General features: G+C 44.2%; 2 protein-coding genes across 5 annotated transcripts in view; both read right to left on the bottom strand.

Annotated features, from left to right (window-relative positions):
* LOC121569657 (lysophosphatidylserine lipase ABHD12-like) overlaps nt 1–45,749 on the bottom strand; it is a 61,228-nt gene extending 15,479 nt beyond the window's left edge. The window contains exons 1-3 of the mRNA XM_041880798.1: nt 45,335–45,749; nt 10,791–10,912; nt 7,477–7,582 (exon numbers count right to left, since the gene is read on the bottom strand). Coding sequence (XP_041736732.1) covers nt 7,477–7,582; nt 10,791–10,912; nt 45,335–45,510 — 404 coding nt within the window. The 5' untranslated portion in view covers nt 45,511–45,749. The remainder of the gene's footprint in view (nt 1–7,476; nt 7,583–10,790; nt 10,913–45,334) is intronic.
* A 15,776-nt stretch (nt 45,750–61,525) lies between these two features.
* LOC121569666 (ninein-like protein) lies at nt 61,526–122,258 on the bottom strand. 4 transcript variants are annotated; one of them, XM_041880810.1, is made up of 28 exons: nt 121,831–122,258; nt 102,226–102,434; nt 96,849–96,945; nt 89,599–89,798; nt 85,988–86,054; nt 85,580–85,770; nt 85,089–85,244; nt 83,674–83,841; nt 82,908–83,044; nt 81,783–81,923; nt 81,436–81,640; nt 80,867–80,977; nt 80,648–80,737; nt 79,905–80,049; nt 78,897–78,965; nt 78,673–78,797; nt 78,112–78,479; nt 76,377–77,828; nt 75,709–75,813; nt 75,509–75,578; nt 75,055–75,339; nt 67,442–67,555; nt 67,182–67,328; nt 66,899–67,048; nt 63,571–63,684; nt 63,044–63,253; nt 62,853–62,966; nt 61,526–62,761 (listed from the first exon to the last, which is right to left on the bottom strand). In XM_041880810.1, exons 2-28 carry the CDS (start codon nt 102,406–102,408, stop codon nt 62,570–62,572), a joined length of 5,406 nt encoding a protein of 1,801 aa, XP_041736744.1. In that variant the 5' UTR covers nt 102,409–102,434; nt 121,831–122,258; the 3' UTR covers nt 61,526–62,569. The 4 variants fall into 4 exon arrangements, with proteins under 4 accessions (XP_041736744.1, XP_041736751.1, XP_041736760.1 ...); XM_041880817.1 differs by having other exon boundaries at nt 81,466–81,640; XM_041880826.1 differs by lacking the exon at nt 76,377–77,828 and having other exon boundaries at nt 121,831–122,256.
* Nucleotides 122,259–144,179: the final 21,921 nt, after the last annotated feature.

Here is a 144,179-nt window from a genome sequence, read left to right as displayed (position 1 = left end):
TTTGAAAGGCTGGTCATGGCTCACCATCAACACCATTATCGCAGAAACCCTAGACCCACTACAATTTGCATACCGCCCCAACAGATCGACAGATGATGCAATCTCTATTGCACTTCACACTGCCCTTTCACACCAGGACAAGAGGAACACCTACGTGAGAATGCTGTTCATTGACTACAACTCAGCGTTCAACACCATAGTGCCCTCAAAGCTCATCACTAAGCTAAGGATCCTGGGACTAAACACCTCCCTCTGCAACTGGATCCTGGACTTCCTGACGGGCCGCCCCCAGGTGGTAAGGGTAGATAACAACACATCTGCCACGCTGATCCTCAACACGGGGGCCCCTCAGGGGTGCGTGCTCCGTCCCCTCCTGTACTCCCTGTTCACCCATGACTGCATGGCCAGGCACGACTCCAACACCATCATTAAGTTAGCTGATGACACAACAGTGGTAGGCCTGATCACCGACAACGATGAGACAGCCTATAGGGAGGAGGTCCGAGACCTGGCTGTGTGGTGCCAGGATAACAACCTCTCCCTCAACGTGATCAAGACAAAGGAGATGATTGTGGACTACAGGAAAAAAAAGAGGACTGAGCACGCCCCCATTCTCATCGACGGGGCTGTAGTGGAACAGGTTAAGAGCTTCAAGTTCCTTGGTGTCCACATCACCAACAAACTAGCATGGTCCAAACACACCAAGACAGTCATGAAGAGGGCACGACAAAGCCTATTCCCCCTCAGGAGACTGAAATGATTTGGCATGGGTCCTCAGATCCTCAAAAAGTTCTACAGCTGCACCATCGAGAGCATCCTGACTGGTTGCATCACTGCCTGGTATGGCAACTGCTCGGCCTCCAACCGCAAGGCACTACAGAGGGTAGTGCGTATGGCCCAGTACATCACTGGGGCCAAGCTTCCTGCCATCCAGGACCTCTATACCAGGCAGTGTCAGAGGAAGGCCCTCAAAATTGTCTAAGAATCCAGCCACCCTAGTCATAGACTGTTCTCTCTGCTACCGCAAGGCATGCGATACCGGAGCGCCAAGTCTAGGTCCAAAAGGCTTCTCAACAGCTTCTACCCCCAAGCCATAAGACTCCTGAACAGCTAATCATTGCTACCCAGACTATTTGCATTGCCCCCCCCCCCCCCCACCCCTCTTTTACGCTGCTGCTACTCTGTTTATTATTCATGCATAGTCACTTTAACTCTACCCACATGTACATATTACCTAAATTACCTCGACTAGCCGGTGCCCCCGCACATTAACGCTGCACCGGTACCCCCCTGTATATAGCCTCCCTACTGCTATTTTATTTTACTGCTGCTCTTTAGTTATTTGCTTTTATCTTTTTTACTTAACACTTAAAAAAAAAAAAATCTTTAAAAAAATGCATTGTTGGTTAAGGGCTTGTAAGTAAGCATTTCACTGTAATGTCTACACCTGTTGTATTCGGCGCATGTGGCAAATACAATTTGATTTGATTTGATAATAACTTTTTTTCTAAAGTTTGTGTACTTGGTTACCATGGATATGAATAGTGACAGTGGAGCACATGATGTCATGGAGGGAAATTCACATTTTGATGCCAGGAAATGATAGAAAAATTAAGGTAAATATGACTTAAGAAGATCATATTATTTTTGTACGACATTACCAAATAGGCTACAATTTCATCAAATTATGTTAGATTTGAGAAGCTATGTTTTAATTATGTGTATTTAGGATACATTGTATGCTAGCTGTTCAATTGGAGTTGCTAGAATCCCTGCTATTTATGACCAAATAGTGTAAAAATGTCATTCCCACCACACGTCATTACCACCACATAATGAACTGTGATGGTAAGGACAGAATGTGGTAGTAATGACAAAATGTATTAGGTCATACATTTTTACTTACCTTTAAGACACACAAATTACATATATGATCATGGTTAAGTTGTAACACTTAACACAATGTAACACTTATTTGCTAAATAACTCTGCCTAGTTGTGAGGTATAAAGATGTGCTTGTGTGACTTGTATGTTGTCTTTGCAGCTGTATGACCCAGTGGGTTGAATAAACTTGGTTTGAGCTTTTTCTAGTCGTCTGTGAGTTTTTACTCAGTTTGTTCAGAAGCTAACAAATGGTTATTACTGACTTAAATTTGTATTTATTTATTTTTCTATAAGATGCCCCCTAAATCAACAAAGGAGAGGACAAGCACATACACTATATATACAAAAGTATGTGGACACCCCTTCAAATTAGTGGATTCGGCTATTTCAGCCACACCGTTGCTGAAAGGTGTATAAAACCGAGCACACAGCCATGCAATCTCCATAGACAAACAATGGCAGTAGAATGGCCCGTATTGAAGAGCTCAGTGACTTTCAAGGGTTACAGTCAGTGACACAGACTCTAAACGCCCCAAAACATGTGGATATTGTGGATACAAAGTGCATGGCGAACAGGGAAATTGCCCAGCTAAAGGCTGTACTAAATGTGGAAAATGGAATCACTTTGCAAAAGTGTGCAGAGCTTACCTTGGAAAAACAGTACATACAGTGAGTGATTGTGAAGTCTTATTTTTGTAGTTGAAGGATCATTCTCTGTAGCCTTGGCGGGGCTGCGGCTAGCGGTTTCCTCATGATTGACTCGAGGGGCTTGTGGTTGGATTCCACAATTACTTGTCGTCCATAGACATACTGATGGAAACGCTTACATCCGAACAGAATGGCGTACAGCTCCTTTTCGATTTGAGCGTAGTTGATTTCACAGTCTGTGAGAGATTTGGAAGCGTAGCCGTTGGGTTTTCCTTCTTGCAGTAGCACTGCACCTAGTCCATACTTCGACGCATCCACTTGGAGTCTGAGCTCTTTGTTGCGGTCGTAGTAGGCAAGGATTGGTCCTGGTTCTCTCGTCATCAAGTCTTTCACTTTCTGTAAAGCGATGTTGTGTTGCTTTTCCCAGAGGAACTCACTGGATTACTTTAGCAGCTGACGCAGGCGTGCATTAGCATTGGAGAGGCTGGGTGCGACCTTGGCTAAGTAGTTGACCATGCCAAGCACTGTTTCCAGCTCTGCACGGTTCTTTGGTGGCTCCATTTCCTTTATGGCTGAGATCTTCTGCGGATTTGGCTTGATACCATTCGCTGTGAGAAGATGTCCAAAGTAGCTGACCTCTGTAGCGCCGACTGTGCTCTTCTTGGGGTTGAGCCGGACTCCTCGCTCGCGGGACCTTTGCAGCATCGCGCTGAGGTTTCTGTCGTGTTCCTCTTTGGTTCGACCATAGACAAGGATGTCGTCCACAATTACCACAACTCCGTTAAGGCCTTTGTACACCTCGTCGATCTGAAACTGGTCTTGGGCTGAGATAATCCCAAAAGGCAGGCGATGAAACCTTTAGCGTCCAAATGGTGTGTTGAACGTTGTGAGCTTAGATGACTCTTCTGTGAGCTTGATATCCCAGTAGCCTGATCTGGCGTCCATGACACTGAAGTAGCGTGCGCCCGCTAGCTTGTGTGTGATGCCATATAGCGTCGGTAAGGGGTAATGGGGGCGTTTGATAGCCTTGTTCAAGTCTCTTGGGTCGAGACATACTCTGAGCTTGCCGGTGCGTGGTTTCTCCACCACCACTAACGCGTTGACCCAATCCGTCAGTTCTGTAACCTTGGTGACGATGTCAGACTGCTCCATGCTCCAAGCAAGGGGAATCTTTCTCGGTGGGTAGACCACAGCGGTTGCGTCTGGGTCAAGGTGAATGGTACATTCTCCTGGGAATAGTCCTATTCCTGTAAAAATATCAGCAAACTCCTCCATGACATTCTCTGTCTCTACTGGTGCTGTCATTGATAAAACTAGCTTGATGAGGTCCATGTCTAAACATGCCTTAAGGCCTAGCACTGCAGGTGCTCGAGTGTCAACAATGTAAAAATGTCACTTTCCTTGTATTTGCATTTGAAAGTGCATGTGCCTTTTACTGGGAGCTGTTCACCACCATAACCAGTCAGTCTGCGCGTGGTGGGCTGTAGCTCGCACTCAGATGTCAAGTTGCGGTACTTATTCAGAGGAATAATGTTTACTTGTGCACATAGTTTGAACTTTAGCTCTGTGCCTTGTGTTCCTATCTAAATGTCAGCAAAGGCTTGCTTTGTCTCTGATATCTGACTTTTCTGTGTCACTGAATCAATAAACAGTTAATCAGCAATTTACTCTTTGATTGACATTTAATCTTCCCTCACCGTCCAGGCAAAGACATCCCTGTCGCAGACACACTCTCCAGGAAGTTTCTTACCTACAAGGCCAGCAGCCTCAATGAAGGCATGGACATGCAGGTGCACACTATGTACAGCAACTTACCAGTTAGTGACACAAAACAGAAGGAGATCCGAGCAGAAACAGAAAAAGACACACAACTCACACAGCTGAGGAAAGTCATAGAGTCAGGATGGCCTGAGGAGAGGAGAAAATCCCCTCCGAACGTCTCGGAGTTCTGGAACCATCATGATGAAGTATCACAGATCAACAGAATCATTTTCAAAGGAGAGAAAATCATCATCATTCCTACCAGTCTCAGAGAAGAGATTTTGACAAAGATCCATGCTGGACACATGGGCATGGAAAAGTGCAAACAGAGAGCACGTGACATTTTGTTTTGGCACGGAATGTACAAACAAATAGAGGACATGGTAAATGCCCCACCTGTCTTGAACGACGCCCCTCAAACACCAAAGAGCCAATGTTACCTCACTGTATCCCAGACCGACCCTGGCAGGTCGTGGCAACCGATCTGTTCACCTGGAACAACGAGGACTACATCATAACAGTGGACTACTACAGCAGATACATTGAACTCGACAAGCTTCACAGCAGCACATCTGCAGCTGAGATACACAAGCTGAAAGCAGCCTTTGCCAGGCATTGTAGAGAATGTAATATCTGACAATGGCCCCTGTTACAAATCAAATGAGTTTGAATCCTTCACAAAAGCATGGGAGTTCACACACATCACCACAAGCCCACATTACCCTCAAAGTAATGGCCTGTGCAGATTGCTAAATCACTCATGGAAAACGCAAAAGCAGACAAGAGAGACCCCTACCTCAGCCTCCTTGAATACCAAAAACACTCCAGTTGACAACTTCAAATCACCAGCCCAGCTGTTGATGAGCCACAGACTTCGCTCAATCCTTCCCAGCTCCAACCAGCAGCTGCAACCTGAGGTTGTCAGCTACAAGGAAATGCATGCAAAACGTGCACAGATACAACAACACCAAAAGCGATACCATGACAGGTCAGCTAGACCACTGCCACCACTGAACGATGGAGAGTCAGTTAGAATCCAGGAGCATGGCTACTGGAAGCCAGCAGTCGTCATCCAACCAGCTGACACTGAACGTTCATATCATGTTCGCACCACAGAAGGAGCGCTGTACCGCCGCAATCGTTGTCACCTACTGAACACAAAAGAACAACACACTGATGAGATGAACTGTTCTCCTGAAAGAGAACGTGATGGACTAAACACACACACACAACACAACATACACCATACTTACCTGCAACACTACAAGAACTGTTGACTGACACAGAAGCATGCTCTGCTTCATATCACACAAGGTCAGGAAGAGAGGTCAAACCTAGAGCTGTCCTAGACCTGTGAAATGTCAAAGGGTGTAGGCGGATCGCTGCCCTAAAAGAGTTCCAGACTGTAAACTTGTTATTGAAAAGTTAACTTGAAATGCTTTGGTATTGTATTTGTTTGAAATGTTGAGATGTCATTGCCCAGGTGGAGAGGTCATATTCAGATGATCATGGCCGGAGACACATGAACATGCCCGTTATAGCTAGCAAATAAAGAGCTACGTTTAGAAAGATCCTGTCGTACTACATTTTATTATTTGACATTCTAGACGATTCTGTGCTTCCAACTTTGTGGCAACAGTTTGGGGAAGGCCCTTTCCTGTTTCAGCATGATAATGACCACGTGCACAAAGCGAGGTCCATACAGAAATGGTTTGTCAAGATCGGTGTGGAAGAACTTGACTGGCCTGCACAGAACCCTGACCTCAACCCCATGAACACCTTTGGGATGAATTGGAATGCCAACTGCGAGCCATGCCTAATCGCCCAACATCAGTGCCCGACCTCACTAATGCTCGTGGCTGAATGGAAGCAAGTCCCCGCAGCAATGTTCCAACATCTAGTGGAAAGCCTTACCAGAAGAGTAGAGGCTGTTATTATAGCAGCAAAGGAGAGACCAACTCCATATTAATGCCCATGATTTTGGAATGAGATGTTCGACAAGCAGGTGTCCACATACTTCTGGTCATGTAGTGTATTTGCACATTGTTACAACACTGACAGAAATGTTATATTTGAAATGTCTCTATTCTTTTGAAACTTTTATGAGTGTAAACGTTTACTGTTAATTTCTGATTGTTTATTTCACTTTTGTTTATTATCTATTACACTTGCTTTGGCAATCTAAAACATGTTTTCCATGCCAATAAAGCCCTTTGAATTGAATTGAATTGGAGAGAGAGAGAGAGAGAGAGAGAGAGAGAGAGAGAGAGAGAGAGAGAGAGAGAGAGAGAGAGAGAGAGAGAGAGAGAGAGAGAGAGAGAGAGGGGGGGGGGGGGAGAGAGAGAGAGAGAGAGAGAGAGAGAGAGAGAGAGAGAGAGAGAGAGAGAGAGAGAGAGAGAGAGAGAGAGCGAGAGGGAGATCCATCCCACACAGTCTTAGCAAAACAGCTGAAGTGTATGTGGGTTTTTTTTTTTTTTTTCACCTTTATTTAACCAGGTAAACCAGTTGAGAACAAGTTCTCATTTACAACTGCGACCTGGCCAAGATAAAGCAAAGCAGTGCGATAAAAACAACAACACAGAGTTACATATGGGGTAAAACAAAACAAAGTCAAAAATACAACAGAAATACATATATATACAGTGTGTGCAAATGTAGCAAGTTATGGAGGTAAGGCAATAAATAGGCTATAGTGCAAAATAATTACAATTTGTATTAACACTGGAATGATAGATGTGCAAGAGATGATGTGCGAATAGAGATACTGGGGTACAAATTAGCAAAATAAATAACAATATAGGGATGAGGTAGTTGGGCGGGCTAATTTCAGATGGGCTGTGTACAGGTGCAGTGATCGGTAAGGTGCTCTGACAACTGATGCTTAAAGTTAGTGAGGGAGATAAGTGTCTCCAGCTTCAGAGATTTTTGCAATTTGTTCCAGTCATTGGCAGCAGAGAACTGGAAGGAATTGCGGCCAAAGGAGGTTTTGGCTTTGGGGATGACCAGTGAGATATACCTGCTGGAGCGCAGACTACGGGTGGGTGTTGCTATGGTGACCAATGAGCTAAGATAAGGTGGGGATTTGCCTAGCAGTGATTTATAGATGGCCTGGAGCCAGTGGGTTTGGCGACGAATATGTAGTGAGGACCAGCCAACAAGTGTGTGTGTGTGTGTCTTCTCACCATACACCAATGTTGATGCCCATCTCTGGCTGAAGGTAGAAGTTGATTGTGTGGTTCAGGCCATGGTCCTGCGGCCTTTTCAGGTCAATGAAATAGGGCAGCCTCACTGCAGGGGGTAGGGTTGGGTAGACAGAGAAGCTGTGTTAGATCTGTTAAAACAATAAGATATCACTGACAAAGCAGCAGCTCAGCAAAAATCGTTGAGACAGATGCTCCAGAAATAGCAGCACTCTGCCTCTTTCCACTCTATAATGTTATACAAGACAGTCACAAATCACCATTCTAGGGCCGCCGGAAAACGTGTGACGGGCGGCATTTGCCACAGCACTTTTCAAATCATGTGTGGCAGCGCCACACCACTTGATTTAGTTTAATAAAATATATTGACATAAAGTGTTAAAAAGAGGGGCAAAGTCCTGTTTTTTAGAAAATTTTGCTTCATGATTTGTCAACTCTCGCACAATTTCTTTGTCCTTCACATCGGAGTGCTGCTGCAGGCTCTTTGCGTGTCTTGACCAATCAGATTCATGGAAATCGCAGGTCGCGGGTGGACAAAGCTCAAGGCGCGCTCTCCACTTTCCTCCGGTATTTATTTGGCAAGCGTGATAACTCATCACTCCCAACAGACAAGCAAAAACTGTTACATACTGTAAATGTAGCAGCCTATCCAAACCTAAACATTAGCGATCTGACATGCTGTGTTGCATGGAAACAATACTTTTTTTCAGTCTGTGTATAGGAAACCCCCCCTAGTCCTTCTTTAAAATATAATTAATATGAACAAGTACAAGGTTGCTGCAGTTGGACAGGGGTTTCATCCTCCTCATGTGACCTGATTAGAAATACTCTGCTCTCATCATAGCCCATATTAAAACATTTTGCAACAGATTAATCATGTCATACCATATAAAGTCCGGAGTTTTACCTGGTTAGGTAAGAAGATCAGGAAAAACTACGGGCCCCAGAATTGTTTTTGCGCCACACCACTCTCAGACTGCCACCTCTGACCATCCACTTCCTTCACAGACCTACACTACCAGTCAAAGGTTTGGACACACCTACTCATTCAAGGGTTTTTCTTTATTTAAAAAAAAAATTATATTGCAGAATAATAATGAAGACATCAAAAACTATGAAATAACACATGGAATCATGTAGTAACCAAAAAGGTGTTAAACAAATCAAAATGTATTTTATATTTGAGATTCTTCAAATAGCCACCCTTTGCCTTGATGACAGCTTTGCACACTCTTGGCATTCTCTCAACCAGCTTCAGCTGGAATGCTTTTCCAACAGTCTTGAAGTAGTTCCCACATATATGCTGAGCACTTGTTGACTGCTTTTCCTTCACTCTGCCGTCCGACTCATCCCCAACCATCTCAATTGGGTTGAGGTCGGGGGATTGTGGAGGCCAGGTCATCTGATGCAGCACTCCATCACTCTCTTTCTTGGTAAAATAGCACTTACACAGCCTGGAGGTGTGTTGGGTCATTGTCCTGTTGAAAAACAAATGATAGTCCCATTAAGCCCAAACCAGATGCGATGGCATATTGCTGCAGAATGCTGTGGTAGCCATGCTGGTTAAGTGTGCCTTGAATTCTAAATAAATCACAGACAGTGTCACCAGCAAAGCACACCATAACACCTCCTCCATGCTTTACGGTGGGAACTACACATGCGGAGATCGTCCGTTCACCCACACCTCGTCTCACAAAGACACGCTGGTTGGAACCAAAAATCTCAAATTTGGACTCCAGACCAAAGGACAAATTTCCACTGGTCTAATGTCCATTGCTCGTGTTTCTTGGCCCAAGCAGGTCTCTTCTTCTTATTAGTGTCCTTTAGTAGTGGTTTCTTTGCAGCAATTCAACCATGAAGGCCTGACTCACACAGTCTCCTCTGAACAGTTGATGTTGAGATGTGTCTGTTACTTGAACTCTGTGAAGCATTTATTTGGGATGATCGAAGACTGCCCGGAAGAGGCAAGCAAACTCTCCGTAGTTGTCCAACGCGTCTCCTCCTTCACTCCGTTGGCCCACTCCAGGGCTTTCCCCGAGAGGCAGAAGACGAGGGCGGACACCTTCTCCCGATCCGATGGAGCAGGGCTGATGGTGTGGAAATAGAGGTCCAGCTGCAGGAGGAAACCCTGGCAGTGGGGTGCTGTCCCGTCGTATTCCCTCGGTCGAGACAGGTGAATACCTCTGGGTGCTTGTGTCTGGGTGGCTGGATCCGGTCGCTCAGCTGGTTCCGCAGGGTCGTGTCCTCTCCTCTCCAGGCGCTGGAGGGCCTGGAGAACCCGATCCATCGCTTCGCCCAATCTGGCTAAAATGGTGGAATGCTCCCGGAGCCGCTCAAAGACTATAGGCATATTCCCCGCTCCTGCTGACTCCATGATATTGGGTATGTGATTCTGTAGCGGGTGATTTGGACGAAGTCAGGCGCAGGAGGTGTAAATCACAGAATAATGGTTTATTCGGCCAATACAGCGGTTCGATAAAGTACATAATGCTCCACCAAGCTAACGACACCTCCACATGGAAACAATCACACACAAAGACATGGGGGCCAGAGGGAATACTTATACAGGGACTGATGAGGGGATATGAACCAGGTGTGAGTAAAAACAAGACAAAACAAATGGAATGATGAGAAGAGGAGTGGCTAGAAGGCCGGTGGAGTATATACACAATTAACATTATTTCATTGGTCAAAATATACGTTTTTGATTGGACACCCTATTAAATGTTACAATGTTATACAACGGGTAGTTCTCGTCCTGGATACCGATTGGTTGAAACCACGTAGCTACAAGTTAGAATCAGCTGTGGTCACAGCCCACAACTGGCACTCCAAATCAATGCTACTGACCGACCCATCAATGTTTTAGGTGTAATCCTGCCTGTTCCTACCTAAAATGCATGAAACTGCTACAGTTACACACCTATAATGCATATCAGACGGAGGGAGAGAGCGGTGGGAGCTTTGTATTGTACCCTTGCAGATGGAATATCCACCCTCTCTTAACTGCCTCCGTCTGGAGTTGGCGTGCTGCTGTGTTTCAGGTGATGAGCAGGTTCACATGTGCACTCTCACACACTAACACATGCACCGTTGCTTATGTAAGCAGTATTGCACACTTACTAAATGAGTAGAGCTACAAGTATCCACACCTACCAGGTGAAATACCCATTGGACAGAGCTAACTGATGGAGCAAGCTTATTTAGTCTCCCATAAAAAAACATTTATTAAAAAAAGCAATGCAAACAACTACATAGATACAACAGAACATGCCTTATTGGTTTCATCTACTCACCAAAATTCAAAAATACAATTTTTGCCTGAATGGAGGGGCATAGTTTGACGATGAAGGGGATGGTTATGTAGACTCCCAGCACCAACAGGAGGATCCTCTTCAATCTGCCCATTAGGACATATCTGGAACACGCAGGGGAGAGAGATTGTCAGTATTCTACATTGATCTTCAAAAACTAAAGTAGAAAACTAACACTTTAGATGGCTAAAAACTGTTATAAGACCATAAATATCTGATATCCTATCCAATTCCACATACAGTATTAGAGCAGTTATTATATCAAATATTAGATCATGATGTGTTAGTTATCAGGATGAGGGTTCAGAGTTCAGACTATTTAGGTGATAACACTGGCTGTTCATACAGAGTAAAACCACATGTTGAGGCCTTGATATTGACTAATCAGGATGCTTGGTTCTATCCTAAGAGTTCAAAGAGGGTGATGTCATGTTCATGACAAAGGCCTTGCTACAACAGCCTGTAACCTGCACCATTCATCCCCTCCCTCCAAACTGATTCATCCAATTAGCCGTCAGTCCTAGGTTAAACTGCAAACACAGAGTTCCGACCTGGGAGCAGTGGTGCTCATCATGGCTTCTGGCCATTTCAGAGAGACATTAAAAATAACAGCCAGAAAATGCTGTGTAAAACACACTGCACCTCAGCCTTGCTCAATGCAACCCTTTACCCTCTATAATGAGGAAGTTCTACATGGCTGCAAGTCAGAGTCATGCTTCTACATTTGTGTAAGCACTTCTCTGAGCACCCCTTCCATCCTAGTCTTCCTTGGGACAGAATGTGTTTACCTCTATGCAACAATTTAATAGGACTATCCTTTTACATCAAAACAAATGACTAATAACCTCTAAGAAAAATGTCCATCCTGGATGGACAATAAAGTTGTCTTTTATTATATTCTAAATTACACACTGTATGTGGGAAAGATGCTGTCATAAAGTCTGACTGCTGAAAAGTCAGGAAGTTACCCATCTCCCTTCTAGGGCTTTGGACAAATCATTTTGTTTATTCTCCGAAATTAATGATATGCCTTATGACATGGCTTACCCCACATGGAGGGTGAAGTCCCTGACAGATATTAGGCCCAGACAGCACAGATTCAGCCAATCAGAGGCCCCCCTGCAGAAGGGTAACAAAACAAACGTCCTCCAATCCGTGAAACAGACAGCAGCGACTCCAATGAAATTAATGGCGATCACCCCAGTGTGCAGCAGAGTGTGTGAAAATGCACGCAAGGATGTGCTCATGTGTCTTAATGTCAAAAGTAGTGATGGGGGGAAAAATCATTTTTTACAATATCGTATCGTTTTGATAATATCGGAATATAGTTTTTGCGCTAGTTGACTGTACCTGCACCAAAACTCCAGTACCTTCTTTCATAGCTTGTTCTCTATCATTTTATACTGAAAAAATATATAACCGCAACATTGTAAGTGTTGGTTCCATATTTAATGAGCTGAAATAAAAGATCCCAGAAATGTTCCATACGCACAAATTCTCTCCAATTTTGTGCAGAAATTTGTTTACATCACTGTTAGTGAGCATGTCTCCTTTGCCAAGATAATCCATCCACCTGACAGGTGTGGCATATCAAGAAGCTGATTAAACAGCATGATCATTACGCAGGTGCACCTTGCTCAGAATGGCGCCGGAGAAGATGGCTGCCGTTTTACAGCCCTCTAACCAATTGTACTATTATGTGTGTTTTTCCGTGTTATTTGTAATTTATTTTGTACATAATGTTTCTGCCATCGTCTCTTCTGGATATCAGGACAGCGATCACTCACCTCGTATTGGACGAATAATTTTTCTTCAACGAGGCGGCCGCGAAGGATATCCTACAGACACCCGACAAGGCCCAAATCCCTGTCACTCGCATGAGGAAGAGACGGAGATATCGTGGACGTAGGTCGGGGTGCCTTGTAAAGATCCGACGGCGAGCGAGTAAACTGCCGCTCCCATCAATCCTATTAGCCAATCTTCAATCATTGGAAAATAAATTGGATGACCTAAGATTACGGTTATCCTACCAACGGGACATTAAAAACTGTAATATCTTATGTTTCACCGAGTCGTGGCTGAACAACGACATGGATAGCATACAGCTAGCGGGCTATACGCTACATCGGCGAGATAGAACGGCTGACCGGTAAGACAAGGGGTGGCGGTCTGTGTTTATTTGTAAACAACAGCTGGTGCACAAAATCAAATACTAAGGAAGTCTCGAGGTTTTGCTCGCCTGAGGTAGAGTATCTTATGATAAGCTGTAGACCACACTATTTACCAAGAGAGTTTTCATCTATATTTTTCATAGCTGTCTATTTACCACCACAAACCAATGCTGGCATTAAGATTGCACTGAATGAGCTGTATAAGGCCATAAGTCAACAGGAAAACGCTCATCCAGAGGCAGCGCTCCTAGTGGCCGGGGACTTTAATGCAGGGAAACTTAAATCCGTTCTACCTAATTTCTACCAGCATGTTAAATGTGCAACCAGAGGAAAAAAAACTCTAGACCACCTTTACTCCACACACAGAGACGCATACAAAGCTCTCCCTCGCCCTCCATTTGGCAAATCTGACCATAACTCTATCCTCCTGATTCCTGCTTATAAGCAAAAATTAAAGCAGGAAGCACCAGTGACTCGGTTAATAAAAAGGTGGTCAGATGACGCAGATGCTAAGCTACAGGACTGTTTTGCTAGCACAGACTGGAACATGTTCCGGGATTCTTCAGATAGCATTGAGGAGTACACCAAATCAGTCACTGGCTTCATCAATAAGTGCATCGATGATGTCGTCCCCACAGTGACCGTACGTACATACCCCAACCAGAAGCCATGGATTACAGGAAACATCCGCACTGAGCTAAAGGGTAGAGCTGCCACTTTCAAGGAGCGGGACTCTAACCCGGACGCTTATAAGAAATCCCGCTATGCCCTCCGACGAACCATCAAACAGGCAAAGAGTCAATACAGGACCAAGATTGAATCGTACTACACCGGCTCTGACGCTCGTCGGATGTGGCAGGGCTTGAAAACTATTACAGACTACAAAGGGAAGCACAGCCGCGAGCTTCCCAGTGACACAAGCCTACCAGACGAGCTAAACCACTTCTATGCTCGCTTCGAGGCAAGCAACACTGAAGCATGCATGAGAGCACCAGCTGTTCCAGATGACTATGTGATCACGCTCTCCGTAGCCGATGTGAGTAAGACTTTTAAGCAGGTCAACATTCACAAGGCCGCAGGGCCAGATGGATTACCAGGACGTGTACTCCGAGCATGTGCTGACCAACTGGCAAGTGTCTTCACTGACATTTTCAACATGTCCCTGACTGAGTCTGTAATACCAACATGTTTCAAGCAGACCACCATAGTCCCCGTGCCCAAGGACACTAAGATAACCTGCCTAAATGACTACCGACCCGTAGCACTGACGTCTGTAGCCATGAAGTGCTTTGAAAGGCTGGTCATGGCTCACATCAACACGATTATCCCAGAAACCCTAGACCCACTGCAATTTGCATACCGCCCCAACAGATCCACAGATGATGCAATCTCTATTGCACTCCACACTGCCCTTTCCCACCTGGACAAGAGGAACACCTACGTGAGAATGCTATTCATTGACTACAGCTCAGCGTTCAACACCATAGTGCCCTCAAAGCTCATCACTAAGCTAAGGATCCTGGGACTAAACACCTCCCTCTGCAACTGGATCCTGGACTTCCTGACGGGCCGCCCCCAGGTGGTAAGGGTAGGTAACAACACATCTGCCACACTGATCCTCAACACGGGGGCCCCTCAGGGATGCGTGCTCAGTCCCCTCCTGTACTCCCTGTTCACCCATGACTGCATGGCCAGGCACGACTCCAACACCATCATTAAGTTTGCCGATGACACAACAGTGGTAGGCCTGATCACCGACAACGATGAGACAGCCTATAGGGAGGAGGTCAGAGACCTGGCCGTGTGGTGCCAGGATAACAACCTCTCCCTCAATGTGACCAAGACAAAGGAGATGATTGTGGACTACAGGAAAAAAAAGAGGACTGAGCACGCCCCCATTCTCATCGACAGGGCTGTAGTGGAACAGGTTGAGAGCTTCAAGTTCCTTGGTGTCCGCATCACCAACAAACTATCATGGTCCAAACACACCAAGACAGTCGTGAAGAGGGCACGACAAAGCCTATTCCCCCTCAGGAGACTGAAAAGATTTGGCATGGGTCCTCAGATCCTCAAAAAATTCTACAGCTGCACCATCGAGAGCATCCTGACTGGTTGCATCACCGCCTGGTATGGCAACTGCTTGGCCTCCGACCGCAAGGCACTACAGAGGGTAGTGTGTATGGCCCAGTACATCACTGGAGCCAAGCTTCCTGCCATCCAGGACCTCTATACCAGGCGGTGTCAGAGGAAGGCCCTCAAAATTGTCAAAGACTCCAGCCACCCTAGTCATAGACTGTTCTCTCTGCTACCGCACGGCAAGCGGTACCGGAGTGCCAAGTCTAGGTCCAAAAGACTTCTCAACAGCTTCTACCCCCAAGCCATAAGACTCCTGAACAGCTAATCATGGCTACCCGGACTATTTGCACTGCCCCCCCACCCAATCTTTTTACGCTGCTGCTACTCTGTTAATTATTTATGCATAGTCACTTTAACTCTACCCACATGTACATATTACTTCAACTACCTCAACTAGCCGGTGCCCCCGCACATTGACTCTGCACCGGTACCCCCCTGTATATATAGCCTCCCTACTGTTATTTTATTTTACTTCTGCTCTTTTTTTCTCAACACTTTTTTGTTGTTGTTTTATTTTACTTTTTTATTAAAAATAAATGCACTGTTGGTTAAGGGCTGTAAGTAAGCATTTCACTGTAATGTCTGCACCTGTTGTATTCGGCGCATGTGGCCAATACAATTTGATTTGATTTGATTTGATTTGTGCTGGGGACAATAAAAGGCCACTCTAAAATGTGCAGTTTTGTCACACAACACAATGCCACAGATGTCTCATGTTTTGAGGGAGCATGCAATTGGCATGCTGACTGCAGGAATGTCCACCAGAGCTGTTGCCAGAGAATTGAAAGTTCATTTCTCTACCATAAGCTGCCTCCAACGTCGTTTTAAAGAATTTGGCAGTACGTCCAACTGGCCTCACAACCGCAAACCATGTGCAACCACGCCAGAGAAGGACCTCCACATCTGGCTTCTTCACCTGCGGGATCATCTGAGACCAGCCACCCGGACAGCTGATGAAACTGAGGAGTATTTCTGTCTGTAATAAAGCCCTTTTGTGGGGAGAAAACGAAATCCGATTGGTTGGGCCTGGCTCTCCAGTGGGTGGGCCTGGCTTCCAAGTGGGTGGGCCTATGCCCTTCCAGGCCCACCCATGGCTGTGCCCCGGCCCAGTCACGTGAAATCCATAGATTAGGGCATAATGAACACATTTCAATTGACTGTTTACTTATATGGACTGTAACTCCGTAAAATCGTGGAAATTGTTGCATGTTGCATTTATATTTTTGTTCAGTATAAATAGGGAGCCAATTAGTTTTCAGCACTTTTATTTCCGTGACTGATCAAAAATGGAGGGCTTTCGCTTGTCCCTCTGCAGCAGACATATGGTGAGCAATATGTTTGGAACATCGAATTGCAATAAAATCACAGTATTGAATCGCAATACATATAGAATCATCAGAATCACAATACATATCATATCGGCACCTTAGTATCGTGATAATATCGTATTGTGACGTCCCTGGCAATTCCCAGCCCTAGTCAAAAGGTCAAGGGAGGGGCTGGAGTGGATCCTCTGCTGCTCTCCCTCAGTCTCGCTGATGTGTTGTGGTGCGTACATTGCTGACCTCGGCAGCCCGTTGCACCCGGGGTTCAGATATGTCATGATGATGTGGCTGAAGCGTCTGTCAGGGAGGGGGCCGGGGGCACTGAGTCATTATGGAGCCCCCGAGGAGCAGTCACACCACGGTCCGATATATATTCACTACTGGGGGTGTGTCATAATAACCTCTAATGTACTGGAATGTAAAGCAAGCACTGCATGTTTACTGTATGAGTGCAGTAGCACAGGAAGGACTGCTTTATGGAGCAACAGACATGTCCGTGGGAATAGAGTACAATAGATTATTCACACAAAAAATACATGTTAAATTTTTTTTACGAATATCGGACAGTTTAACTGACCTAGATGAAGACTTCTCCAGAAATAAATAGCACTTTAATGATTATGTATGATAGTTGTATTGTGGAGATCATGTACTAAAGTGAGACCTAAATCTTCCCCTGAACGGATCCAGTCAAACACTCTGTAGTACAGACATGTTTAATCGAAGGTTAATTCATGCTTTAATGCTCATGAATCCTTTTATCTTTTTTTAGCATGTTATTTTTTTTTTTTTTCATTTTTTGTTGGGGAGTTTACAGGTACAATATCAATTTCAATTGATATATTCAGTTTATATTACATGTACCTGTGGGCTGCCACTCAAAATAAAAACTAAGTAAGAAGAACATACAGAGAACAAACAGGATTTTGTAAGAGTAAAATTGGTATGTAAAGAAAAATAAACTATAAACTCCCCATCCCATTCCCCCCAGCCCAACATGTCTCCATCCAATCCCCCGCATTTTACGTATCAGCTAACCACGTTACAGCAATCTGGTGCTGGACTCCACAGTCGATGACGTGGCACGCAACCATTGGTTGATGCATGCAACTAACCCTTGCCGGTCGCCACCTTCTCAATAAAATGACAATTGCTTTGTGACTGTCATGTGCATGGTTTAATGCCTCTTGTGCATACGAGTCAGCACAAAGATACACCATAGACAGTCAGCATCTTACAATAGTATGTCACACTTGTGTGAGTGTGCATACCAGTACATACACTACCGGTCAAAAGTTTTAGAAAACCTACTCATTCAAGGGTTTTTCTTTATTTTTACAATTTTCTTGGTTGTAGAATAATACTGAAGACATCAAAACTATGAAATCACACATATGGAATCATGTAGTAACCAAAAAAGTGTTAAACAAATCAAAATGTATTTTATATTTGAGATTCTTCAAATAGCCACCCTTTGCCTTGATGACAGCTTTGCACACTCTTGGCATTCTCTCAACCAGCTTCACCTGGAATGCTTTTCCAACAGTCTTGAAGGAATTCCCACATATGCTGAGCACATGTTGGCTGCTTTTCCTTCACTCTGCAGTCCGACTCATCCCAAACCATCTCAATTTGGTTGAGGTCGGGGGATTGTGGAGGCCAGGTCATCTGATGCAGCACACCAATCACTCTCCTTCTTGGTAAAATAGCCCTTACACAGCCTGGAGTTGTGTTGGGTCATTGTCCTATTGAAAAACAAATGATAGTCCCACTAAGCCCAAACCAGATGGGATGGCATATCACTGCAGAATGCTGTGGTAACCATACTGGTTAAGTGTGCCTTGAATTCTAAATAAATCACAGACAGTGTCACCAGCAAAGCACCCCTACAGCATAAGACCTCCTCCTCCATGCTTTACGGTGGGAACTACACATGCACATCTGTTCACCCACACCGCATCTCACAAAGACACGGCGGTTGGAACCACAAATCTCCAATTTGGACTCCAGACCAAAGAATACATTACCACCGGTCTAATGTCCATTGCTCATGTTTCTTGGCCCAAGCAAGTCTCTTCTTCTTATTGGTGTCCTTTAGTAGTGGTTTCTTTGCAGCAATTTGACCATGAAGGCCTGATTCACACAGTCTCCTCTGAACAGTTAATGTTGAGATGTGTCTGTTACTTCAACTCTGTGAAGCATTTATTTGGGCTGCAATTTCTGAGGCTGGTAACTCTAATTTATCCTCTGCAGCAGAGGTAACAATGGGTCTTCCATTCCTGTGGCGGTCCTCATGAGAGCCAGTTTTATCATAGTGCTTGATGGTTTTTGTGACTGCACTTCAAGAAACTTTCTTGACATTTTCCGGATTGACTGACCTTCATGTCTTAAAGTAATGATGGACTGTCGTTCCTTTTACATTTTTAAAAAAACATTTTGAGTCATTTAGCAGACGCTCTTATCCAGAGCGACTTACATTATATTTTTATTATATTTTTCATACTGGCCCCCCGTGGGAATCGAACCCACAACCCTGGCGTTGCAAACGCCATGGTCTACCAACTGAGCTACATCCCTGCCGGCCATTCCCTCCCCTACCCTGGACGACGCTGGGCCAATTGTGCGCAACCCCATGGTCTCCCGGTCGCGGCCGGCTACGACAGAGCCTGGTTTCTCTTTGCTTATTTGAGCTGTTCTTGCCATAATATGAACTTGGTCTTTTACTAAATAAGGCTATCTTCTGTATACCACCCCTACCTTGTCACAACACAACTGATTGGCTCAAACGCATTAACTTTTAAGAAGGCACACCTGTTAATTGAAATGCATTCCAGGTGACTACCTCATGAATCTGGTTGAGAGAATGCCAAGTGTGTGCAAAGCTGTCATCAAGGCAAAGGGTTGCTATTTGAAGAAACTCAAATATAAAATATATTTTGATTTGTTTAACACTATTTTGGTTACTACATGATTCCATATGTGTTATTTCATAGTTTTGATGTCTTCACTATTATTCTAGAAAATGTAGAAAATAATAAAAATAAAGAAAAACCCTTGAATGAATAGGTGTTCTAAAACTTTTGACTGGTAGTGTATACCAGAGGGAGATAAGAGAAAATGCCCAACATCCTTCTAAACAGATAATGAAACAAATAAGCTGAGTTTTGAACACTGTGGCAGCTGCATGTTCAGCCAACTAGAGCGCGAGGCTGACCAGTTTTGACAAGGCGGACAGCACTCTGGCTTTGTTCAGAACAAGCAGTGCACTGGTCATGCCAACCAAACAGATGGTGGTCTATTTTCACGGGCACGTGAGGCCCCGAGTTTTCTGATGGAGTAGGTTCTGCAGACAGAGCTCCAGTTGAACCAAGGACATCAGTGGGGTGAAGACTAATTGCTTTGGCAGTCTTAAAAACGTGCTTCATAATATCAGCTATTTACATGTTGAGATGGCCCTTGACTGAATTGTTACGCAAACAGGTATCATACCTGCACAGGGTGGAAACAGGCAGAACAGCAGTGGAGGCACTGTTGAATAACAGAGGAGCAACAAGCCAGCAGGACAGAACACCTGCCCAGCTAACGCCTGGCGGCCAGCTAATGTGTTTAGCTTAGCGGAGGGGCTTGCTGCCATATGGACCTGATTACAGCCTGGTGGACATGATGAGGTGAAGCGACATTGCATTAGATCACAATTGTCATATGCTTGGCAGAGATTCATGAGGACTTCAATCAACCTTTGTCATCCATGTTAAACAGGTGGACAATACCATGGCTGTGTGGTTGAAAAATCACTAAATTGATATGATTAATTTCAACTATCATTCAACTATTCATCCAGAAGAGAGTAGTCCATTCGGTGGTCTGGGCTGCTTAGCCAAGGCTCCCTGCAGAGGGCTTCCCTTCCTCCTGCCCCTGTCTAAGGTGACAGTGTAACAGCCAGGACCTTGACAGAGCCATGGCTGCCAGAGTAGGGCCAATCAGGCAGGAGATAACTAATGTAGTCTGACATGGGTGTTTGAGAAGAGGCTTTGAGCAGTGTCAATGCCACCCTGTCTGGTTGGACTGAAACAGAACAGGCTAGGGCCCTAGGACCAGAGCATGAGACATTCAGGGGTTAGGTATAACCAAAGTGCTCTCCGAGGACCAAAATAATATAAACATTATTTTTTTTTCTCCCACTGGATTTCAGGTTCAAATGCAGCCAGGTGCAGTTCAAAAGGGTGCTCACATCAGAATATGGACTACAAACTACAACACTTGACTTTGACTTCTCCTGTACATAAACTGCAGCTGCAGGAGAAGCAAGGTTAAATGGTGACAGTTACATATCGGGATATTATTTTTGACGATATATCGTATCATTTTGACAATATCACAATATTATTTTGCGCTAGTTTGCTGTACCTGAACCAAAACGCCAGGATGTTTCCTTCATAGCTTGTTCTCCATCATTGATACCATGCAGGCTGAACTTTTGTCTCAACCTCTTGAGAATATGCATTAGCGGAGATAATACCCGCTACTTCAGCCCACGAGAGAGCTGGCCATGATGTTCCCAATAAGGCTTCTAAAAATGAGCCTCAGTGATGAGCGTCACACACCCACACACACAAAGAGAGAGAGAGAGGGAGAGAGAGAGATCCCTTGCTAGCAATGGGAGAGCTTTCAGGAGGGCAGGAGGAATCCTGAAATAACAGCCATGACACAGCTGTTTCCAGCAGCGGCCGCTTGAGCCTGAGCAGCCTCTTACACGGCCAATCAGACCAAAATAATTGATCTCCTTAGCCAGAGCACAAACAGCCCTGTTTCAAAACAAATAATAGGGCATAATTTTATTGGCTAGGACATCTTGCTGGCAGTCAGACATAATCTGAGGCAACTACAGGGTCAGAGTACATGTGCACTGTGCTCCCCTATAAGCTAATCATATATTTGGGTTTTAAGCAGAATTGTGCAATTAATGCCACCGTGCTATGGGCAAGACGATACTGAATGCGTTGACGCAAGTTTTTGACTTCATGACCGCTCACCAAACTTGAAACTGGGTGCTTAGCACGGTTTCCCTTCGGAGAGTTATGGACACAGAACATTCACACTTGTCATCCTTGCATGTGAGGTTCCTTCCAGACAGATCATGACCCAACTACAAGCCTGGAGGACCCATTAAAGGTGCTGGCAAAGAGTGACTGAAATTACTTGGGGTTGATGTCATGCGTGTGCACTCTGCAACATGAAGGTTTGGAATACATGTCAGCTAGCGGTGGTGGTGGGAGGAGTTATTCATGTGCATTAGTAAAGGTCAGGCGTGTGTGATTTATTTTAGAATGCATTGTTTTGAATTATATGACCCAACTAAAGCCGGGAGGGTGGGTTGTTCGCTTTGACGCCTCGCTCAATTAGAACGTGTCTCTATTTGTGTGTTTCATCGCTGGCGCTGTAGTCACACAAAACATTTTTTGTCTTTATTCACTTTTTTCGAGCTCATTTGAATCTGAAGAAGTAGCTACGGGTTGAGGATTTACCATGCATGCTAAATTAGACCAATTCAACCACTTATGGAAACACAACATCGTAAACAGCAAAGATGATTGGAGATATGAACTATCCAGCTGCCTGTCCCGTCCTTTCCACCCAACTCGATCTGCTTGCTTTGCCCGTCCGCTTCTGGTGAGTTTCACTTAAGGGTGACTGCACATAGTTCTGCACCATCCAACAGCCCTGTACTGCTGTGCTGCTAGTCCCTGCTTAGTCTGCAAAAACAGTGCGAAGATGACAAGAACATTATGGTGCAGTCCATCCTGCAGTATGATGCCCAGGTCACTTAACTTGCTGGCTGAGACTTCAAGGCAAAGAGAGACCACCATAGCTAAATAGGCAAAGGAACTGGCAAATGAGTTGCCTGTGGTGCTCATTTATGCAGAGTAAATCCCTAAATTTAGCCTAATAGTTTGATTAAGAACTGGAGCATTAGCTGCCAAATTGGACCAAAGGTTGTGGAACTGAAATGCTAAAAATGACAAAAGGTAAATTGTTGTAATGAGCAAACAAAATAAAGGAATTGGATCTGCAAGAACTTTGTTTCATGTGGTTATTGGACAGGTAAATGCACTATATCAGGGCAGCAGCAGTAGCTAGCATAGTAGACAATTTAAAATCTGTCAAATTGAGACAAAAACACAAAGGGACAAAAACTGTGAAGTAATCTTGATAAATTGCAGCTGTGGGAATAGACTATGACAGGTACAACAAATGATACCTCAATAAGCCAAATAGGTAGACAGACACAAAGGAAACAGAGTGTTCCTGGGAAGCCTGTACCTGGGGTGCAGGTAAAAGAGTGAAGTGTCGAGAGGAGCACCAAGTGGAAACTGGAAGTCACTGTGTAATGTATTAGGCTCACCCAATGTGGAACGGATTCTATTATTTCTTTATTTTTATCAAGAACCTATGACTGAAACTAGCCAGCTAGCCAGCTAACTAGCTACTTGGTATTAGCCACCGTTAGCGGTCTTCACCACTGTCCGTGGCCTGCACTACCTACCAGCCAGCTCTAGCCTGGACAATTATCGGCTAGTCTGCACAGCGTGCTATTGACCCAGAGCATATCGGATTTTCTGCCGGAATCACTGAATCACTGGACCTTAACACCGGACCATCGCAACTAGCTAGATGCAACCGAATGGCTGTTGTTGGCTAATCACCACTTCCCGAGGTACCAGTTAGCCTTGAGCTAGCCTCGAGCCAGGCCCATCTCCCGGCTATCTACAGTGAGGGAAAAAAGTATTTGATCCCCTGCTGATTTCGTATGTTTGCCCACTGACAAAGAAATGATCAGTCTATAATTTTAATGGTAGGTTTATTTGAACAGTGAGAGACAGAATAACAACAAAAAAATCCAGAAAAACGCATGTAAAAAATGTTATAAATTGATTTGCATTTTAATGAGGGAAATAAGCATTTGACCCCTCTGTAAAACATGACTTAGTACTTGGTGGCAAAACCCTTGTTGGCAATCACAGAGGTCAGACGTTTCTTGTAGTTGGCCACCAGGTTTGCACACATCTCAGGAGGGATTTGGCCCACTCCTCTTTGCAGATCTTCTCCAAGTCATTAAGGTTTCGAGGCTGATGTTTGGCAACTCGAACCTTCAGCTCCCTCCACAGATTTTCTATGGGATTAAGGTCTGGAGACTGGCTAGTTCAATTCAGGACCTTAATGTGCTTCTTCTTGAGCCACTCCTTTGTTGCCTTGCCGTGTGTTTTGGGTCATTGTCATGCTGGAATACCCATCCACAACCCATTTTCAATGCCCTGGCTGAGGGAAGGAGGTTCTCACCCAAGATTTGACGGTACATGGCCCTGTCCATCGTCCCTTGGATGCGGTGAAGTTGTCATGTCCCCTTAGCAGAAAAACAACCCCAAGGCATAATGTTTCCACCTCCATGTTTGACGGTGGGGATGGTGTTCTTGGGGTCATAGGCAGCATTCCTCCTCCTCCAAACACGGCGAGTTGAGTTGATGCACTTTCACCCAGTTCTCCTCTGAATCATTCAGATGTTCATTGGCAAACTTCAGACGGGCATGTATATGTGCTTTCTTGAGCAGGGGGACCTTGCGAGCGCTGCAGGATTTCAGTCCTTCACGGCGTAGTGTGTTACCAATTGTTTTCTTGGTGACTATGGTCCCAGCTGCCTTGAGATCATTGACAAGATCCTCCTGTGTAGTTCTGGGCTGATTACTCACCGTTCTCATGATCATTGCAACTCCACGAGGTGAGATCTTGCATGGAGCCCCAGGCCAAGGGAGATTGACAGTTCTTTTATGTTTCTTCCATTTGCGAATAATCGCACCAACTGTTGTCACCTTCTCACTAAGCTGCTTGGCGATGGTCTTGTAGCCCATTCCAGCCTTGTGTAGGTCTACAATCTTGTCCCTGACATCCTTGGAGAGCTCTTTGGTCTTGGCAATGGTGGAGAGTTTGGAATCTGATTGATTGATTGCTTCTGTGGACAGGTGTCTTTTATACAGGTAACAAACTGAGATTAGGAGCACACTCTTAAAGGGAGTGCTCCTAATCTCAGTTTGTTACCTGTATAAAAGACACCTGGGAGCCAGAAATCTTTCTGATTGAGAGGGGGTCAAATACTTATTTCCCTCATTAAAATGCAAATCAAGTTATAACATTTTTGACATGCGTTTTTCTGGATTTTTTTGTTATTCTGTCTCTCACTGTTCAAATAAACCTACCATTAATATTATAGACTGATCATTTCTTTGTCAGTGGGCAAACGTACAAAATCAGCAGGGGATCAAATACCTTTTTCCCTCACTGTACCTCTCTGTCAACCGGACGGGACCTCCTAGTGTCGACACGGAGCCCCGCCGATCCATCACGACTGGTCTGCGGACGTAATCGTCTGATGTGGTTTCAACAGGCTTCCCGTTGCGCGACCACGAAGATCCATCTGCTAGCCCCGGCCCGCTAGCACGCGCAATCAACAGCCATGCCTCCTGCTCGTCTGTGCTTTAGCAGCCTACGATCTGCTCCCGGACTTACTTAGTGCTGTTCACTGGACCTTATGATCACTCAGCTACACAGCTAATGCCTGCTGGACTGTTCCTTTACACGGTACCCCATCCTGTTTATCTGTTTAGCCTCAGCCCAAACTTTTGTCGCCATTACCAGTTGTTGTCTTAGCCCTCTCGAATAACACCTGTGATTGCGTTATGCCTCTCTCCCATGTCAATATGCCTAGCCATTTGCTGTTTGGGTTAGTTCTTATTATACAATTTCACTGTAGAGCACCAAGTTCAGCTCAACCAGCCTCAGAGAGCTCCTTTGTCTGGAGACCGGCTCAATTGGTACCTCCAGTGATGCTATCTCTTTCATAGTTACCCAATGCTAAGGAGTACCTCCACTGTACTCATATCCTTCCATATCCTTGTCTGTACATAATGCCCTGAATCAATTCTACAACTCCTGGAAATCTGCCCCTCTTCTCTGTACCCAACGCACTAGAAGACCAGTTCTTAAAGCCTTTAGCCGTATCCTTATTCTATTCCTCCTCTGTTCCTCTGGTGTTGTAGAGGTTAACCCAGGCCCTGTAGCCCCCAGTATCACTCCTACCCCCCAAGAGCTATCATTTGTTGACTTCTGTAACCGTAAAAGCCTTGGTTTCTTGCATGTTAACATCAGAAGTCTCCTCCCCAAGTTTGAGTTATTCACTGCGTTAGCACACTCTGTCAACCCTGATGTTCTAGCAGTGTCTGAATCTTGGCTTAGGAAGGCCTCCAGAAATTCAGAGATTTCCATTCTTAACTACAACATTTTCCGTCTAGATAGAACTGCCAAAGGGGGCGAAGTTGCAATCTACTGTAGAGATAGCCTGCAGAGCTCTATCATACTATCCAGGCCTGTGCCAAAACAGTTTGGAGCTTCTACTTCTAAAAATCCACCTTTCCAGAAATAAGTCTCTCACTGTTGCCGCTTGCTACAGACCCCCCTCAGCCCCCAGGTGTGCCCTGGACATCATATGTGAATTGCTTGCCCCCCATCTATACTCCGAGTTCGTACTGCTTGGTGACCTAAACTGGGATATGCTTAACACCCCGGCCGTCCTACAATCTAAACTAGATGCCCTCAATCTCACACAAATCATCAAGGAACCTACCAGGTACAACCCTAAATCCGTAAACATGGGCACCCTCATAGATATCAGGGCCTGTGTAGCTCAGTTGGTAGAGCATGGCGCTTGCAACGCCAGGGTTGTGGGTTCGTTTCCCACAGGGGGCCAGTATGAGAAAAAAAATTGTTATTATATATATGCACTAACTGCAAGTTGTTCTGGATAAGAGCATCTGCTAAATGACTAAAATGTAAAATGTAATATCATCCTGACTAATTTACCCTCTAAATACACCTCCGCTATCTTCAACCAGGATCTCAGCCCTCATTGCCTGCGTCCGTAATGGGTCCGCGGTCAAACGACCACCCCTCATCACTGTCAAACGCTCCCTAAAACACTTCAGCGAGCAGGCCTTTCTAATTGACCTGGCCCGGGTATCCTGGATGGATATTGACCTCATTCCGTCAGTAGAGGATGCCTGGATGTTCTTCAAAAGTGCTTTCCTCTCCATCTTAAATAAGCATTCCCCACTCAAAAAATGCAGAACTAAGAACAGATATAGCCCCTGGTTCACCCCAGACTTGACTGCACTTGACCAGCACAAAAACATCCTGTGGCGTACTGCACTAGAATCGAACAGCCCCCGCGATAGGGAAGTCAGGAACCAATATACACAAGCAGTTAGGAAAGCAAGGCTAGCTTTTTCAAACTTTGCATCCTGTGGCACTAACTCCAAAAAGTTTTGGGACACTGTAAAGTCCATGGAGAAAAAGAGCACCCATTCCCAGCTACCCACTGCACTGAGGCTAGGAAACACTGTCACCACCGATAAATCTATGATAATCGAGAATTTAAATAAGCATTTTTCTACGGCTGGCCATGCTTTCCACCTGGCTACCCCTATCCCGGCCACCAGCTCTGCACCCTCCGCTGCAACTTGCCCATGCCCCCCCCCCGCTTCTCCTTCACCCAAATTCAGATAGCTGATGTCCTGAAAGAGCTGCTAAATCTGGACCCCTACAAATCAGCTGGCCTAGACAATCTGGACCCTTTCTTTCTAAAATTAGCTGCCAAAATTGTCACAACCCCTATTACTAAACTGTTCAACCTCTCTTTCGTATCGTCTGAGATCCCCAGAGATTGGAATGCTGCCGCGGTCATCCCCCTCTTCAAAGGGGGTGACACTCTAGATCCAAACTGTTACAGACCTATATCCATCCTGCACTGCCTTTCGAAAGTATTTGAAAGCCAAGTTAACAAACAGATCACCGACCATTTCGAATCCCACCATACCTTCTCCGCTACGCGATCTGGTTTCGAGCTGGTCATGGGTGCACCTCAGCCACGCTCAAGGTCCTAAATGATATAATAACCGCGATAGATAAAAGACAGTACTGTGCAGCCGTCTTCATCGACCTGGCCAATGCTTTCGACTCTGTCAATCACCGCATTCTTATTGGCAGACTAAATAGCCTTGGTTTCTCAAATGACTGCCTCGCCTGGTTCACCAACTACTTCTCAGATAGAGTTCAATGTGTCAAATCGGAGGGCCTGTTGTCTGGACCTCTGGCAGTCTCTATGGGGGTGCCACAGGGTTCAATTCTCGGGAAGACTCTATTCTCTGTGTATATCAATGATGTCGCTCTTGCTGCTGGTGACTCTCAGATCCACCTCTACGCAGACAACACCATTTTGTATACATCTGGCCCTTCATTGGACACTGTGTTAACAAACCTCCAAACGAGCTTCAATGCCATACAACACTCCTTCCGTGGCCTCCAACTGCTCTTAAACGCTAGTAAAACTAAATGCATGCTCTTCAATCGAATGCTGCTTGTACCCGCCCGCCCGACTAGAATCACTACTCTCTGCGGGTCAGACATAAAATATAAAAAAAACTACAAATACCTAGGTGTCTGGTTAGACCATAAACTATCCTTCCCCACTCACATTAAGCATCTCCAATCCAAAGTTAAATCTAGAATCGGCTTCCTATTTCGCAACAAAGCCTCCTTCACTCATGCTGCTAAACATGCCCTCGTAAAACTGACTATCCTACCGATCCTTGACTTCGGCGATGTCATTTACAAAATAGCTTCCAACACTCTACTCAGCAAATTGGATGTAGTCTATCACAGTGACATCTGTTTTGTCACCAAAGCCCCATATACTACCCACCATTGTGACCTGTACGCTCTCGTTGGCTGGCCCTCACTACATATTCGTCGCCAAACCCACTGGCTCCAGGTCATCTATAAATCACTTCTAGGCAAATCCCCACCTTATCTTAGATCATTGGTCACCATAGCAACACCCACCCATAGTATGCATTCCAGCAGGTACAGTTGAAGTTGGTAGTTTACATACAGTATTTGATCCCCTGCTGATTGTGTAAGTTTGCCCACTGACAAAGACATAATCAGTCTATAATTTTAATGGTAGGTTTATTTGAACAGTGAGAGACAGAATAACAACAAAAAAATCCAGAAAAATGCATGTCAAAAATGTTATTAATTGATTTGCATTTTAATGAGGGAAATAAGTATTTGACCCCTCTGCAAAACATGACTTAGTACTTGGTGGCAAAACCCTTGTTGGCAATCACAGAGGTCAGACGTTTCTTGTAGTTGGGCAGGTTCACCAGGTTTGCACACATCTCAGGAGGGATTTTGTCCCACTCCTCTTTGCAGATCTTCTCCAAGTCATTAAGGTTTCGAGGCTGACGTTTGGCAACTCAAACCTTCAGCTCCCTCCACAGATTTTCTATGGGATTAAGGTCTAGAGACTGGCTAGGCCACTCCAGAACCTTAATGTGCTTCTTCTTGAGCCACTCCTTTGTTGCCTTGGCCGTGTGTTATGGGTCATTGTCATGTTGGAATACCCATCCATGACCCATTTTCAATGCCCTGGCTGAGGGAAGGAGGTTCTCACCCAAGATTTGATGGTACATGGCCCCGTCCATCGTCCCTTTGATGCGGTGAAGTTGTCCTGTCTCCTTAGCAGAAAAACACCCCCAAAGCATAATATTTCCACCTCCATGTTTGACGGTGGGGATGGTGTTCTTGGGGTCATAGGCAGCATTCCTCCTCCTCCAAACACGGCGAGTTGAGTTGATGCCAAAGAGCTCGATTTTGGTCTCATCTGACCACAACACTTTCACCCAGTTCTCCTCGGAATCATTCAGATGTTCATTGGCAAACTTCAGACGGGCCTGTATATGTGCTTTCTTGAGCAGGGGGACCTTGAGGGCGCTGCAGGATTTCAGTCCTTCACGGCGTAGTGTGTTACCAATTGTTTTCTTGGTGACTATGGTCCCAGCTGCCTTGAGATCATTGACAAGATCCTCCTGTGTAGTTCTGGGCTGATTACTCACCGTTCTCATGATCATTGCAACTCCACGAGGTGAGATCTTGCATGGAGCCCCAGGCCGAGGGAGATTGACAGTTCTTTTGTGTTTCTTCCATTTGCGAATAATCGCACCAACTGTTGTCACCTTCTCACCAAGCTGCTTGGCGATGGTCTTGTAGCCCATTCCTGCCTTGTGTAGGTCTACAATCTTGTCCCTGACATCCTTGGAGAGCTCTTTGGTCTTGGCCATGGTGAAGAGTTTGGAATCTGATTGATTGATTGCTTCTGTGGACAGGTATCTTTTATACAGGTAACAAACTGAGATTAGGAGCACTCCCTTTAAGAGTGTGCTCCTAATCTCAGCTCGTTACCTGTATAAAAGACACCTGGGAGCCAGAAATCTTTCTGATTGAGAGGGGGTCAAATACTTATTTCCCTCATTAAAATGCAAATCAATTTATAACATTTTTTACATGCGTTTTTCTGGATTTTTTTGTTGTTATTCTGTCTCTCACTGTTCAAATAAACCTACCATTAAAATTATAGACTGATAATTTCTTTGTCAGTGGGCAAACGTACAAAATCAGCAGGGGATCAAATACTTTTTTCCCTCACTGTAGGTTGGAGTCCATAAAACTTGTTTTTCAACCACTCCACAAATTTAGTGGAGTGGTTGAAACTATAGTTTTGGCAAGTCGGTTAGGATATCTACTTTGTGCATGACACAAGTAATATTTCTAACAATTGTTTACTGACATATTATTTCACTTATAATTCACTGTATCACAATTCCAGTGGGTCAGAAGTTTACATACACTAAGTTGACTGTGCCTTTAAACAGCTTGGAAAATTCCAGAAAATGATGTCATGGCTTTAGAAGCTTCTGATAGGCTAATTGACATAATTTGAGTCAATTGGAGGTGTACCTGTGGATGTATTTCAAGGCCTACCTTCAAACTCAGTGCCTCTTTGCTTGACATCATGGGAAAATCTAAAGAAATCAGCCAAGAACTCAGAAAGAAAAATGGTAGACCTCCACAAGTCTGGTTCATCCTTGGGAGCAATTTCCAAACGCCTGAAGGTACCACGTTCATCTGTACAAACAATAGTACGCAAGTATAAACACCATGGGACCACGCAGCTGTCATACCGCTCAGGAAGGAGTTGCATTCTGTCTCCTAGAGATGAATGTACTTTGGTTCGAAAAGTGCAAATCAATCCCAGAACAACAGCAAATGACATTGTGAAGATGCTGGAGGAAACAGGTACAAAAGTATCTATATCCACAGTAAAACGAGTCCTATATCGACATAACCTGAAAGGCCGCTCAGCAAGGAAGAAGCCACTGCTCCAAAACCGCCATAAAAAAGCCAGACTACGGTTTGTAACTGCACATGGGGACAAAGATCGTACTTTTTGGAGAAATATCCTCTGGTCTGATGAAACAAACATAGAACTGTTTGGCCATAATGACCATTGTTATGTTTGGAGGAAAAAGGGAGTTGCTTGCAAGCCGAAGAACACCATCCCAACCGTGAAGCACGGGGGTGGCAGCATCATGCTGTGGGGGTGCTTTGCTGGGACTGGTGCACTTCACAAAATAGATGGCATCATGAGGAAGGAAAATTATGTGGATATGTTGAAGCAACATCTCAAGACATCAGTCAGGAAGTTAAAGCTTGGTCGCAAATGGGTCTTCCAAATGGACAATGACCCCAAGCATACTTCCAAAGTTGTGGCAAAATGGCTTAAGGACAACAAAGTCAAGGTATTGGAGTGGCCATCACAAAGCTCTGACCTCAATCCTATAGAAAATTTGCGGGCAGAACTGAAAAAGCGTGTGCAAGCAAGGAGGCCTACAAACCTGACTCAGTTACACCAGCTCTGTCAGGAGGAATGGGCCAAAATTCACCCAACATATTGTGGGAAGCTTGTGGAAGGCTACCGTTTGACCCAAGTTAAACAATTTAAAGGCAATGCTACCAAATACTAATTGAGTGTATGTAAACTTCTGACCCACTGGGAATGTGATGAAAGAAAGAAAAACTATTATATATTATTCTGACATTTCATATTCTTAAAATAAATTGGTGATCCTAACTGACCTAAGACAGGAAATCTTTACTAGGAAAATTTCAGGAATTGTGAAAAACGTCAACTGTATACTGTAGCTAAGAAAGTAATACTAAGTGTATGTTGTGTAGTAACCTGTTAGTGATGCACATGTAGCCTAAAGCCTGTTTTAGAGAAATGTCATTATCGGATATTGTAAGAGCTTTCATTGTCTGCTTACTGTATATGCCTCCTTTATTTATCCTACAGTTCTGACTTGGTGTACAGGGAGAATACTTTAAGAATGACCCATGTTCTGAATTATGTCACTGTACATTTCAAAAGTGCTGAACAAATAGTTATATTGACTACGTCCGTCCTAGTTCGATCATTAATGTCTTAATCGAAATTACGGATTCCCTCTTATCCACTCGTCGTCCCCTTATACCATAGTTTGTAAATCTCAATTGTCAGTAGAAACCATATTTGTTTAAGCAAGTCAGCCATATCAGCTATGTTTTTTTTAAAGGCAGTAAATTAGGCTGAATTAACTGTTTTGCTGCCAGACAAGGCTCTGCTGATAGCCTGGTGTAGCAGTGGTAAGGTGTTGGGACTGCTGTTGGGACTCTGCTGTTGGGACAGCTTTATATAGGCCCTAACAGTTTGTGGGTCCCATTTTCACCATTATAGTGCAATTAATGTATTGTTTAGTGTTGTGTTGTGTTGTGTAATGGCTTTGCAGGCATGCATCTAAAACATTTTTGGGGAGTTTGCCCCACCAAGATGTACATGCTAAAATCGCCACTGCCTTGTGCTTTAGGTTATTGTCAATGCATCTCCCAGTGTCTGGTGGAAAGCAGACAACCAGGTTTTCCTCTAGGATTTTGCCTGTGCTTAGCTCCATTCAGTTTCTTTTTTATCCAGAAAAACTCCACCAGTCCTTAACGATTACAAGCATACCCATAACATGATGCAGCCATCACTTTGCTTGGAAATATGGAGAGTGTTACTCAGTAATGTGTTAGATTTAATAGATTTGCCACAAACATAACACTTTGTATTCAGGACAAAAAGTGAATTGCTTTGCCACATTTTTTGCAATATTACTTTAGTGCCGTTTTGCAAACAGGATGCATGTTTTGGAATATTTGTATTCTGTACAGGTTTCCTTATTTTCCCTCTGTCAATTAAGTTAGTATTGTGGAGTAACTACAATGTTGTTGATCCATCCTCAGTTTTCACCCATCACAGCCATTAAACTCTGTAACAGTTTTAAAGTCACCATTGGCCTCATGGTGAAATCCCTGAGCAGTTTCCTTCCTCTCCGGCAACTGAGTTAGGAAGGACGCCTGTATCTTTGAAGTGACTAGGTTTATTGATACACCATCCAAAGTGTAATTAAGAACTTCACCATGCTCAAATGGACATTCAATGTCTGTTTTTTACCCATTGAGAGGCATTGGAAAACCTCCCTGGCCTTTGTGGTTGAATCGGTGTTTGAAATTGTATGTGTGGGGTACAGAGATGAGGTAGTCATTCCAAAATCATGTTAAACACTATTATTGCACACAGAGTGAGTCCATGCAACTTATGTTACTCCGCTGATAGCCAGGTTTAGCAGTGGTAAGGATTCACTCCATGGTGCTGAAAAGAAAGCTCTGCTGTTGGGACAGCTTTATGTAGGTCCTAACCATAGGCACAGGGCTGTTTTTATACTGATAATTGTGCTTTGTCTTACTTAAGTTATTGCCTATACAGTGGGGGAAAAAAGTATTTAGTCAGCCACCAATTGTGCAAGTTCTCCCACTTAAAAAGATGAGAGAGGCCTGTAATTTTCATCATAGGTACACGTCAACTATGACAGACTAATTGAGAAAATCACATTGTAGGATTTTTAATGAATTTATTTGCAAATTATGGTGGAAAATAAGTATTTGGTCACCTACAAACAAGCAAGATTTCTGGCTCTCACAGACCTGTAACTTCTTCTTTAAGAGGCTCCTCTGTCCTCCACTCGTTACCTGTATTAATGGCACCTGTTTGAACTTGTTATCAGTATAAAAGACACCTGTCCACAACCTCAAACAGTCACACTCCAAACTCCACTATGGCCAAGACCAAAGAGCTGTCAAAGGACACCAGAAACAAAATTGTAGACCTGCACCAGGCTGGGAAGACTGAATCTGCAATAGGTAAGCAGCTTGGTTTGAAGAAATCAACTGTGGGAGCAATTATTAGGAAATGGAAGACATACAAGACCACTGATAATCTCCCTCGATCTGGGGCTCCACGCAAGATCTCACCCCGTGGGGTCAAAATGATCACAAGAACGGTGAGCAAAAATCCCAGAACCAGACGGGGGGACCTAGTGAATGACCTGCAGAGAGCTGGGACCAAAGTAACAAAGCCTACCATCAGTAACACACTACGCCGCCAGGGACTCAAATCCTGCAGTGCCAGACGTGTCCCCCTGCTTAAGCCAGTACATGTCCAGGCCCGTCTGAAGTTTGCTAGAGTGCATTTGGATGATCCAGAAGAGGATTGGGAGAATGTCATATGGTCAGATGAAACCAAAATAGAACTTTTTGGTAAAAACTCAACTCGTCGTGTTTGGAGGACAAAGAATGCTGAGTTGCACCCAAAGAACACCATACCTACTGTGAAGCATGGGGGTGGAAACATCATGCTTTGGAGCTGTTTTTCTGCAAAGGGACCAGGACGACTGATCCGTGTAAAGGAAAGAATGAATGGGGCCATGTATCGTGAGATTTTGAGTGAAAACCTCCTTCCATCAGCAAGGGCATTGAAGATGAAACGTGGCTGGGTCTTTCAGCATGACCATGATCCCAAACACACCGCCCGGGCAACGAAGGAGTGGCTTCGTAAGAAGCATTTCAAGGTCCTGGAGTGGCCTAGCCAGTCTCCAGATCTCAACCCCATAGAAAATCTTTGGAGGGAGTTGAAAGTCTGTGTTGCCCAGCGACAGCCCCAAAACATCATTGCTCTAGAGGAGATCTGCATGGAGGAATGGGCCAAAATACCAGCAACAGTGTGTGAAAACCTTGTGAAGACCTACAGAAAACGTTTGACCTGTGTCATTGCCAACAAAGGGTATATAACAAAGTATTGAGAAACTTTTGTTATTGACCAAATACTTATTTTCCACCATAATTTGCAAATTCATAAAAAATCCTACAATGTGATTTTCTGGAGAGAACAAAAACTCATTTTGTCTGTCATAGTTGACGTGTACCTATGATGAAAATTACAGGCCTCTCTCATCTTTTTAAGTGGGAGAACTTGCACAATTGGTGGCTGACTAAATACTTTTTTCCCCCACTGTATGTCTTCCAAGTGAATACTTTATAATCCCCTTATTTTATACTAGCTCTTCATGCAAGTGGACTAACAAAAGGTCAACCCATGTACTTTGAGCTTAGTTACTTAAATGCCAGTAACTCTACAGATCACATTGTTGGACTATATCTATCCTACTGTATCTAATTATTCTCATCAGAAACTCCCAGCAAGGTAATGTGCTTTTACTTAATCAAGGTAATTTTCCTCTCAAGTCTTCGTGTTAGTACACGTGTTAGTACAAAAATATAAAAAGCAACATGCAACAACTTCAACGATTTTACTGAGTTACAGTTCATATAAGGAAATCAGTCAATTGAATTAAATTAATTAGGCCCTAATCTATGGATTTCACATGACTAGGCAGGAGCGCAGCCATGGGTGGGCCTGGGAGGGCATAGGCCCACCCACTTGGGAGTCAGGCCCACCCACTGAGGAGCCAGGCCCAGACAATCAGAATGAGTTTTTCTCCACAAAAGGGCTTTATTACAGACAGAAATACTCCTCAGTTTCATCAGCTGTCCGGGTGGCTGGTCTCAGATGATCCCGCAGGTGAAGAAGCCAGATGTGGAGGTCCTGGGCTGGCGTGGTTCACATGGTCTGCGGTTGTGAGGCCAGTTGGACATGCTGACAAATTCTCTAAAATGACATTATGGCTTATTGTAGAGAAATTAAGATTCAATTATCTGGCAACAGCTCTGGTGGACATTCCTGCAGTCAGCATGCCAATTACACACTCCCTCAAAACTTGAGACATCTGTGGCAACTGCATATTTTAGAATGGCCTTTTATTGTCCCCAGCACATGGTGCACCTGTGTAATGATCATGCTGTTTAACCAGTTTCTTGATATGCCACACCTGTCAGGTGGATGGATTATCTTGGCAAAGGAGAAATTCTCACTAACAGGGATGTAAACACATTTCTGCACAAAATTGGAGAGAAATCCTATTTTTGTGCATATGGACAATTTCTGGGATCTTTTATTTCAGCTCATGAAACATGGGACCAACACTTTACATGTTGCGTTTATATTTTTGTTCAGTATACATCATTCTACACCCCACCCAAAGCAGTTCTGTTACTAACAAAAGAGAACTTCAGTCATCAAGTAAAACTTGTGTAACCAGAGATAACAGTTTCATTGGACTCAAAACGTATTCACAGTCAAATGGCACTCATATAGCCTAATCAAATCTTTGGGTGTCAAGTGATAAAAATCTTGAAATATTAATATGTCCTCATGTTAAACTGCCCGGAGTGGAATTTTGAATTAAATCTTGTTTTCTAAATACAAATTATTTAGAATTCTTGAACCCCCACAGTCTTAAACCAAACAGTTTCCACCACAGTAATGAGATTAGTTCACTGACTGGATAAGTGTAGGTTGCTGATCAGACTTCCATGGTGCAAACATGCCAGAAGATACCGACCCTACCGTTAACGCTTGTTTAAACTGCACTGGGGTCGAAACGCAATCATGGTTACATTAAGATACCGTGGAGCCGGTGCAGAATATGGGTTGGAAAACGTACCTCAATGCAGGGATGGGATTAGCCCTTGATCAAGACTCTCATTACGGTTTTGGAAGCATAAGGACCTTATCTTTCATATCAGTGAGAAACAATTTTCAAAAAGCAAAACATTAAATTGATACACACCTTTATAGGGTTAGAGTTAGTGTTCCCACACGACCATATCTACATATTACAGCAGGTGTTTACGGAAGACAGAGGGACCACCTGTGCTAATTAGCCATTAAAACAGTGTGTATTTTGCATTTGTTTAATTATTTTGATGTGATATGAAAATAAAGGGCTTTATGTTTCTAGAACCGTATCGCAACCATACAGGCGGCAGGTAGCCTAGCAGTTAAGAGCGTTGGGACAGTAACAGAAAGGTTGCTGGTTCGAATGCCCGAGCTGACTAGGTGAAAAATCTGTCGATGTGCCCTTGAGCAAGGCACTTAACCCTAATTGCTTCTGTAAGTCGCTCTGGATAAGAGCATCTGCTAAATGACTAAAATGTTTTTAAAAATGTAAAATGCAATTGAGAATCGATTCATGTGTTTTGGCTGCCAGAGCCAGTCTACCTCTGAAAATAACACAAGGTCCTTGGACCTTAAGGAGTAACGGTAATGTTAGGCTACTTAAGAGTACATCTTGGACTAGTATGGGATATAACACTGTCCTCCCAAAGTTTTGTTTATCCACACTGCTCCATCCAGAAGATTGAAATACTGCTAGTTTTCCCGGAAAACTACCCTTTTCGTCTTCATGCTAGCTAGCAGTAGCCACCGCAGCCATTATGGAATGGCACGTTGCGTTGAACAACAAATCGACCACAGTAAATTTGTTTACAGTTTGGATATTGGCTTGATATTCTGAGTTTGCTCGTCAATACCTCTTCGACGGAAGGTCCTAGGATGATTAGGGTAATATATCTAGAATCAGATGATGATAGAGAGCAAGGTACAGCATTCTTTTCTCCATTCCGTTTCAAAAAGTGACTTTACGTTGGTCTCAATGGGGGAATATTATGCACTCGCAGCTAAGGGACAGTCTTAAAAGTGCAATCAGCTGAACATGGTGTTAACAGAAAAACTAAATTTTTGTCTCAATTAAATGATCTAGAGATCTTAAACCAACTTTGTTTTTCCCACAACAATTACATAAAAATATTTATGGATTTTATATAAAAATACAATCTAACAAAATAGAAATAGGCCTACTGTTGCCTACTTGCATGACCTAGAGAGCTAAAATCACTTATAGCAGTCACTGAATTCCCTTTCCCTAATCACAGATGTTCCCTCCTGTATTCGCTGTTCACCCAATACTGCGTGGCCACGCACAACTCCAACACCATCATTAAGTTTGCAGACGACACAACGGTGGTAGGCCTGATCACCGACGACAACGGGACAGCTTACAGGGAGGAGGTCTGAGACCTGGCAGTGTGGTGCCAGGAAAACAACCTCTTCCCTCAACATCAGCAAGACAAAAGGAGCTGATTGTGGACTACAGGAAACAGAAGGCCAAGCACTCCCCCATTCACATCGACGGAGCTGTAGTGGAGCGGGTTGAGAGCTTCAAGTTACTCGGTGTCCACATCACTAAGGACCTATCATGGTCCAAACACACCAACACAGTCGTGAAGAGGGAACGACGACACCTCTTCCCACTCATTTATTTATTTATTTTATTTCACCTTTATTTAACCAGGTAAGCCAGTTGAGAACAAGTTCTCATTTACAACTGCAACCTAGCCAAGATAAAGCAAAGCAGTGCGATAAAAACAACAACACAGAGTTACATATGGGGTAAAACAAAACATAAAGTCAAAAATACAACAGAAAATATATATACAGTGTGTGCAAATGTAGCAAGTTATGGAGGTAAGGCAATAAATAGGCCATAGTGCAAAATAATTACAATTAGTATTAACACTGGAATGATAGATGTGCAAGAGATTATGTGAAAATAGAGATACTGGGGTGCAAATGAGCAAAATAAATAACAATATGGGGATGAGGTAGTTGGGTGGGCTAATTTCAGATGGGCTGTGTACAGGTGCAGTGATCGGTAAGGTGCTCTGACAACTGATGCTTAAAGTTAGTGAGGGAGATAAGAGTCTCCAGCTTCAGAGATTTTTGCAGTTCGTTCCAGTCATTGGCAGCAGAGAACTGGAAGGAATGGCGGCCAAAGGAGGTGTTGGCTTTGGGATGACCAGTGAGATATACCTGCTGGAGCGCATACTACGGGTGGGTGTTGCTATGGTGACCAATGAACTAAGATAAGGCGGGGATTTGGGGCTGAAAAGATTTGGCATGGGCCCTCAGATCCTCAAAAAGTTTTACAGCTGCACCACTGAGAGCATCTTTACTGGCTGCATCACCGCTTGGTATGGCAAGTGCTTGGCATTCGACTGCAAGGAGCTACAAAGGGTAGTGCGTACGGCCCAATAATTGTCAAAGACTCCATTCACCCAAGTCATAGATGGTTCTCTCTGCTACCGCATGGCAAGTAATACCGAAGCGCCAAGTCTGGGACCAGAAGGCTCCTGAACAGCTTCTACCACCAAGCCATAAGACTGCTGAACAGTTAATCAAATGGCTACCCGGACTATTTGCATTGAACCCCTTTTTTTGCACCGACTCTCTTGCACTTGCTCTATGCACACTCACTGGACTCTACCCAAACACTCACAAACTACACTGAGACTCCACCACACACATACACACACATGCATATTGACCCCCCACACACACACACCTTCACACATGCTGCTGCTACTCTATTTATTATCTATCCTGACTGCCTAGTCACTTTTACCCCTACCTACATGTACATATTACCTCAATCAACTCATCTACCTCGTACCCAAGCACATTCACTCGGTACCGGTACTCCTTGTATATATATTTTATTTTTATTTTATTTCACCTTTATTTAACCAGGTAAGCCAGTTGAGAACAGGTTCTCATTTACAACTGCGACCTGGCCAAGATAAAGCAAAGTAGTGCAATAAAAAACAACACAGAGTTACATATGGGGTAAAAAACATAAAGTCAGAAATACAACAGAAAATATATATACAGTGTGTGCAAATGTAGCAAGTTATGGAGGTAAGGCAATAAATAGGCTATAGTGCAGAATAATTACAATAGTATTAACACTGGAATGCTAGATGTGCAAGAGATTATGTGCAAATAGAGATACTGGGGTGCAAAAGAGCAAAATAAATAACAATATAGGGATGAGGTAGTTGGGTGGGCTAATTTCAGATGGGCTGTGTACAGGTGCAGTGATCGGTAAGGTGCTCTGACAACTGATGCTTAAAGTTATTGAGGGAGATAAGAGTCTCCAGCTTCAGAGATTTTTGCAATTCGTTCCAGTCATTGGCAGCAGAGAACTGGAAGGAATGGCGGCCAAAGGAGGTGTTGGCTTTGGGAATGACCAGTGAGATATACCTGCTGGAGCGCAGACTACGGGTGGGTGCTGCTATGGTGACCAATGAGCTAAGATAAGGCGGGGATTTGCCTAGCAGTGATTTATAGATGGCCTGGAGCCAGTGGGTTTGACGACGAACATGTAGTGAGGACCAGCCAACAAGAGCGTACAGGTCACAGTGGTGGGTAGTGTATGGGGCTTTGGAGACAAAACGGATGGCACTGTGATAGACTACATCCAATTTGCTGAGTAGAGTGTTGGAGGCTATTTTGTAAATGACATCGCCGAAGTCAAGGATCGGTAGGATAGTCAGTTTTACGAGGGCATGTTTGGCAGCATGAGTGAAGGAGGCTTTGTTGCGAAATAGGAAGCCGATTCTAGATTTAACTTTGGATTGGAGATTCTTTATGTGAGTCTGGAAGTTGAGTTTACAGTCTAACCAGACACCTAGGTATTTGTAGTTGTCCACATACTCTAGGTCAGACCCGTCAGAGTGGTGATTCTAGTCGGGTGGGCGGGTGCCAGCAGCGTTCGATTGAAAAGCATGCATTTAGTTTTACTAGTGTTTAAGAGCAGTTGGAGGCTACTGAAGGATTGTTGTATGGCATTGAAGCTCGTTTGGAGGTTTGTTAACACAGTGTCCAATGAAGGGCCAGATGTATACAAAATGGTGTCGTCTGCGTAGAGGTGGATCTGAGAGTCACCAGCAGCAAGAGCGACATCATTGATATACACGGAGAAAAGTGTCGGCCCAAGAATTGAACCCTGTGGCACCCCCATAGAGACTGCCATAGGTCCAGACAACAGGCCCTCCGATTTGACACACTGAACTATATCTGAGAAGTAGTTGGTGAACCAGGCGAGGCAGTCATTTGAGAAACCAAGGCTATTTAGTCTGCCAATAAGAATGCGGTGGTTGACAGAGTCGAAAGCCTTGGCCAGGTCGATGAAGACGGCTGCACAGTACTGTCTATTATCAATCGCGGTTATAATATCGTTTAGGACCTTGAGCGTGGCTGAAGTGCACCCGTGACCAGCTCGGAAACCGGATTGCATAGCGGAGAAGGTACGGTGGTATTCGAAATGGTCGATGATCTGTTTGTTAACTTGGCTTTCGAATACTTTCAAAGGCAGGGCAGGATGGATATAGGTCTGTAGCAATTTGGATCTAGAGTGTCACCCCCTTTGAAGAGGGGGATGACCGCGGCAGCTTTCCAATCTCTGGGGATCTCAGACGTTATGAAAGAGAGGTTGAACAGACTAGTAATAGGGGTAGCGACAATTTCGGCGGCTAGTTTTAGAAAGAAAGGGTCCAGATTGTCTAGCCCAGCTGATTTGTAGGGGTCCAGATTTTGCAGCACTTTCAAAACATCAGCTGTCTGAATTTGTGTGAAGGAGAAGCGGGGGGGCATGGGCAAGTTGCAGCAGAGGGTGCAGAGTTGGTGGCCGGGTTAGTGGTAGCCAGATGGAAAGCATGGCCAGCTGTAGCAAAATGCTTGTTGAAATTCTCGATTATTGTAGATTTATCGGTGGTGATAGTGTTTCCTAGCCTCAGTGCAGTGGGCAGCTGGGAGGAAGTGCTCTTATTCTCCATGGACTTTACAGTGTCCCAAAACTTTTTGGAGTTAGTGCTACAGGATGCAAATTTCTGTTTGAAAAAGTTAGCCTTTGCTTTCCTGACTGCTTGTGTATATTGGTTCCTAACTTCCCTGAAAAGTTGCATATCGCGGGGGCTATTTGATGCTAATGCTGTACGCCACAGGATGTTTTTGTGCTGGTCAAGGGCAGTCAAGTCTGAGGAGAACCAGGGGCTATATCGGTTCATAGTTCTGTATTTTTGAATGGGGCATGTTTATTTAAGATTGAGAGGAAATTACTTTTAAGGAACAACCAGGCATCCTCTACTGACGGAATGAGATCTATATCCATCCAGGATACCTGGGCCAGGTCAATTAGGAAGGCCTCCTCGCTAAAGTGTTTTAGGGAGCGTTTGACAGTGATGAGGGGTGGTCGTTTGACCGCGGACCCGTTACGGGACGCAGGCAATAAGGCAGTGATCGCTGAGATCCTGGTTGAAGACAGCTGAGGTGTATTTAGAGGGTATGTTAGTCAGGATGATATCTATGAGGGTACCCATGTTTACGGATTTAGGGTTGTACCTGGTAGGTTCGTTGATAATTTGCGTGAGGATGAGGGCATCTAGCTTGGATTGTAGGATGGCTGGGGTATTAAGCATATCCCAATTTAGGTCACCAAGCAGTACAAACTCTGAGGATAAATGGGGGCAATCAATTCACATATGGTGTCCAGGGCACAGCTGGGGGCTGAGGGGGTCTGTAGCAAGCGGCAACAGTGAGAGACTTATTTCTGGAAAGGTGGATTTTTAGAAGTAGAAGCTCAAACTGTTTGGGCACAGACCTGGATAGTATGATAGAGCTCTGCAGGCTATCTCTACAGTAGATTGCAACTCCACCCCCTTTGGCAGTTCTATCTAGACGGAAAATGTTATAGTTGGGGATGGAAATTTCAGAATTTTTGGTGGCCTTCCTGAGCCAGGATTCAGACACTGCTAGAACATCAGGGTTGGCAGAGTGTGCTAACGCAGTGAATAACTCAAACTTAGGAAGTAGACTTCTGATATTTATGTGCAAGAAACCAAGACTTTTGCGATTACAGAAGTCATCAAATGATAGCGCCTGGGGAGTAGGAGTGATACTGAGGGCTGCAGGGCCTGGGTTAGCCTCTACATCACCAGAGGAACAGAGGAGGACTAGAATAAGGATACGGCTAAAGGCTTTAAGAACTGGTCTTCTAGTGCGTTGGGTACATAGAATAAAGGGGGCAGATTTCCTGGTGTTATAGAAAAGATTCAGGGCATTATGTACAGACAAGGATATGGAAGGATATGAGTAAAGTGGAGGTAAACCTAAGCGTTGGGTAACAATGAAAGAGATAGCATCGCTGGAGGCATCAATTGAGTCGGTCTCCGCGTGTATAGGGGGAGGGGCAAAGGAGCTATCTAAGGCAGGTTTAGCTAGGCTGGGGGGTCTACAGTGATATAGTACAATTAGAAATAACCGAAACAACAATAAACTAACCATGTTTGGGCTGAGGCTAAACATAAACAGGATGTAGTACCGTAAAAAGGAACAGCCAGCAGATATCAGCTGTATAGCTGAGTTATCATAAGGTCCGGTGGTGAAGCACTAGTAAGAGGCCACGGCTAGCGTGTGCTAGCGGGCCAGGGCTAGCAGATGGATGGAATCTTCGTGGTTAACGTCGTAACCACATCAGACGATTTCGTCGGCAGACCAGTCGTGTAGGATCGGTGGGGCTCCGTGTCAACACTAGGTGGTCCCGTCCGGTTGACAGAGAGGTAGATAGCCGGGAGATGGGCGATGGGCCTAGCTCAGGATGATTAGCCAGACCACAGCGTCCGTTTTGTTGTAGCTGGCTGGTGGTAGCTAGCTGGTAGCAATGAATCCGGAGTTAAAGGTCCAGTGATTCAGTGATTCCGGCGGAAAAACTGATATGTTCTGGGTCGATAACGCGCTGTGCAGACTGGCCGAATATCCGGTGATCAATGTCCAGTGATTAAAATTAATCCCGCAGAAAAAATCCAATGTTCTGGGTGAAACACCGCTAGCTGTGGCTAATAGCAAATAGCAAGTAGCTAGTTAGCTGGCTAGCTAGTTTCAACTGTAGATTCTAGATAAAGGTAAGTCAATAATAGAATCCGTTCCACATTGAGTGAGGCGGGTTGCAGGAAAGTATATCTTGTAGAAGGATGAAAAGTCTGATAGGGAAATATGTACGAAAAATAGGGTATTTACAGGCTATTTACAGACAGACGATAAAAACACAACTGCACTACTACGCCATCTTGGATTCAATATATATATAGCCTCATTATTGTTATTTTATTGTGTTACAATTTTGTTTTATTTTTTATTTGTTAATTTTCTTGCTTTTTAATTCTGCATTGTTGGGAAAGGCCTCGTAAGTAAGCATTTCACAGTAAAGTCTACACCTGTTGTATTCAGCGCATGTGAAAAATTAAATTAGAATTCCCATTTTTAAAGCTCCCTGATTATAAATGCATATTTCCAGTCATAATAATAATTTTTAATGGCTTCATATACTATAAATCTACAGCCAAGTGTGGTGTGTTCCCTGACCTCTATTATCAAAGCAAATTACTTTTTCAAAATTCCTCCCATAAATATTCATAAAAACAGTTAAATAAAAAAGTGTGCAGTTCTAATGGGTGTACTATGGACAAGGGAGGTCAAAGACCTAACCTCAAGTGGTTTTGGATGTATGTGTAATTTGGACTGGAAGCTATTGAAAATGTTATCTGTACGTGAATTAATATCTAAAACGGTACTAGGTAAAATATTTTTTGAAAATCAAAAGGTGAGGAATTTTAAAAAGTAAATGGTGAAGCTTTGATAAGAGTGATCAGGGAACCCACCACACTTTGTATGTTGACCTATAGCTCATATGGACTGTGAGCTATTCAAATTTTTACCCATCACAGGAAATATTTATTAAAAATCTGTGAAATGAAAAAAATGCTATTCTAATGGGTATAGCCTACTATGGACGAGGGAGGTCGGGGAGACATAACCTCAAGTGTTTTTAGATTTATATGTCATGAATTAATATCGAAAGCTGTAATAGGAAAAATATTTGTAGAGAATCAAAGTGTAGCTTTGATAAGAGAGCTGAAGGAACCCACCGCCCTGGTATGTAGAGCTTTAGCTCATATGGATAGGAAGGTATTAAAAGTTAGACCTATCACAAGAAATATGCCTATAAAATCAGGGAAGTGGTGAACTGGAATTCTAATGAATGTAGCATGGATGAGGGGGGGTCACTGACTTCACATTATGTGGTTTTCCATTTCCATTTCCATTTCACCTGTATAGGAAGCTTTGAAAAGTATCCTTGTAAATGGGTCAAATATAGCACCCTTAGTAGCTAGAGGTAACTAATAAAAATGTTGGGCCCTTCAGTGACTGGAGGGCATCAATGTTGTTGAGAAAAGTAGCAAAACTTTTGTAGTTCTCGATGGCTAACGTTATATATTTCAAAAACTGCGCAGTAGAAATGACTATCAACACATACTGAGCAGCTCACAGAAGCATGCTACATGGCAGACCAATCCAAACTCATCTCCCAGCATGTCCAGCCCATCCATTATCTCAGCCAATCATGGCTAGCCGGAAGGTTCCTGACTTTTTCCGTGGCTAAACCAACTAGGCTCGTAATTTAACAATTGTATTTGTATTTACACATGGAATACAAGTTTGTTATTAAGGCACATGAAAGTTCATATGTTCCAGAAGGCATTTCTGCCAAAAAATGCATTTTGAAAAATGTATGTTTAAGTTCAAATGCCTCTTCTGTGAAGTAGTGACGTGCGACATACGCCTAGTTTCCTGAAACGAGTCACATTTTTGGATCAAGCATAAATTGTTTAATGTAACCATAATTGCGTTCCGACCCTAGTGCAGCTCAGTGTAAACAAGCGTAATGGTGCAAACACGCCTTACCGTCTAAATCGTCTGCCTGTTGTTTTGTCAGATTCCGAGCGAAATTGGACACCAGGCTCGTCAACCACTTTCCCTCTCTTGTAACAGTAGTTTAAATCCGGTCTTGTGTCCAGCAATGTTTTGGTAGTAGAGTTTTCATGTTCCACGGTGAGAGAGTTATTTCGCTTTCTCATCATTGAAATGTAAACGCACAATGTCGATGTGAAAGAAAGCGACAAAATTAGGTAAAACACCGTTTATTACTATAGCATTTGACAGCAACACTAGACAACGCCGGTGATGTTGCGTGGCAACGAATTCTCGCTACGATGCCGGGTATAGATGTGGTCAGAGTGGCGTTGTTTTCTCCATCAGTATCGCTGACATTCAGCACTTTTGCTACATTGTTTGCAAAGTCCGATATCTGCAGAGACCAGCTGATCAGATCAACCTTCTTCTTTGGTATTATGGCGGTCCGCAAACAAATGTTATAAATGCATGCCGCCACCTACTGTATTGGCTGTGTATCAGCCTACTATTCTGTAGTATGAATTAATATAATATAAAAACAAAAGAATGACAAACTTAATTAGACATAATTATTTTTAATGACATTTCAACACCACGCATACAATCATTGTCTCTTATTCAACGTTCTGACTCCAAAGCGTTCTATGCGCACTGAGGCGCGCGCTCTCCTAGTACGCACAATATGCACAACAAAAATGACAGAGACATAGGACACATACATACCGAACTCAGACTTAATCCGGGAAATATTAACAAAGGAAACCATACATTGAATTAAATAAACATAACTTCTACCTCATGAGTCTTGTGAACGTCCATGTGCACTATAAACATCACGCCCACTATGCATTTAAACGTGTGTAAGCAACACTAAACATTTCAACAAGAGAAAAAAAAGCACTCTCCACCGGCGGGAGTTCGGCGCAAGTGAAGAGTCTTCGCCACAGTAATAATGACTTTAACAACAAATTCCAAATGCAAGCTTCATAAGTAAATTATTAATTTCAAGCAATTGTTAGGCCAGTAGGTCTATGCTAGTAATTGTTGCCCCATTTGTGGTGAGCTTGTAAAGTAAACAGTTAATATTATTGATCACCCCAAAAATGTGGGAGCTGCATATTTTTTATTATGGCAATCCTCTCTCCTTACAATTTGACTTTAGCGCTGTAACCGATCCTATAGCTGTACAGCAAATCAGCAATCTGTTCGCCAGGTCACCCGACCTGGTGTTGATTGACAGTTTGCTGGTGCTATCAGAGTGTCGAGTGTGCGTTTCACTAGCCAATCTGTTGCAACTTGCATGTTTATTTATTTGACAAGGGCGATGCTGCGGCTACTGTCTCTGGCTGCGTGAGTAATCCACGGAGACTCTGTGCCACAAAATTAGTGACCATTTTTTGTTGACTAAATGCGACACTGTCATTGAAATCCATACAAACACTTCTTGCATGGTGGGAGAAACAACGAAAAAACGCCACCTGCTGGAGGGAGACAGATTTTCTGCCTAGTTGGCCCTAGGCCCTACCAACAATGACGAGACCGCCTACAGGGAGGAGGTGAGGGCCCTGGGAGTGTGGTGCCAGGAAAATAACCTCTCACTCAACATCAACAAAACAAAGGAGATGATCGTGGACTTCAGGATACAGCAGAGGGTGCACCCCCCTATCCACATCGACGGGACTGCAGTGGAGAAGGTAAAAAGCTTCAAGTTCCTTGGCGTACACATCACTGACAAACTGAAATCTTCCACCCACGCAGACAGTGTGGTGAAGAAGGCGCAACAGAGCCTCTTCAACCTCAGGAGGCTGAAGAAATGTGTCTTATCACCTAAAACCCTCAAACTTTTACAGATGCACAATTGAGAGCATCATGTCAGGCTGTATCACCGCCTGGTACGGCAACTGCACCACCCACAACCGCAGGGCTCTCCAGAGGGTGGTGCGGTCTGCCGAACGCATTACCGGGGGCAAACTACCCGCCCTCCAAGACACATACAACACCCTATGTCACAGGAAGGCCAAAAAGATCATCAAAGACATCAACCACCCGAGCCACTGCCTGTTCACCCCGCTATCATCCAGAAGGCGAGGTCAGTACAGGTGCATCAAAGCTGGGACCGAGAGAATGAAAAACAGCTTCTATCTCAAGGCCATCAGACTGTTAAATAGCCATCACTAGCACATTAGAGGCTGCTGCTGGCTATTGAAATCACTGGCCACTTTAAGAAATGGAACACTAGTCACTTTAATAATGTTTACATATCTTGCACTAGTCATCTCATATGTATATACTGCATTCTATTCTATAATATTATTCTGTATCTTAGTCCATGCCGCTCTCTGTCATTGCTTGTCCATATATGTATATATTCTTATATCCCATTCCTTACTAGTTTTGTGTGTATTGGGTATATGTTGTGAAATTGTTAGATATTACTGCACTGTCGGAGCTAGAAGCACAAGTATTTCACTACACCCGCTATAACATCTGCTAAACACGTGTATGTGACAAATAACATTTGATTTGATTTGATCTCTTCCCTTTCCTCTCTGGTTGAGGTGTGGTTTGGGGGGATGGGCGTTCCTCATTGAAGACCATGTATGTTGCATTGATCTGATCTGTAATAGACTATGGCAGTATAGTATATGGTTCGGCAGCCCGGACCTCACTGGAAAGGCTAGATGTCATACAGGGGCAAGGACTCAGAATATGTAGTGGGGCGTTTCGGATGTGGCTGCATTACAGGTGGAGATGGGAGATATGCCATTGCAGATTAGGAGACAGCAGCTGGCAATGAATTATTGGGTCAACCTACAAGGACATGGGGTGTCTCATCCTGCGAAAGGGATTTTACAGGCATGCTGGGAACATGAGCGAAGACAGAACACAAGCTATGGGTGGGTGGGTAATACCAGGCGAAGGAGATGGGACTGTATGGAAGGGAGTTTAGTCCAAGGGTAGTTATTCCTGTAAATCCACCATGGCTACTCCCGCCTCCTGTAGTTGATCTACAAGTGTTGGAGAGACTACAGAAAGATAGGGAGGGTGTTGATCCATCTGATTTCTTTAAGAGACGTCTGGAAATTGTGTATCAGGATTTTGTGTCCATTTACACAGATGGTTCAAAAGATCCAAGGACAGGATATACTGGGTCAGCATTTGTAGTGCAGGAATGTGGGGTGGAAGTCAGGAAACGTATTACAGATCATCTGGCTGTATATACGGCGGAGCTGATGGCCATACTGTTGGCCTTGCAGTGGGTGGAGGAAGTCAAACAAGACAGAGTAGTTATTTGCTCTGATTCATGTACAGTGTTAATGAGTCTCTAGTCCTTTAGCTCACGTAGCAGACAAGACCTGCATTATGAAGTGCTACAAACCCATGGCAGGATTAAACAGATGGGTATTCAGATAAGACTTACTTGGGTCCCAGCCCATGTGGGGGTGGAGGGGAACAAGGCAGTAGATGTACTGGCTAAACAAGCACTTAGTAGTGTTGATGTTGAAGTTTCAATGAGCAAGGCAGAGGCAAAAAGATTGATATATACAGTGATGGTGCAGAGATGGCAGGAGCAGTGGAATAGAGATAATAAGGGAAGGCATTTAATTCAAGTACAGAGGAAGGGAGGGGAGGACGGCAGGAAGGGACAGAAGAGAGGAGGCTATTTTTACAAGATTAAGGGTGGGACACAGCCAGTTGAATAAGACATGAAATGTGATAGGAAAGCATCCAACAGGAAAGTGTGATTGTTGTTAGGAAACATAGACCGTGGAGCATGTATTGCTAAAGTGTGGGCAGAATCAGCGGGAAAGAGAGAGGATGAGATCTAGTATGAGGGAGAAGGGGATACAGGAAATTAGTTTAAAGAGTATATTGAGTAGAACGTCATTAGATATAGTCTAAAATATTTTGTTATATTTTTTAAGAGCAACGGGGCTGGCAGGTAGGATTTAGTTTCGCCCTGTCTCTGGCCCACACTCCAGTACAGTAGGTGGCGGTAATGCACCATAACGTTGGATGCCAACCGCCGATAAACCCCACTGAAGAAGAAGAAGAAGAAGAAGTGTGGTTTGGCTTGGTCTGTCTTTCATCGGTACCCATAGTTTCCGGTCATGTTATCGTAACAAAGCATTTTGCCGCGAAAACTTGCCGTTGTCTAGTTAAGTAGTCACATCTTACTAAGGAGGAATAATTACAGGATAATCACTAATTTGATGCAAGTGAGAAGAAGTGTAGCCTACTTTTCATTCTAGCTATATGCGGTATCCTATTCATTTATTAGGCCATTTGCCAAGAGATGTTTTGTGAAAAGGCAGTCGAACTCGTCAGAGATCTTCACCGGATGGGTGATGGTCAACTGCCTGCATTCAATGTAAGTGGCATATTCAGGCAGGGTACAATCTAGTCCTACAAAGCTCGCTGTCATGTTTACAGTTAATAACAGTAGCTAGCTAAGTACAGTTATTTTAATTAGGTCTAGAACCTGGGCTAGCGTGACGTCCTTTACATAAATGTTAGGTACAATCAAAGATATACTGGATTCGTAGACATCAAGATAGTTAGCTAGCTAGGTAGTTTACTCTAGCGATTAGGAGTCAACACTGTCTTGACAAGCAGGTGATTGTGTGGGTGGGAACTAGAGTGCCTTCCTGGGAGCACAGACAATTGTCAATCGTATCTGTTTGATTTTGGATTATTGAAAATAAGGAAAATAAATGGACTAAAAGTATTCTCTGATTCCACTCTTTTATTGAATTGTGCACATCACTAACTTTTTTGGTATTTGCCACTACATTCAAGTTGAACATTAACGTCATTTAGCAGACGCTCTTATCCAGAGCGACTTACAGTTAGAGAGTGCATACATTATTTTATACTGGCCCCCCGTGGGAATGGAACCCACAACCCTGGCGTTGCTTCAAACGCCATGCTCTACCAACTGAGCTACATCCCAGCCTGCCATTCCCTCCCATACCCTGGACGACGCCGGGCCAATTGTGCGCCACCCCATGGGTCTCCCGGTCGCGGCCGGCTATGACAGAGCCTGGATTCGAACCAGGATCTCTAGTGGCACAGCTAGCACTGCGATGCAGTGCCTTAGACCACTGTGCCACTCGGGAGGCCATTAAGCGCTGGATTTCACGCGCTACACTACTAGCTACCTTTGGAACGCTCAAGATTCATGCCCAAGCGCTAATGAATGGACACAACTGGACCCGGTTACTAACGTGAGTAAAATAGACAAGCGATCGCTGTCTAATGTGAAGAAGAAGTTGTTGTTGCTTGTTTGCCTCTCGGACATATGTGGCAGGGTCTCCAGACAATCACTGATTATAAAGGGAAAGCCATCTCTCGTTCCCCATGGCCGACATAAGACATTTAAGCATGTTAACCCTCGTAAGGCTGCAGGCCCAGACAGATGTGCATGTGCAGACCAGCTGGCTGGAGTGTTTACAGAAATATTCAATCTGTTGTCCCTACTTGCTTCAAGATGTCCACCATTATTCCTGTACCTAAGAAAGCGAAGGTAACTGAACTAAATGACTATTGCCCCGTAGCACTCACTTCTGTCATCATGAAGTGCTTTGAGATGCTATGACGCCATCGCACACTGCCCTATCCCATCTGGACAAGAGGAATACCTATGTAAGAATGCTGTTCATCGACTACAGCTCAGTGCCAGTGCCCTCCAAGCTCCTCACTAAGCTCGGTGCCCTAGGTCTGAACCCTGCCCTGTGCAACTGGCGGTGAAGGTAGGCAACAACACCTCCGCTACGCTGATCCTCAAGAAATACGTTATCCTCAAACTTCTACAGATGCAACATTGAGAGCATCCTGTCGGGCTGTATCACCACCTGGTACGGCAATTGCACTATCCGTAATCGCAGGGCTCTCCAGAAGGTGGTGCGGTCAGACCAACACATCTCTGGGGGCACTTCCTGCCCTCCAGGACATCTACAGCACCCAGTATCACAGGAAGGCCAAGAAGATCATCAAGGACCTCAGCCACCCGAGTCACAGCCTGTTTACCCCGCTATCATCTAGAAGGCGGAGACAGTACAGGTGCATCAAAGCGGGGCAGAGAGACTGAAAAGCAGCTTCTATCTCCAGGCCATCAGACTGTTAAATAGTCAACACTAGCTAGCCTCCGCCCAGTGACTACTAGCTGGCTACCACCCAGTACTCTACGCTGCACCTTAGAGACTGCTGCCGTAAGTATATAGTAATTAAACACTGGTCACTTTAATGTTTACATATGGTTTTACCCACTTCATATGTATATACTGTATTCTAGTCAAGGTTAATCCTATATAACTACTGCTGTACACACCTTTTCTACTCATATAATGTCCTGTCTATACACACCATCTTATACATACACTATACAGTGAGGGAAAAAAGTATTTGATCCCCTGCTGATTTTGTACATTTGCCCACTGACAAAGAAATGATCAGTCTATAATTTTAATGGTAGGTTTATTTGAACAGTGAGAGACAGAATAACAACAAAGAAATCCAGAAAAACACGTCAAAAATGTTATAAATTGATTTGCATTTTAATGAGGGAAATAAGTATTTGACCCCTCTGCAAAACATGACTTAGTACTTGGTGGCAAAACCCTTGTTGGCAATCACAGAGGTCAGACGTTTCTTGTAGTTGGCCACCAGGTTTGCACACATCTCAGGAGGGATTTTGTCCCACTCCTCTTTTCAGATCTTCTCCAAGTCATTAAGGTTTCGAGGCTGACGTTTGGCAACTCGAACCTTCAGCTCCCTCCATAGATTTTCTATGGGATTAAGGTCTGGAGACTGGCTAGGCCACTCCAGGACCTTAATGTGTTTCTTCTTGAGCCACTCCTTTGTTGCCTTGGCCATGTGTTTTGGGTCATTGTCATGATGGAATACCCATCCACAACCCATTTTCAATGCCCTGGCTGAGGGAAGGAGGTTCTCATCCAAGATTTGACGGTACATGGCCCTGTCCATCGTCCCTTTGATGCGGTGAAGTTGTCATGTCCCCTTAGCAGAAAAACACCCCCAAAGCATAACGTTTCCACCTCCATGTTTGACGGTGGGGATGGTGTTCTTGGGGTCATAGGCAGCATTCCTCCTCCTCCAAACACGGCGAGTTGAGTTGATGCCAAAGAGCTCCATTTTGGTCTCATCTGACCACAACACTTTCACCCAGTTCTCCTCGGAATCATTCAGATGTTCATTGGAAAACTTCAGAGGGGCATGTATATGTGCTTTCTTGAGCAGGGGGACCTTGCGGGCGCTGCAGGATTTCAGTCCTTCACGGCGTAGTGTGTTACCAATTGTTTTCTTGGTGACTATGGTCCCAGCTGCCTTGAGATCATTGACAAGATCCTCCCGTGTAGTTCTGGGCTGATTCCTCACCGTTCTCATGATCATTGCAACTCCACGAGGTGAGATCTTGCATGGAGCCCCAGGCCGAGGGAGATTGACAGTTGAGTTAATACTTGGTGGAACCACCTTTTGCTTGAATTACAGCCATGAGTCTCTTTGAATACCTCTCTACTAACTTTGCACACCTAGACTGTGCAATATTTGCCCACTCTTCCTTGCAGAATTGTTCAAGCTCAGTCAAATTGCATGGTGACCGCTCATGGACTGCACTCATCAAGTCATTCCACAGATTCTCGATGGGATTTAGGTCGGGGCTCTGACTAGGCCACTCAAGGACATTCACCTTCTTGTCCTTCAGCCACTGTACGGTTGCTTTGGCGGTGTGCAAATAGTCTGGGTAGCCATGATTAGCTGTTCAGGAGTCTTATGGCTCGGGGGTAGAAGCTGTTGAGAAGCCTTTTGGACCTAGACTTGGTGCTCCGGTACCGCTTGCCATGCAGTAGCAGAGAGAACATTCTATGACTAGGGTGGCTGGAATCTTTGACATTTTTTAGGGCCTTCCTCTAACACCGCCTGGCATAGAGGTCCTGGCTGGCAGGAAGCTTGGCCCCAGTGATGTACTGGGCCGTACACACTACCCTCCGTAGTGCCTTGTCGTCGGAGGCCGTTCAGACCCCTTGACTTTTTCCACATTTTGTTACGTTACAGTCTTATTCTAAAATTGATTACATTATTTTACACAATACCCCATAATGGCAAAGTGAAAACAGGTTTTTTGAATGCCAAGCATCACGTCTTGCACCATCCCTACGGTGAAGCATGGTGGTGGCAGCATCATGCTGTGGGGATGTTTTTCAGCGGCAGGGACTGGGAGACTAGTCAGGATAGAGGAAAAGATGAACGGAGCAAAGTAAAGAGAGATCCTTGATGAAAACCTGCTCCAGAGCGCTCAGGACGTCAGACTGGGATGAAGGTTCACCTTCCAACAGGACAACGACCCTACGCACACAGCCAAGAAATGCAGCAGTGGCTTCGGGACAAGTCTCTGAACGTCCTTGAGAGGCCCTGCCAGAGCCCAGACTTGAACCCGATCGAACATCTCTGGAGAGACCTGAAAATAGCTGTGCAGCGATGCTCCCCATCCAACCTGACAGAGCTTGAGAGGATCTGCAGAGAAGAATGGGAGAAACTCCCCAAATACAGGTGTGCCAAGCATGTAGCGTCATACCCAAGACTCAAGGCTGTAATCGCTGCCAAAGGTGCTTCAACAAAGTACTGAGTAAAGGGTCTGAATACTTATGTAAATGTAATATTTTTTATAAATGTACGAACAAATCTACAAACCTGTTTTTGATTTGTCATTATGGGGTATTGTGTGTAGATTGATGAGGGGGAAAAAACTATTTAGTCCATTTTAGAATAAGGCTGTAAAGTAACAAAGTGGAAAAAGTAAGGGGTCTGAATACTTTCCGAATGCACTGAACCAAAATATAGCAACAATTTCAACGATCTTACTGAGTTACAGTTCATATAAGCAAATCAGTCAATTGAAATAAATAAATAAAGCCCTGATCTATTGATTTCACATGACAGGGCGGGGGAGCAGCCATGGGTGGGCCTGGGAGGGCATAGGCCCACCCACTTGGGAGCCAGGCCCATCCACTGGGGAGCCAGGCCCAACCAATCAGAATGTGTTTTTCCCCACAAAACGGCTTTATTACAGACAGAAATACTCAGTTTCATCAGCTGTCCGGGTGGCTGGTCTCAGATGATCCCGCAGGTGAAGAAGCTGGATGTGGAGGTCCTGAGCTGGCGTGGTTACACGTAGTCTGCGGTTGTGAGTCCGGTTGGACGTACTGCCAAATTCTCTAAAACGACGTTGGAGGCGGCTTATGGTTGAAAAATTTACATTCAATTCTCTGGCAACAGCTCTGGTGAACATTCCTGCACTCAGCATACCAATTGCATGCTCCCTCAACACCTGAGACAACTGTGATATTGTGTTGTGTGACAAAACTGCACATTTTAGAGTGGCCTTTTATTTTCCCCAGCACAAGGTGCACCTGTATAATGAACATGCTGTTTAATCATCTTCTTGATATGCCACACCTGTCAGGTGGATGGATTATCTTGGCGAAGGAGAAATGCTCAATAACAGGAATGTAAACAAATGTGTGCACAACATTTGAGAGAAAGAAGCTTTTTGTGCATATGGAACATTTCTGGGATCTTTTATTTCAGCTCATGAAACATGGGACCAACACTTCACATAGTGTTTATATTTTTGTTCAGTGTAATTATATATGTATGTACAGTGCATTCGGAAAGTATTCAGACCCCTTGACTTGTTTCACATTTTGTTACATTACAGCCTTATTCTAAAATGGTATAAAACATAAAACATACTCAATCTACACACAATACCCCATAATGACAAAGCGAAAAAACAGGTTTATAGAAATGTTAGCAAATGTATTAAAAATACAAAACAGATACCTTATTTACGTAAGTATTCAGACCCTTTGCTATGATACTCGAAATTGAGCTCAGGTGCATCCTGTTTCCATTGATCATCCTTGAGATGTTTCTACAACTTGATTGGAGTCCACCTGTGGTAAATTCAATTGATTGGACATGATTTGGAAAGGCAGACACCTGTCTATATAAGGTCCCACAGTTGACAGTGCATGTCAGAGCAAAAACCAAGCCATGAGGTCAAAGGAATTGCCCGTAGAGCTCAGAGACAGGATTGTGTCGAGGCACAGATATGGAGAAGAGTATCAAAACAATTCTGCAGCATTAAAGGTCCCCAAGAACACAGTGGCCTCCATCATTCTTAAATGGAAGAAGTTTGGAACCACCAGACTCTTCCTAGAGCTGGCTGCCTGGCCAAACTGAGCAATCTAGGGAGAAGGGCCTTGGTCAGGGAGGTGACCAAGAACCCAATGGTCACTCTGACAGAACTCTGTGGAGATGGGAGAACCTTCCAGAAGGACAATCATCTCTGCAGCACTCCACCAATCAGGCCTTTATGGTAGAGTGGCCAGACAGAAGCCACTCCTCAGTAAAAGGCAAATGACAGCCCACTTGGAGTTTGCCAAAAGGCACCTAAAGGACTCTCAGACCAGGAGAAACAAGATTCTCTGGTCTGATGAATCCAAGATTGAACTCTTTGGCCTGAATGCCAAGCGTCACATCTGGAGGAAACCTGGCACCATCCTATGGTGAAGCGTGGTGGCAGCATCATGCTGTGCAGATATTTTTCAGTGGCAGGGACTGGGAGACTAGTCAGGATTGAGGGAAAGATGAACAGAGCAAAGTACAGAGAGATCCTTGATGAAAACCTGCTCCAGAGCTCTCAGGACCTCAGACTGGGGTAAAGGTTTTGTATTTGTATCTATTATAGATCCCAATTAGCTGCTGCCAAGGCAGCAGGTACTCTTCCTGGGGTCCAGCAACATAAGACCGTTATATACAGTTTCAAATACTTAATGGCATTACATTTCATGACACCTTACCCAACACATTCAGTGTTTTCCCTCAGGCTACCACAACATCCATGTGCACGTGTGTGTAGTGTCTTATCATGTGTATGTGTGTCTGTGTGTGTCTCTTCATAGTCCCAATTGTTCCATAAAGTGTATTTTTATCAGTTTTTTTAAAATCAGTTTCTACTGCTTGCATCAGTTACCTGATGTGGAATAGAGTTCCATGTAGCCATGGCTCTATGTAGTACTCTGCACCTCCCATAGTCTGTTCTTGACATGAGGATTGTGAAGAGACCTTTGGTGGCATTTCTTGTGGGGTATGCATGGGTTTCCGAGCTGTGTGCTAGTACTTGAAACAGACACCTCGGTGCATTCAGCATGTCAACACATCTTACAAAAACAAGTAGTGATGAAGTCAATCCCTCCTCCACTTTGAGCCAAGAGAGATTTACATGCATATTATTGTAAGCTCTTCGTGTACATTTAAGGGCCAGCCCTGCTGCCCTGTTCTGAGCCAATTGAAATGTTCAGAGGTCCCTCTTTGTGGCACCTGACCACACGACTGAACAGTAGTCCAGGTGCGACAAAACTAGAGCCTGTAGGACCTGCCTTGTTGATAGTGTTGTTAAAAAGCCAGAGCAGTGCTTTATTATGGAAAGACTTCGCTACTGTTGTATCAACATGTTTTGACCATGACCGTTTACAATCCAGGGTTACTCCAAGCAGTTTAGTCACCTCAATTTGTTAAATTTTCACAATTTATTACAAGATTTAGTTGAGGTTTATGGTTTAGTGAATGATTTGTCCCAAATACAATGCTTTTAGTTTTTGAAATATTTAGGACTAACTTATTACTTGCCACCTATTCTGAAACCAACTGCAGCTCTTTGTTAAGTGTTGCAGTGATTTCACTCGCTATAGTGTTGAATCATCCGCATAGATATCCACACTGGCTTTACTCAAGGCCAGTGGAATGTCATTAGTAAAGATTGAACAAAGTAAGGAGCCTAGACAGCTGCCCTGGGGACTTCCTGATTCTACCTGGATTATATTGGAGGCTTCCATTAAAGAACACTCCCGTGTACTGTTAGACAGGTAAGTCTTTATCCACAATATAGCAGGGGGTGGAAAGCCATGACACATACGTTTTTTCATCAGCAGACTATGATCGTAAATGTCAAAAACCACACTGAAGTTTAACAAAACAGCTCCCACAATCTTTTTATCATCAATTTCTCTCAGCCAATCATTAGTCATTTGTATAAGTGATGTGCTTGTTGAGTGGATGTTGGTCTGGGCCAATGATGCTATTAGGGGGAATTCCGACCCGAGTTAAGAGCGCGTAAATGGAACGTAGTTCCCTTTATATGTACTTTTCTCTCTATGCGTATTCGGACCTTGAACTTAAGCATGAGAATAGCATGCTATTCAACCCGCTATTTGTTTGGGATGGAGATCAACAAAATGAAGGCGTGGCGGAGGTGTGTCTACAGATACTCCATATTCTGACTTTGACTTAAGTCCCTCATAATTCCACCACCTTTACGCTCGAGGAAACCATGAATAAGGTTGAGTGAACCTACCGGTTCCAAGTGGGAAAGTTGGTAGAGCATGGTGCTTGCAACGCCAGGGTTGTGGGTTCATTTCCCACGGGGGCCAGTATGAAAAATTTATGCACTCACTAACTGTAAGTCGCTCTGGATAAGAGCATCTGCTAAATGACTAAAATGTAAAAAAATAAAAAATGGAAAAGCATTTACTTTATTTTTTCTGATTATAAATAACAGCATTCTCCATGCACTGTAATTTATAAATTGATAAGAGCTATTAATAAGAGCTAGGTAAATTAGTCATTCGTTTGGAGAAGGGGATTGTAAATACACATAGCAATTGTTTTAGATTAAGTTTTCTTATGATCCATGGAGACGAATATTAAACCAGTCATATGGAAGCAAACTAAAAATCGTATCAACATGACATGTATTGCGGCCCCTTTTCCACAGTGAAGGAGGCTCTAAATAGCTGTGCCATTAAGAATTTTAATTGTATACCCTCATCATTTGCGTGGATGAAATATGGAGACCCAAGCTATAGGCTTATGTAGGTCCGAATCTGCCGAGTTGATGTATGCGCTTTAGAATGTTTAAATTATATGCCCGGCCTTTTCTCAGTTTAATTTTACAATGTGTATCATGTTAATTAGACATTATCGGGAACCACCATCAGTAACCCACATACCTTTATAACTGTCACTTTAGTGTTCGTTTCCTTCAATTTGTAGCCTACATTTTGCATAATTCCATTCAATTCCATTTACCTTTTTTTCCTCTGTAATGTCCGTGTAGTAGTTCCTGAGTGACGCTAGCATTAGTGGATCATATTAGGCTAACGTTGGGACATGTAGCCTATTTGAATCATTATGGAACGCAGACCACACATAGCAGTTTAAACCTGGAGCCTGGCGCACGGTTCACAACGACTGGACCGTTGTCATACAGTTCCATGATTAGTGAGGATTAGTGTAGATTTATAGGACTATTATTCAACCCCTATTGTACACTTTTTCCCCCATGGATTGAACTTGAATATGGCAACATTCAGGATGAACCAAACCATTGTATTTTTCATTCCTCAATATATTTTGTGCGTAAAGGCTCTCCAAAACAGTTTTTATGATTCATACATACTTTCCTAACCCTAATATTTGCCTAAGTAATCTACAAGATGAGTATTTTTAAATCTACCAATTAGTGCTGAAATGGAGACGAATATGCATATATTTAGATGGCTTTCTTTCATTGATCACTATATTCTGAACACGTTTTCTCGACGTATTCTAGTGAGTGTCAATATAATTCTAATTAAAGGTACACCGTATTTAAAGGGATGGCTTAAAATAAATGTACTGAAAACCCTACTGAATGAAAACTCCACAAAAATCTGTTGGACAGCTAGTGGGAGGGTTTTCAGTGGTTGAATTACATTTATTCAGTGCTTGCAAGGTAGACACACCTGTAGAGCGCATTACGCACCTGCATTAGGTAAGTCTGAATACCAACTACTGAGAAGTGCGTAGGAAAGGCGTACATTTCCTACATCTGAATCGGGCCCTTAGTCATCAACTGTATCAATCTATTCAAACTACAGCACACAGACTATTGATCAACCTAGCAGATTTTCCTTGCTTTGGTCTTTATTTTGCTAGTTGTAGGTATTGGAATGTTCTATCGTTTTTACCCTCTTGCCATTTAGGTTGTTGCTCACCAAATATATTTCTCTCCAATGGTGCGCTATTTAAAAGATCATGGCGAGTTTGAAATAGAAGACGGGACCATTATTCTTCTGAAGAAAAACAGTCAGGTATGTTCAAAACCCATAATCTTACTTTACATGTGAAAACCATCACTATATACACTGAACAAAAATATAAATGCAACATGCAACAATTTCAGAGTTACAGTTCATGTAAGGAAATCAGTCAATTGAAATAAAGAAATTAGGCCCTAATCTATGGATTTCACATGACTGGGAATACAGATATGCATCTGTTGGTCACAGATGCAATAAAAAAGGTAAGGGCATGGATCAGCAAACCAGTCAATATCTGATGTGACTACCATTAGCCTCATGCAGCTCGACACATCTCCTTCGCATAGAGTTGATCAGGCTGTTGATTGTGGCCTGAGGAATGTTGTCCCACTCCTCTTCAATGGCTGTGCGAAGTGTATGGATATTGGCGAGAACTGGAACACGCTGTTGTACACGTCGATCCAGAGCATCCCAAACATGTTCAATGGGTGACATGTCTGGTGAGTATGCAGGCCATGGAAGAACTGGGACATTTTCAGCTTCCAGGAATTGTGTATTAATCTTTGCGACATTATCATTCTGAAACATGAGGTGGTGGCGGCAGATGAATGGCACGACAATGGGCCTCAGGATCTCATCACGGTATCTCTGTGCATTCAAATTGCCATTGATAATAAATGCAATTATGTTCGTTGTCCGTAGCTTATGCCTGCCCAAACCATAACCCCACTGCCACCGTTGGGCATTGTGTTTACAATGTTGACATTAGCCAGTGTTGGAAAAAGTACCCAATTGTTATACCTCAGTAAAAGTAAAGATACCTTCATAGAAAATGACTCAAGTTAAAGTGAAAGTCACCCAGTAAAATCCTACTTGAGTAAAAGTCTAAAGGTATTTGGTTTTAAATATATTAAAGTATCAAAAGTAAATGTAATTGCTAAAATATAAATGTCAAATTCATTATATTAAGCAAACGGCACCATTTTCTTGTTTTTTATTTATTTACGGATAGCCAGGAGCACGCTCCAACACTCAGACATCATTTACAAACTAAGCATGTGTTTAGTGAGTCCGCCAGATCAGAGGCAGGGATGTTCTCTTGATAAGTGTGAGAATTAGACTATTTTCCTGTCCTGCTAAGCATTCAAAATGTAACGAGTACTTTTGGGTGCCAGGTAAAATGTATGGAGTAAAAAGTACAAAATATTATTTAGGAATGTAGTGAAATAAAAGTAGTCAAAAATATAAATAGTAAAGTACAGATACCCCCCAAAAACGACTTAAGTAAAACTACTTAAGTACTTCACACAACTGACATTAGCAAACCCACACAACGCCATACACGCTGTCTGCCTTCTGCCCAGTACAGTTGAAACCGTGATTAATCCGTGAAGAGCACACTTCTCCAGCGTGCCAGTGGCCATCGAAGGTGAGCATTTGCCCACTGAAGTCGGTTACAACGCCGAACTGCAGTCAGGTCAAGACCCTGGTGAGGATGACGAGCACGAAGATGAGCTTCCCTGAGATGGTTTCTGACAGTGTGCAGAAACTCTGTTTCATCAGCTGTTCGGGTGGCTGATCTCAGACGATCCCGCAGGTGAAGAAGCCAGATGTGGAGGTCCTGGGCTGGCATGGTTACACATGGTCTGCAGTTGTGAGGCCGGTTGGATGTACTGCCAAATTCTCTAAAACAACGTTGGAGGCGGCTTATGGTAGAGAAATTAACAAATTCTCTGGCTACAGCTCTGATGGACATTCCTGCAGTCAGCATGCCAACTGCACGCCCACTCAAAACAGAGAGACATTTGTGGCATTGTGTTGTTACAGAACTGCACATTTTAGTGGCCTTTTAGTCCACAGCACAAGGTGCACCTGTGTAATGATCATGCTGTTTAATCCATTTCTTGATATGCCACATCTGTGAGGTGGATGGATTATCTTGGCAAAGGAGAAATGCTCACTAACAAGGATGTAAACAAACTTGTGCACAAAATAAGATTTTTGTGCATATGCACATTTCTGGGAACTTATTTCAGCTCATGAAACAACACTTTAAATTTTGTGTTTATATTTTTGTTCTGTGTATATGTGTTTTGTAAGGCAATGAACATGATTAACTCTCAAACTCAACTGCTCGGTCTCCACAGCACTTTGTACCACAATGGCTAGAGGACATGTATTACATGGTCAGGTTTGTTTTACATTGATTGTGTAGTGCATGACAAATCCACAGCTTGCATGTTAGTGTTTTTACAAGAATTAAAATAATTTAGGAATCAAAAGGTTGACTGTACAGCAGTGCATCAGGATAGAAAATTGTGCAGATTTTATGAAAGGCCATGTGTATCAAAACTTTACATTTGTAAATACTGTACTGTGCTTTTGATTGATACTCTAAAATACCACAAATAATACTTTTAAAATAAAGTAGCTAAAACCTTTCTTTGATTAATCTTGTGTGATTAAATGAGGTTTCAGCCTTTAGCTTACAGTACCGTTGATCTCAGACAGACCAAAACATAAACTTAAAAGTTAAGTACCTTAATGGAGTGTGTTTGGTGATCAAACTGGAATGTTATTTACACATTAAAACATCTAATTGACTCTCAGACCTACCAACACAGCATGATGCTGGAGGATAGTCTGTTCGTTATCTTCTAGTAACCTAACAGACTACATGTCTCTACAGAGACAGAATACTTCATATAAACTTCTGATTGAACTTCACAAAAAAAGGGTCTCGCGTTAACCTCAATATAATTAAAATAAAAAAATATATTTTATATACACAAAAACACAAGTCATGCATATTACCCTGGTATCTGAAAACACTTAAGACTTTCTGTTCCACTTACCCACAACCTGTGCTAATTGTGTGCAGTTACACAGTGATTTTGTTATAGATCGTACAGAATCATATTGTGGACCACTTGCCACATTAAGCATAAACATGTAATTGGGATGGTCATCCCTATACTAAGGTTAAGGGAAGGAAACTAAGGTGTTTCCCAAATGTCAATGTATTTTGGGGAGTAGCATTGTTCTGAGTAGTAGGGAACTCCTACGCAGAGAGGGAGGCAGGGGTGATTTTACGAAGGAGCTTGTTGAGGGCTGTAATCTTCTCCTCTAATATGAAGTTATTTTTCTCAGCACTCTTCTGCCGCTGCTCAGTGACCTGCAGTGCCTTCATCAGCTGGGAGTTCTCCACATACAGGTCCTTTAGCATGATGTCCGACTTGGCATTCTTCGCCAGCTGTGGGAGGGAAAGGGACACAATTAATTAGTCCGATTTTCAGGACATGTTTCTCTGACTCTGCTGTGTCTCATATGAACGGTAAACTGACCTGCTCCTTCAGCTGGTTCACTTTCTCCTGCAGCACCATGTGCACACTCCTCAGCTTGGTTTCCACCTCCTCCATCCTCTCCTGCATGTCCCCCATCACCTTCTCATATTGCTCCTGAGCACCAACAGAGAGCGAGAGAGCATTTAGACCATGTCAACATCATACACATTTCCTGTGGTGCAGTAAAGTACCTGCTGCAGGCCCATCTGGGTGCTGGCCTGCTGGGCCTGTATGCGGAGGGTCTGCTCCAGCTGCTGCCCCCTGTGCCGCTCCTCTGCCAGCTGGGCCTGGAGGTGTGTCAGCTGCTCCCTAGACCCCAGTTCTGCCTGCTCCCTCAACCGCTGCAGCTGCTGGGCATGCTGGGCCTGGGCCAGGGTCAAGGATGTGTCTGCCCTCAGTGCCTGCATCAAATAAACAGTGTGTTTGAGCATCGACTACATTGTAGTCAGACTTGCATCCCAAACTATTCTTGCTCAAACTGATCCCCTCAAACATGCTGATAGACTCAATAGGACATAGGAATGGAGTTTGGAAATTTCCATGAAAGGAATTTGCCTAAACTTTCACAAGCCTGAGAGGGAGGATTAGTGCAAACTTAGACCATGGTGTTAGTTGCTTAATTTGAGTTTAAATTGGCAAACCTGCTTTCAATTTAGAGATTTGGTGCCTCAGCAAATGTAATTGATCAATGATTTGACCAAAATGTGTGGCTTATCACCTGGTCCTGTGCCTCCGCCCAAGCAGTCTCCAGTTGTGCCTGTTTGCTCTTCAGAGTCAGGCACTCCTGGGTCAGACTCTGTACCTCCACGTCCTGGCCCTGCAGCTGACACACCTGAAGGAAACAAAGCACAACAACCGTGAACTTCAACCTACATTTCAGAAAGACTATCAAAGACACTGGTAACCAATGTTCCCTCAAATGTTTGGGGGCACTGAGCAAATTTTAGGTCTTGTCAACGGAAACTTGAACGTGGTGAGAATGTTGTGCAACTTCCGGCGCACATTTATAGTGAACACTGAGGCTGTACCCCTAAAGTTTTAGACAGTAGCCAATAGGGATAATGTAGGCCTACCAACAAAACAAAATGGAGCAAATCCCATAACATTTTCACAAAGAAATAGCTTTTGATTTATATGATATAGCCTACAGTAGCCTATATGTGGTGTTCCATGCAGGCCTACATTGCATGAGACTTTTAAAAAAGCTTGACATTAATTAATGATTTTATACTTGGTCTTTAACGCCATGGGCCACATAGGTGACTGTAAATTGCATTGTATTGTATGATGCTAGAAACAGAGAATACGGAGAATTAGACATGCAGAGGGCTAGCCTACATATTGGCTTATTGCCCCTTTTCATAAAGACAAAAGCTTTTTACCTGACTGGCTTTTCAAAGACAGCTTGAAATGTAGCCTACACATTTTGTGCTCTTGTAGGAAGCAGTAACTCCCCAATGCTGACCTATACGTATCTATAACTGGGCTAATAACTCGCTAACTAGCAAAGAATATCAACAAATGTGCACATGCGCGGCTCTGAACTGATCTGAAAAGCACATTCACTCGCGGGGGATTGAAAGACAGCTTGTGGGCTACCCCCAACAATAGAATTCTACTCCGTTGCGCTCTGGCTCTGCCTACAACAAAATCAGACTAATTTGTTTCGGTTTGTTGCATTGAAAAGGGGCTTATATAGTGTTGATTTGATCACAGAAAAAACTGATCTACAGTGGGGAAAAAAAGTATTTAGTCAGCCACCAATTGTGCAAGTTCTCCCACTTAAAAAGATGAGAGAGGCCTGTAATTTTCATCATAGGTACACGTCAACTATGACAGACAAATTGAGAAAAGAAAATCCAGAAAATCACATTGTAGGATTTTTAATGAATTTATTTGCAAATTATGGTGGAAAATAAGTATTTGGTTACCTACAAACAAGCAAGAATTTCTGGCTCTCACAGACCTGTAACTTCTTCTTTAAGAGGCTCCTCTGTCCTCCACTCATTACCTGTATTAATGGCACCTGTTTGAACTTGTTATCAGTATAAAAGACACCTGTCCACAACCTCAAACAGTCACACTCCAAACTCCACTATGGCCAAGACCAAAGAGCTGTCAAAGGACACCAGAAACAAAATTGTAGACCTGCACCAGGCTGGGAAGACTGAATCTGCAATAGGTAAGCAGCTTGGTTTCAAGAAATCAACTGTGGGAGCAATTATTAGGAAATGGAAGACATACAAGACCACTGATAATCTCCCTCGATCTGGGGCTCCACGCAAGATCTCACCCTGTGGGGTCAAAATGATCACAAGAACGGTGAGCAAAAATCCCAGAACCACATGGGGGGACCTAGTGAATGACCTGCAGAGAGCTGGGACCAAAGTAACAAAGCCTACCATCAGTAACACACTACGCCGCCAGGGACTCAAATCCTGCAGTGCCAGACATATCCCCCTACTTAAGCTAGTACATGTCCAGGCCTGTCTGAAGTTTGCTAGAGTGCATTTGGATGATCCAGAAGAGGATTGGGAGAATGTCATATGGTCAGATGAAACCAAAATATAACTTTTTGGTAAAAACTCAACTCGTCATGTTTGGAGGACAAATAATGCTGAGTTGCATCCAAAGAACACTATACCTAAAGTGAAGCATGGGGGTGGAAACATCATGCTTTGGGGCTGTTTTTCTGCAAAGGGACCAGGACGACTGATCCGTGTAAAGGAAAGAATGAATGGGGCCATGTATCGTGAGATTTTGAGTGAAAACCTCCTTCCATCAGCAAGGGCATTGAAGATGAAACGTGGCTGGTTCTTTCAGCATGACAATGATCCCAAACACACCGCACGGGCAACGAAGGAGTGGCTTCGTAAGAAGCATTTCAAGGTCCTGGAGTGGCCTAGCCAGTCTCCAGATCTCAACCCCATAGAAAATCTTTGGAGGGAGTTGAAAGTCTGTGTTGCCCAGCAACAGCCCCAAAACATCACTGCTCTAGAGGAGATCTGCATGGAGGAATGGGCCAAAATACTAGCAACAGTGTGTGAAAACCTTGTGAAGACTTACAGAAAACTTTTGACCTGTGTCATTGCCAACAAAGGGTATATAACAAAGTATTGAGAAACTTTTGTTATTGACCAAATACTTATTTTCCACCACAATTTGCAAATAAATTCATTAAAAATCCTACAATGTGATTTTCTGGATTATTTTTTCTCATTTTGTCTGTCATAGTTGACGTGTACCTATGATGAAAATTTCAGGCCTCTCTCATCTTTGTAAGTGGGAGAACTTGCACAATTGGTGGCTGACTAAATACTTTTTTCCCCCACTGTATATAGTGAAAATTGATGGGGCGAACTCAGTGAAGTTCATGATCTTGCGTCCCCATGTGCGGCCTGGCAATTCTTCTGCGCGGCAGTCCTGGAGGAGGTGCGTGGCCGCGCGCAGCTTCGAGGGAACATTGCTGGTAACTATCCCAAGATACACCACCGGTGTTGTTTCCAATTGGGAGAAAATGAAGCATAGTGGGCGGAAGAAGCAAGGAGGTGGAAAGCCAAGCATGAGCTAGCAAGATCTTATTGGTGCGTTCTAGCATGCATTTGCATATTTACATTAGGGAAAGCCTACTCTGAAGTACGCGTGTGCAATAACTCAATTCGCCCTTGCATTCCTTCTAAACAATGTCATTTGTTTTACTTTTAGAAATGGTAAAGTCTACAAAACTTGGTGCACTCTTATTAACAGATTCTAGTTTTGGGAGCAGAAATGTATTGAGATCGAATGTTTCATCAATGAGATTTGCAGAATGTTGGCCTAAGTTTCATCTAGCTCCATGTTCTCCCACTGGACTTCCTCTCAATCACCATATTTGGTGGTGAGAAGAAGTGCTAAACGGATGCTTCAGATTTATACATCCGGTGAGACATCTGTCTCCTATCTGTTCTACTATGTTAACTTACTGCCCATCACATCAACTGCCTCAGTGTTATATGTTGTTGAGCAAGGAAGAACAATATCTTTAGGAGCAGGTGACATAGTCCTACCTTGTGGAGCAGCTCCTGGTTTTGGAGGCGCAGGCTCTGGCACTCCTCCTGTAGGGCCGTGGTGGCCTCCTCCTCATGATGTTTCTGGGCCAGACACAGCTGCTCCTTATCCCTACTCAGCCTGCCCATGCTGGCCTCCAGCTCCTTTACCTGATGATCAGCACACAACAATGAAGTCAGTCAAAGCACTGTTGTATCAATACTCTATATTAAAGAGCAAATTCAGGAGCAGCAAAAAGTGAGCAGACATTTCCAATGTTTTCATCGTCAGTATGTCACCCACCTTGTCCTGGGCATCCTGCAGCATCCTCTGGTGGTTGGCAACTTCCTGGGCCTGGCCAGTCTTCTCCTGACCCACAGCCTGGAGCTTGGAACGAAGCAGCTCTGTCTGGGAGTCCATGGAGCGAAGAGAATCCTGGAGCTTCTCAACCTGTAAACAAACATAATTCATACATAGGTCAGAGGAAACCTAGCATTTAGTAACTGGAAGATGACAATTCCCCCCCAACAAAGATGCTATAGCCAAGTAGATCCTTCTCTCACTATATGGGTCCTCCCCTCCACCTCCCTCAGCAGCCTCTCCTTATCCTGCTCCAGCCACTGGTGTTTCAGGGTCAGGCTGGTCAGCGAGGACTCCACCTCTGACAAACGCTGGAGCTAAGAACAAACAAGACATTCAAGAACCAAGGTACATTAATGACACCCGTTAATAAGTTAGAAGATTAATAAAAAATGCTGAACAATAAATTCTTACATTCTCTACAATTTAGACCAAACTTAGTATCGAGATCAGGGATGGGCAACTTTGATGGGGGAACTCAAACGAGTGGAGGCAAATGTTTGCAGTTTTTAATATGATAACTGAGTTGAAGCACCTTCGGCAGCGATTACTGCCTTGAGTCTTCTTGGGTATGACGCTACAAGCTTGGCACACCTGTATTTGGGAAGTTTCTCCCATTCTTCTCTGCAGATCCTCTCGAGCTCTGTCTGGTTGGATGGGGAGCATCGCTACACAGATATTTTCAGGTCTCTCCAGAGATGTTCGATCGGGTTCAAGTCCGGGCTCTGGCTGGGCCACTCAAGGACATTCAGAGACTTGTCCTGAAGCATTTACATTTTAGTCATTTAGCAGACGCTCTTATCCAGAGCGACTTACAGTTAGTGAATAATTGTTTTTTTATATATATTTTATTTTTTTATTTTTATACTGGCCCCCCGTGGGAATCGAACCCACAACCCTGGCGTTGCAAACGCCATGCTCTATCAACTGAGCTACATCCCTGCCGGCCATTCCCTCCCCTACCCTGGACGACGCTGGGCCAATTGTGCGCCGCCCATGAGTCTCCCGGTCGCGGCCGGCTGCGACAGAGCCTGGATTCGAACCAGGATCTCTAGTGGCACAGTTAGCACTGCGATGCAGTGCCTTAGACCACTGCACCACTCAGGAGGCACTGCGCCACTCAGGAGGCCACTCCTGAAGCCACTCCTGCGTTGTCTTGGCTGTGTGCTTAGGGTTGTTGTCCTGTTGGAAGGTGAACCATCGCCCCAGTCTGAGGTCCGGAGCGCTCTGGAGCAGGTTTTCATCAAGGAACTCTCTGTCCTTTGCTCCGTTCATCATTCCCTCGATCCTGACTAGTCTCCCAGTCCCTGCTGCTAAAAAACATCCCCACAGCATGATGCTCCCACCTCCATGCTTCACCATAGGGATGGTGCCAGGTTACCTCCAGACGTGACGCTTGCCATTCAGGCCAAAGTGTTCAATCTTGGTTTCATCAGACCAGAGAATCTTGTTTCTCATGGTTTGAGAGTCCTTTAGGTACCTTTTGGCAAACTCCAAGCGGGCTGTCATTTGCCTTTTACTGAGGAGTGGCTTCCGTCTGGCCACTGTACCATAAAGGCCTGATTGGTGGAGTGCTGCAGAGATGGTTGTCCTTCTGGACAACTTTGGAGCGCTGTCAGTGACCATCGGGTTCTTGGTCACCTCCCTGACCAAGGCCCTTCTACCCCGATTGCTCAGTTTGGCAGAGCGGCCAGCTCTAGGAAAAGTCTTGGTGGTTCAAAACTTCTTCCATAAGAATGATGGAAGCCACTGTGTTCTTGGGGACCTTCAATGCTGCAGAATGTTTTGGTACCCTTCCCCAGATCTGTGCCTTGACACAATCCTGTCTCTGATCTCTACGGACAATTCCTTTGACCTCATGGCTTGGTTTTTGCTCTGACATGCACTGTCAACTGTGGGACCTTATATAAACAGGTGTGTGCCTTTCCAATTCCAATCAATTGAATTTACCCCAGGTGGACTCCAATCAAGTTGTAGAAATGTCTCAAGGATAATCAATGGAAACAGGATGCACCTGAGCTCAATTTCAAATCACTTAGCAAAGGGTGTGAATACTTATGTAAATAAGGTATTTCCGTTTTTTATTTTTAATACATTTGCAAACATTTATAAAAACCTGTTTTCTCTTTGTCATTATGGGGTATTGTGTGTAGATTGATAAGGGGAAAAAAACATTTTAATCAATTTTAGAATAAGGTTGTAACATAACAAAATGTGGAAAAGGTCAAGGGATCTGAATACTTTCCGAATGCACTGTATGTATGTACAGTTGAAGTCGGAAGTTTACATACACCTTAGCCAAATACATTTAAACTCAGTTTTTCACAATTCCTGACATTTAATCCTAGTAAATATTCCCTCTCTTAGGTCAGTTAGGATCACCACTTTATTTTAAGAATGTGAAATGTCAGAATAATAGTAGAGAGAATGATTTATTTCAGCTTTTATTTCTTTCATCACATTCCCAGTGGGTCAGAAGTTTACATACACTCAATTAGTATTTGGTAGCATTGCCTTTAAATTGTTTAACTTGGGTCAAACGTTTTGGGTAGCCTTCCACAAGCTTCCCACAATAAGTTGGGTGAATTTTGGCCCATTCCTCCTGACAGAGCTGGTGTAACAGTCAGGTTTGTAGGCCTCCTTGCTCGCACACGCTTTTTCAGTTCTGCCCGCAAATGTTCTATATGATTGAGGTCAGGGCTTTGTGATGGCCACTCCAATACATTGACTTTGTTGTCCTTAAGCCATTTTGCCACAACTTTAGAAGTATGCTTGAGGTCATTGTCCATTTGGAAGATCCATTTGCGACCAAGCTTTAACTTCCTGACTGATGTCTTGAGATGTTGCTTCAATATATCCACATCATTTTTCTTCCTCATGATGCCATCTACTTTGTGAAGCGCACCAGTCCCTCCTGCAGCAAAGCACCCCCACAGCATGATGCTGCCACCCCCGTGCTTCACGGTTGGGATGGTGTTCTTTGGCTTGCAAGCTTCCCCCTTTTTCCTCCAAACATAACAATGGTCATTATGGCCAACCAGTTCTATTTGTGTTTCATCAGACCAGAGGACATTTTCCAAAAAGTACAATCTTTGTCCCCATGTGCAGTTGCAAACCGTAGTCTGGCTTTTTTATGGCGGTTTTGGAGCAGTGGCTTCTTCCTTGCTGAGCGTCCTTTCAGGTTATGTCGATATAGGACTCGTTTTACTGTGGATATAGATCCTTTTGTACCTGTTTCCTCCAGCATCTCCACAAGGTCCTTTGCTGTTGTTCTGGGATTGATTTGTACTTTTCACACCAAAGTACCTTCATCTCTAGGAGACAGAACACGTCTCCTTCCTGAGCGGTATGACAGCTGCGTGGTCCCATGGTGTTTATTATTGCGTACTATTGTTTGTACAGATGAACGTGGTACCTTCAGGCGTTTGGAAATTGCTTCTGAGGTATTGGCTGATTTCTTTTGATTTTCCCATGATGTCAAGCAAAGAGGCACTGAGTTTGAAGGTAGGCCTTGAAATACATCCACAGGTACACATCCAGGCTCTGTCGTAGCCGGCCTTGACCGGGAGACCCATGGGGCGGCGCACAATTGGCCCAGCGTCGTCCAGGATAGGGGAGGGAATGGCCGGCAGGGATGTAGCTCAGTTGGTAGAGCATGGCGTTTGCAACGCCAGGGTTGTGGGTTTGATAAAATGTATGTGCTAACTGTAAGTCGCTCTGGAAAAGAGCGTCTGCTAAATGACTAAAATGTAATGTAAAATGTACACCTCCAATTGACTCAAATTATGTCAATTAGCCCATCAGAAGCTTCTAAACCCATGACATAATTTTCTGGAATTTTCCAAGCTGTTTAAAGGCACAGTCAATTTAGTGTATGTAAATTTCTGACCCACTGGAATTGTGATACAGTGAATTATAAGTGAAATAATCTGTCTGTAAAGAATTCTTGGAAAAATTACTTGCGTCATGCACAAAGTAGATGTCCTAACCGACTTGCCAAAACTATAGTTTGTTAACAAGACATTTGTGGAGTGGTTGAAAAATGACTTTTAATGACTCCAACCTAAGTGTATGTAAACCTCCGACTTCAACTGTATGTATGTACAGTGCCCTCCACTATTATTGGCACCCCTGTTTAAGATGTGGTCGAGGACTTCCAAAAATTATCCTCTTTTTTTAAACAACATAGAACCCAAATGCAAAAAAATAGAAAAATCCAACCTTTTATTTAAGTACATTACTTTGGTGGTAAAAAAGAAAATCACACATTTAGAAAAAAAATAAACTTGAAATCATGTGTCCCACAATTATTGGCACCCCTAACAATTCCACTGAAAATTTTAATTGATTTTTTTTTAAATATATTTTTCTGTAGTTGCTAAAGTTGGTCAGGGTATCTAGGAACTTTTAATTAGTAATTCATGACTTCCTGTTTCCCTGGGGTATAAATATGACGTGACACAGAGGCCTAATTCTCTTACCCATTTGTCAACATGGCAAAGACAAGAGAACACACCATTCAAGTAAGGCAGATTTGTGTCGACCTTCATAAGTCAGGCAATGGCTACAAGAAAATAGCCACTCGCCTTAACTTGCCCGTATCTACAGTCAGAGGAATCATTAAGAAGTTTAAAACAACTGGAACAGTGACAAACAAGGCTGGAAGAGGTCCCAAGTTTATCTTGCCACAACGCAGTGAGGAGGATGGTAAGAGAAGTAAAAAAAAGTCCCAAGCTCACTGTCACAGAATTGCATCAAAGAGTGGCATCTTGGGGTCACAAAGTCTCCAAAACAACCATCAGACGCTCTCTACATGCCAACAAGCTGTTTGGGAGGCATGCAAGGAAAAAGCCTTTTCTCACTAACACTCACAAACGTAAACGTCTGGAGTTTGCTAAGCGGCACTGGGACTTCAACTGGGATCGTGTGCTTTGGTCAGATGAGACTAAGATTGAGCTTTTGGCAACAAACACTCTAAGTGGGTCTGGCGTAAAACAAAAGATGAGTATGCCGAAAAGCACCTCATGCCCACCGTGAAGTATGGTGGAGGATCTGTGATGCTGTGGGCCTGTTTCTCTTCCAAAGGCCCTGGGAACCTTGTTAGGGTGCATGGCATTATGAACGATTTGAACTACCAGGACATTTTAAATAAAAACCTGATGGCCTCTGCCAGAAAGCTGAAGATGGGTCGTCATTGGGTCTTTCAGCAGGATAATGATCCAAAACATGTGGCAAAATCTACACAAAAATGGTTCAGCAGTCACAAACTCAAGGTCCTCCCATGGCCATCTCAGTCCCCAGACCTCAACCCAATCGAAAACCTGTGGGGCGAGCTAAAGAGGAGAGTGCATAAGAGAGGACCCAGGACACTGGATGATCTAGAAAGATTGTGCAAAGAAGAATGGTCAAAGATCCCTCTCTCTGTGTTCTCCAATCTTGTGAAATGTTATAGGAGGAGATTAAGTGCTGTCTTGTTGGCAAAAGGGGGTTGTACAAAGTATTAACATCAGGGGTGCCAATAATTGTGGGACACATGATTTCAAGTTATTTTTTTTCTAAATGTGTGATTATTATTTTTTTTACACCAAAGGTTTAAATAAAAGGTTGGATTTTTCTCTTTTTTTGCATTTGGGTTCTATGTTGTTTAAAAAAAAAAGGAGAATTTTTGGAAGTCCTCGACCACATCTTAAACAGGGGTGCCAATAATTGTGGAGGGCACTGTATGTATGTATGTATGTATGTATGTATGTACAGTGAGGGAAAAAAGTATTTGATCCCCTGCTGATTTTGTACGTTTGCCCACTGACAAAGAAATGATCAGTCTATAATTTTAATGGTAGGTTTATTTGAACAGTGAGAGACAGAATAACAACAACAAAATCCAGAAAAACGCATGTCAAAAATGTTATAAATTGATTTGCATTTTAATGAGGGAAATAAGTATTTGACCCCCTCTCAATCAGGGGGGTCTTTTATACAGGTAACGAGCTGAGATTAGGAGCACACTCTTAAAGGGAGTGCTCCTAATCTCAGCTTGTTACCTGTATAAAAAGACACCTGTCCACAGGAGCAATCAATCAATCAGATTCCAAACTCTCCACCATGGCCAAGACCAAAGAGCTCTCCAAGGATGTCAGGGACAAGATTGTAGACCTACACAAGGCTGGAATGGGCTACAAGACCATCGGCAAGCAGCTTGGTGAGAAGGTGACAACAGTTGGTGCGATTATTTGCAAATGGAAGAAACACAAAATAACTGTCAATCTCCCTCTGCCTGGGGGAGTTGCCTCTGCCTCGTGGAGTTGCAATGATCATGATAACGGTGAGGAATCCGTCCAGAACTACACAGGAGGATCTTGTCAATGATCTCAAGGCAGCTGGGACCATAGTCACCAAGAAAACAATTGGTAACACACTATGCCGTGAGGGACTGAAATCCTGCAGCGCCCGCAAGGTCCCCCTGCTCAAGAAAGCACATATACAGGGCCGTCTGAAGTTTGCCAATGAACATCTGAATGATTCAGAGGAGAATTGGGTGAAAGTGTTGTGGTCAGATGAGACCAAAATCGAGCTCTTTGGCATCAACTCAACTCGCCGTGTTTGGAGGAGGAGGAATGCTGCCTATGACCCCAAGAACACCATCCCCACCGTCAAACATGGAGGTGGAAACATTATGCTTTGGGGGTGTTTTTCTGCTAAGGGGACAGGACAACTTCACCGCATCAAAGGGACGATGGACGGGGCCATGTACCATCAAATCTTGGGTGAGAACCTCCTTCCCTCAGCCAGGGCATTGAAAATGGGTCATGGATGGGTATTCCAGCATGACAATGACCCAAAACACACGGCCAAGGCAACAAAGGAGTGGCTCAAGAAGAAGCACATTAAGGTCCTGGAGTGGCCTAGCCAGTCTCCAGACCTTAATCCCATATAAAATCTGTGGAGGGAGCTGAAGGTTCGAGTTGCCAAACGTCAGCCTCGAAACCTTAATGACTTGGAGAAGATCTGCAAAGAGGAGTGGGACAAAATCCCTCCTGAGATGTGTGTGCAAACCTGGTGGCCAACTACAAGAAACGTCTGACCTCTGTGATTGCCAACAAGGGTTTTGCCACCAAGTACTAAGTCATGTTTTGCAGAGGGGTCAAATACTTATTTCCCTCATTAAAATGCAAATCAATTCATAACATTTTTGACATGTGTTTTTCTGGATTTTTTTGTTGTTATTCTGTCTCTCACTGTTCAAATAAACCTACCATTAAAATTATAGACTGATCATGTCTTTGTCAGTGTGCAAACGTACAAAATCAGCAGGGGATCAAAACTTTTTTCCCTCACGCATTAAGAAGGAAAGAAATTCCACAAATTAACTTTTAACAAGGCACACGTGTTAATTGAAATGCATTCCAGATGACTACCTCATGAAGCTGGTTGAGAGAATGCCAAGTGTGCGCAAAGCTGTCATCAAAGCAAAGGGTGGCTACTTTGAAGAATCTAAAACATATTTGGATTTGTTTAACACTTTTTTGGTTACTACATGATTCCATATGTGTTATTTCATATATTTGATGTCTTCACCATTATTCTACAATGTAGAAAATAGTACAAATAAAGAAAAACCCTGGAATGAGTAAGTGTGTCCAAACTTTGACTGGTACATTATATATCATTTTGTAAATTTTTATTATCGTCATTTTTTAAACATTTATTTTTATTTTATTTTAATTTGTCCGAGGGCCTACAGAGGGGGGGTCACAGGCCCATCCCTGATCTAGGGGAACTCTAATACCACAACTGTCCCAAAGGTCCCCTTATATACCTTTTCCTTGGTGGTGTTGAGCTCTCTCTCCAGCAGCTCCTTGTCATGCTGCCAGGCTGCCTGCAGGTGGAGCCTCTCCCTCTCCTGCTGGGTGGAGGTCTCCTGGAGCTGCCTGGCTGCGGCCAACCCCTCCTCCTGCTCCCGGGACACCTGCGCCAGCCGCTCCGTCAGCATCTGGACTGCCCCCTGGTCGGCACGGAGACGGGAGCTCAACTCAGCGTTCTCGTCGCTCAGCTGCAGGTTGCGGGCGCTCATGTCCAGGACCTCCTCGCGGTATTTGGCGTTCTGAGAGTGAGGGGATCAAGGAAGGGCTCATCAGACTGGGTCTTGGGTCATTGAGAATGTTCATGTGTCCATTGATCAAATGTAGGCTATGAAAATCTATAAGGCTAAAAGGGTCAGTTAAACTATGCAGGGTTATTATGGTAAAATGGAAAAAAACATTTAAACAAACCTCTTTGCAATGTCTCTCCTGCTCCTCCCTGTTCTTCTCATGTTCCCGCTCCACTTCGTACAGTTTCTTTCTGATGGAATCAAAGATGGAAAGGAATGATTAATAGCTGTGTAGACAGGATAAAGCTTAAATAAGACATTTGTAAACCCTATCTGAATTGAGCATTTTCTCACAGCAACATTACTGATGGAGCAACTTACTTCTTCATGATGATCTCCACCTCAAGTCTCTGGACATCCTGCTCTAACATGGCCAATCTGTCCTTCAGTGCACTGTTCTCACAGTTGACCTTGTCTAGCTGAGACCTAGAGTTGAAATAGTTTAGATATGATGAGTTTCTCCTCAAATGCATTTTAATCTGGCAGATATTTCAACAGAATATGTTTCTGGGGAATAATTTCATTGAAGCATTTACTATTTCAAGCTAACATTTGAGTTCCAGATAAAACTCTGGGTGAAATCAATGCACTTATGTGATGAAGCAAAATAGACACAGGATTAGACGGGCAAACATTCAATGATACAAATGTTATTTTTCAAACAAATGAAATCTACTAGCATGCACATCTAGGTTGAAAACCATTCCGTTAGAGACACTGTAAATTGTTAATGCATTCCAGACCATTCAAATTTCAAAAGTTTGATGTTGGAGCACAGCCTGCTAAGGTGTAGAAAAGGTTACAGACAGAAGGTTTCTGAGGAGAAAAGGTGAGGATCTCTTTCAGATGAGAGCTGGGCGGTTGCAATTAGTCATTCAAATCTCAGCCTCCATGTTTGGGGCAGAAAACATTACAATCAGGCAGGTGAAGGTTAGTCGTTCGAAGATTGGTTTGATTTGATTTCTGGCAACCGGCCTGCCTGCACAAACCTGTGTGGACTGGCAGGGTCCATCACCATCTCCAGAGCCATGACCAGCTTCTCCATCTCCACCAGCTGCTCCTTCATTCTGCCCTTCTCCCACTCAAAGGCCTCCTCCAACCTGTGGACCTCTGCCTGAGAGGACAGCAGAGCCTGCTGGAGTTGGACAGTGCTGCTGCTGCCAGCCTTTCCTCTGAGGGAGCACAGCTCGCTCTCCTTGGTCTCCAGCTGGGCGTTCAGCAGCTCCTCTTCCCTAGAGTGCTTATTAGACAGGGCTTCCGCTATCTCTAACAGACCTGCCGTCTGCTTCATATCTGACTCAAGGTGGTCTACCTCTGTGGATTTGGCCTCTAGCTGGGTCCTGAGATTAGAAACCAGGTTGGACGTTTCGCTCAGTTGGGCTTTCAGTTCTTGGATGTGGTCTCGGAGTTTGGATGATTCAGTTTCCATTTCTACGATCTGGTTGGAGAGTTGGTCTACCAGGCGGATGTAGTGGGCGTTCTCCTGGCTCAGACTGCCAGTCTCTTCCCTCTCCAGGTCCAGGGTGGATTGGATCTGCGTGACCTTGGTTCGTTCCTGCCTCAAGGCATCCTGTAGACTCTCCTTAGCTCTTTTCCATTGGTCTAACTCCTCAGTGACACAGTCAAGATCTGACTTTAGACGGTCAATGGTTGTCATGTGTTTTCTCAGCTCCTCCATCAGTTTTACTCGGTCCGTCTTTAGGGAGTCCAGCTCAGCAGTCTGCCTTGAGCATCGTTCAACTTCGATTCTCAGAGCCTCCTGTGCCCTCTCCAACTCCCCCCTCAGGGTATCCGTGTCTTCCTTTTTGGCCCTCAGCTGAACTTGCGGTTGTATGAAAGCGCTGGACCGACAGCTGCAATTCTCTGCCACCATTTCTTTGTCCTGAAGAAGTGTCTCAGATTCAGACCGTAGAATATGCAGCTCCTCTCTTAGCTGAGACAACTCACTGAGGAGCACCCTCTCTCTATTCCTCACCAACCCCAGCTCCTCTACAGCATGCTGTTCAGAGGTCAGGCGCTCGGTCAAAGCCTCATGAAACTCCAGAGATGCAGTGCTTTCCTCCAGCTGGGCACAAACCACCTCCAGCCTGGCCTCCAGTTGACTGCACTGTCCGCAAGTCTCTTCCAGTTCAGCCTCTAACTGACTGTGCTGTATATGTGACTCTGAGGCCAGATCTGCCTGCTCCTGCAGACTGGCTATGTGCTCCCTCAGCTGCTGGACTTCCTCCTGGTGCTCCTCCTCCAGCCTCTTCCTTTCCACAGCGGCCCGGCTGCAGATCCTGGCCTGCTCCTCACTCGCCCTCTCTGTGCTGTGGAGCCTCTCCCTGTGCCTCTCCTGCTCCAGTTCCTGCAGCCACTCACAGTGTAGCTGGTGCATGAGGCTGTACTGGGCCTTGTCTTGCTGTGTCTTCATCTGAGACACCTGCTGCTCTGCTTCTTCCCTGATTACATAGCACAGACTGTTCACTTAGGCACACACACACACACACACACTGTACACACACTCACATTGTACACCATTCCCAGTTCACACACACCATTGTTTTGTAAATCCAGCGTATGTGTTACGGAGTTAAAGGGATGAAGTTGTAGGGATTACGGTTGGCACAAGAAATGTTGAATGAGAAACAGGTCGCCAACCTATACAACAATGTGAACTTGAAATGAATTGAGTTGAATTACAAAATACAGGCCTGGGGAGTAAGATAGGTTGGCCACACCCACCTTACAAGCAGCACTTCCTGGTCCATTCTGAGCTTCAGCTCAGCCTCCAGCTGGTCTTTCTCTGAGGTCAGCCTCTGGACCAGGTTACTGATCTCCCGGGCATAGTTCTGCTCCAGCTCTGCCTGTTCGCGCTGGGCCCGTCTCTCCTGGTCAGTGCCCCAGCCTGGCCCTCCCAGGCCCCCGGAGCTGCGCTGTAGCTGGGCCTGCAGCTTCTCCACTTCCTCCCTGAGCCTCTTAACCTGCTCCTCCACCTGGGCCTTCTGCTCCTCCAGCTCACTGATCTCCATCTTGAAGCCCTGAGAGATGTCCTTCCTCTCCACCTCCATGTTCCGCCGCATCAGCTCCAGGCTGCGCTCGTAGAAATTCACCTGTGGGGTGAGAATGATGAGGAGGAGGGGTCAGGGATATCCCAGAATTAGAAAAATGCACCTCACATGTACTGAACTTCATTTTTTACATCTTATTTCACTCAAATTACCAACAATTTCACATAAAAATAGGAGACGATAATCAAAACAATCCAACAATGTGTCACAATGTATCACAATGCCTCCTCTCTACCTTGGTCTCTAACTCAATCTTCAAGTCCTGCACCTCCTGGCTGTGCCTCTCCTTAAGCTGTCCCATGGCCATCTCCGTCTCAATGCTCACAACAGGGCCTGGCAGACTCTCCAGAGAACCCAGGCCTGAGGGAACAGAAACAAAAACACCAAGGTGTGCGAGTCACACCCAACACGCATTTAGAGAGAGAAAAAAAAAAAAAGATTGACGTTTCCAATTCTTACCATTCTTATTGGCCACTTGTAGCTTTTTCCTCGCCATGGGAGATATGCCTCTTTTCATCTCAGGGTCATCTGAAGCACAATGGACAAGATTACAGTAAAGAGTAGTTATGCGACTTGTCAGAGTAACTGGAGAGAGACTGAGTAGAGGAATGAGAAGATGTGTGTGAAAGGTATGTGCATATTAGAGAACAACATTTTATAAATGTTCAGGTAACACTTTAGTATACATTATTATACTGTATGTCAAAATAAATAAACTGAACAAAAATATAAACGCAACATGTAAAGTGTTGGTCCCATGTTTCATGAGCTGAAAGAAAGAATCCCAGACATTTTCCATACACACAAAGCTTATTTCTCTCAAATGTTGTGCACAAATGTGTTTACATCTCTGTTAGTGAGCATTTCTCCTTTACCAAGATAATCCATCCAGCTGACAGGTGTGGCATATCAAGAAGCTGATTAAACAGCATGATCATTACATAGGTGCACCTTGTGCTGAGGACAATAAAAGGCCACTTTAAAAATATGCAGTTGTGTCACACAACACAAGTTGTGTCAAGTTGAGGGAGTAACCATAACAGCCCAGGACCTCCACATTCGGCTGCTTCACCTGCGGGATTGTCTGAGGGGGAGTGTGTGTGGGGGGGGGGGTGGTATTTATGTCTGTAATAAAGCCCTTTTGTGGGGAAAAACACATTATGATTGGCTGGTCCTGGCTGCCAAGTGGGTGGCCTATGCCCTCCAAAGACCACCCATGGCTGCACCCCTGCCCAGTCGTGAAATCCATAGATTAGGGCCTAATTTATTTATTTCAATTGACTGATTTCCTTATATGAACTGTAACTGAAATTGTTGCATGTTGCGTTTATATTTTTGTTCAGTATACATTTCAAAGTAAAAATTGAAAACGACAAAAACAATATTTAAATATGTTCTAAACAGAGCACAAATATAGATTCTAGAGGCAAATCGGGTGAACACAGTTTATAGCTGAGGGGGATTTACCAGAGTCTGACTCAGTAGTCAGTGATCGTCGGCTGGACCACGCGTGTGTGGACGTGTCCCTTTCCTGTCTGGATCTCCTCCCTATCCCCTGACTCTTTAAAACATCCACCTCCGAGTTCAACTCATCATTCCGGTCCCGCAGCTCCTGTGACACACATACTTGTCATTTAGCAGAGTGGTGATACTTCAGACAAACATAAATAACACACCCAGTAAAACACAGCAGACTTACTATAGAGATAGAGCAACACCAGTCACAATGTACTCACCAACTGCCACGCACATGCTAAATCAAACCACACAGCAACACTAATTCTGTGAACCCAGAATAACACACGCTCACCTTCACTTTCTAGTTTCCCAAAATGGGAGGCATTTGGATAAATCAAGAGGCTTGTCAAGATACACTCAAAACAGATCTCAACTCTGTACAGGCAAGTGGGTGAAAAGTCAGTTTGCCATGAATCATGAATGTTATGTATGCAGTGTATAACCAATTACTATGCTTTGGAAAATTGTGAAAGGTAAACCAGGTCAAGCCTAGTCTGGGTACCAGTCTTTTTAGCTTACAATCCACTCCTTGCCACTCCTGTCATTTGCCAAATTAGTAGAATGGTAAAAAGACTGGTACCCAGGCTAGGTCAAGCCCCCTCGGGGCTTCCACGCAAGGCAATATTCTTTAAACACACACGCGAGCACACATATACACACACACACTTTCTCTGGCTCCCCCTCTCGCTTACCCGGCACTGCAGCTCGTACTCCTTGATGATCTCAGAGAAGCGCTCCTCCTGGTTAAGCAGTCCCGTGTTGTTCGGATCCAGGCTCCCAAACTGTGTCAGCCAACCAAAACGGAAACCCTCATCAATCATTCATTGGCAAAACTGCATAGCTCACTCCCTGAGGGATGAGTTACCACAGCATGACATCATCACGCCGATCCTCACATAGCTCCCTCTCACCTTGTCTAGTAAGAGCTGGTCCAGGTCTCTCTGCAGTTTAGAGATGGTTTTCTCTGCCTCTGACAGCTTCCCCTTCAGAACACTGCCCTCCTCCTCCAAACGGCTATTCTCCTGTTTGCCCAGAGGGAGGGTTACTTAGAGTGATACGATAACACATTAAGATATCCACAGCAACACAGTATGATCACTCCACAATAGAGAACAATAGGGGTACTAACGATGGGGGATTGTTAAGAAGCTAAGCATCAGTCTGCCATTGGTTGGTTGTCCGTGGGCGGGTGGTTCTAGTTGGAGTCTGAATAGAGCATGTCTGTGTCTGAAGGTGGATGTTGCAAACAGGAAGGCCAAGACAAAAATCACATGGGCTAATCTAATCCTCTCCTTTGAGTTGTCTAGTCTAGAAATTCCTTGCAGAACATTAACCAGTTTATACTCACACAAAAGTGTATTAAAAAGCTTGAGGAGCCTAATGCAATGCAATCAAATAGAGGTTACGTTCAAGGAATCTTGTAGGAAGGGTGGTCAAGCAATCGCCTGCCTTCTTAGCACTCTTTTGTCATTGTAAAAACCTCATGGTGTAGATCTATAGTGCCAGGCACCTGGGTGGCATTGCAGACTTCCTCGTGCAGACTGGCATCATGTGCCCGTAGGACCTCCACTTCCTCTTTGAGCTTGGCCCGCTCACGCTCCACCTGCTGCAGCAGGACATCGCTCTCCTGCGCAGATTCACCACGCAGGGCCGTAAGCCTATCCCGGAACTCCTGCTCCAGACCCCTGCCAATCAGAGAGAAGTTTAACTAAATGGCCCCTCCTCCGATCATGACTCCGATCATGACAATTCACAACCAGTCAAGCAACATTTTCCAACCACCAGATCAGTCTGTAATCTGTAACGAGAAGGAAGAACAGGTCTTACTTGATTTTGGTTTCATTCAGTGACTCAATGGTGGCGTGCCTGTCATCCACCTCTCTGACCAGCTGGAGGTTCCTCCTGTCGGCCCACTCCAGGTCGGCCTTTACCTTGTCCCTCTCCCGACACGCCTGGTCTGCTAGGACCCTGAGGGACAGACAGTGGACAAACATCTCAGCATGGACTTTAGCACAACACTCACCTGAAATACCCGATAGCTCAGTACATCATGGAGGACTAACTTTAACAGCAGATATTCTCTATATTATATCTACATTACGCATATAGAATCCAAATAGGCTTACCACGGCAGTTGAATACTGGCAAATTAATACTTAAATGAAAGAATGCTGTATTTTGGTTCCAAAGTTGGTCATTAAATTGACAAAGCAATGATTTTTACAATCAACAATATAAAAGCATCATCACCTCTCGTCTCTAGGTGGAGACATAGTAAAATCAGTTAGAACCAAAATCCATTATGCAAGCTATAGGCTACAGTTTCCCTGAACATTAGTGAAGTTGAACCAATGATTCCCCTTAAAGCAATGCCTGACCATGAAATCAAAAAACAGTTGATGTAAATTAATTAAGGGTCATTGGCTCATACAGGAAATGAACCCAGGGGATGCAATAGAGCTGGCCAGCTTGTAGTCCTAAAAAACAGAAATTAGTTACCATTCCTAAGGGGTAAATGAATGGGGAAAGAATGGGGTTTTGGGATAAATACAGAAAATAAGGTCTGAGGTTGACACAGGCTTAGAAGATCTTACACGTTCTGTTCTATGAGATATCAGTCAGTTAATGTGACCTTTATGAATTATAAAGCCTTTATGTGCTCATTTTGATTACATAAATGCTTCGAAATTCACAAAAAGTGATCTCAGAACAAAACGTATAAGATCTCCTAAGCCTGTGTTTACCACAGACCTTATTTTTACCATTAATCCAAAAACCCTACAAAAAAAAACATTAATTTCCCCATATGCTTTGGCCAACGAGCAATGGCGGAGTTAGTGCCTACAAAAAGACACCATTACTTTTGCTCTCTATTGAGTCTCTTTGGCCATGACCTCTATACGAGAGTCCAATGGAAACATGCAGTACCAAAGTATCAAACCAAAGACTCACTGGAGGAACTGGATCTCGTTCTTGTAGGAGATGAGGGCTGCCTGGTGGATGCCGTTGCCGCTGACCAGCAGCTCATTGTCCAGGGCCAGGGTGAGCTCCGCCAGACTGACCCGCTCCTCCAGGGGGAAGTCCAGAGTCTGGAGGGGACCGAACAGCACGGGTCAATTTATGAAAGTATGGCACTGGTAACTTAATCACCAACCCTGGTCCTGGAGTGCAATTTGGTGTTTTAGTGCAGCCTCCATCCATGGACCAGGTGTTTTGACAACTGGTGTATGGTAAATATAAATTCAGGTCAAAGTTCAGCCCATCCTCATGTTTACCCTCTACTGTAATCAAAATGTTTCAGATTATAAAATGATTATTTCAGTAACACATAATATAAATCCGAGCGTGTCTAGCTAGGGGCTTTTGTAGGCTGCGTTACATAGATTATAGGTTCTACACTAAAGCATGTAATCTAAACCAAACAGCTAACTGGAACTCACAATCTCAATTCTACTCCTATTACACATTTCACACACAGGAAGGAGATGCCCCTAGAAACCCTGCAGCCTTAATCCTGTACAAACCACCTAACACCAAAGCTTTTCAGCAACATATCAAGTCAAGCAGCCGTAAAGGCAGAGTAATCAACATTTCAAGGCTACTTCTGAAAATAACTGGCACAAGCAATGAGCATATGTATCCATGACTACAGGACATTCAAATAAAAACAGTAGTTGGATGAACACGTGCATTGGTTCACATTTAGTCCGGGACTAACCTGTAGGATGTCGCTGCTGTTCCGTATGCCCTCCTCGGTCCAGAGGGCGATAACCCTCTCTGGACTGGTGCAGCCCGACCCTTCGTCCAGCCTGGTCAGCAGCCTCTGGCCCACGGTGGCAGACAGGAGAGAGGGAGAGGTGGAGCGCACCAGCCGCTCCTCGAAGGCCTGGGAGAAAACAGAGGAAGACATGAGAGCTACAGGAACAGGCTAGCGGATGGCCCAATTCAGTTCCTCCTCCACAGAACACTGCTACAGACCAGTGCGGCACTGTGTAGTACAGACGTGCTGTGTAGCCTCACTGCTGTTCCCAAATGCCATAGAAATACAAAGAAGTCCTTGAGAGGCATGGCATTGTCGCAGGAACACCTCCTTCGGTCATGCAGCTCTCTCCAAGAATAACCTGACATCCTCCACTGTGCATTGTGTAATCCAGGCTCCCACAGACAAAAGAGCTTCAGTGCCACAAATACATTTATTTCACGCGCCACTAATAAAACGCCTTTTTGGTGTCGTAACACTTAATCTGACTTAGCCTACTTTCCATTCCCTATTTGCACATGACATACATCTACCACTACATCCACCAGTTTAGGACATGGAGGAGTGTCAGTAGTATTTAGGTATTGAACAAGCCTTAGAAACACACTGGTGTCTCAGTGCTGGTTCATGAAGCTATCAAACAAAGTGCAAGTGGTTCCTAATACCTGAGAGGCACCAACATGCCCAGCTTTGAAAGAACGGATGTTGTCTTTCATAGCCCATGTTAACAAACCACAGCCAGATTTCAGTCCTGAAATGCAATACATGATTTCTGACCTTGACTTTCTCCTTGTGTGGAAATGGTCATTCTGCAAAGGAATGTAGGAAGGGCAGACTAAGCTCAATTACAGTCAATTACTTGATTGGTAGCTGCCTAAAGTTCCTTAATTGACCAGCAGGAAAATGGTCTGAGAGACAGATAGCCTACTAATTATACTGTAAAAGTTTCTGTGTATAAGTTTGCCTTGTATGTCAGATCCTGAAGGGAAAATGTATAAATCATTAGATCATACAGTATTTTAAATACTTTATTACGTCTTTATCTTAATCCTAAACTATGAGCCACAGAGAATATCTCAATAGGCTCCTTAAACACCAATCAGCCACACATTTAAAGCAAAGTGACAGTTTATTTTGCATAAATATAATTAATATCAAATACTCCTCTTCAGTTAGAGCCAGATGGAGGTCCCACGTGCCAATGTATTGTCATTTGTATTATCCACGGATCATTGTTCTGGCCTAATTAAATGCATTTACTCTACTGACCCAGACCCACTTGCATACATTTCCATATAAATCAATTACTGTTAAACATGTACGCATACCCTAAAAACGGTGTTGTTCTGTGTCTGTCTGGTCGGTCTGCTCACCTGCTGGAGTGAGCGCTGGGGGTTGGGGTGTATGGGGGTGGAGGAGGATGTGGGCGCTGGGACACCCCCCTTTCTGAAAACACCCTTCTGGAACTCCCTGAGGCTGACCCTCCCATCCAGGTCAGTGTCCAACCTTCTGAAGAGGGCGTCCAACTCCTGTGTGATAACACGTAGAGTCAGGGGTTAAAAACATGAAGTCAAATTCACACAGATACTGAGAGAGGGATTTAAACAATTCATACATAGGATAACACACCCAATATACAGTATCTTTGGCTTGTAACCACTGACTTCAGTCTGACTACCTGCCCGTCTCCCTGGTGTGCACTCTTACACCTCATGGCTGCACCTCATGGATTCAAAAGGAATGGACGGATGTACGTACTGATATAAGAAATATGGTGAAAACTCCCTTCAGTGAGCAAGTGCACACTTCCGGGAATTAGGGAATTAAAACACAGCCACAGGCTGGAATGATGGGCTGGCCATACCTCTGGATTCAGGTCCTGCAGGCCAAGGTGATCACAGACCAGGGACAGCTCCTGCCTGTTCAGAAAGCCACCTACTCCGACCCCCAGCTCCTCCCACACCGCCCTCATCCGGCTGTCTGTCACCTCGGCCCGCGGCCCAGGGTAGTGAAGCGTGCACTCCGAACTGTCCCGCTTCCATCGCTTCTGCTGCCCTGAGACATACATACACATGTCAGGATGGAAGTCCCTCAGAGGATATAGCAGTAGACTGTATGAATAGGGCCAGGAGTTTTTCCTGATCACATGACCTAACCAGGAAAAACGACTGACTTGAAGAATGAATGTACAATGAAGTAAATTTAAATACAAATATTTAAATACCTTTAAATACAAATATTTAAATACCTTTAAATACAAATATTTAAGTACCTTGTGCCTCAAAAGTTTGATGTATGGCGTCCTTATGGCTTCCGGTGTCCTCATCCGACTTTAGACTCTGGAAGTAAGACATTGATGAGTGTCACCAAGTGTTCACAACTGAAGAAAAAAAACTACTTTGCCTAAATACTGACCCGTATGACTGTCCACATACAGTCTCATAATCTGGCTATGTTGTTTAGTCAGTGTGTAGTGTGTGTAGGTCTGTGTGTGAACTGCACTGTGAAAGCTAATTTACCCTACTACTAGGTGTGTTGTGAGAGTGTGTATAGCAGATGAAGTGTGTGTGTGTGTGTGTGTGTGTGTGTGTGTGTGTGTGTGTGTGTGTGTGTGTGTGTGTATGTATGTATGTATGTATGTATGTAAGTAAGTGTGCCTGCGAAGTGTGAAAGAGAGAAATCTGTAAGCGAGTGCTAGCCTATTAGCGATAAGCAATGATAACAGAGAGAGAGAACAATTAACTGATCATAAGGAATTCCACCCCGTCAACATTACTTCTGCTACACTGATCAAGAACAACCAGCAGATTGTGATTCCAGCAGGCTCAAGAGTAGACTGGACTCCCCAGCAGCATATGGGGCTGTTGGCTCTCACGCAGAGGAACTTGTGTGTGTGTGTGTGTGTGTGTGTGTGTGTACACGTGCTGCAGACTCACTAATTATGGTCTAGGTCTTACATAATACCCTGTCTGAAAAGACCAAGTTTAACTGAAGTTAGTAATGGATTAGTTATGGAAGTTAGTTATTGAGTACTGTAGAGGTAAGTTCCAAAGGACTTTGTTGAATTAAATGCATAACTTCAGTTGATGTAATACAAACTTCCCTAATTATCTAACCAAATTAATCCTGGCAACGTCTTAAAAACAGATAATATATTTGTGGAAGGATTGGCTGCTACTATCTTGGTTCCAAGGTCACATTTTCCCCCTCAAAATCTTTGAAATGTATCATTTTAATCAATCCCATGTGGAAGACGGGTCTATTGATTTCATGGCTTCATTATAAGGAATCAATCTGGGCATGGCCCCAAGCTGCAGCAGCGCCACATCAGAAACAGGCCACTTATCATGGGACAACGAGACTATACATTTTTATCATCTTACATTTTTGAACAACATTAACTCATCCATGAAAGACTTTTCAAATGGGAACACTGTGTTGGTTTCAGTATTGTCTCCCTCTCTCCCTCATTTTCTCTCTCTAACGAATCCATTTGGTTCTCTCCAACACATGGCAGCTCAGGGAGTTTATTATTGTTGTCATCAGCACCACTTCAGGGTCACAGAGCACCATTGTGCTCCTTACTACAGTGGCCCAAGGCTTAAGAAATGTAAACAAACACTGTACCAACACAAAATGGTGGGCAGTGATGTAGTCAGCTGAGAAGGGTAAGACATGACTAATCCTCTCAACATAAAGGATAAACATTCAAAACCAATCATTTCAGCTGGATGATGAAATCATAATGTTTATGTCTGTATCTCAACAATAGTTTGACGATTCTTGACTACCAGCTGTAACCAGACAAAATGAATTCTCTTTCTGAACAGAGAGAATGTACAGAATTCTCAACAAATTGCATTTGTGAAAGAAAGGTGAGTGGAAACTGATGCTAAATTAAGCATGCCAGCTAAATGGGACACTAATATTAACATGTCCTTGAGAAAGGTTCTTCAGGCATTTAACCCGGACAGCACGCTGCGCTGTAGAAGGATGTGTAGATATAAATGTAGGATGTGTATGAACTAAATAAGTCATATGAAGTGATGTGAAGAGGGATAAGCGTGTGTGAAATATTTAACAGGGCCAGTTCAATTATTTACATAACAAGGGGTAGCTGACGGCAACATTCCACCACGATACTTCCATAAAGAATGTGTGTTTCAGCCCAAAAGTGGTAAACGACCTATCAACTCCCCAGCCCCATGAATCCCACCCTCCCCCATTCCAATCACATAGTTCACCCAGACAACTGTATATTCCGGTTACCAAGGAGTTGACTGTTACTATGTTCTGCCTGAGTGAACTGCTGTGACCTATCCTGTGTAACCAACACTACGACAGGGATGCCATACAGTAGTTCCCTCTCTATCTTCCAGTAGCAAGAAATCCACCAAGGCTTAAACTGCTGGAAATGTTAACTATTTAAAAATAGATTATTGATGGAGCTTAATGAGAAACATGGCACAGGGATCTATCTGGCACTATGGCCTGACGAGAGAGAGGCTTTGGAAAGACGTAATCTCACAAGCTATCAGAGAGTCAGTGCAGCGTTACATAAAAGCTGTAAATATTTCAAACTGAAAAAAGAGAAAATCTGGGATAACAGAATGGGTTTCTAAAATGAGCACTGTGTTCACAGGCAGCGGCAGACAGAGGTCAACCATTGCTTTTCAATTATTATGTAGGCTAGTTTATGTATGATAACTCAGATAAATGTGAGAAATTAATAGTCTCATAATCAAAATCTCCATCCAGACGATTTATGCAACCCTTACCTCAAATTAACCTACTCATTCCAGACTCAAAACACACACACACACACACGGTGGCTGACTGCAAAGTGCGCTAAACTTTTCACTCTCAGCAGAGTTTCCCACAGTCTTTAACACTTTTAACACTGACAGATACCCCTGTCAGCCACCACAATGACATTTCCTTCACTAGTTGTCTTCTACTGTTATACAATTTAGAGCCCAAATCAATGGGCCTTCAATAGACATGATGTTTTGAGATAAGCACACAGCATCCCCCAACCATGACTTGTAATAAAATGCAATGAGACTAATGAAACCAATGAAAGACAAAGCCATGGAAGATCAGATCCCTTAAGTACCTGATATATGCACCAAGCCAGCAGCATACCAGAGGATTCCACTCATTCCAATATTATCAGTCTCTGAGTCAGCAGATCAAAAATCACAATATTACACAATGCAGAGAGATACAATATACAGTATAATCAGATGGTCCAAAGCTCTCCTCCCTTAGGTAGAGGTCTTGACTGGTAGAGAGTTTTTTTATTACAATGTATAATGTATACATTGATGCTTTGGCAATATTTACGCAATGCTTTTCATGCCAATAAAGCAATGAGAGAGAGAGAGAGTGCAAGAGAGAGAGCGCGCCAAAGCTAACACTGAGGGATGGATGGTGTGGGGCGGGAGCAGGGACCATGAGGGCTGCCAGTAGCACATTCCATATAATCCCACTTCCTGAGTGTGGAGTGGTCTGCTCAAAACCCCAAGTACCTCTGAGATTCAACTCTCTCACTCAGATATACAGTGGTCTGAAGAGAAGTATGTTGTGGAAACATAGAAATATGTGGTTGCCAACAAATTGCAGGTCATAGAGATATTTGATCCAGACCTCACTCAGCACCAGCACAATGCACCATTCAAGGGGCACATATGAAGGAAATGGAAGTGAAGCACTGAGTTGGGAAATTCTCTCCAAACAGTCAGATCTAGACTAGGCCCTGTGCCAAGCTTGAGAAGTCAAAAGTCAGCAATCTTTCTCATCGACTCTCAAATGAGTGCACAGCCACAGTATAAACAAGGCAGGCAGAGGGTGAGAGGGAGGGAGGAGTAGCACGTCTCTTACCTCCACACTCTCCAGAGAAGTAGAGCGTCTGAGTTTTCCCCTCCTCACGACAGCGGGAGAGGGCTCCTCCTGCTCCGTCCTGAAAGGAGGAGAGCCCTCCAACTCAGCTGTGAGCTCAGAGTCGGGCCTGTCCGGCTGGGACCTCCGGCCGTAGCGCTTCGTTCCCTTCACAAACTTGGGCTTCACTTCCTCAGGAACAACTGGAGCGCCAGGAGAGGAGAGGAAAGAGAGGGTGATTGGGAAGGACAGAGAGAGATTACAGTAGAATGTCTAAAGAATAGGGCTGGGAATTGCCAGGGACCTCATGATACGATATTATTTCAAGTTTTATTGTCACATGCACAAGTACAGTGAAATGCCTTTCTTGCAAGCTCTTTCCCAACGATGCAGTAATCAATATCAGTAGTACTACAAAATTAAATAAAGTAAAGTAGAACAAACACAAAATAAATACAAATAAGAAGAACATGAGAAAGTAAGTGTCACGATCGTCGTAGGGAACAGACCAAGGCGCAGCGTGATGAACGAACATGTTTAAACTTTATTATCTTTAGTGATCATAGACAACAATAAACAAAACAAGAAACGACTCGTGAAGTCCACGGTAACAATGACCAACACGGAACAAGAACACACAAACACAAAGGGAAAACAGACAGTTTAAATATGGCTCCCAATCAGAGACAACCAACGACAGCTGACACTCGTTGCCTCTGATTGGGAGTCACTCTAGCCAACATAGAAATAAACACAACTAGAACTACCAACATAGAAATCTAACACATAGAATGAACACACCCTGGCTCAACATATAGAGTCCCAGAGCCAGGGTGTGACAGTAAGTAAGCTATATACAGTACAAAACTACAAAATCCAAGTAAAAACCAAGGCAAACAGCAGTAAGTGTAGTTACTGCATTATGGCTTTGTTCCACCGTGTTTTGACTGCAGTTACCCGCTCTGCCATACAAAAGCAAAGAGCAGTAACTATGTACAGTGAAACTGAGAAAAATGGCTTTAACGTTTATTTGCTGTCCAGCCAAATATGATGTATTATATTATTCTGAATACATTTATGCATATCATGACCACTGATTTGACCTATGACCCCCTCAAGTGAAATAAATGACCATACGAAGTCAAAACAGAAAAACTGGAAAATTGGATAAACACATTTAGACTGTAGATACTGCACAAAGTTACATATTTTTTTCAAGTATAAGAATTCTGCATGATGAAATAGTTCTTACCTTATGGCAAAAAAAATACTTGCGGGTTACTACAATAAAACATTAAAAACATGAAAACATAAAACCATTAAATACAGTAGGAATGTAGCTAGAACTCTCAAACTTTCATTAAACAGAAAAACAACAAGAAAGTTGGATAAACACTTTTAGATACTGCACTTTGCAATACGCATATAGATGTATAAGGTCAAACAAAGGCAGAGTGCAGTATCTGCATTTTGGGGGGCATAGGTCAAATCAGTGGTCATGGTTGATATGCATGAAATAATTACTAAATAATAACGTTATACGGGGCCTCCCGAGTGGCGCACCGGTATAAGGCACTGCATCGCAGTGCTGAGGCGCCACTACAGCCTAGGGTTCGATCCCAGGCTGTGTCATGGCCGGCCGTGACCAGGAGCCCCATGGCACGGCGCACAATTGGCCCAGCGTCGCCCGGGTTAGGGGAGGGTTTGGCCGGGGGGAGATTTCCTTGGCTCATCGTGCTCTAGCGGCTCCTTGTGGCGGGCCGTGCGCCTGCAAGCTGACTACGGTCATCAGTTGGATGGTGTTTCCTCTGACAAATTGGTGTGGCTGGCTTCCGAGTTAAGCGAGCAGTGTGTCAAGAAGCAGTGCGGCTTGGCAGGGTCATGTTTCAGGGGACGCATGGCTCTCGACCTTCGCCTCTCCCGAATCCGTTGGGGAGTTGCAGCGATGAGACAAGATCGTAACTACCAATTGGATATCACGAAAAATGTTTTTATATAATAACACTATACATCAGTGCATTATCTCTTATCTACCTACAACATCCTGTATTTGTCTGGCTAGCAAAAAAATATTAAAGCAATTTTTCTCAGTTTCACTGTTGGCGTAGTTACTGCGTTTTGCCTTTGTAAGGCTGTATAGGTGACTAGGCATCAGGATATATGATAAACAAAGTAGCAGCAGCGTATTTGATGATTGTACAGTGCATTCAGAAAGTATTCAGACCATTGACTTTCCACATTTTGTTATATTACAGCCTTATTCTAAAACTGATTAAATTGTTTCCCCCCCTCAATCTACACACAATACCCCATAAATGACAAAGCAAAATATCACATTTACATAAGTATTCAGACCCTTTGCGCAGTACTTTGTTGAAGCACCTTTGGCAGTGATTACAGCCTTGAGTCTTACATTTACATTACATTTTAGTCATTTAGCAGACGCTCTTATCCAGAGCGACTTACAGGAGCAATTAGGGTTAAGTGCCTTGCTCAAGGGCACATTAACGTCATTTAGCAGACGCTCTTAGCCAGAGCGACTCACAAATTGTTGCTACAAGCTTGGCACACCTGTATTTGGGGAGTTTCTCCCATTCTTCTCTTCAGATCCTTTCAAGCTCTGTTAGGTTGGATGGGGTGCATCACTGCACAGATATTTTCAGGTCTCTCCAGAGATGTTCAATCGGGTTCAAGTCCAGGCTCTGGCTGGGTCACTCAAGGACATTCAGAGACTTGTCCCGAAGCCACTCCTATGTTGTCTTGGCTGTGTGCTTAGGGTCGCTGTCCTGTTGGAAGGTGAACCTTTGCCCCAGTCTGAGGCACTAAGCGCTCTGGAGCAGGTTTTCATCAAGGATCTCTCTGTACTTTGCTCCATTCATCTTTCCCATGATCCTGACTAGTCTCCCAGTCCCTGCCACTGAAAAACATCCCCACAGCATGATGCTGCCACCACCATGCTTCACCATAGGGATGGTGCCAGGTTTCCTCCAGATGTGACGCTTGGCATTCAGGCCAAAGAGTTCAATCTTGGTTTCATCAGACCAGAGAATCTGGTTTCTCATGGTCTGAGAGTCCTTTAGGTGCCTTTTGGCAACTCAAAGCGGGCTGTCATGTGCCTTTTACTGAGGAGTGGCTTCAGTCTGGCCAATCTACCATAAAGGCCTGATTGGTGGAGTGCAGCAGAGATGGTTGTCCTTCTGGATGGTTCTCCCATCTCCACAGAGGACCTCTAGAAGTCTGTCAGAGTGACCTATTTGGTTCTTGGTCACCTCCCTGACCAAGGCCCTTCTACCCCGATTGCTCAGTTTGGCCGGGCGGCCAGCTCTAGGAAAAGTCTTTGGAACCACAAACTTCTTCCATTTGTTAATGATGGAGGCCACTGTATTCCTGGGGACCTTCAATGCTGCAGAAATGTTTTGGTACCCTTCCCCAGATCTCTGCCTCGACACAATCCCGGCTCGAAGCCCTACGGACAATTCCTCGACCTCATGGCTTGGTTTTCGCTCTGACATGCACTGTCAACTGTGGGACCTTATATAGACAGGTGTGTGCCTTTCCAAATAATGTCCAATCAATTGAATTTACCACAGGTGGACTCCAATTCATGTTGTAGAAACATCAAGGATGATCAATGGAAACAGGATGCACCGGAGCTCAATTTCAGAGTCTCATAGCAAAAGGTCTGTATACTTATGTAAATAAGGTATCTGTTTTTTATTTTTAATACATTTGCAAAAATTTCTGAAAACCTGTTTTCACTTTGTCATTATGGGGTATTGTGTGTAGATTGATGAGGAAAAAAAACAATTGAATCCATTTTAGAATAAGGCTGGAACGCAACAACATTTGGAAAAAGTCAAGGGGTCTGAATACTTTCCAAATGCACTGTATGAGAGTGTGTGTGCGTAGAGTCAGTAAGAATGTGTGCGTGTTATGTGTGTGTGAGCAAATGTGTGTTGGAGTGTCAGTGTGAATATATGTGAGTGAGTGTGTAGAGTCCTTTGAGTGTGCATAGTCAATTCAAAGATAAAAAATTAAATAAAAAAGGGTCAATCCATTAAGCCATGTTGTTAGCTTTTTAGCAGTCTTATGGCTTGGGGATATAAGCTGTTCAGGAGACTCATGGTGTCAGACTTGTTGCTCCGGTACCACTTGCCATGGAGAAGCAGAGAGAACAGCCTATGGCTTGGGTGGATGGAGCCTTTAACAATTTTCCGGCCCTTCCTTTATATAGAGGTCCTGGATGGCAGGGAGCTCAACCCCAGTGATGTACTGGGCTGTCCGCACAATACTTAGGTGCCGATACGATATGTATTGCGATTCTCACGAGTCTATATGTATTGTGATTCGATACAGCGATTTTATTACGATTTAATGTTCCAAACATATTGCTCACTAGATGTCTGCTGCAGAGAGACAAGAGAGAGCATGAGAAAATGTATTTTGATCAGTCATGGAAATAAAGTGCTGAAAAACATGTTGGCTCACTATTTAAAAAGAAGATGGAGAACAAGCTATAGGATGAAAAATACCGGAGTTTTGGAGCAGGTACAGCCTAACTAAACATTTGTGTGTTGAAAATGCCTAACCACTTGTATAATCTATTTGTATACACTTCAAAACAGACATACCCCACCAGACACGCCACTATGGGTTTCTTCACTGTACCCAAACCAAAAACAGATTTAATGCGTCGATCAGTTATGTATAAAGAACCATGTCATCGTGGAATGCTCTGCCACAAGAGGTTACTCAGGCAAAAAACAAGTTTAGCTTTAAAAATAACATTAAAAAAACATATTGTATCACAGCGCCTCTTTCTAAAGATCTAATTTAACTGTATATAAGAATATGAATATGTATAAAAAGTGTGTAAATAGTATGTCTCCTGGTGTCTTTCTAAGACATACATTTTTTAATGATATCTATCCATCTATTCTTTTTATGTCCTTAACGGTTCTGTACTATTTGAATTTTATGTCTATAACGGTTCTGTACTATTTGAATGTTTTATGTGGACGCCAGGAAGAGTAGCTGCTGCATGTGCAGTAGCTAATGGAGATCCTAATAAACTAAATGAAACAGCCAACTAGCGCTAGCTAACGCTACCTAGCAAAAAAAATGTATATATATACATTTTTTACAAAATCGATACTTGGAGTCAAAGTATCTATTTAATATTTTCCAGATATAATATCTTCCAAAGATAATATCGCGATATGTAACTGTATCAATTAAAGTAGTATCACTTCTTGTATCAACTGTATCAGTACTAAAGAAAAAACATTTTAGACCAGCTGGGCATTTTGTCTGCCCACAATTACTAATATAAACATATTCTCACAAAAGCTTGTAAATGTTTAGTTACAAAGTAACACGGGAGAAACTATAGTGGAGGCATAGTTAAAAAAGGGCATTTCAAAAGGACAGTGGTCATCAGTTCCCATAAACTAACTTGCCAATAAACTTTATCATACTGTAACATTCTGGGAATGAGGAGGGAACTCTGGTGCCCTCCTAGATCCTCCTACTGCAATCCCCTAAACTCAAGAAACACATTTCAAAATACAAGAACACATACCAATGTGTAGTCAAATCAAGTTCAGAAATCATATAAAATGAATGGCTGTACAATAAATGATATCTTAACTGAGTTTGGATTTGTTAAAGGTACAGAAAGTGTTATATATTTTAATCTGTATTTGTTTCAGAATAAAATCCATCCTGGGGCTAATCAGGACAGAGATTATTAACTGGATCAACTGCATTTCCTTAGGGAGGGAAGATACTAAATATAGCCTATCCCTTTGATGCCTCTATTAGTATTGTCATAATTTACTGTAGAAGTCCTCATTCAGGTGATCTCACGGTCAATCCACCCTGGGCAACCAACAACCAGAATATACAAAATGAATTACCACGAGTCTAAATAATGATTTAGATTGCTTTTGATGAGGTCATACTAACTAAGGCAGACTACAATGGCTCCAGCATCAGCGCGTTTTGAAAATGTGAAATGGCCCCAAGGATTGTCGTTATCTTAAATAAAAGCAGACGTTTACCCACAAGGATACAATGTTTACTTAAAACGATCAATCTTATCAGAGTGCAAATTACACCATGACATTCGGGGTGGTCTCTATTGAGTGCACACGCTTGCGTGCACAATTTAATTTTATGGGCCTAATAATAAAGATGTCATTTAAAATGGAAAAAATTAATTACCTTTTCATTTGGTATGAACACAACCACTCATGATATTTTCATCTGATTGTCAAACAAATCACTTCAAACAGTAGGCTGGCTACCTGTGCATGTTCGTCCACTCCAAAATAATTCCAGCATCCAAACTGCATGTAGCCTATACTCGCGCCATTTGATGAATGGAAATAGACAGTTACAAAACACACACAAAAAAGTGGGCCTAATGACATTCAGCGATTGCCATTGATTAGGCCTACATTAATTGACACGTCTTGCTGACAAATTGTAATTTTTTTGTAGCCTGAAAAGCTGGGACACCTGAAATGGGGCTGAAACTGTCCCGGGAAAAAACGGAATGGTCACACACACACGCGGTCAACATACTAGACTAGGCTACAATGTGTATTACCATGAACTTCAAATAGGCATTCTGGTAGCCAGTGATGTAGTGGTAAAATAGGTGGGTAAACTCTGATTGCCAGTCATGGTAACGAAAAAGTATCGCTCCCTATACTTTCAATGCATTTTTCTGACAAAACACACATCACGACAAGAGAGACACCACTTGTTAGATGGATTGGATGAACATTGGTGTCTAGCTGTAGGCTAGTTGTCTAGTGATATTGTCAGCCATCATCAGCTGATCCAGGAAAGAAAACAAATATTGATAGAAAATACTAAAGCTAAATACACTGAGTATACCAAATTAAGGAACACCATCCCCTAATATTGAGTTGTTTAAAATGTAGTGGTAAATATATTACGATAGTTACATTTGCATTATTTAGAGACGCTCCAAAGATAGACTTTTGTTGCATTTAGGGGAGCTAACCTCTCATTAAGGGGAGCTGAGCCCCCCCTGGCTCCCCCGTAATTCGCACCTTGAATCTTATGAATAAACCCATCTTATTCACCACATGGGGCCAGTAGACATGGAAAAACAGCAATCTGAACTGCTTGGGTACATAAACAATCAAATCTGTTTGCACAGACATGTAATCAATGAAAGCCAGACGTAAAGCCCCACCTCCCCAGCATGCGTGTTTTACCTGGCTCCAGGTAGCTGCTCTCCTCTTCAGAGGTGCTGAAGTCCAGAGAGCGTGATAGCACAGCTACAAAGCCTTCTTTGAACTCCTCAAAATTCACCTGCATAACAAAAAGGGAAAGTGAATTAATTGTGTACACTATTAGCACATGCCCCGCCCACCTGAGGTTCTGTCCCTTTTATCCATCTATTTCCTGTGTTTGAGGGGCATAATCCACTGGTCACTTCAATCTCGCAGGATTGATTGCTTTCATTTTACTCTGGCGGCTCTTGCTTGTTCCATTCGTTTTCCCCGTTAACAAAAACCGCGGAAATGTTTGTAATGACCTGTCAAACACTCTGGTTATGGCTGAAACGGGCTCAATGGAATACATTGGATTAACGTTGCATCTATAAGAACGCTTTGTCAGTGATTACATCACAAGAAAGAGAATAAATAACTTTATTTTTGTCTGTGTTCATTTTTTGTGCAATTTAAAAATACATTTGACATTTTTGTCATTTAGCAGACGCTCTTATCCAGAGCGACTTACTGGCCCCCCGTGGGAAACGAACCCACAACCCTGGCGTTGCAAGTGCCATGCTCTACCAACTGAGCTACAGGAGGCCTCATTTGAAATGTTTACAAGAGAAACTTCCGAAATTGAACACTGATTATAGTGATATTATGTCTGATCTCGCAAACAATATAGCACATTGGAAAGTATTCAGACCCCTTGACTTTTTCCACTTTGTTAAGTTACAGCCTTATTCTAAAATTGATTAAATAAATGAAAATCAATCTACGCACAGTACCCCATAATGACAAAACAAAAATGTATTTATTTTTATTTTAGCAAATGTATTACAAATAAAAAACATAAATACCTTATTTACCTAAGTATTCAGACCCTTTGCTATGAGACTCGAAATTGAGCTCAGGTGCATCCTGTTTCCATTGATCATCCGTGACATGTTTCTACAACTTGACTGGAGTCCACCTGTGGTAAATTCAATTGATTGGACATGATTTGGAAAGGCACACACCTGTCTATATAAGGTCCCACAGTTGACAGTGCATGTCAGAGCAAAAACCAAGCCATGAGGTCAAAGGAATTGTCCGTAGGGCTTCGAGCCGGGATTGTGTCGAGGCAGAGATCTGGGGAAGGGTACCAAAACATTTCTGCAGCATTGAAGGTCCCCAGGAATACAGTGGCCTCCATCATTAACAAATGGAAGAAGTTTGTGGTTCCAAAGACTTTTCCTAGAGCTGGCCGCCCGGCCAAACTGAGCAATCGGGGTAGAAGGGCCTTGGTCAGGGAGGTGACCAAGAACCAAATAGGTCACTCTGACAGACTTCTAGAGGTCCTCTGTGGAGATGGGAGAACCTTCCAGAAGGACAACCATCTCTGCAGCACTCCACTAATCAGACCTTTATGGTAGATTGGCCAGACGGAAGCCACTCCTCAGTAAAGCACATGACAGCCCGCTTGGAGTTTGCCAAAAGGCACCTAAAGACTCTCAGACCATGAGAAACCAGATTCTCTGGTCTGATGAAACCAAGATTGAACTCTTTGGCCTGAATGCCAAGCGTCACATCTGGAGGAAACCTGGCACCATCCCTATGGTGAAGCATGGTGGTGGCAGCATCATGCTGTGGGGATGTTTTTCAGTGGCAGGGACTGGGAGACTAGTCAGGATCAAGGGAAAGATGAATGGAGCAAAGTACAGAGAGATCCTTGATGAAAACCTGCTCCAGATCGCTTAGGGCCTCAGACTGGGGCAAAGGTTCACCTTCCAACAGGACAGCGACCCTAAGCACACAGCCAAGACAACGCAGGAGTGGCTTCGGGACAAGTCTCTGAATGTCCTTGAGTGGCCCAGCCAGAGCCCGGACTTGAACCTGATCGAACATCTCTGGAGAGACCTGAAAATAGCTGTGCAGCAAATGTCTAAAAACCAGTTTTTGCTTTGTCATTATGGGATAGTGTGTAGATTGATGAGGGGGAAAAAACATATTGGTTTCATCAGACCAGAGAATCTTGTTTCTCATGGTTTGAGAGACCTTTAGGTGCCTTTTGGCTAACTCCAAGCAGGCTGTCATGTGCCTTTTACTGAGGAGTGGCTTCCATCTGGCCATTCTACCATAAAGGTCTGATTGGTGGAGTGCTGCAGAGAGAGTTGTCCTTCTGGAAGGTTCTCCCATCTCCACAGAGGAACTCTGGAGCTCTGTCAGAGAGACCATCGGGCTCTTGGTCACCTCCCTGACCAAAGCCCTTCTCCCCCAATTGCTCAGTTTGGCCGGGCGGCCAGCTCTAGAAAGAGCCTTGGTGATTCCAAACTTCTTCCATTCAAGAATGATGGAGGCCACGGTGTTCTTGGGGACCTTCAATGCTGCAGACATTTTTTGGTACCCTTCCCCAGATCTGTGCCTCGACACAATCCTGTCTCTGAGCTTTACGGACAATTCCTTTGACCTCATAGATTACTTTTTGCTCTGACACGCACTGTCAACTGTGGGACCGTATAGACAGGTGTGTGCATTTCCAAATCATGTCAAATCAATTGAATTTACCACAGGTGGACTCCAATCAAGTTGTAAAAACATCTCAAGGATGATCAATGGAAACATGATGCACCTGAGCTCAACTTCGAGTCTCATAGCAAAGGTATGTAAATAAGGTATTTCTGTTTTGTATTTTTAATACATTTGCAAAAATGTCTAAAAACCTGTTTTCGCTTTGTCATTATGGGGTATTGTGTGTTGATTGATGAGTAAAACAATTGCTTAAATCCATTTTAGAATATGGCTGTAACGTAACAAAATGTGGAAAAAGTGAAGGGGTCTGAATACTTTTCGAAGGCACTATGAGTGCATTATAAGAAAAGTGAAATTTTACAGTAAATTGAATACCTGAATTCCCACCAAAATACCTGAACTCCATTCATTATTTGTTTTATGTGCTATAATTCAGTCAATATCTGATTGATTTTAAAAATGCAATACGTTTGGAGTATCTTCATCCATTGTCCAACTAGTGCATTTATTAGAATAGTTTTGTAAACCTTTTAACAATTTCACCATTGTGAGACATGAATACAAAGGGTAACCCAGCTGCGAGCTGCCCAGTGACACGAGCCTACCAGACGGGCTAAATGCCTTTTATGCTTGCTTCAAGGCAAGCAACACTGAAGCATGCATGAGAGCACCAGCTGTTACGGACGACTGTGTGATCATGCTTTCTGTAGCCCATGTGAGCAAGACCTTTAAACAGGTCAACATTCACCGTGGGGCCAGACGGATTACCAGGACATGTACTCAGAGCATGCGTTGACCAACTGGCAAGTGTCTTCACTGACATTTTCAACCTCTCCCTGACCGAGTCTGTAATATCTACATGTTTCAAGCAGACCACCATAGTCCTTGTGCCCAAGAAAGCGAAGGTAACCTGCCTAAATGACTACCGCCCCGTAGCACTCACGTTGGTAGCCATAAAGTGCTTTGAAAGGCTGGTCATGGCTCATATCAAAACTATAATCCCGGAAACCATAAACCCACACCAATTCGCATACCGCCCCAAAAGATCCACAGATTACGCAATCTCCACACTGCCCTTTCCCACCTGGACAAAAGGAACACCTATGTGAGAATGCTGTTCATTGACTACAGCTCAGCGTTCAACACCATAGTGCCCACAATCAATCAATCAATCAATTTTATTTTATATAGCCCTTCTTACATCAGCTAATATCTCGAAGTGCTGTACAGAAACCCAGCCTAAAACCCCAAACAGCTAGTAATGCAGGTGTAGAAGCACGGTGGCTAGGAAAAACTCCCTAGAAAGGCGAAAACCTAGGAAGAAACCTAGAGAGGAACCAGGCTATGAGGGGTGGCCAGTCCTCTTCTGGCTGTGCCGGGTGAAGATTATAACAGAACCATGCCAAGATGTTCAAAAATGTTCACAAAGCTCATCACTAAGCTAAGGACCCTGGGACTAAACACCTCCCTCTGCAACTGGATCCTGGACTTCCTGACGGGCCGCCCCCAGGTGGTAAGGATAGGCAACAACACATCTGCCACGCTGATCCTCAACACGGGGGGCTCTCAGGGGTGCGTGCTTAGTCCCCTCCTGTACTCCCTGTTCACCCACGACTGCGTGGCCAAGCATGACTCCAACACCATCATTAATATGCTGACGACACAACGGTGGTAGGCCTGATCACCGACAACGATGTGACAGCCTATAGGGAGGAGGTCAGAGACCTGGCAGTGTGGTGCCAGGACAACAACCTCTCCCTCAACGTGAGCAAGACGAAGGAGATGATCGTGGACTACAGTAAAAGGAGTGCTGAACACGCTACCATTCACATCGACGGGCTGTAGTGGAGTGGGTTGAGTGTTTCAAGTTCCTTGGTGTCCACATCAACAACAAACTATCATGGTCCAAACACACCAAGAAAGTTGTGAAGAGGGCACGACAACGCCTTTTCCCCATCAGGAGACTGAAAAGATTTGGCATGGGTCCCCAGATCCTCAAAAAGTTATCAGCTGCACCAATGAGAGCATCCTGACCGGTTGCATCACCGCCTGGTATGGCAACTGCTCGGCATCCGACCGTAAGGCGCTACAGAGGGTAGTGCGTACAGCCCAGTACATCACTGGGGCCAAGCTTCCTGCCATCCAGGACCTCTATACTAGGCGGTATCAGAGGAAAGCCCAAAAAATTGTCAAAGACTCCAGTCACCCAAGTCATAGACCGCTCTCTCTGCTACCGCATGGCAAGTCGTATCGGAGCACCAAGTCTAGGTCCAAAAGGCTCCTTAACAGCTTCTACCCCAAGCCATAAGACTGCTGAACAATTAATCAAATGGCCACCTGAACTATTTACATTGACCCCCCCCCCCTTTGTTTTGTTTTTACACTGCTACTACTCACTTTTTATTATCTATGCATAGTCACTTTACCACTACCTACATGTATAAATTACCTCTACTAACCTTTACCCCTGCACATTGACTCGGTACCGGTACCCCCGTATATAGCCTCGTTATTGTTATTGTGTTACTTTTTATTAAATGTTTTACTTTAGTTTATTTAGTAAATATTTTCTTAACTCTATTTCTTGAATTGCATTGTTGGTTAAGATGATTTCATTTATTAGAATTTTAGCAACCAGTAAATAGCGGGGGTGTCTTGTGTGTGTGTGAATTTGAATATAATACAATACAATTTGATTTGACTACTGTGAATAAAAAAGGTAGGAAAGTGTCATAACACAGCTATTACACAACTACTACTCATTTACTACAACATGTCAGAGCTTTACATGTTTTAAAGTAAGGGGAATTTAAGGTAAATCCACAACAGAGAGAGAAGTTACTAAGGTGGTCTGGTCTCATACCCGAGCATAGTGGTGTGGTCCTAGCAAGGTGTCCAACAGTAGGGGAAGGTGAGCATCCAGGGATAGCTTGTGGCAAAGGGCTGACAACTCTTCCTTGTCCAGGTAACCAGTGCCTGTGGTGTCACAGCTGTCAAACTCCTCCTTCAGCTGGGCCACATAGCGGTTCTGCTCTTCCTCATCCATCCCAGTACATATTGCAAGGCTTGCACCTACAGTGAAGTGGGATGGTGGACAGGAAGAGACAGTGGTAAGCACAATAAACTTTCAATCACATATTGCTACAGCTGCACTCTTGCACAATACACACACACACACACACACACACAAATGCAACTTCAATTAGTCTTACATCCAGGGTACTCTATACATTGCAATAGACTACTAGGCCTGGACTATGTACAGTGGTAAAATGTTTTATAGTAAGACGGTCCATCTAAATATATTTGCTGCCCTTAGGCTTGGGTTTAGTTCCCTTGGGCCTGTGGCTGTAATCCAAGGCCAAAACATCTGCCTCAGTGGTTGCAATGGCCTGCACTGAATTCTGCAGTTGGTCCTGATTGGCATCAATTATGTAAGGCGGGGGAGTTCTGTCATTGTTTTTGTAGTGAGAAATGTATGCAGTATGAAAAATTTATGCACTCACTAACTGTAAGTCGCTCTGGATAAGAGCATCAGCTAAATGACTAAAATGTAAATGTTGTCATCCACCCCTTACCCCCAAAAACAAAAAAGGCGAATTATTTTTACCTGCATATTTTGTTTGGCTTCTATACATACCATTGCAAAAAAAGATATATATATATACAGAAAATCACATTGTATGATTTTTAAGTAATTAATTTGCATTTTATTGCATGACATACGTATTTGATCACCTACCAACCAGTAAGAATTCCGGCTCTCACAGACCTGTTAGTTTTTATTTAAGAAGCCCTCCTGTTCTCCACTCATTACCTGTATTAACTGCACACGTTTGAACTCGTTACCTGTATAAAAAACACCTGTCCACACACTCAATCAAACAGACTCCAACCTCTCCACAATGGCCAAGACCAGTGAGCTGTGTAAGGACATCAGGGATAAAATTGTAGACCTGCACAAGGCTGGGATGGGCTACAGGACAATAGGCAAGCAGCTTGGTGAGAAGGCAACAACTGTTGGCACAATTATTAGAAAATGGAAGAAGTTCAAGATGACGGTCAATCACCCTCGGTCTGGGGCTCCATGCAAGATCTCACCTTGTGGGGCATCAGTGATCATGAGGAAGGTGAGGGATCAGCCCATAACTACACGGCAGGACCTGGTCAATGACCTGAAGAAAGCTGGGACCACAGTCTCAAAGAAAACCATTAGTAACACACTACGCCGTCATGGATTAAAATCTTGCAGCGCACGCAAGGTCCCCCTGCTCAAGCCAGCGCATGTCCAGGCCCTTCTGAAGTTTGCCAATGACCATCTGGATGATCCAGAGGAGGAATGGGAGAAGGTCATGTGGTCTGATGAGACAAAAATATAGCTTTTGGTCTAAACTCCACTCGCCGTGTTTGGAGGAAGATGAAGGATGAGTACAACCCCGAAGAACACCATCCCAACCGTGAAGCATGGAGGTGGAAACATCATTCTTTGGGATGCTTTTCTGCAAAGGGGACAGGACGACTGCACCGTATTGAGGGGAGGATGGATGGGGCCATGTATCGCAAGATCTTGGCCAACAACCTCCTTCCCTCAGTAAGAGCATTGAAGATGGGTCGTGGCTGGGTCTTCCAGCATGACAACAACCCGAAACACACAGCCAGGGCAACTAAGGAGTGGCTCCGTAAGAAGCATCTCAAGGTCCTGGAGTGGCCTAGCCAGTCTCCAGACCTGAACCCAATTGAAAATCTTTGGAGGGAGCTGAAAGTCCGTATTGCCCAGCGACAGCCCCGAAACCTGAAGGATCTGGAGAAGGTCTGTATGGAGGAGTGGGCCAAAATCCCTGCTGCAGTGTGTGCAAACATGGTCAAGACCTACAGGAAACGTATGCTCTCTGTAATTGCAAACAAAGGTTTCTGTACCAAATATTAAGTTCTGCTTTTCTGATGTATCAAATACTTAGGTCATGCAATAAAATGCAAATGAATTACTTAAAAATCATACAATGTGATTTTCTGGATTTTTGTTTTAGATTCCGTCTCTCACAGTTGAAGTGTACCTATGATAAATATTACAGACCTCTACATGCTTGTAAGTAGGAAAACCTGCAAAATCGGCAGTGTATCAAATACTTGTTCTCCCCACTGTGTGTGTGTGTATATATATATATATATATATATAGATATATGACTGCCTAGGACCTTGGGGTTTAGTAGCACAAGTAACAGCAGTTTATAAATATCAGGATATTCAGCAATGAATAAACTCTTGCACAAATTGTAAAGGATTGAGGTTGGGTCAACATTTGGCAATGAATAGGCTAGAAGAGAATGCCGTTCATAGACTACAGCTCAGTGTTCAAAAACAGTCCCCTCCAAGCTCATCACCAAGCTCGGGTCCCTGGGACTGAACACCTCCCTCTGCAACTGGATCCTGGACTTCCTGACGGGCCGCCCCCAGCCTTGCCTTATTCACCATAAAGTTTGCTGACAACACAACAGCGGTTAAGAGCATTGGGCCGGTAACCGAAAGATCACTGGTTCGAATCCCAGAGCCAGCAAGGTTAGAAAAAATCTGCCATTCTGCCCTCGAGCAAGGCAGTTAACCCCCAACAACAACAACAACAACAACAACAACTTTGACGTCGTCGGGTGAGGTTGTGTCTCTCTCTGGCGGGAGGTAAGCTTGGCTTATATACATAGTTTGGGCTTTGTTGAGTAAGGCTTAAACTATGTATTTAGATTGTAGTTAGGTATTGTAGGTAGTTATCGTGGGTTGTTGTATGTAATTATTGTAGGTTAGTATTGTATTTGGCTGAGCCCGGTGAAGCACGAAGCTAGCTAACCCACTACCTGGACTAGCTGGCAGGTAGCTACTGGTAACTATTTGCAACTGTGGATAGTTGTTTCACGCCTGAGAGTGCCTGTAATTAATGCCAGCTAGCTGCCTACAATAATTACATACAATAATGCCTACCATTCAGCTGTTTTTCTAACCTCATTGTCTGAAGCGTTAACGTTAGGTAGTAAGTGGCTACTGTACTTGAAATTTAGCTAGCTTGTTGCTACCTGGATAGCTACTAAACAATGGCTGGAACGACCTAGCGAACAGACGCGAACTGGCAGAGTCAATTCAGTGGCTAGCTTTGCACTTGGCTAGCTAACAGTAGCTGCTAGGGGTAAGTTATAACCTACATTTGTGTTTTGTTTTTACATACTGGTAGCCAGAGTCGTTCAAGGGAATTCGGGACATGGGTGACTAGTTAACGTTAGCTTGGCTCCCTCTGTGTGTTCGTGCCGTGGGAGGAGGGGTTTCTTCTTTGTCTGAAAGCCATGGCTAGCTAGTATGCTAACTATTCTAGCTAACTAACTGGCTGAATAAGTTGACGACGGACTCGCTCAAGCTGTCGGGACTAACCCACAACGTTAGACACGGACACTAATGATCTGCTTGGCGTGTTGACACTGGTGGTTTGTTGTGGACGAGTATTGGTGCTAAACCGTGTTGTTGGAGTCCGGCATGCTAGTTGGCTGTGGCGTCATATGACTAGGTGCCCTGGACGATTTTCACGGAAGAATACTGTACCAAGTTAGCTAGCTGAATAAACTAAGTTAGTCTATTCCTAGAAAACATTGAACCGCTGTAGTTTACAACAATTATAGTTTCTGAGGTGGAAGTTGGGAGAGTTATATTTGGGTGTTTCAGTGAAACGTAAGTGAGGGAGGCCCCGCTCTATCCTTTCCCAGATGTTTAGTTCATTTCGATCTCCTTTGCATTATTGTAGCCATTTTCTGTAGCCTGTCAACTAAGCCTCTGCCTATCCCTGTTCTCTCCTCTCCGCACAGGCTATACAAACGCCTCACACCGCGTGGCTGCTGCCTCTCTAACCTGGTGGTCCCTGCACGCACCACCCACGTGGAGTTCCAGGTCTCAGGCAGCCTCTGGAACTGCCGTTCTGCTGCCAACAAGGCAGAGTTCATCTCAGCCTATGCTACCCTCCAGTCTCGACTTCTTGGCGCTGACGGAAACATGGATTACCACTGAAAACACTGCTACTCCTACTGCTCTCTCCTCGTCTGACCATGTGTTCTCGTATACCCCGAGAGCATCTGGTCAGCGGGGTGGTGGCACAGGAATCCTCATCTCTCCCAAGTGGACATTCTCTCTTTTTCCCCCTGACCCATCTGTCTATCTCCTCATTTGAATTCCATGCTGTCACAGTCACTAGCCCATTCAAGCTTAACATCCTTGTCATTTATCGCCCTCCAGGTTCCCTTGACGCCTTGATAAGTTCCTTTCCTGAGGATGGCTCACCCCTCACAGTTCTGGGTGACTTCAACCTCCTTATGTCTACCTTTGACTCATTTCTCTCTGCCTCCTTCTTTCCACTACTCTCCTCTTTTGACCTCACCCTCTCACCGTCCCCCCCTACTCACAAGGCAGGCAATACGCTTGACCTCATCTTTACTAGATGCTGTTCTTCTACTAATCTCACTGCAACTCCCCTCCATGTCTCCGACCACTACTTTGTATCCTTTTCTCTCTCGCTCTCCTCCAACACTACTCACTCTGCCCCTACTCAGATGGTAATGCGCTGTCGCAACCTTCGCTCTCTCTCTCCCGCTACTCTCTCCTCTTCCATCCTATCATCTCTTCCCTCTACTCAATCCTTCTCCCTCCAATCTCCTGATTCTGCCTCCTCAACCCTCCTCTCCTCCCTTTCTGCATCCTTTGACTCTCTATGTCCCCTATCCTCCCGGCCGGCTCGGTCCTCCCCTCCTGCTCCGTGGCTTGATGACTCATTGCGAGCTCACAGAACAGGGCTCCGGGCAGCCGAGCGGAAATGGAGGAAAACTAGACACTAGAAAGTGGCATCTTTTCACTCCCTCCTCTCTACATTTTCTTCATCTGTTTCTGCTGCTAAAGCCACTTTCTACCACTCTAAATTCCAAGCATCTGCCTCTAACCCTAGGAAGCTCTTTGCCACCTTCTCCTCCCTGCTGAATTCTCCCCCCCCCCCGAACCTCGGCAAGACGGAGCTGCTCTTCCTCCCGGGGAAGGACTGCCCGTTCCATGATCTCGCCATCACGGTTGACAACTCCGTTGTGTCCTCCTCCCAGAGTGCGAAGAGCCTTGGCATGACCCTGGACAACACCCTGTCGTTCTCCGCTAACATCAAGGCGGTGACCCGATCCTGTAGGTTCATGCTCTACAACATTCGGAGAGTACGACCCTGCCTTACACAGGAAGCGGCACAGGTCCTAATCCAGGCACTTGTCATCTCCCATCTGGATTACTGCAACTCGCTAAACCCCTACAACTCATCCAGAATGCCGCAGCCCGTCTGGTGTTCAACCTTCCCAAGTTCTCTCACGTCACCCCGCTCCTCTGCACACTCCACTGGCTTCCAGTTGAAGCTCGCATCTGCTACAAGACCATGGTGCTTGCCTATGGAGCTGTGAGGGGAACGGCACCTCCGTACCTTCAGGCTCTGATCAGTCCCTACACCCAAACGAGGGCATTGCGTTCATCCACCTCTGGCCTGCTGGCCCCCTACCTCTTCGGAAGCCACAGTTCCCGCTCAGCCCAGTCAAAACTATTCGCTGCTCTGGCACCCCAATGGTGGAACAAGCTCCCTCACGACGCCAGGACAGAGGAGTCACTCACCACCTTCCGGAGACACTTGAAACGCCACCTCTTTAAGGAATACCTGGGATAGGATAAAGTAATCCTTCTACCCCCCCTTACCTCACCCCCAAAAAAAAAAAAAAAGTATATATATATACACACACACACACACACACACACACACACACACACACGTGGGGAAAAAAAGTATTTAGTCAGCCACCAATTGTGCAAGTTCTCCCACTTGCCCTTGAGCAAGGCACTTAACCCTAATTGCTCCTGTAAGTCGCTCTGGATAAGAGCGTCTGCTAAATGACTAAAATGTTAAAAAGATGAGAGGCCTGTAATTTTCATCATAGGTACACGTCAACTATGACAGACAAAATGAGAAAAAAATTATCCAGAAAATCACATTGTAGGATTTTTAATGAATTTATTTGCAGATTATGGTGGAAAATAAGTATTTGGTCAATAGCAAAAGTTTCTCAATACTTTGTTATATACCCTTTGTTGGCAATGACACAGGTCAAACATTTTCTGTAAGTCTTCACAAGGTTTTCACACACTGTTGCTGGTATTTTGGCCCATTCCTCCATGCAGATCTCCTCTAGAGCAGTGATGTTTTGGGGCTGTCGCTGGGCAACACGGACTTTCAACTCCCTCCAAAGATTTTCTATGGGGTTGAGATCTGGAGACTGGCTAGGCCACACCAGGACCTTGAAATGCTTCTTACGAAGCCACTCCTTCGTTGCCCGGGCGGTGTGTTTGGGATCATTGTTATGCTGAAAAGACCCAGCCACGTTTCATCTTCAATGCCCTTGCTGATGGAAGGAGGTTTTCACTCAATCTCACGATACATGGCCCCATTCATTCTTTCCTTTACACGGATCAGTCGTCCTGGTCCCTTTGCAGAAAAACAGCCCCAAAGCATGATGTTTCCACTCCCATGCTTCACAGTAGGTATGGTGTTCTTTGGATGCAACTCAGCATTCTTTGTCCTCCAAACATGAGTTGAGTTTTTACCAAAAAGTTATATTTTGGTTTCATCTGACCATATGACATTCTCCCAATCCTCTTCTGGATCATCCAAATGCACTCTAGCAAACTTCAGACGGGCCTGGACATGTACTGGCTTAAGCAGGGGGACACGTCTGGCACTGCAGGATTTGAGTCCCTGGCGGCATAGTGTGTTACTGATGGTAGGCTTTGTTACTTTGGTCCCAGCTCTCTGCAGGTCATTCACTAGGGTCCCCCCGTGTGGTTCTGGGATTTTTGCTCACCGTTCTTGTGATCATTTTGACCCCACGGGGTGAGATCTTGCGTGGAGCCCCAGATCGAGGGAGATTATCAGTGGTCTTGTATGTCTTCCATTTCCTAATAATTGCTCCCACAGTTGATTTCTTCAAACCAAGCTGCTTACCTATTGCAGATTCAGTCTTCCCAGCCTGGTGCAGGTCTACAATTTTGTTTCTGGTGTCCTTTGACAGCTCTTTGGTCTTGGCCATAGTGGAGTTTGGAGTGTGACTGTTTGAGGTTGTGGACAGGTGTCTTTTATACTGATAACAAGTTCAAACAGGTGCCATTAATACAGGTAACGAGTGGAGGACAGAGGAGCCTCTTAAAGAAGAAGTTACAGGTCTGTGAGAGCCAGAAATCTTGCTTGTTTGTAGGTGACCAAATACTTATTTTCCACCATAATTTGCAAATAAATTCATTAGAAAATCCTACAATGTGATTTTCTGGAATTTTTTTCCTCAATGTGTCTGTCATAGTTGACGTGTACCTATGATGAAAATTACAGGCCTCTCATCTTTTTAAGTGGGAGAACTTGCACAATTGGTGGCTGACTAAATACTTTTTCCCCCCACTGTATATATATATATACAGTGGGGAAAAAAAGTATTTAGTCAGCCACCAATTGTGCAAGTTCTCCCACTTAAAAAGATGAGAGAGGCCTGTAATTTTCATCATAGGTACACGTCAACTATGACAGACAAAATGAGGAAAAAAATCCAGAAAATCACATTGTAGGATTTTAATGAATTTATTGGCATATGATGGTGGAAAATAAGTATTTGGTCAATAACAAAAGTTTCTCAATACTTTGTTATATACCCTTTGTTGGCAATGACACAGGTCAAACGTTTTCTGTAAGTCTTCACAAGGTTTTCACACACTGTTGCTGGTATTTTGGCCCATTCCTCCATGCAGATCTCCTCTAGAGCAGTGATGTTTTGGGGCTGTCGCTGGGCAACACAGACTTTCAACTCCCCTCCAAAGATTTTCTATGGGGTTGAGATCTGGAGACTGGCTAGGCCACTCCAGGACCTTGAAATGCTTCTTACGAAGCCACTCCTTCGTTGCCCGGGCGGTGTGTTTGGGATCATTGTCATGCTGAAAGACCCATCCACGTTTCATCTTCAATGCCCTTGCTGATGGAAGGAGGGTTTCACTCAAAATCTCACGATACATGGCCCCATTCATTCTTTCCTTTACACGGATCAGTCGTCCTGGTCCCTTTGCAGAAAAACAGCCCCAAAGCATGATGTTTCCAACCCCATGCTTCACAGTAGGTATGGTGTTCTTTGGATGCAACTCAGCATTCTTTGTCCTCCAAACATGACGAGTTGAGTTTTTTACCAAAAAAGTTATATTTTGGTTTCATCTGACCATATGACATTCTCCCAATCCTCTTCTGGATCATCCAAATGCACTTCAGACGGGCCTGGACATGTACTGGCTTAAGCAGGGGGACACGTCTCGCACTGCAGGATTTGAGTCCCTGGCGGCGTAGTGTGTTACTGATGGTTGGCTTTGTTACTTTGGTCCCAGCTCTCTGCAGGTCATTCACTAGGTCCCCCCGTGTGGTTCTGGGATTTTTGCTCACCGTTCTTGTGATCATTTTGACCCCACGGGGTGAGATCTTGCGTGGAGCCCCAGATCGAGGGAGATTATCAGTGGTCTTGTATGTCTTCCATTTCCTAATAATTGCTCCCACAGTTGATTTCTTCAAACCAAGCTGCTTACCTATTGCAGATTCAGTCTTCCCAGCCTGGTGCAGGTCTACAATTTTGTTTTTGGTGTCCTTTGACAGCTCTTTGGTCTTGGCCATTGTGAAGTTTGGGAGTGTGACTGTTTGAGGTTGTGGACAGGTGTATTTTATACTGATAACAAGTTCAAACAGGTGCCATTAATACAGGTAACGAGTGGAGGACAGAGGAGCCTCTGAAAGAAGAAGTTACAGGTCTGTGAGAGCCAGAAATCTTGCTTGTTTGTAGGTGACCAAATACTTATTTTCCACCATAATTTGCAAATAAATTCATTAAAAATCCTACAATGGGATTTTCTGGATTTTTTTTCCTCAATTTGTCTGTCATAGTTGACGTGTACCTATGATGAAAATTACAGGCCTCTCTCATCTTTTTAAGTGGGAGAACTTGCACAATTGGTGGCTGACTAAATACTTTTTTTCCCCACTGTATATATATATATATAGTAAAGTGGTTATCCCACTGGCTATAAGGTGAATGCACCAATTTGTAAGTCGCTCTGGATAAGAGCGTCTGCTAAATGACGTAAATGTAAATGTAAACTGCTCCCCAGGCGCCGATGACGTGGACTTCGATTAAGGCAGCCCCCCGCACCTCTCTGATTCAGAGTTAAATGCGGAAGACACATTTCTGTTGAATGCATTCAGTTGTGCAACTGACTAGGTATCCCCTTTCGGTAGGCTTGATCACCGACGGTAATGAAACAGCCTACAGGGAGGAGGACAAAGACATGGCAGTGTGGTGCCAGGTCAACAACCTCTCCCTCAATGTCAGTCAGACCAAGAAGCTGATCGTGGACTACATTTACATTTTAGTCATTTAGCAGACTCTTTTATCCAGAGCGACTTACAGTTCCAGACTCACATTAAGCATCTCCAATCAAAAGTTAAATCTAGAATCGGCTTCCTATTTCGCAAAACAAAGCCTCCTTCACTCATGCTGCCAAACATGCCCTCGTAAAACTGACTATCCTACCGATCCTTGTCTTCGGCGATGTCATTTACAAAATAGCCTCCAACACTCTACTCAGCAAATTGGATGTAGTCTATCACAGTGCCATCCGTTTTGTCACCAAAGCCCCATATACTACCAACCATTGTGACCTGTACGCTCTTGTTGGCTGGCCCTCACTACATATTCGTCGCCAAACCCACTGGCTCCAGGTCATTTATAAATCACTGCTAGGCAAATCCCAGTCTTACCTTAGCTCTCTGGTCACCATAGCAACACCCACCCGTAGTCTGCGCTCCAGCAGGTATATCTCACTGGTCATCCCCAAAGCCAACACCTCCTTTGGCCGCCATTCCTTCCAGTTCTCTGCTGCCAATGACTGGAACGAACTGCAAAAGTCTCTGAAGCTGGAGACTTATCTCCCTCACTAACTTTAAGCGTCAGTTGTCAGAGCAGCTTACCGATCACTGCACCTGTACACAGCCATTCTGAAATTAGCCCACCCAACTACCTCATCCCCATATTGTTATTTATTTTGCAAATTTGCACCCCAGTATCTCTATTTGCACATCATCTTTTGCACATCTTTCATTCCAGTGTTAATACTAATTGTAATTATTTTGCACTATGGCCTATTTATTGCCTTACCTCCATAACTTACTACATTTGCACACACTGTATATATATTTTCTGTTTGTATTTTTGACTATGTTTTGTTTACCCCATATGTAACTCTGTGTTGTTGTTTTTAAATCGCACTGCTTTGCTTTATCTTGGCCAGGTCGCAGTTGTAAATGAGAACTTGTTCTCAACTGGCTTACCTGGTTAAATAAAGGTGAAAAAATATAAATAAATAAACAGTTAGTGAGTGCATACATTTTTCATACTGGCCCCCCGTGGGAATCGAACCCACAACCCTGGCGTTGCAAGCGCCATGCTCTAACAACTGAGCTACAGGAGGGCCACATGGGGGACAGCACGCCCCCATCCACATCAACGGGGCTGTAGTTGAGCAGGTCGAGAGCTTCAAGTTCCTTAGCATCCACATCACTAAGGACTTAACATGGTCCACACATGCCCGCACACTCTTGAAGAGGGCACGACAGCGTGTCTTCCCCCTCAGGAGGCTGAAAAGATTTGGCAAAGGCCCTCAGATCCTCAAAAGGTTCTACAGCTGCACCTTTGAGAGAAAGTATTCAGACTCCTTGACTTTTTTCACTTTGTTACGTTACAGCCTAATTCTAAAATTGATTAAAATAGTTATTTTCCTCAATCTACACACAATACCCCATAATGACAAAGCAAAAACTGGTTTTGACATTTTAACAAATGTATAATAAAAAAAATAATAATCAGACCCTTTACTAAGTACTTTGTTGAAGCACCTTTGGTAGCGATTATGGCCTTGAGTCTTCTTGGGTGTGACGCTACAAGCTTGTTCCCCAATGGTGGAACAAGCTCCCCCACGACACCAGGACAGCGGAGTCACTGACCACCTTCCGGAGACACTTGAAACCCTACCTCTTTAAGGAATACCTGGAATAGTATAAAGTAATCCTTCTACCCCCCCCCCCAAAAAAAAGGTGGTTGTCCCACTGGCTATCATAAGTTGAATGGACCAATTTGTAAGTCGCTCTGGATAAGAGCGTCTGCTAAATGATGTAAATGTAAATGTATTTGGGGAGTTTCTCCCCAGATCCCTTCAAGCTATGCCAGGTTGGACGGGGAGCGTCGCTGCACATTTATTTTCAGGTCTCTCCAGATATGTTCAAATTGGGCTCTGGCTGGGCCAATCAAGGACATTCAGAGACTTGTCCCGAAGCCACTCCTGCGTTGTCTTGGCTATGTGCTTAGGGTCGTTGTCCTGTTGGAAGGTGAACCGTCGCCCCAGTCTGAGGTCCTGAGAGCTCTGGAGCAGGTTTTCATCAAGGATCTCTCTGTACTTTGCTCTGTTCATCTTTCCCTCGATCCTGACTAGTCTCCTAGTCCCTGCCGCTGAAAAGCATCCCCACAGCATGATGCTGCCACCACAATGCTTCACTGTAGGGATGGTGCCAGGTTTCCTCCAGACGTGACGCTTGGCATTCAGGCCAAAGAGTTCAATCTTGGTTTCATCAGACCAGAGAATCTTGTTTCTCATGGTTTGAGAGTCCTTTAGGTGCCTTTTGGCAAACTCCAAGCGGGCTGTCATGTGCCTTTTACTGAGGAGTGGCTTCCATCTGGCCACCATAAAGGTCTGATTAGTGGAGTGCTGCAGAGATTGTTGTCCTTCTGGAAGGTTCTCCCATCTCCACAGAGGAACTCTGGAGCTCTGTCAGAGAGACCATCGGGCTCTTGGTCACCTCCCTGACCAAGGCCCTTCTCCCCCGATTGCTCAGTTTGGCCGGGCGGCCAGCTCTAGGAAGAGCCTTGGTGGTTCCAAACTTCTTCCATTCAAGAATGATGGAGGCCACGGTGTTCTTGGGGACCTTCAATGCTGCAGACATTTTTTAGTACCCTTCCCCAGATCTGTGCCTCGACACAATCCTGTCTCTGAGCTCTACGGGCAATTCCTTTGACCTCATGGCTTGGTTTTTGCTCTGACATGCACTGTCAACTGTGGGACCGTATAGACAGGTGTGTGCCTTTCCAAATCATGTCAAATCAATTGAATTTACCACATGTGGACTCCAATCAAGTTGTAAAAACATCTCAAGGATGATCAATTGAAACATGATGCACCTGAGCTCAACTTCGAGTCTCATAGCAAAGGTATGTAAATGAGGTATTTCTGTTTTGTATTTTTAATACATTTGCAAAAATGTCTAAAAACCTGTTTTCGCTTCGTCATTTTGGGGTATTGTGTGTTGATTGATGAGTAAAACAATTGCTTAAATCCATTTTAGAATAAGGTTGTAACGTAACAAAATGTGGAAAAAGGGAAGGGGTCTGAATACTTTCCAAATGTACTGTATGTATATACACACACTACACTGACACTCACACAAACGCCACACACACTTTCATACTCATCATATACTGCTGCTACTCTGTTCTTTATTACAGTTTCTTTCAAATCACTTTGGCGCATTTTTCAGATGTAAGTCATATATTTTAAAAAGTACAAAACTCTAAACTGATAACACTTGTGTTCCATCAATCCTATTAGCCAATCTTCAATCATTGGATAACAAATTGGATGACCTAAGATTACGGTTATCCTACCAACGGGACATTAAAAACTGTAATATCCTATGTTTCACCGAGTCGTGGCTGAACGACGACAATGATAACATACAGCTAGCGGGCTATACGCTACATCGGCAGGATAGAATGGCTGACTCCGGCAAGACAAGGGGTGGCGGTCTATGTATATTTGTAAACAACAACTGGAGCATGATATCTAAGGAAGTCTCGAGGTTTTGCTCGCCTGAGGTAGAGTATCTCATGATAAGCTGTAGACCACACTATCTACCAAGAGAGTTTTCATCTATATTCTTCATAGCTGTCTATTTACCACCACAAACCGACACTGGCACTAAGATCGCACTCAATGAACTGTAAACGGCCATAAGCAAACAGGAAAACACTCATCCAGAGGCGGCTCGCCTAGTGGCCGGGGACTTTAATGCAGGGAAACTTACATCCGTTTTACCTAATTTCTACCAGCATGTTAAATGTGCAACCAAAGGGAAAAAAAACTCTAGACCACCTTTACTCCACACACAGAGACGAGAATAAAAGCTCTCCCTCGCCCTCTATTTGGCAAATCTGACCATAATTATATCCTCCTGATTCCTGCTTACAAACAAAAACTAAAGCAGGAAGCACCAGTGACTCAGTCAATAAAAGTGTCAGATGAAGAAGATGCTAAGCTACAGGACTGTTTTGCTAGCACAGACTGGAATATGTTCCGGGATTCTTCCGATGGCATTGAGGAGTACACCACATCAGTCACTGGCTTCATCAATAAGTCCATCGATGACGTCGTCCCCACAGTGACAGTACGTACATACCCCAACCAGAAGCCATGGATTACAGGCAACATCCCCACTGAGCTAAAGGGTAGAGCTGCCGCTTTCAAGGAGCGGGACTCTAACCCGGAAGCTTATAAGAAATCCCGCTATGCCCTCCGACGCACCATCAAACAGGCAAAGCGTCAATACAGGACTAAGATCGAATCATACTACACCGGCTCTGACGCTCGTCGGATGTGGCAGGGCTTGCAAACTATTACGGACTACAAAGGGAAGCACAGCCGCGAGCTGCCCAGTGACACGAGCCTACCGACGAGCTAAATTACTTCTATGCTCACGTCGAGGCAAGTAACACTGAAACATGCATGAGAGCATCAGCTGTTCCGGACGACTGTGTGATCACGCTCTCCGTAGCCGATGTGAGTAAGACCTTTAAACAGGTCAACATTCACAAGGCCACAGGGCCAGACGGATTACCAACTGGCAAGTGTCTTCACTGACATTTTCAACCTCTTCCTGTCTGAGTCTGTAATACCAACATGTTTCAAGCAGACCACCATAGTCCCTGTGCCCAAGAACACTAAGGTAACCTTGTCCCAGAAACCCTAGACCCACTCCAATTTGCATACCGCCCCAACAGATCCACAGATGATGCAATCTCTATTGCGCTCCACACTGCCCTTTCACACCTGGACAAAAGGAACAACTACAGGTGAAGTCGGAAGTTTACATACACTTAGGTTGGAGTCATTAAAACTCGTTTTTTAACCACTCCACACATTTCTTGTTAACAAACTATAGTTTTGGCAAGTCGGTTAGGACATCTACTTTGTGCATGACACAAGTAATTTTTCCAACAATTGTTTACAAACATATTATTTCACTTATAATTCACTGTATCACAATTCCAGTGGGTTAGAAGTTTACATACACTAAGTTGACTGTATCTTCAAACAGCTTGGAAAATTCCAGAAAATGATGTCATGGCTTTAGAAGCCAAATACCTCAGAAAAACATTGTATACCTCCAAAAGTCTGGTTTATCCTTGGGAGCAATTTACAAACGCCTGAAGGTACCGCGTTCATCTGTACAAACAATAGTACGCAAGTATAAACACCATGGGACCATGCAGCATCATACCGCTCAGGAAGGAGACGTGCTCTGTCTCCTAGAGATGAACGTACTTTGGTACAAAAAGTGCAAATCAATCCCAGAACAACAGCAAAGGACCTTGTGAAGATGCTGACGGAAACAGGTACAAAAGTATCTATATCCACAGTAAAACGAGTCCTATATCGACATAACCTGAAAGGCCGCTCAGCAAGGAAGAAGCCACTGCTCCAAAACCGCCATAAAAAAGCCAGACTACGGTTTGCAACTGCACATAGGGACAAAGATCGTACTTTTTGGAGAAATGTCCTCTGGTCTGATGAAACAAAAATAGAACGGTTTGGCCATAATGACCATTGTTATGTTTGGAGGAAAAAGGGGGTTGCTTGCAAGCCGAAGAACACCATCCCAACCGTGAAGCACGGGGGTGGCAGCATCATGCTGTGGGGATGCTTTGCTGCAAGAGGGATTGGTGCACTTCACAAAATAGATGGCATCATGAGGAAGGAAAATTATGTGGATATATTGAAGCAACATCTCAAGACATCAGTCAGGAAGTTAAAGCTTGGTCGCAAATGTGTCTTCCAAATGGACAATGACAAGCATACTTAAAAAGTTGTGGCAAAATGGCTTAAGGACAACAAAGTCAAGGTTTTGGAGTGGCCATCACAAAGCCCTGACCTCAATCCTATAGAACATTTGTGGGCAGAACTGAAAAAGCGTGTGCGAGCAAGGAGGCCTACAAACCTGACTCAGTTACACCAGCTCTGTCAGGAGGAATGGGCCAAAATTCACCCAACTTATTGTGGGAAGCTTGTGGAAGGCTACCCAAAACGTTTGACCCAAGTTAAACAATTTAAAGGCTATGCTACCAAATACTAATTGAGTGTATGTAAACTTCTGACCCACTGGGAATGTGATGAAAGAAATAATTCTCTCTACTATTACTCTGACATTTCACATTCTTAAAATAAAGTGGTGATCCTAACTGACCTAAGACAGGGAATTTTTACTAGGATTAAATGTCAGGAATTGTGAAAAACTGAGTTTAAATGTATTTGGCTAAGGTGTATGTAAACTTCCGACTTTAACTGTATGTGAGAATGCTATTCATTGACTACAGCTCAGCGTTCAACACCATAGTGCCCTCAAAGCTCATCACTAAGCTAAGGACCCTGGGACTAAACACCTCCCTCCAACTGGATCCTGGACTTCCTGAGGGGCCGCCCCCAGGTGGTAAGGGTAGGTAACAACACATCCACCACGCTGATCCTCAACACGGGGGCTTCTCAGGGGTGAGCAAGACAAAGGAGTTGATTGTGGACTACAGGAAAAAGAAGAGGACCGAGCACGCCCCCATTCTCATCAACAGGGCTGTACTGGAGTAGGTTGAGTGCTTCAAGTTCCTTGGTGTCCACATCACCAACAAACTATCATGGTCCAAGCCCACCAAGACAGTCGTGAGGAGGGCACGACAAAACCTATTCCCCTAAGGAGACTGAAAATATTTGGCATGGGTCCTCAGATCCTCAAAAGGTTCTACAGCTGCACCATCGAGAGCATCCTGACTGGTTGCATCACTGCCTGGTATGGCAACTGCTCGGCCTCCGACCGCAAGGCACTACAGAGGGTAGTGCGTACGGCCCAGTACATCACTGGGGCCAAGCTTCCTGCCATCCAGGACCTCTATACCAGGCGGTGTCAGAGGAAGGCTCTCAAAATTGTGAAAGACTCCAGCCACCCTAGTCACGGAGTGCCAAGTCTAGGTCCAACTCCTGAACATCTAATCAAATGGCTACCCAGACTATTTGCATCGCCCCCCTCCCCCCTCCCTCCCCTTTACGCTGCTGCTACTCTCTTTATTATCTTTGCATAGTCACTTTAATAACTACCTACATGTACATATTACCTCAATTACCTCGACTAACCAGTGCTCCTGCACATTGACTCGGTACCGGTACCCCCTGTATATAGCCTCGCTATTGTTTTTACTGCTGCTCTTTCATCATTTGTTACTTTTATTTCATATTATTTTATATTGTTTTTTTTGTTGATTTTTTGGGGGTATTCTTTCTTAAAAGTGCATTGTTGGTTAAGGGCTTGTAAGTAAGCATTTCACTGTAAGGTCTACACCTGTTGTATTCGGCGCATGTGACAAATAAAATTTGATTTGAAATATATTTTGCACAACCAAAAATATTGTATTTTCAGCTGTTTGAAGCTGGTGTACATAACCGGAAGTAAAAGACACAAAACCAAAAATGAATAACGGGAAGCATAGAAATAGTGTACATAGAACAGATGTACCGCTTCTTAGACTTGCTTTCAATGAGAATGACAGATCTATAACACCCATTTCTATGTGAATTTGGTCGGGTCACCCAAAAAGTTACATATTGCAGCTTTAAGTAATAGTAAAATGTATTTTAACAAAAGAGAAGAGAATTATGTAAGGGATAATCAACCTTCCACAGAGTTGCATTATTTTCCTGAGAACGCATAGAGCCCCACGTTGATTATCCCTTTTATACTATGGCTATAATTTAACACATTTTCCACTAGAAATGTGTTCATTTGGAGGTAGAAATGTGTTCAACATCCACTGAAGTAGCTAGGAAGTTTACTAGAGAGCTAGAGTAGTTGCCGTGGTAACCAAACAAACAGACTTGCTAGGTTAGCTAACCGAAACTATCAGTCCTAGCTTGCTAATATGAAAATCTAATTCAACAATACCAATACGCCTACTATTTTATATTCGACTTTTGCTTTCCAAAGCAGCTCAAACAAAACATGTAAAAATGAACTACAGCCATTGAATTCTATCGTGCAAATAACTGTGCGTTATTTAAGCAATAATGCACGAGGAGGTGTGGTATATGGCCAATATACCACGGCTAAGGGCTATACTTAAGCACAACGCAATGCGGAGTGCCTGGATACAGCCCGTACCCGTGGTATATTGGCCATATATCAATCCCCCGAGGTGCCTTATTGCTATTATAAACTCGTTACCAACGTAATTAGAGCAGTAAAACGTAATGTTTTGTCATACCTGTGGTATACGGTCTGATATACCATGGCCGTCAGCCAATCAGCATTCAGGGCTCAAACCACCCAGTTTTAACAGAAATAATGCACGCTCTAGGATGCCCTTCAAGCCAATCAGAAAGGACTATTCAACAATGTAATGTGAGCATTTTATTTTAAAAGGCAATTATATGAACATATATTGCAATCTGAAACATGCATTTCAAGACGAAACACTGATTAGGTTGTGAAAAAGTGACTGATTTAATTGAAAATGTGCTTAGAGTTATGAAACTTCTGCCCTTTTGATGATCTGTTTTGAGTTTTGTACTAAGGGTTGTGAAAATGTACCATATAGGCCTACCTGTGAAATTTGCACCAAAGCTATTGAAAAAACAGTATTATTTGTATTTGTACAAAGAATCTCTGCATTCTTGGGAAGGGCTCATAAGCATTTCACAATCAAGTCTACACCTGTTGTATTTAGGGCATGTGACAATGTGTTTTTATTTGATTTGATTTAGAAGTAGGAATAAACACATCCATATCAATCATTATTATCTCCCAGTAGAATGAAAAAAGGCAGTTGCCCATAATTGCCCACCTTGCAAAGAAAAATATAGCCTGTCATGCATTAACAGACTAGTCATAGTTCGTTCTAGCCCAGTATTGGACTAAAGGATCCTAACGTGACTCCTTAGTCCAAGGACATTACATGTTCTGTTTAAAGGGCTAATTGGCTCTGGAAGACAAAACAGCCAAATACTCCAGCTAAACATGAATCGATTCCCAATTGCGGTACGGTCCTAGAAACATCAAGCCCTCTACTTTCATATCACACAAAGATAATTTCACAAATACAAAATACACACTTAGTGTACACCACAGGCTGCCGATGGCACCTTAAATGGGGAGGAAGGGCTCATAGTAGGCCTCAAGGTTGTAACAGTATACATGGAATGGTAAGGAACACATCAAACACATGGTTTCCATTTATTTGATACCATTCCAGCCATTATTATGAGCCGTCCACCCCTTTGAAGCTTCCTGCGCTGTACACTCAGTTGCAGCCTACAGTATATTTCAGTTACAACACATTTGTGGCATCCGTCTTCCCTTTACACACGCGTTCAGAGATGCATAAAGCCTATTAGCACAGGTAGTCCACTCTGTCTTCCATCCGTTTTCCGTAAACAAGCGCTGTAACATGGAAATATGGCCGTGTGGGAACCCTAACCCTAGGTGTGTATCAATTTAACCTTTTGTTTAAAAAAAAAATATATGTTGCCAATATAAAAGATAACCTCCCTTATGCTTCCAAAACCGTACCGCAAGTGATGCTTGTTAATGTTCAGACCGAGCACACGGCTCTTAACAAACCCCCCCCCCCCTTACAGAAGACGACTTCATCCAATGACTTGTGAAATGTAATGGAACTGAGTCATGATCAAGGGCTAAGTTCATTCTATCACAAATTGATCAATACTAGGCAGCAGGCTCCTTGGCGTGAAGTAACAGGCGTGAGTCGGCTATGCTTCACCATGGGAACCAGCCATGACGAAACAAAGATCAGGTAAAATAGAAGAAAGAAAAGGCTACAAAGTAGCCTATCCAAACTATCCACTTTTCGCGCACTCTAGGAACTAAAACCGTTACTATGTAGCGTTAGCCTATGCATTTGTAAAGAATTGCCATTTAGCCATTCTCTGACAAAGAACAGGCTAGCCTAATAATAATTGAATTGCTCTTACCGTTAACAGTAGCCTACACCGAAGCCTCTAAAAATAGTCACGGCTGGTCCAACATCAGCATCGGATAATGTTTTATCATTTTGAAAAGATTAAGATGGGTCCGTCTGTCTCGGTGTTCTTTTATGAAAACGGGTCATGTTTCCATAGCTCTTCTCTATAAAGTGACCACAAGTAGATATATGCGTGGCGGGTGAAATCTCACTCCTTCGGTGGGCTACAGAGTGAAGAGCTATCTCAATATCCTCCTAGCGTCCACTGGAGGCTGGCGTCTCCGGTACGGTAAACGGAAAGCGAGGCTACACTGTGCTTTGATGCTTAGCGCGAGCCTTGGGAAATTTGAAGAAAACGGGCGCGTTCTTCTGCACAGGCGTTGCTGACGCATCCCAGATCTTACAACGCTTGGAAAGGAATTTTAAGTATCAGCTAACCATATCATAATAAATAGGAATCTGTCAGTCGATGACACAGTTGATGACGTGGCACGCAACCATTGGTTGATGCATGCAACGTCTGAGCAGGGGAATGCAACCATTTTCATGCTGGAGGCTCAATCTCGCAGCCCCTACTGGTCAGGCAGTTGTCTATTTGTGTGTAAAATGTTTGGACATGTAAGAAGTGTCTGCAGACAGGAGAAGCCGAGATATAGGATGTGTGGGAAAGACCACTATGAAGGAGATTTTGCATGTTTAATAGAAGAGAATGGTCAAGGAGCAAAATGGTGTAACTGTGGTGGAGCACATGAAGCACAATCCTTGGAGTGCCCAATTAGGGTGAAAGAGAATGAGGTTGCTAAAATCAGGGCAGCTGAGAGAGTCTCCTATGCAGTCTGTCAAAAGGGTATAAAGATCGTGAAGACCAGTAGACCTACAATGGAGCCTACACCGCAGCCTGAGTATCAACAGCAGGATCCAGAAATTCTTCATGTGAAGAAAGTGGACTTTCTATCATTTTGAACAATGATGATAAATGGAACTGCACAGGTTAAAAGGAATTCAAGAACGATCAATTTTGTTTCTGCAGCTAAACTCTTTCTGGGATTAAAATATTTTACATCTGAAGAGCTTCATGATGTACTGTCTCGTGCGGTCCCACCCTGTCAGGCCCCAGAGCCTGAGCAGGGTATTTTAGTTTTTGAAGGAGTGGGAATGTATACTGAACAAAAATATAAACATGTAAAGTGTTGGTCCCATGTTTCATAGCTGAAATAAAAGATCCCAGACATTTTTGAGGGAGTGCGCAAATGGCATACTGACTGCAGGAATGTCCACCAGAGCTGTTGCCAGAGAATTGAATGTCAATTTCTCTACCAACGTCGTTTTAGAGAATTTGGCAATACGTCCAACTGCCCTCACAACTGCAGACCACGTGAAACCACGCCAGCCCAGGACCTCCACATCCAGCTTCTTCACCTGCGGCACCGTCTGAGACCAGCCACCCGGACAGCTGATAAAACAGAGTATTTTTGTCTGTAATATAGCCCTTTTGTGGTGATAAACTTATTCTGATAGGCTGGGCCTGGCTCCCGAGTGGGTACCCATGGCTGCGCCCCTGCCCAGTCATGTGAAATCCATAGATTAGGGCCTAATTAATTTATTTAAATTGACTGATTTCCTTATATGAACTGTAACTGAGTAAAATCGTTGAAATTGTTGCATGTTGCGTTTATATTTTTGTTCAATATATATATTTTTGTTAATATTTTTGGGGGAGTGTGTGGATTTATCTAAATTTTCCCATCCCCTAATGGAATGTACAGTCGTGGTCAAAAGTTTTGAGAATGACACAAGTATTGGTCTTCACAAAGTTTGCTGCTTCAGTGTTTTTAGATATTTTTGTCAGATGTTACTATGGTATACTGAAGTATAATTACAAGCATTCCATAAGTGTCAAAGGCTTTTATTGACAATTACATTAAAGTTTATGCAAAGAGTCAATATTGAAAGACTGGTCATGGCTCACATCAACAGCATAATCCCAGAAACCCTAGACCCACTCCAATTTGCATACCGCCCCAACAGATCCACAGATGATGCAATCTCTATCGCACTCCACACTGCCCTTTCCCACCTGGACAAGAGGAACACCTACGTGAGAATGCTATTCATTGACTACAGCTCAGCATTCAACACCATAGTGCCCTCTAAGCTCATCACTAAGCTAAGGATCCTGGGACTAAACACCTCCCTCTGCAACTGGATCCTGGACTTCCTGACGGGCCGCCCCCAGGTGGTAAGGGTAGGTAACAACACATCTGCCACACTGATCCTCAACACGGGGGCCCCCTCAGGGGTGCGTGCTCAGTCCCCTCCTGTACTCTCTGTTCACCCATGACTGCATGGCCAGGCACGACTCCAACACCATCATTAAGTTAGCCGACGACACAACAGTGGTAGGCCTGATCACCGACAACGATGAGACAGCCTATAGGGAGGAGGTCAGAGATCTGGCCGTGTGGTGCCAGGACAACAACCTCTCCCTCAACGTGACCAAGACAAAGGAGATGATTGTGGACTACAGGAAAAAAAAGAGGACTGAGCACGCCCCCATTCTCATCGACGGGGCTGTAGTGGAACAGGTTGAGAGCTTCAAGTTCCTTGGTGTCCACATCACCAACGAACTATCATGGTCCAAACACACCAAGACAGTCGTGAAGAGGGCACGACAAAGCCTATTCCCCTCAGGAGACTAAAAAGATTTGGCATGGGTCCTCAGATCCTCAAAAAAATTTCTACAGCTGCACCATCGAGAGCATCCTGACTGGTTGCATCACCGCCTGGTATGGCAACTGCTTGGCCTCTGACCGCAAGGCACTACAGAGGGTAATGCGTACGGCCCAGTACATCACTGGGGCAAAGCTTCCTGCCATCCAGGACCTCTATACCAGGCGGTGTCAGAGGAAGGCCCTCAAAATTGTCAAAGACTCCAGCCACCCTAGTCATAGACTGTTCTCTCTGCTACCGCACGGCAAGCGGTACCGGAGTGCCAAGTCTAGGTCCAAAAGACTTCTCAACAGCTTCTACCCCCAAGCCATAAGACTCCTGAACAGCTAATCATGGCTACCCGGACTATTTGCACTGCCCCCCACCCCCATCCTTTTTACGCTGCTGCTACTCTGTTAAGTATTTATGCATAGTCACTTTAACTCTACCCACATGTACATATTACCTCAACTACCTCAACTAGCCGGTGCCCCCGCACATTGACTCTGCAACGGTACCCCCCTGTATATATAGCCTCCCTACTGTCACTTTATTTTACTTCTGATCTTTTTTTCTCAACACTTTTTTTGTTGTTGTTTTATTCTTACTTTTTTTGTTTAAAATAACTGTACTGTTGGTTAAGGGCTGTAAGTAAGCATTTCACTGTAATGTCTGCACCTGTTGTATTCGGCGCATGTGACCAATAACATTTGATTTGATTTGATTTGAATATTTGCAGTGTTGACCCTTCTTTTTCAAGACCTCTGAAATCCGCCCTGGCATGCTGTCAATTAACTTCTGGGCCACATCCTGACTGATGGCAGCCCATTCTTCCATAATCAATGCTTGGAGTTTGTCAGAATTTGTGCGTTTTTGTTTGTCCACCCGCCTCTTGAGGATTGGCCACAAGTTCTCAATTGGATTAAGGTCTGGAGAGTTTCCTGGCCATGGACCCAAAATGTCGATGTTTTATTCCCCGAGCCACTTAGTTATCACTTTTGTCTTATGGTAAGGTGCTCCATCATGCTGGAAAAGGCATTGTTCGTCACCAAACTGTTCTTGGATGGTTGGCAGAAGTTGCTCTCGGAGGATGTGTTGGTACCATTCTTTATTCATGGCTGTGTTCTTAGCCAAAATTGTGAGTGAGCCCATTCCCTTGGCTTAGAAGCAACCCCACACATGAATGGTCTCAGGATGCTTTACTGTTGGCATGACACAGGACTGATGGTAGCACTCACCTTGTCCTTTCCAGACAAGCTTTTTTCCGGATGCCCCAAACAATCGGAAAAGGGATTCATCAGAGAAAATGACATTACCCCAGTCCTCAGCAGTCCAATCCTTGTACCTTTTGCAGAATATCAGGCTGTCCTTGATGTTTTTCCTGGAGAGAAGTGGCTTCCTCGCTGCCCTTCTTGACACCAGACCATCCTCCAAAAGTTGTCACTTTTGCACTCACACCTGCCTGCTGCCATTCCTGAGCAAGCTCTGCACTGGTGGTGCCCCTATCCCGTAGCTGAATCAACTTTAGGAGACGGTCCTGGTGCATCCTGGACTTTCTTGGGCGCCCTGAAGCCTTCTTCACAACAATTGAACCTCTCTCCTTGAAGTTCTTGATGATCTGATAAATGGTTGATTAAGGTGCAATCTTACTAGCAGCAATATCCTTGCCTGTGAAGCCCTTTTTGTGCAAAGCAATGATGACAGCACGTGTTTCCTTGCAGGTAACCATGGTTAACAGAGGAAGAACAATGATTTCAAGCACCACCCTCCTTTTAAAGCTTCCAGTCTGTTATTCTAACTCAATCAGCATGACAGAGTGATCTCCAGCCTTGTCCTCGTCAACACTCTCACCTGTGTTAACGAGAGAATCACTGACATGATGTCAGTCTGTCCTTTTGTGGCAGGGCTGAAATGCAGTGGAAATGTTTTTTGGGGGATTAAGTTCATTTTCATGGCAAAGAGGAACTTTGCAATTAATTGCAATTCTTCTGATCACTCTTCATAACATTCTGGAGTATATGCAAATTGCCATCATAAAAACTGAGGCAGCAGACTTTGTGAAAATTAATATTTGTGTCATTCTCAAAACTTTTGACCACGACTGTACTATTCTTTAGTACATGTTTTACCCCAGTCCAGTTGGTGGCGACAATTCTCCTTTTGTAGTTTGCCATAAAACCCAAAGAAGAAAAAGATGCGATGCTCTTGAGCATCCCACTGCTACTGTTCTAGATGACTGTTGGGAATATACTAGTAGACAAGGCAGTGGTTTTGGTTGGCCAGTTTGCTGATGAGAGTGGTATGAGGGAGTTGGAGGTTGGCCCTTCTGTGGTGATAGGGGATGTTCCTCCATGGTTACTCCCAGATCCTGTTGTTGATCTTACCTTGGTAGAGAAAAGGAAAGATTGGTCAGAAGACAGTGATATACGGAAACTGGTTGACAATTACATTGGTAGAAGCTTTTAAGCTTTTTTACCGCTTTTCACAGATGGATTCAAGGACCCAGATAGTGGGCGCACAGGAGCAGGCGTTTACGTTCCTGAATTTGATGTGCAGATATGTAGAACACAAACAGATGAACTATCAGTATACTCAGTTGAACTGTTGGCAATAGTAGTTGCCCTCCAGTGGGTGGAGGACATACAACCTGTTAGAATTATAGTATGCTCAGATTCTCTGTCTGTATTGAATAGTTGATCATCTGGTAAATCGAATAGGAGTGACCTACTATTGGAGGTATTCATATTATTATGGAGAATTGAGAGACAGGGTGTAGTAGTGAGATTCTGCTGGGTCCCAGCACATTCGGGTGTGGAAGGGAATGAAATTGTAGACCAGTTAACCAAAAGAGCTTTGAAACGAGATCATTTATATTAATGTTCCACTGGGTAGAGGTGAGATCAAATGTAAGATCAGAGCCATTTTGATAGATGTGTGGCAGAAGAGATGGGACTCTGAGCCCAAGGGCCAGCATTTATATGCCCTCCAAAGAAAGGTTGGTGGACCAAGATTCAAAGGTCAGATTAGGAAGGAAGAGGTGGTGTTTGCTCGATTGCGCTTAGGACATTGTACATTGAACCCGAGTGGTGCAGTGGTCTAAGGCACTGCATCTCAGTGCTTGAGGCGTCACTACAGACCCCCTGGTTCGTTTCCAGGCTGTATCACAACTGGCCGTGATTGGGAGTCCCATAGGGCGGCGCACAATTGGCCCAGCGTCATCCGGGTTTGGCCGGTGTAGGCCGTCATTGTAAATAATAATTTGTTCTTAACTGACCTGCCTAGTAAAATAAAGGTAAAATAAAATAAATAAAAATTACATCTGGTTGGCAAGCATGTGAATGGTTTGAGTCTGGAGTGTATGGTCGATGAAACGGTGGAGCATGTATTGATATATTGTTGTAAGAAAGGTCCAAAAGGCTCCTTAACAGCGTCTACCCCCAATCCAAAAGACTGCTGAACAATTAATCAAATGGCCACCTGGACAATTTATATTGACCCCCCAGTTTTTACACTGCTGCTACTCGCTGTTTATTATCTATACATAGTCACTTTACCCCTACCTGTACAAATTACCTCGACTAACCTGTACCCCCGCACATTGACTCGGTACCTGTACCCCCTGTATATAGACTTGTTATGTTATTTTATTGTGTTACTTTTTATTTTATTTTTTATTTTATTTTATTTAGTAAATATTTTCTTAACTCTATTTCTGGAACTGCATTGTTGGTTAAGGGCTTGTAAGTAAGCATTTCACAGTAAGGTCTACAACTGTTGTATTCGGCACATGTGACAAATAACATTTGATTTGATTTGATTTGAAGTATGTGAGAAGTGTGCAGAAAGGCATGAGACAAAGGAATGTGTAGCATTGGGGAAAGTAGTGATATGTGTTAATTGTAGGGGTGCCCATGGGGCTGGGGATCAGAAATGTCCTGTGCGAGAGAGGCAGGTTGAGGTTTCCAGGGTTAGAGTAGTGCAGAAGTTGTCATATGCAGAGGCAGTAGAGGAAGATGGGTCAAGGGGGAGGGATCCTGAGAGGAGTGGTGTGAGTAGTAGAGATGTACCAATGCAGAGGGATAGGACAACAAGTGATATATGTTTCAGTAAGATTGGATTTTTAGCGTTTATAGCAATGGTTAGTAATTGTACTGAAGGGATGGAACATAAGTCGAAGAAAATTGAGGTTGTGGTGGCAGCTGCAGAGAGGTATTTGGGTGTGCGAGACTTGACATCAGAAGAGGTACAGGGAGTGTTAAGTGGTGATGTTCCATCATCTCAGGTTGAGGGCATGAGGTAGGAATGAATATATTTAAATAGTGGAGTAGGGTGGTGTTCATTATTAATAATAATTTTGAATTTGTGAGTGTGGTGTTAGATGGTAGGGTATTTCTTTATTTTATTTTATTTTTCAAGCAAAATATAAGGGAGTTGTACACCAGTCTAGTAGGTGGCGGTAATGCAACAAATTGGATGCCAACCGCCATTAAACCTCATCGAATAAGAATATTTGAAGTATGTTGAAGAGAGGGAAAGATTGAAGTGTAGGGTGATTGAGGTTGGACGGGGTTGGAAAGGGATTTGGGGGATGGGAGGGTCTATTAGAAGTTAGTAGGGCTCTTTTTTATTTTCTCAGAAGTACTGAGTTAGGTAGGAGGATTTAGACATGTTGTAAACCGTGATTGACCACACACTCCACCACAGTAAGTGGCGGCATGCACCTTTAACGTTTGTTTGCGGACCGCCATTATATCATAGAAGAAGAAGAAGATGAAGCTGCAACGCTCTTTGAAACAGTAAATCAAATCACATTTTATTTGTCACATACACGTGTTTAGCAGATGTTATAGTGGGTGTAGCAAAATGCTTGTGCTTCTAGCTCCGACAGTGCAGTAATATCTAACAATTTCACAACATATACCCAATACACACAAAACTAGTAAGGAATGGGATTTAAGAATATATACATATATGGACAAGCAATGACAGAGCGGCATGGACTAAGATACAGTTGAATATTATAGAATAGAATGCAGTATATACATATGAGATGAGTCGTGCAAGATATGTAAACATTATTAAAGTGACTAGTGTTCCATTTCTTAAAGTGGCCAGTGATTTCAATAGGCAGCAGCAGCCTCTAATGTGCTAGTGATGGCTATTTAACAGTCTGATGGCCTTGAGAGAGAAGCTGTTTTTCATTTTCTCCCAGCTTTGATGCACCTGTACTGACCTCGCCTTCTGGATGATAGCGGGGTGAACAGGCAGTGGCTCGGGTGGTTGATGTCCTTGATGATCTTTTTGGCCTTCCTGTGACATCGGGTGCTGTATGTGTCTTGGAGGGCGGGTAGTTTGCCCCCGGTAATGCATTCGGCAGACCGCACCACCCTCTGGAGAGCCCTGCAGATGCGGGCGGTGCAGTTGCCGTACCAGGCGGTGATACAGCCCGACAGGATGCTCTCAATTGTGCATCTGTAAAAGTCTGTGAGGGTTTTAGGTGCTAAGCCGAATTTCTTCAGCCTCCTGAGGTTGAAGAGGTTCTGTTGCGCCTTCTTCACCACACTGTCTGCGTGGGTTAAAGAACAACAACATTGGAACACACGTGGAGAGACAAGAACCAAAACAAAGCGAGGTTGGTGTTCGATTGCTAACTGTGTGCCGACCTTCCTTCACATTTTTATATATAGTTGAAGTCGGGTTCGATTATTCAATGAACTGTCGCTAGGCCAAAAGGAGCAGAGGGTGCACAAGCATAGATCAGCGTACAAACAGCGGGGGCGTACAGCCGCGAATTGCTCGTTGCCCGGCTGCCACAACACTGGAGCAAAACCTAGGCGACTGCCACAACACTGGAGCAAAACCTAGGACATGGATGCAAGACAGTGGCGTGTATTCATGGATGCCAAGGGAAGCCAGGCTTCCCCCAAAATTTGAAAAAGAAAAATAAAGTAATTTATCTTTCGTCTCTCTGTGTTTCATAATATTCCTTCAATTAGCAAGAGGCTGAATGTATCTCACCTGAGATATAATAATAATAATAATAATAAAATATAATATGCCATTTAGCAGACGCTTTTATCCAAAGCGACTTACAGTCATGCGTGCATACATTTTTGTGTATGGGTGGTCCCGGGGATCGAACCCACTACCCTGGCGTTACAAGCGCCGTGCTCTACCAGCTGAGCTACAATCGCATCAAACGCAAAACTTGAATTGTTGCATGTCTGTATGTGTAGCCCATCTATCTGATGCTGTCTGGTCAAAAATAGTATGATATTGTTGCTGCCCGTAGCATTGAATGCAAGGGAAGCCAGAGTGCATTTGGTCTCCCTTGATAAAAAAAACTATAATAGCCAATCAGCATTGAGCTCAACTTTGAATGGTCCTGTGCACCAAAAACAAAAGTGTCAAGGGAAGCCAGTTTGGATTTGGCTTCACACCAATCGCATCAAACGCAAAACTTGAATTGTTGCATGTCTATGTCCTCCGGTGGCTAGCTTAAATTGGCCCTTTCCTAAATTAGCCATGGATGGAGATAGGGATTTGGACTTGTGGTTTTACTTAGTTCTCTGTACTGGCCAATAATTATGACAGCGATTCTGATCCAACCATAAATTAATACATTGTGCCCCTGACCTGATGTCACGCCCTGACCTTGAGAGCCCGGTTTTCTCTAGTTGGCTTGGTCAGGGTGTGAATTCTATGTTATGTATTTCTATGTTGGCCGGGTGTGGTTCCCAATCAGAGGCAGCTGTCGATCGTCGTCTCTGATTGGGGATCATACTAAGGTAGCCATTTTGCCTGCCTTTAGTTGCGGGATCTTGTTTCTGTGTGTTTGATGTATAGCCTTTAGAACTTCACGTTCAGTTGCGTTGTTATTTTGTCGAGTGTTTATTATTAACATTAAACATGTACGCATACCACGCTGCACCTTGGTCCAATCCTTTACTCAACGAACGTGACAGAAGATCCCACCACCAACTAGAAGACCAGTTCTAGAAGACCAGTTCTTAAAGCCTTTAGCCGTATCCTTATTCTAGTCCTCCTCTGTTCCTCTGGTGTTGTAGAGACTAATCCAGGCCCTGCAGCCCCCAGTATCACTCCTACTCCCCAGGAGCTATCATTTGTTGACTTATGTAACCGTAAAAGCCTTGGTTTTCTGCACGTTAACATCTGAAGTCTACTTCCTAAGTTTGAGTTATTCACTGCGTTAGCACACTCCGCCAACCCTGATGTTCTAGCAGTGTCTGAATCCTGGCTTAGGAAGGCCACCAAAAATTCTGAAATTTCCATCCCCAACTACAACATTTTCCGTCTAGATAGAACTGCCAAAGGGGGTGGAGTTGCAATCTACTGTAGAGAGAGCCTGCAGAGCTCTATCATACTATCTAGGTCTGTGCCCAAACAGTTTGAGCTTCTACTTCTAAAAATCCACCTTTCCAGAAATAAGTCTCTCACTGTTGCCGCTTGCTACAGCCCCCCCTCAGCCCCCAGCTGTGCCCTGGTTACCATATGTGAATTGATTGCCCCCCATTTATCCTCAGAGTTCGTACTGCTTGGTGACCTAAATTGGGATATGCTTAACACCCTGGCCATCCTACAATCCAAACTAGATGCCCTCAATCTCACACAAATTATCAACGAACCTACCAGGTACAACCCTAAATCCGTAAACATGGGTACCCTCATAGATATCATCCTGACTAACTTAAACTCTAAATAAACCTCCGCTGTCTTCAACCAGGATCTCAGCGATCACTGCCTTATTGCCTGCATCCGTAACGGGTCCGCGGTCAAACGACCACCCCTCATCACTGTCAAATGCCGAGCAGGCCTTCCTAATTGACCTGGCCCAGGTATTCCGGATGGATATAGATCTCATTCCGTCAGTAGAGGATGCCTGGTTGTTCTTTAAAAGTAATTTCCTCTCAATCTTAAATAAACATGCACCATTCAAAAAATAAAGAACTAAGAACAGATATAGCCCCTGGTTCTCCTCAGACTTGACTGCCCTTGACCAGCACAAAAACATCCTGTGGCGTACTGCATTAGCATCAAATAGCCCCCGCGATATGCAACTTTACAGGGAAGTCAGGAACCAATATACACAAGCAGTTAGGAAAGCAAAGGCTAGCTTTTTCAAACAGAAATTTGCATCCTGTAGCACTAACTCCAAAAGGTTTTGGGACACTGTAAAGTCCATGGAGAATAAGAGCACCTCCTCCCAGCTGCCCACTGCACTGAGGCTAGGAAACACTATCACCACCGATAAATCTACAATAATCGAGAATTTCAACAAGCATTTTGCTACGGCTGGACATGCTTTCCACCTGGATACCACTACCCCGGCCACCAGCTCTGCACCCTCCACTGCAACTTGCCCATGCCCCCCCTGCTTCTCCTTCACACAAATTCAGACAGCTGATGTTCTGAAAGAGCTGCAAAATCTGGACCCCCACAAATCATCTGGGCTAGACAATCTGGACCCTTTCTTTCTAAAACTAGCCGCCGAAATTGTCGCAACCCCTATTACTAGCCTGTTCAACCTCTCTTTCAAAGGGGGTGACACTCTAGATCCAAACTGTTACAGACCTATATCCATCCTGCCCCTGCCTTTCGAAAGTTTTTGAAAGCCAAGTTAACAAACAGATCACCGACCATTTCGAATCCCACCGTACCTTCTCCGCTATGCAATCTGGTTTCCGAGCTGGTCATGGGTGCACCTCAGCCACGCTCAAGGTCCTAAACGATATTATAACCGCGATCGATAATAGACAGTACTGTGCAGCCGTCTTCATCGACCTGGCCAAGGCTTTCGACTCTGTCAATCACCGCATTCTTATTGGCAGACTAAATAGCCTTGGTTTCAATGTGTCAAATCGGAGGGCCTGTTGTCTGGACATATGGCAGTCTCTATGGGGGTGCCACAGGGTTAAATTCTTGGGCCAACTCTTTTCTCTGTGTATATCAATGATGTCGCTCTTGCTGCTGGTGACTCTCAGATCCACCTCTACGCAGACGACACCATTTTGTATACATCTGGCCCTTCATTGGACACTGTGTTAACAAACCTCCAAACGAGCTTCAATGCCATACAACACTCCTTCAGTAGCCTCCAACTGCTCTTAAACACTAGTAAAACTAAATGCATGCTCTTCAATCGAACGCTGCTGGCACCCGCCCACCCGACTAGAATCACTACTCTCGACGGGTCTGACCTAGAGTATGTGGACAACTACAAATACCTAGGTGTCTGGTTAGACTGTAAACTCTCCTTCCAGACTCACATTAAGAATCTCCAATCCAAAGTTAAATCTAGAATCGGCTTCCTATTTCGCAACAAAGCCTCCTTCACTCATGCTGCCAAACATGCCCTCGTAAAACTGACTATCCTACCGATCCTTGACTTCGGCGATGTCATTTACAAAATAGCCTCCAACACTCTACTCAGCAAATTGGATGTAGTCTATCACAGTGCCATCCGTTTTGTCACCAAAGCCCCATATACTACCCACCATTGTGACCTGTACGCTCTTGTTGGCTGGTCCTCACTACATATTCGTCGCCAAACCCACTGGCTCCAGGCCATCTATAAATCACTGCTAGGCAAATCCCCACCTTATCTTAGCTCATTGGTCACCATAGCAACACCCACCCGTAGTATGTGCTCCAGCAGGTATATCTCACTGGTCATCCCCACAGCCAACACCTCCTTTGGCCGCCATTCCTTCCAGTTCTTTGCTGCCAATGACTGGAACGAATTGCAAAAATCTCTGAAGCTGGAGACTCTTATCTCCCTCACTAACTTTAAGCACCAGTTGTCAGAGCACCTTACCGATCACTGCACCTGTACACAGCCCATCTGAAATTAGCCCACCCAACTACCTCATCCCCATATTGTTATTTATTTTGCTAATTTGCACCCCAGTATCTCTATTTGCACATCATCTCTTGCACATCTATCATTCCAGTGTTAATACTAATTGTAATTATTTTGCACTATAGCCTATTTATTGCCTTACCTCCATAACTTGCTACATTTGCACACACTGTATATATATTTTCTGTTGTATTTTTGACTTTATGTTTTGTTTTACCCCATATGTAACTCTGTGTTGTTGTTTTTATCGCACTGCTTTGCTTTATCTTGGCCAGGTCACAGTTGTAAATGAGAACTTGTTCTCAACTGGCTTACCTGGTTAAATAAAGGTGAAATAAATAAATAAAACCAACGGACCAAGCAGCGTGAACAGGAAGAGCAGACAACATGGACATGGGAGGATATTTTGGACGGTAAGGGATCCTGGACTTGGGAAGCGATCCAGGCAGGTATGGGTCGCCTTCCTTGGGAGCAGATGGAGACAGCGAGGGACAATCAACGGCGATGCCGAAGGTGCCGATGACGAATGAGGCCCGAGAGGCAACCCCAATTTAAAAAAAATGGGGGGCACACGGGGTGGTCGACGAAGCAGCAGGAGGTCGTGAAAAGGCTGACTGTGGAGGAAGAGGAGGCCACAATAGTAGAGGACCTCCAAGACCTGCAGCTCAGCAGTCTGAGAGAGGAGACCACCACATTGCGGGGGCTGTTAGCTCAGAGGGAGCAGGAGTTCTCCCTTCAGAGGGTGGCGCTACAGGAGGCTCACAGGGAGAAGGAGTCAGTGGACTGAGAGAGGAGTTGGCTAGGCAACAGGAGGAGCTGAGAGAGGAGTTAACCCTTCAGCAGCAGAGAACTCAGTACCTAGAGCAGAGGCTGGCGAAACCAGGTTGCAGAGCAGAGCCAACTCCCTGCACTCGCTTTGAGGAGCGTGTGACCATGCAGGCACCAGGCTATACGCCGGCGTTGCGCACTGTGCCGCCAGGGCGCCTTCACAGACCTGTGGTGCGGTAAGGCCCGTGCCTGCTCCTCGCACCAAACCAGTGGTGCGTGTCTCCAGTCCGGTACGGCCCGTGCCTGCTCCTCGCACCAAACCAGTGGTGCGTGTCTTCAGTCCGGCACGGCCCGTGCCTGCTCCTCGCACCAAACCAGTGGTGCGTGTATCCAGTTCGGTACGACCCGTACCTACTCCTCGCACCAAACCAGTGGTGCGTGTCTCCAGTCCGGCACGGCCCGTGCCTGCTCCTCGCACCAAACCAGTGGTGCGTGTCTCCAGTCCGGCATGGCCCGTGCCTGCTCCTCGCACCAAACCAGTGGTGCGTGTATCCAGTTCGGTACGACCCATACCTGCTCCTTGCACCAAACCAGTGGTGCGTGTATCCAGTTCGGTACAACCCGTACCTGCTCCTCGCACCAAACCAGTGGTGCGTGTATCCAGTCCAGTACGGCCCGTTCCTGCTCCTCGCACCAAACCAGTGGTGCGTGTCGCCAGCCCGGTACGCCCCGTACCTGCTCCCCGCACCAAACCAAAGGTGCGTGTCTCCAGTCCTGTACGGCCCGTACCTGCTCCTCGCACCAAACCAGTGGTGCGTGTCGCCAGCCCGGTACGCCTCGACACACACACACACACACACACACACACACACACACACACACACACAGAAATCAGAACCATAGACAGCCACATCATATTAAGTTTACGTTGACTGTACTAAATCATTTTTGGTATATTTTTGTTGTCACTGCATTAGACTAAGCAGAGGTGTTGATGATGTTGAAATGGTGCTGGAATAGTGGAGGCAACTCCTGTTTTCTTTGCGACTTGCAGTAACTCTCCGTGGTTCTGAGTCAATAGTTGTTTAGTAGTCAGACAATGTCAGAAACATTAACTTGCTTGACCATGCTGTAGGTCATATACAGTGGGGAGAACAAGTATTTGATACACTGCCGATTTTGCAGGTTTTCCTACTTATAAAGCATGTAGAGGTCTGTACTTTTTTTCATATCAACTGTGAGAGACGGAATCTAAAACAAAAATCCAGAAAATCACAATGTATGATTTTTAAGTAATTAATTTGCATTTTATTGCATGACATAAGTATTTGATACATCAGAAAAGCATAACTTAATATTTGGTACAGAAACCTTTGTTTGCAATTACAGAGATCATATGTTTCCTGTAGGTCTTGACCAGGTTTGCACACACTGCAGCAGGGATTTTGGCTCACTCCTCCATACAGACCTTCTCCAGATCCTTCAGGTTTCGGGGCTGTCGCTGGGCAATACGGACTTTCAGCTCCCTCCAAAGATTTTCTATTGGGTTCAGGTCTGGAGACTGGCTAGGCCACTCCAGGACCTTGAGATGCATCTTACGGAGCCACTCCTTAGTTGCCCTGGCTGTGTGTGTCGGGTCGTTGTCATGCTTGAAGACCCAGCCACGACCCATCTTCAATGCTCTTACTGAGGGAAGGAGGTTGTTGGCCAAGATCTCGCGATACATGGCCCCATCCATCCTCCCCTCAATACGGTGCAGTCGTCCTGTCCCCTTTGCAGAAAAGCATCCCCAAAGAATGATGTTTCCACCTCCATGCTTCACGGTTGGGATGGTGTTCTTGGGGTTGTACTCATCCTTCTTCTTCCTCCAAGCACGGCGAGTGGAGTTTAGACCAAAAAGCTCTATTTTTGTCTCATCAGACCACATGACCTTCTCCCATTCCTCCTCTGGATCATCCAGATGGTCATTGGCAAACTTCAGACGGGCCTGGACATGCGCTGGCTTGAGCAGGAGGACCTTGCGTGCGCTGCAGGATTTTAATCCATGACGGCGTAGTGTGTTACTAATGGTTGTCTTTGAGACTGTGGTCCCAGCTCCCTTCAGGTCATTGACCAGGTCCTGCCGTGTTGTTCTGGGCTGATCCCTCACCTTCCTCATGATCATTGATGCCCCACGAGGTGAGATCTTGCATGGAGCCCCAGACCGAGGGTGATTGACCGTCATCTTGAACTTCTTCCATTTTCTAATAATTGCGCCAACAGTTGTTGCCTTCTCACCAAGCTGCTTGCCTATTGTCCTGTAGCCCATCCCAGCCTTGTGCAGGTCTACAGTTTTATCCCTGATGTCCTTACACAGCTCTCTGGTCTTGGCCATTGTGGAGAGGTTGGAGTCTGTTTGATTGAGTGTGTGGACAGGTGTCTTTTATACAGGTAATGAGTTCCAACAGGTGCAGTTAATGCAGGTAATGAGTGGAGAACAGGAGGGCTTCTTAAAGAAAAACTAACAGGTCTGTGAGAGCCGGAATTCTTACTGGTTGGTAGGTGATCAAATACTTATGTCATGCAATAAAATGCAAATTAATTACTTAAAAATCATACAATCTGATTTTCTGGATTTTTGTTTTAGATTCCGTCTCTCACAGTTGAAGTGTACCTATGATAAAAATTACAGACCTCTACATGCTTTGTAAGTAGGAAAACCTGCAAAATCGGCAGTGTATCAAATACTTGTTCTCCCCACTGTAACTGTTTGTTACATGCAATATGCTTTGTGGACTTCACTGGACAGAGGTTGCGCTCTAGTTTTATGATGAAACAAAGGTGTGGTTAAATTTATTCTGCCACTGTCTTATTGTCTTGGCCTTAGGCATGTGTATTGGTGGCAAGGCATATGAACTAACAGTTTATAGAGCAAACAACGCAATTATCAAATCAAATCAAATCAAATCAAATTGTATTGGTCACATGCGCCGAATACAACAGGTGCAGACATTACAGTGAAATGCTTACTTACAGCCCTTAACCAACAGTGCATTTATTTTTAACAAAGAAAGTAAAAATAAAACAACAACAAAAAAAGTGTTGAGAAAAAAAGAGCAGAAGTAAAATAAAATAACAGTAGGGAGGTTATATATACAGTGGGGTACCGGTGCAGAGTCAATGTACGGGGGCACCGGCTAGTTGAGGTAGTTGAAGTAATATGTACATGTGGGTAGAGTTAAAGTGACTATGCATAAATAATTAACAGAGTAGCAGCAGCATAAAAAGGATGGGGTGGGGGGGGCAGTGCAAATAGTCCGGGTAGCCATGATTAGCTGTTCAGGAGTCTTATGGTTTGGGGGTAGAAGCTGTTGAGAAGTCTTTTGGACCTAGACTTGGCACTTCGGTACCGCTTGCCGTGCGGTAGCAGAGAGAACAGTCTATGACTAGGGTGGCTGGAGTCTTTGACAATTTTGAGGGCCTTCCTCTGACACCGCCTGGTATAGAGGTCCTGGATGGCAGGAAGCTTGGCCCCAGTGATGTACTGGGCCGTACGCACTACCCTCTGTAGTGCCTTGCGGTCGGAGGCCAAGCAGTTGCCATACCAGGCGGTGATGCAACCAGTCAGGATGCTCTCGATGGTGCAGCTGTAGAATTCTTTGAGGATCTGAGGACCCATGCCAAATCTTTTCAGTCTCCTGAGGGGGAATAGGCTTTGTCGTGTCCTCTTCACGACTGTCTTGGTGTGTTTGGACCATGATAGTTCGTTGGTGATGTGGACACCAAGGAACTTGAAGCTCTCAACCTGTTCCACTACAGCCCCGTCGATGAGAATGGGGGCGTGCTCAGTCCTCATTTTTTTCCTGTAGTCCACAATCATCTCCTTTGTCTTGGTCACGTTGAGGGAGAGGTTGTTGTCCTGGCACCACACGGCCAGGTCTCTGACCTCCTCCCCTATAGGCTGTCTCATCGTTGTCGGTGATCAGGCCTACCACTGTTGTGTCGTCGGCAAACTTAATGATGGTGTTGGAGTCGTGCCTGGCCATGCAGTCATGGGTGAACAGAGAGTACAGGAGGGGACTGAGCACGCACCCCTGAGGGGCCCCCGTGTTGAGGATCAGTGTGGCAGATGTGTTGTTACCTACCCTTACCACCTGGGGGCGGCCCGTCAGGAAGTCCAGGATCCAGTTGTAGAGGGAGGTGTTTAGTCCCAGGATCCTTAGCTTAGTGATGAGCTTAGAGGGCACTATGGTGTTGAATGCTGAGCTGTAGTCAATGAATAGCATTCTCACGTAGGTGTTCCTCTTGTCCAGGTGGGAAAGGGCAGTGTGGAGTGCAATAGAGATTGCATCATCTGTGGATCTGTTGGGGCGGTATGCAAATTGGAGTGGGTCTAGGGTTTCTGGGATAATGCTGTTGATGTGAGCCATGACCAGCCTTTCAAAGCACTTCATGGCTACTGACGTCAGTGCTACGGGTCGGTAGTCATTTAGGCAGGTTATCTTAGAGTCCTTGGGCACGGGGACTATGGTGGTCTGCTTGAAACATGTTGGTATTACAGACTCAGTCAGGGACATGTTGAAAATGTCAGTGAAGACACTTGCCAGTTGGTCAGCACATGCTCGGAGTACACGTCCTGGTAATCCGTCTGGCCCTGCGGCCTTGTGAATGTTGACCTGCTTAAAAGTCTTACTCACATCGGCTACGGAGAGCGTGATCACATAGTCATCCGGAACAGCTGGTGCTCTCATGCTTGCTTCATTGTTGCTTGCCTCGAAGCGAGCATAGAAGTGGTTTAGCTCGTCTGGTAGGCTTGTGTCACTGGGCAGCTCGCGGCTGTGCTTCCCTTTGTAGTCTGTAATAGTTTTCAAGCCCTGCCACATCCGACGAGTGTCAGAGCCAGTGTAGTACGATTCAATCTTAGTCCTGTATTGACTCTTTGCCTGTTTGATGGTTCGTCGGAGGGCATAGTGGGATTTCTTATAAGCGTCCGGGTTAGAGTCCCGTTCCTTGAAAGCGGCAGCTCTACCCTTTAGCTCAGTGCGGATGTTTCCTGTAATCCATGGCTTCTGGTTGGGGTATGTACGTACGGACACTGTGGGGACGATATCATCGATGCACTTATTGATGAAGCCAGTGACTGATGTGGTGTACTCCTCAATGCTGTCTGAAGAATCCCGGAACATGTTCCAGTCTGTGCTAGCAAAACAGTCCTGTAGCTTAGCATCTGCGTCATCTGACCACTTTTTTATTAACCGAGTCACTGGTGCTTCCTGCTTTAGTCTTTGCTTATAAGCAGGAATCAGGAGGATAGAGTTATGGTCAGATTTGCCAAATGGAGGGCGAGGGAGAGCTTTGTATGCGTCTCTGTGTGTGGAGTAAAGGTGGTCTAGAGTTTTTTTTCCTCTGGTTGCACATTTAACATGCTGGTAGAAATTAGGTAGAACGGATTTAAGTTTCCCTGCATTAAAGTCCCCGGCCACTAGGAGCGCTGCATCTGGATGAGCGTTTTCCTGTTGATTTATGGCCTTGTACAACTCATTCAGTGCAATCTTAATGCCAGCATTGGTTTGTGGTGGTAAATAGACAGCTATGAAAAATATAGATGAAAACTCTCTTGGTAAATAGTGTGGTCTACAGCTTATCATAAGATACTCTACCTCAGGCGAGCAAAACCTCGAGACTTCCTTAGTATTTGATTTTGTGCACCAGCTGTTGTTTACAAATATACACAGACCGCCACCCCTTGTCTTACCGGAGTCAGCCGTTCTATCCTGCCGATGTAGCGTATAGCCCGCTAGCTGTATGTTATCCATGTCGTCGTTCAGCCACGACTCGGTGAAACATAAGATATTACAGTTTTTAATGTCCCGTTGGTAGGATAACCGTAATCTTAGGTCATCCAATTTGTTATCCAATGATTGAAGATTGGCTAATAGGATTGATGGAAGAGGCAGTTTACTCGCTCGCCGTCGGATCCTTACAAGGCACCCCGATCTACGTCCACGATATCTCCGTCTCTTCCTCACGCGAATGACGGGGATTTGGGCCTTGTCGGGTGTCTGTATGATATCCTTCGCGGCCGCCTCGTTGAAGAAAAAATCTTCGTCCAATACGAGGTGAGTAATCGCTGTCCTGATATCCAGAAGCTCTTTTTGGTTATAAGAGACGATGGCAGAAACATTATGTACAAAATAAATTACAAATAATGTGGAAAAACACACATAATAGTACAAATGGTTAGAGGGCTGTAAAACGGCAGCCATCTTCTCCGGCGCTGTTCTCCTTCAATTTTTTTAAATTATTTAAAAAAATATATATATCAAAAAATAAGATTTTAAATAAAAAATAAAAAAATAAAAAGGTTGTAATATGGCTCTTATTTCTGGCTTGGCTTCCCCAGTGATTATTTTTATTTATTCATTTTTGTATTTTACCCCCTTTTTCTCCCCAATTTCGATCTTGTCTCATCGCTGCAACTCCCCAACGGACTCGGGAGAGGTGAAGGTCGAGTCATGCGTCCTCCGAAACATGACCCGCCAAACCGCGCTTCTTAACATCCGCCCACTTAACCCGGAAGCCAGCTGCACCAATGTGTCGGAGGAAACACAGTTCAACTGACGACTGAAGTCAGCCTGCAGGCGCATGGCCTGCCACAAGGAGTCGCTAGAGTGTGATGAGCCAAGTAAAGTCCCCCCCGGCCAAACCCTCCCCTAACCCGGACGACGCTGGGCCAATTTTGCGCCGCCATATGGGACTCCCGGTCATGGCCGGTTGTGACGCAGCCTGGGATCGAACCCTTAGACCGCTGCGCCACTCGGGAGGCCTTCCCCAGTGATTTTACCCACGCACCGCTATTGATGCAAGGATAATGTTTTGAACATCAACCCAAAGCAGAATTTCCTTGCTCTAAATTGTATAGTTTTTATAGTATGCCAAGTGGTGTAGACAAACGAATGTGGCTCAAGTCGTTGAATTTGAAGAACCCGCCACAGAGTGTTTGTTCTTTCCACTTCATCGACAAGAAACCCACTGCTGAAAATCCCTACCCCAGTGAAAACGGAAGACAAAGCTGAAAAGTAACAACGACGTTGTAATTGGTAAATCAGTGCTATACTGTGTGTTATTATAGCTTCAAAAAGTATATTAAACTTGAGATTGAGTGGTGCCTATTGTATTTTATATAAGTAAAAGCAAGGGAAGCTCACTTTTGCAACATGTCTCTATCTGCAACAGTTTGTTCATGTAAATCAAACCCACAATTACATTTACGTCATTTAGCAGACGCTCTTATCCAGAGCGACTTACAGTTAGTGAATAAATATTTTTTATATATATACTGGCCCCCCGTGGGAATCGATGTGCAGTGAGTGGCAAAATAATCTCATCCACATACCTAAGGAGACATTATAGGAAGAAACATCCCACAGAAAAACCTCCACTTGTTGACAAATCGAGAATTGGGAAAAGGTATCCATGTATACTGTGTTAATAATTTAGTAACATAAACAGATATCTGAGGACACATTTCAGAAAAAGAGTCGGAAAGAGACCAAGGGAATAAGTGTGCTGTCTGTGCGAGAAGATAACAAATCAATTATCTAACTATACTGCAATTCCAACCACAAAACGTCATAGTTTTACAACAACAACTTGCCTAGCTAACAGCTAAATGTCTGTTTTTGTCTGTGTTATACAGTGAGGGAAAAAAGTATTTGATCCCCTGCTGATTTAGTACGTTTGCCCAGTGACAAAGAAATTATCAGTCTATCATTTTAATGGTAGGTTTATTTGAACAGTGAGAGACAGAATAACAACAAAAAAATCCAGAATTTGAATGGTCATGCAACTCAGAATTCCATCTCGGGAACTCTGGCCTCTTTCTAGAGCTCTGACTTTCTGACCTGAAGATCACTGACGTCATGATTTGACCTTGTATTTTTCAGAGTTCCCAGTTCAAATCATGACGTCAATGATCTTCAGGTCGGAAAGTCGGAGCTCTAGAAAGATGCCCAAGTTTCCGATTTGGAATTCCAAGATTTTTCCCAGTTGGTGCTGTTACCAGTTGTCTTGAATGCATTGAAGTCGGAAGTCTGAGATTTCCGAGTTACCAGTTCCCAGTTGCTTTGAACGCGGCACTAACAGATCAGCTAGCTTGCCACTGTAGCTAACTAGTTAGCTGGCTAACATTATAGGTTTACAGAGTCACGGTTTAACAATCATAAAAAAAAATATATAAGCCATTTTGGGTTAATAATTTATGTTGCTTGTTAATACTTTTTATGCATATGCTTATGGTGTGATTCACTTTTTCACAAGTCGAAAATGTTTGTTTACTCCGCTGCTATGGTCACCTGCGGCTGTCGTCCTCACTAGTTAACACAGCCACAGAGTCATAATTATGGCTAAACCAAATCATATTTTATTTCTCACATGCACTGAATACAATAGGTGTAGACCTGACCGTGAAATGCTTACTTACTTACAAGCCCTTAACCAACAATGCAGTTTTAATAAAATGTCAATGCAAATAGTCTGGGTGGCCATTTGATTAATTGTTCAGCAGTCTTATTTTTGGGGGTAGAAACTGTTAAGGAGCCTTTTGGACCTAGAATTGGTGCTCCGGTACCACTTGCCGTGCGGTAGCAGAGAGAACAGTCTATGACTTTGGTAACTGGAGTCTTTTACAATTTTTTGGGCCTTCCTCTGACACTGCCTAGTATAGAGGTCCTGGATGGCAGGAAGCTTGGCCCCAGTGATGTACTGGGCCGTATGCACTACCCTCTGTAGCGCCTTACGGTCAGATGCCGAGCAGTTGCCATACAGTTCCAACCGGTCAGGATGCTCTCGATGGAGCAGCTGTAGAACTTTTTGAGGATCTGGGGACCAATGCAAAATCTTTTCAGTGTCCTGAGGGGGAATAGGCGTTGTCATGCCCTCTTCACGACTGTCTTCGTGTGTTTGGACCATGATAGTTTGTTGGTGATGTGGACACCAAGGAACTTGAAACTCTCAACCCGCTC

This window comes from Coregonus clupeaformis, chromosome 1 (genome assembly GCF_020615455.1).
Source record: "Coregonus clupeaformis isolate EN_2021a chromosome 1, ASM2061545v1, whole genome shotgun sequence".
NCBI classification, from domain to species: domain Eukaryota; kingdom Metazoa; phylum Chordata; class Actinopteri; order Salmoniformes; family Salmonidae; genus Coregonus; species Coregonus clupeaformis.
The sequence above is the reverse complement of the archived record's forward strand: the minus strand, read 5'-3'. Positions and strand labels throughout refer to the sequence as shown.

Bases quoted from the DNA above. Each gene is read 5' to 3' on its own strand.
- LOC121569666 (XM_041880810.1), bottom strand. From the start codon at position 102,408: ATGGATGAGGAAGAGCAGAACCGCTATGTGGCCCAGCTGAAGGAGGAG. The intron at 86,055-89,598 runs GTAAGAGACGTG...TCTTACTTCCAG, and splicing joins CTTCTCTGGAGAGTGTGGAG to AGTCTAAAGTCGGATGAGGA. The intron at 75,814-76,376 runs GTTTGTGCAGGC...TTTCAACTCTAG, and splicing joins GACCCTGCCAGTCCACACAG to GTCTCAGCTAGACAAGGTCA.